Raw genomic sequence first — 144,179 nt, 5'->3', positions numbered from 1 at the left:
TCATCCTTTGCAAGCACCCACAGGATGAGGCTGCCAGGCCTAATCTTGAATATAAATCAGTACCTATGTAAATCATGAGATCTGGAAGCTTATACTGCACTGAGTTACACAGCTTTTGCTAACAGGAATTTTTTGCAGGGGTTTTTTGTCTGCTGAGTTATTGACTGGAAAATATAAAGACTTCAGATCTAAGGACCACAGAATATAAAAATTCTGACCTGTGTTGAAGGACTGCAAGATACAAAAATTATTTGTGCCATTAAAAATACTCAAAGGAGCCAATACAGGCTGTGGAGAGATATACTTGACAGATTAAACTCAAACTAGTAGAGACCTATAAACACGCAATATATGGTTGTACATATGCAAATAATTTTGAACTACACAACATATTTTGTTAGGATTGCTCTTTGTTCAAAGACTGTAGAACCTGCCAAAATAAATGACCCCCCTTATTAAATGGTATATAACAACTTCAGAGAGGCCATTCGATTGAAATCATGAAAAAATACACACACACACCAACACACACTGTATATAAACTCTGTTATATGCATGACTAAAATACGATCTTTTACATATCCAAAATATATTTTGATCAGCATTTCACAGACTAATGTTAGCTTGGAATTCCTAACCATTTTATATCATACAAGTCTTAAAACCCATTGATTCTTATCCATCAATAAGATAAAAAGCTCAGACTTGCCACCCCTGCCAGAATTGCCCAGGTGCAGTGGTGGACCTACATTTTGGGGGGCCCTTCGCAACCAGCAACAATAGGGCAGGACATATGAAATTGGTATTAGAGCATATTCTAAGGTCTATATTAAGTACTTCAACCTATTGGCTTATGATTCTATCACTAAAATAGCCTTATTATTTTAATAACAAACACTTAAAAAAAACTCCATTGATTTTGTTGAATAATTCACTCATTAAAAAAAAAAAAGTTGCTTCAAGGCCCCTCCAGGATTAGGGGCCCTGAAGCTGAAGCTTCATTAGTTTAATAGTAGATCCGCCACTGCCCAGGTGTGCAAGAGAAGTCATCGAGCTGAACCAAAGGATGTATATGTGGGGGCAAGACTATTTTTCCACAACTTGAGAATCACTGTACATCAGGGTGGATTTGATTTAAATCATGACTTAAATCATGATTTAAATCACTAAATCATGGTTTTCTACATATAGACTAATTCTTGCCAGTATAATCTTAATATTTACAACCAGATGAAGGTTTCATTTTTAGAATAATAACTTTTGAGATTAGTTTTACAGTTATATCAAAATTACTGATTTGGTTATACTATTAGAAGTTTATAGATAGTTCACCAGATAATAACTTCATAAATATCTAACTGCAGTTTCATTCCAGCCACCAGGCCTTGATTTCTTTGTTGAAGAACTAAGGGAGGGAATTACTTTCCAGCCCCTCTTAAGCTTTACCAAATGAAAACACTGGCACAACTGACATACAGGACTATACTTGGGCCACCTTAATCTACCTTTGTCCCATTGGAGCAGGTTCAATCTAAATTCTTGACAGCAGCCCCTCATTTACCTCATTGCGTATCAAACGCTACTGCTAGACTGGAGGCAGGACCGGTGAGGGTGGAGGCAAGGTTTTATTGCTTCCATTATTAAATGGCTTGAATTAAACCTCAACTCTCAAGAGTCTACTACCCTTGCTTCTACAGGACAAGTTCCAGTCAACATGGCTTAAGATGGTCCTTAATAAAATGGCCTGCCTGGGCCTTTCTCCACTTACCCTATTAGCCATGGGCGTAGACCGAGCATTAAGTTACTTGAAGCAAACGGTGGAAGATACTGTATGCCAGACAGATCTTGCAAAATCACCATTTTTCCTAGTACCTAATAAATTTAGATACTTAGTCTCACCTGCGGCTTAATTTTCTCATCTTGAGTCTATTAATTATAGGAAGGCCTTTACCCTTGCCAGATGTCAGGCTCTTCCACTTTAGAAGGGAAATATAAGAAGATCCCTAGATCAAAAAGGTTTTGTCCGTGTGGGACAGGGGACATTGAAACCATCAAACATACACTGATATGTTGCCCATTCTACTGCGAAGTCCAATCAAAGCTTATTCCCCCCTTGCTTGGCAAACTCCTTGAAGAGTCAGCTAAGCTTTTGGTAAAGAAGCTCCTATTAGGAGAAAATCCAGAGCTTACGCTCCAAACTGCCAAGTTCTGCGCTGTTGCTACTAAAATACACAGAAAATACAAAGAACTAGAGAATGATTGCTAAAATAAAATTCATAAAATTGTAAAGTATTGCTAAAATACTTTACAATTTTATGAATTTTAAGGTGATAATTTTAACCAGGGGTTGTTTTTATTGATCTTACATCTTTATTTATACAAGCAGTCTGTAATTCTATGGTACAAAACTATTAAGTCTAGAACTCTGATATATTAACATGTGATTGGTCAATCGTTGAATGCCTTATTGGTGAACTTCAGGCAGATTTTGCATGAGGACACATTGTGGCCCTCGCCCAGACACATCAGGCACAGGTCATGCTCATCGGAATGGGGCATTTTGGTAAGGCACTTAGTGCACTTTTTGAACAGTGGCCTCGAGGCCATTGCGGTTCTCAGCGTTGTGCCGATACCCCGCCCAGGAGCACGTGGTGGTTTCAGCAGGAAGCTGGCCCTGCTTGCTCCAAGGGGAGGGGCATCCCTGGGCTAGGCCTGAGACTAGTACAAATTTTCCGGTTGCAGGCCTGCGTGCAGGTGCAGTTCCAAATGTGTGTCTGCACCAAAGACTTCAATGAACAGCAGTTACAGGTAAGTTCAACTTTGTGTTTTTATTCTCTCAGAACATGAAACTGTCTCCAGAGAGCTAAGCAAAAAAAAAGGTTGCTTCTAATTCATGATACAAAAAAATGGCATCAAATGCTGTAGTCAGACTTCTCCGCTAATTTTTTCCTGAGATTTTGAAAAAGTCTTCTGAAAATGGTTACTTTGTGGGGATTTTGTTCCTGTGCATTTAAGATTTCTCTAAGTGGATCCATATGCTTGAAGAAAATCAGGTGAGAAATTAAACAGTTATATATGTTCCATAGCATAATGACATTTCTTCTGGGTTTAAAAATATTTAGCTATTTCGAAATTACTCCATATATGGTGTGCTGCAACAGTCAAGGCAGCAAAGACAAGCAAGTAGTTTTTCCTGTGAGTCAATATGCATTACTTTATGCTTATTTAAAGTCATTTGCCATTCCACTCACACAGTTTGCTGTGAATTATACTTTACATTTTCTAAAACCAGGTGTTCTACTTCTTTAAAAAAAGCTTCAAATAAATATATGGAAGTGCACATAGTAAAAAATTTCCAGTGGCAGGCCTGCGTGCAGGAGCAGTCCCAAATGTGGGGCTACACCAGAATACTGAAAATGAACTACTCCGACATTAAGCACTGGATACCAGAAGAGACAGAAAATAATACATGCACCTAATGAAATGCTCACAATTTCACTAAAAAGCATACCATTTGGGGCAGGGGGAGTCCCCTTACGATCACATATTCAGTAAGTCAGGCCACAAAGACATCTTTGCCAAATGAACTTCATGTTCTTGTTTATTCTGTGATGTTAAAAGATTATAAAAGTTAAAACTTTTATAATACTACCCTGGCTTTGAAAGCACCATAGAAAATGTTTAATGATTTCGGCTTTTCGCAGATTATATAAATAAATACATCACGGCACCACTACTGAATTAAGGTGCTTCTGTGGGCATACTTAAATAACATTCAATTATTTACTATGTCCCATAGCTGATTTCCTTTTTCAGTCAAGTATTTAACGCATTTTAATTATAACACTTTAAAGAATAGTTTAAACAGTAAAACTATACACCAGAGATAACAATCGGACAGCTTATGTAATTAGCTGACACTGGGGGAAAAACAAGTAAATATATAATCGCAGACAGAAGGGACATTACTGTCTTCTAGTCATTTTCTGTAGCTCTACACATTTTGCACCAGAGCATTTAGAAAAATTTCCTCCCAAGAGTATACTTTAACTCCTAACATCACTCATTTCTACAACACTTCAATATCAATTGTAGTACCGTCTAGCACTACTTTCAGCTTCCAGTTCAATCTGTCTTCCAAGAACAACCCAGCTTCATAACGTCTCCTTAAAAGTTTCCCTTACCACCTCCTTATTAAAAAGCACTTTCTCTTACAGAAATGAGAAACTATTACAATGTCAAGCATGAATCCAATTTGCCATGGCTACACTGTACACTGCTGTTACAGTGATTTTTCTCACAATAAATAAATGCCAATGAACATCTGTATTCATACAGCTGAGAGCCATGTGGCAGTGGTGTGTATTCTTTAAACATCCATGTAAACATCAGTCATTCATATTTACATTTACTGTGAGAAGCACCAGCATAATACTAAGATACCAGCAACAAATACAATTAGTACATTAAAAAGCCATTCTCGGGCTTTGTGATTAAAAAGAAAAATCCCACAATCAATTCTGTTTCAGCCTTTCATCCAGTTTCTTCCTTCAAGCAAGCTGTAAGTATGCCAAATATAATTAATGGGTTTTACGCTCCTCAAACTGTTCCCATATTGCCGTCATTTGCAGAAAGCGAGACAAACTACTTGATCTGGTCAAATACAGCAATTACTATGTTCTTATTTGCTGCCTTTAACACCAGCCCACAAGGAAGTGACACAAAGGAGGTGGCAATTTATCAGGAAACAAAGTAACTAACATGTTACAGATGTCAAGAAGATGGAGTAGATAAGGAAGTCAAAACCTTATGCTCCTAAAGCAATACTGTTTCTCAATTTTATGTGTAAAATTAATAAACACCGTACTAACGTTTTACAGGCATACAAGTGGCAAATTCAGCTGCAACATTTGACATTTCATCCGGAAACTAAAATGTGTAGTTATGAAGCAAAAAAATCATACATACTTCTTAGTGGTACTTCTTAAAGAGTCACAGAAAAGGCCATCATGTACAGATCAAGCAAAGGGGTGAAGAGTGAAACGGCCTCTCCAACTCAGTTAACTGCAAGTATATATTGATTTCTCCTCTTCCCAACATCACAAAAAGTTGTTTCCACCTCCAGCCTTCCCTAAAATCTCACACAACCTTCTCCTTCTGACAAAATGGATCAGGAGCCAGAAAATAAGACTTCTATTATTAAATAAAGAGGGGACTGGGTAAAAGTCAGATATCAATTATTTTAAACGTATCCTCATAAATTCATATGATATTGAAACAAAAATAAAAACACTGTCATATTGTAGATCGTGCCTTAGTCTATAGGCAGAACCATAAAAATTGCACATCCAGTGGCGCCTTGATGGAACAAAAAAAAGTTGCAAACCATGGATCCTGATGGATCTTCATTATTTTTGCATTGGGTCCCCCAAAATTCACCATCAAATCACTTATCACATCCATTGCCACAGATTGTACTACAAAATTAATGGATCCATCACTTTGTGGCACCACTATGGTGCAAAAACATGGATCTAAGCATGGAGCCTTAGGATTTTTATGTGGAGTCAACCTAAACCCACCGTCAATTCACTCATCTCATCTGTGGCCACAGATTGCACTACAGAAAGCATGGATCCACCACTTTGTGGTGCCACCACAACACAATAACATAGACCCAAAGCACAGATCCTCATAGAACCTCAGGATTTTATGTGTGATCACCAACAAATCACATATCACATCCATGGCAACAGACTGTACCACAAAGAGCATGGGCCCACCTCTTCGTGGCACCACCATGGCTCAAAAACATAGATCCAAAGTACTGGAGCCTCCTGGATCTTCACAAATTTTACATGAGCTCACCCAAATCTCATTAGGAAATCACATACCACATCCAGGACTACAAAATGAACCACAAAAAATAGTTTGTGGCGCTACATTAAATTGAAATACTTGGATCCTTATGATTGCTAAATGGACTCCACTAAAATACAGTTAACTTTTATTAGTTGTGATCATAGATATGTCAAGATTAATATTCAGAACCACCAAAATACATTGTAAGACCACACATCTCATCAATGTCCATGGAGTGATCCACAAAAACAACAGATCTAGCACTGCAGGGTTCCACAATAGTGTGAAAACTGCATTAAAATTCCCGTTAAATTCACTCTGATATCATACATTACATTATGTCCATGTAAGGAACTAGAAAAAACCCAAAGATCTGGTTATTTATGGGATCGCCACGGCACAAAAACTGCATTTGAAAACAGGAGTTGTCATTGGTTCTTATGATTTTTACATGGCTTCCACAAAAATCATCATGCACACATCATGTGGACTGAACCACATGGACTGAGCCACAAAACGCATGGATTATCTGTTCTGTGGCATCGAAATAGTGCAAAAAACATGGATCCAAAATATAACCACAGCATGCATCACAGTCACCAGATTTTTTCTGCCCAGGAAAGGCCACAGCTGGCTAACTAGCCTAAGCTGGTAAAATGCTGGTAAAAACAGGTATGTTGTTTTTGCGGTTGACTCCATGGACATTGATGAGATGTGTGATCTTACAATGTATTTTGGTGGCGTCAATTTAACAATAATCAGGATCTATGCGAATCCAAGTATTTAATACAGTGTTTGCACCATAGTAGTGCCACAAAGATGAGAGTCTGTGTTTTTTGCAGTTCATTCTGTTGTCATGGATGTGATGTGTGATTTCCTAATGGCTTTTGGGTGAGCCCTGGTAAAATTCATGAGGCTACATGACACTGGCGCTTTAGAGCTATGTTTTTAAGCCATTGTTCTACCCTCAGAAGGAAGGCCCAGTCAGGTCTCCTCTGGAATAGTGCCCTCAGACCTGGATAGCAAGGCTTGGTGGAGTTGACAGGAGCTGGCAGCAAGGAGCTGACCTGCAAACACAGGCTTGTGTCTAGTGGACCGTTTGATCCAGCAAGCTTGCCCTTCCCTACCCTAGGCTTCAATAGGCTGACAGGAAAGCCGCTTCACCTGTTCTGGAAGCAGCACCTGGGATCATCTTGTCCAGGATTAACTGGGGCCAGAATACTGCAAAGGATTACATCTACTGGGACCATGATCTGGACCAGGAGATGCAGCACAGGCGAAAAACCTGGTGCTGATCACCGCTGGGCTCTACCGGGATGAGCTCGTTGTCTCCACTGCTCCTGCTGGGTGGAGGTGGTTCCTGGTGGGCTAGGTCCTGGGCTGGCGCTTAGTGGCCCCAGGACCTGGGAGGACAGAGAAAAGTTCTGGTGGAGGAGCTCCAACTGCAGGCCCCTCAGGGGCAAGGTATAGAGCAGATTGACCAGTGCCATCAATCCTGCAGGGGTCTTCCAGAGTTCCCTGCTCTCTCCCAGGCCATGTTTCTGGTTCCTCAGGCTGTGGCTGAGCCAGCTGGCTATTCCAGAACCAGCTTAGAGTGAGTCATGATAGCCATGGTGGTGACATGAAGAAGGGAACCCATGTTTTTTGTAGGGCAATCTATCATCATGGATGTGATATGTGATTTGCTGTTGACCCCATGTAAAAATCCTGAAGATTCATGAGGATCCATGTTTAGAATCTAGTTTTTTGCCATCTGTGCTTTCTGTGGTGCAATCTGTGGCCACAGATATGATATTTGATTCGATGGTGAGTTTGGGGGAGCACATAAAAATCCTGAAGATCCATGCTTTAGATCTATGTTTTTGTACCATGGAGGTGCCACAAAGTGCTGGATCCATGCTTTCCGTTGTGTAATCTGAGGCCATGGATGTGATGAATGATTTAGTGGTGAGTTTGGGGTATCCCACGTAAAAATCATATGTATTCATGAGAAGCCACGCTTTGGATCCATTTTTGTGTGCCATGACAGTGCCATGAAGGGCTGAATCTGTGATTTCTGGGGTGCAATCTGTGGCCATGGATGTAATGAATGATTTGGTGGTGAATCTGGGGTGACCCAATACAAAAACTCTGCGGATCCATGCTTTGAAGCCATGTTTTTGCACCGTGATGGTGGTACAAAGCAGTGGACCTGTGATTTTTCTGGTGTAATCTGTGGTTATGGCCATCATATGTGATTTGATGATGAGTTTGGGGTGACCCAGTGCAAAAATCCTGAGGATCCATGAGGAACTGTGGTTTGGAACCACTGTGGCAATGCCACAAAGTGGTGGATACATGATTTTTGTGATGCAATCTGTGGCATGAAGATGATACATGATAGGATAGTGAATCTTGGGTGACCCGCTGCAAAAATCCTAACAATCCATGAAGATTTCTGATTTGGAACAATGTTTTTGCACCTTGGCGGCACCACAAAGCGGTGGATCCCTGATTTTTGTGGTGCTTCCTACAGACTGAGACATGATGTTTAATATGGTGGTGCTTTTATTTTGCTTCAATGTAAAAATTATACAAATTCATGAGGATCCATACTTCGAATACATGGTGGCACCACAAAGCAGTGACTCCATGATTTTTGTCAGGAAATCTGTGGCTGGACATGTGATCTGATGGTGAGTTTGTAGTGACCCAATGCAAAAATCATGACGATCCATGGATTGGAACTAAGTTTACTTAGAATAAGGCACTGGGTGGCAATAGTGCCAGACAAGGATTAAGATGTGATGTTTATTTTCCTACTTTTCCCATCTTTCCTTTTTTAACCCTGAAAAAATTCAATAAAACTATTTAAAAAAAAAGGTTTTTACACCATCATGGTACTAAAAGCAGTGGATGCATGATTTTGTGGTGTTCCTATAGATTAAGCCATGATCTACATTACAATATGATAGCGGGTATATTTTGTTTTGATGTACAAATCATATGAATTCACTGAGGATCCATGCCTCGAATCCATGTTTTTGCACCATTGCAGTATTGGATCTCTGGTTTTTTTATGGTTCAGTGTGTGGTCCTGGCTCTGACATGTGATTTGTTCCTGGAATAGGTGGAGCTGTCAAAAAAAGTAGAGATCCTTGCCAATCTAGCTTTTACTTTTATACAATAAAGAGAAACCCTAACAAAACTTTATGTAGAAGAGTACAACATTTAACCTTGAGTCATGCTGCAACAATTGTATCAGAGATGGAGAGAAACACTCTCCAAAGCATCTTGTGAAGTTGAGATGACACGCATCCAAAATAAGGGACTCCAAAAAAAGTTTTTAAAAAACAGAAAGGCCCTTCTGTCCATGGACATTCACAACTCTATCACCTAAACAAAAGAACCCTTATTTTTATGGGGGATGTACTAAAACAAATGAAAGGCTAGCCCATTAGAAACAATGGGAGAGGCTGCACAGCCCATTGAAGATGATGACAGCCTGGATTGCCAATTGGCTTCCATGGGCTCCATTGACATACATTACAAAACAAAAATAGTTGCAAAGAAAATGTGGAATGAATTTTCTAGTAAGATCTCTAAGGCCATTTATGCATGGGAGGTTTTGCCTTGGATTTGCCACTCTCTAGATGCACATTTTCTCCATCCTCAATTCTCAAAACCCAACAATAAGCCCCCATGCAGAGTTTTGAGAATTCAGATGGGGAAAATGTTCATCTAGAGAGCAGCAAGTCCAAGGCAAAACCTCCCATGCATAAGTGGCCTAAGGCCAGATACACTACTCTGGGACTGGAATGACAGCCCATGGAAATAGCACAACTGTTCTGGGACTGGAATGACAGCCCTCAGAGTGGAATGACAGCCCCTGGGACGAGCAGAAGTGTTCTGGGACTGGATTGACAACCCCAGGGGTGGAATGACAGCCCCCGGGACAAGCAGAAGTGTTCTGGGACTGGAATTACATCCCACAAGATGGACTGACAGCCCTTGGGACAAGCAAAAGTATTCCGGGACTGGATTGACAGCCCCAGGGGTTTTAGTTGTGGTTTTCCACATTAAGGAGCCTAATTCTACTGTTAGTTGAACATTCAAAATACAGTTGATCATGTTCCGTGTTCTGCTTCTACGAGTCTTTTCTAATGTTCTATGTGGGTCATGGGTCAGTTCAATACTCGCTTTTCATTACTAATATAAAACAAGAGGAACGCTCTGATTGTGAATTTTTAAAATATACTTTAAACAGTAACAACAAACTAACGATCAAAATGCATAAACACATTGTATCTCAACAACAACTCAATGAAATACCCTGCCCCAAGCTCCATAGAAACACCCAATTAATGGAACCCTAAACCATCACTGATCCTCCTGACATTACAAAGACTGAATTGTATTCTTGTAGGTTATCCGGGCTGTGTGACCGTGGTCTTGGTGTTTTCTTTCCTGACGTTTCGCCAGCAGCTGTGGCAGGCATCTTCAGAGGAGTAACACTGAAGGACAGTGTCTCTCCAGTGTTACTCCTCTGAAGATGCCTGCCACAGCTGCTGGCGAAACGTCAGGAAAGAAAATACCAAGACCACGGTCACACAGCCCGGATAACCTACAAGAACCACTGAACTCTGACCGTGAAAGCCTTCAACAATATATTGAATTGTATGTTTGGAATGAGAGGCAGTGAACAGTGCTGTCTACTTTGAAAGAGATGGCAGCATAAGTGATTCTGTCATTCCAGTCCCAGAACACTTGTGCTACACCCAGGGGCTGTCATTCCAGTCCTAGTACAGTTCTGCTAATCTTAGGGGTTGTCATTTCCCTCTGGGGGCTGTCAATCCACTCTGGGGGTGCTTTCATTCCAGTCCCAGAACTGGTTATCCCAGGGTCTATCTTTCCACTCTGGGGGCTGTCACGCCAGCCCCAGAACACTTCTGCTAGTCTCAGGAGCTGTCATTCCAGTCTCAGCACACTTCTGCTAGTTCCAGGGCCATCATTCCACTCTGGGGGCTGTCATTGCCCTGTCAGAGTAATGCATCTGGTGCCAGAGACCTTAATGGAAAATCCCTTCCACATTTTCTTTGCAATTGTTTTTGTGGTGTAATGTATTTCAATGCAGCCCATGCAAGTCAACTGGCAGTTCTGGCTCCCATTATCTTCAATGGGCTGTGCAGCCTCTCCCATTGTTTCGAATGGGCAATCTTGTTATTCGTTTTAGTACAGCCCCCTACGGTAAAACCCTTCTGTGACCCCCTCCAGCCTACTTAAAACGTTTTTTTTTATTATTATTCCAATTCGGTTTCGGTTGCACCCACACCCAAAGCGGGAAGCCAGACACCGCGAACCTGGGGTGGGGGTGGTAGGGCGGAGATGGTTGGGAAATCAGCAGGCAGAAGTTTTTTGCTTTTTCGCCCCGTCACCATGTAATACGGTAGAAACTCCATCACCTCCTTTTCGTCCAGCCACCTTCACCTCTCGGCGTTCCCCCTCCCCCCACAACCGCCGCCCTGGGGAGGCGCACTTCAGCGCGGTCATCTCCGTACGCAAACTGCGTAGAACTGAAATAAGAATTAAAGAGGCGAATCTGCTCGAGCACGCCACGGACTCACCCGCGCTGCTGCTGCTGCCGGTGGTCCCTGAGGCGGCTTCCTTCAGGCTGCACGCACGCGAGTCTCCCTTGGCGCTTGTCAGTGCGAGGAGGAGGAACCAAACCGCCGGCGCCCGACGTTTGCCAACCGCTCTCCACGCACCAACAGTTGCCTGAGTCAGGCCCTTGCCGGCGGGCGGCGGTTTCTCCTCCGCTTCGACTCTCCTTCTCCGCTCGCCTTCCGGGGGGGGGCGGGCTGGCGGGCAGGGAGGGAGGGAAGAGCCGCCTTCGCCGAGGAGACCGGGGCCGAGCGCAGCCCTGAAGGATCCACAGGCCCGAGCTCTGAGGCGCAAGAGCGTCACGAGCCGCGTCACCACGTAGAAGCCAAGGAGCGCGAAGGAGGACGGCAGGAAGCCGGCTGCTGCTCCGCCCAGAGGGCGGCGCCCTTCGTCTCCTCGGGATGGCGGTTGGGAGGCGTTCGAGAGTCTGGCGGCTGTGGCGGACGGTGGCCGCGCGCCAAGGCGGCTTTGGCTAACGCTTCGCCCCCCACTAGGGAGGGGATGGCTTTGCTCGCGAGGAGTCGTCAAGAGAAACAATTCGCAGTGGGTCGCCGTGTTAGTCTGTCTGCAGTAGTAGAAAAGGGCCAGAGTCCAGTAGCACCTTAACGACTAACAAGAATTGGTTCTCGTAGGTTATCCGGGTAGGGTATGAGCTTTCGTGAGCCACAGCTCATTTCTTCAGATACAGCTTAGAATGTGAATCCATCTGTCTTTCAGTAGAGGAGGGTGAATCCAGACAAGCAGTAGTATGTCAATGTTAACAGTATGTCAATGTGAATAGCAGGCGTGATGGGATTAGGGGTGGTCTGCAGAAGAGTCTGTGATGTCCAGGGGAGAGATGGGTGTGGGGAAATCAGCATTGGTCATGAGCCATGAATGCAAGGTCTTTATTCAGCCCAGGTAAATGCATTGACTTTAGTTTGAATATCAACTGTAATTCAGCAGTTTCTCTTTAGTTGAATCTGCACCCAGCAACACCTCCCCCAGTCTCCATCCAGCAATGCATTGCTCTCCTGGTTCTAGGGTTGTCAACCTCCAAGTACTAGCTGGATATCTCCTGCTATTACAACTGATCTCCAGCCGATAGAGATCAGTTCACCTGGAGAAAATGGCCTCTTTGGCAATTGGACTCTATGGCACTGAAGTCCCTCCCCAAACCCTCCCCTCCTCAGGCTCCGCCCCCAAAAGTCCTGCTGGTGGTGAAGAGGGACCTGGCAAATCTACCTGGGTCACCCAATCCTTGGAGGGATTTCACATTCTCACTTCTCCTTTGTTATGCTGCCACCAAATGGCTATTTTAAACACTTTCAAGCCTATTATGGTACCTTGGTGGCAGGCCCCCAGGGAATCCAGTGTATGATGCAAAGAGGTCAGTGGTGGAAGCAAGGTGGGATATTAAATAAAATAATATGGTCCCTGAAAAGTCATATATAGATTCATCTCTGTGACAACAAAGCTGCTCCAATCCCAACTGATGCAAAATAGCCAAGGGAGCTTGAACAGTCCTTAATTGTAAGCCACCTTACAGCAAGGCAATGTATAAGCCCTACCAAGTGTGGGGTACATATAGTTATACAGTGAGGAGTTTAGCTCAAAACGTATAAATTAGTCCTGTAAAGAAAGAAAAACTCTTCCTCCCTTATTTAAAATAAGCTGTTCTGAAATGAAGAATTTGTTACACAAGAACAGAATTATGTTTTATGTATATAAACATACATAAAACACATTATCTCAACAGTAGAATCATGTAGGTCCCTTTATAAAGTTTTTTTAAAAAATATATGAATTTAAAGGGGAAATGTATGTCTTGATTTATGCTAACATAATTGGAAGCTGCAGTGCTTTGAAACATGTGAGTCAGCCCTTTAAGACTGAGCAGGTCAGGGTCATTTCTCTCAAAGTCCTATTCCCTGTTCAAAAAGGCCTGCTTTGCTTCCATTGGAATAGATTGAGAAGGTACTTGAATTCAATGGTTGGTTTTGCTATAGAGACAGACAGACAGAGAGAACAAGATGTACTGTGCAGATTGAGGGTTCTGAGGAAATGAGGTTGAGCTCACAGATTGATCATTCCAGAGAAAGTCACTATAATTTATGTTTCTAACTATTGCATAAAAACTAAGATACCCCTGCTGATCTGGCTGAGGCAAGGAAAATTGAACCAATGTGGGTGAGACCTTAAATATGCACATCTTTCTGTTTACACATATAAAGGTGCTTTGACTGGAATCTTTCCAAAAAGATTGTGCCACACCAGGTTTGGGGTGATGTGTAGATGTTCTAAAAAAACTCAAAACCCTCTGTGTGGAAGCAACCTTAGAATCTGGATCAGTAGATTTACTTAGCACACAGATGAGGGTTGGGAAGCCTGCAAGCAAGATAATACTTGGGTATTGATCCTGGCATAATCCTAGTGTTGCCCTAGAGCAGGGGTGGGGAACCTTTTTCCTGCCAAGGGCCATTTGCACATTTATGACATCATTCAGGGGCCATACCAGGTGTAGATCTCCCTGTGGGGGGGGAAGAGGCTAGGGTTGCCAGGTCTCCAGCCACCACCTGGAGGTTGGCAACCCCAGGGGAAGCCACACAGAGAAGGCCTGCAGGGTGCCCCCACTCCCCCCTCCCAGGCGGAAGGGCAGCCAGCAGTGCGCCCGAGCAAATGTGCCAGGGGGGCACAGCCCACAGTCGATCAGCAAGGGAGGAAGGAAAACAGAGAAAGAGGAAAAGGGAGGAAGAGAGAGAAAGGGAGAAAGAAATGGAGAGAGAGGGAGAAAGAAAGAAAAGGATGAAGGGAGACAAAGAAAAGGATGGAGGGAGACAAAGAAAGAGACAGAAAAAGAGGGAGAGAAAGGAGAAAGAGTGACAGAAAAAGGAAGAAAAGAGAGAAAAGCCTTCCCCCCCACACACACACCCGCTGGCCCTGCGTGACCGGGCCCCAGCCTCCCCTGCCCACACACACACCCGGCGGGGCACAGAGCCCCACGTGACCGGGCCCCAGTCTCCATGCCCTTTCCTCCCCAGAGTCCATAAACCCCCCCCCCCGAAGCCCAATTGGCTCCTGCATGCATGCTCTGCCGCCGGGAGCCTCCAGCCTCTTTCCCCCTCCCTCTCACTGCTCAACAGCCGACAATCGGCGAGAGGAGGTCCAAAGGGCACCGCAGCACCACTGTAAGCCGTGGCGCCAGGAAGACCCTCCGGGAGGGCCGCCCTGCGCCCCGCCTCTGCAGCAGGGCCCCGGAGCTCCCGAGGGCCGCAAAAAATGTCCTTGGGGGCCGCATACGGCCCCCGGGCCTGAGGATCCCCACCCCTGCCCTAGAGCCTTCCCTCCTTAAATAGCGAGCAAAGCAATGTCCTGTAGAGGGCATGGCACAGAGAGAGAAAAAAAGCGACCTCTATAAAATAGCATCCAAGAAAGGGAGAACAAATCATTCTGTTTCTTGCTGACTTCCTGTTGCTATTAATCCTCTACATGCCATTAACTGTTAATTTCTGTTCCTCCTGGAGAAGTTAATATTTCATTCTCTTTTCCATACTGAAACTTTTCCCCCCTCCTATATGAAATTTGGCCTAGCTGAGCAAATAGCTTTAAACTGAACAGTTTAAATGAAACTGTGGCTGCCATCATTGGAGAGCCCTGGATGGAGGGGCCACGTCCTCCTCTGTTCATGCTCCATGCGCCTTGTGACACGTCCGAGACCTCTCGGACGCCCCCCCTGCACTGCCTTTCCTCTCCCCAATCCCGACCCCCCACTCCCCTCAATAAAACACTTATGGATCAAGGCAGCGTCTCCAGCTGCCTCATTCGGGGAGATGGAAAAAGGGCGGTGGGTGCTGGGGGCCTGGACTAGGCACAGCACCCAGGAACTTGTGGGAGGCCATTGAGGTGGCATGTGGGAAGGTGGAGTGGTAACTTGGACATGAGCCCAGCCAGTCCGCGGCCACAGGCTGACAGAGATGACATGGTGGTCGTGGTAAGGGACAGGCTGGTGCATGGGTGCTACTGGGGGTGGGGTGGGGACCAGTAGAGGGGGGGGCTGGTTGGACAGTGATCCAAGTCTCCATCACAGTAGCCCTTGTGGCCGGGTACACTCCCGTCCATTGCAGGAGATCTCCTGGCCGTCCTCTCCCGGCGTGGGCCTGGGGCTGCCTCCTTCCTCCTGGTCCCTACCCCCACCATTCCCGCAGCACTCTCCACTGAGGGGGCGGGGACAGGCCTGCCCCCACCCGCCCCTAGGCCTGCCCCTCCCACCCCCATTCCATGCTCCTCCCTGCCACCACGATGCCCCTCCCCCAGATGTTGGCCTCGACTATTTGATGCCTCTAGCTGGCTCCAGGCTGCACAGCGACGCACCACCATTGGCCGCGACTTACTTATTCATGCTCTTCCTTCTATTTTCCTTGGCCATGCATGCCGCTCCAACCCCTTTATGAGCCTCCTGGCTGCACCATTGCAGCGCCTCTCCCTGCCCTGGCACAGCTCCTAGAGCCTTAGGAATGGGCTGTAAATGCTCATTTCTCCTTTCCGTACCATTTAGGCCACCATCTTTTCATTCCAACATCTATTGCCATCGGAGCTCTTTGATTTGAAATCTGAATTACATACAGAAGCTTATACTGTGCTCTGGGCTTCACCCTAGGCCTTCCCAGAAGTTTTAAATTTGAGAGTAGGCAAATCAAACAGAAATAGTTACTTATGTTTATTTAAAATATTTATATCATGCCTCATCTCCTTATATTGGAGGTAGCTAGCAAAGCCTAGTTTGATACAAAATATTTACAAAGACAACAAAGTGAGACCTGTCTTTTCCTGTACAGTCAAGGTGGCCTTTAGCTCTCTGGTTCCTAGGCCAACAATTGAAGTTCCCTCCTCACCCTGTATACATACCAAATCCTTGAGCACTTGAGTCTGGTCATTTATTTAGCCATGCTTTCATAGTAGTCTAAAACACACATTAAATAAATAATGAAAAGCCAGAATATCAGCATAAAGGCATAAGACGCAACAAAGCACAGGCCCTCTCACAGGTTGCAAGGAATTCTTTCTTATTAGCAGTTTAGCATATAATTTTAAGCAAATAAAGAAATGGTCACCATAACATAACTAGACAGTTGGAAAGCCAGAGAAGATGGGCAGCACAGAGGTCACCTTATCTAGCCATTTGCACAAAGCGCCAGGTGACTGGCCCTTTGTTGAAGACTACCAACACTGGTTGTATGTCAGCCAAAGACCCTCTTTCAGAGTAGCTAAAACAATGCTGCTAGCAGCAGACATAGTAGGCCTTGTTTTGCAATAGAGGGGATGAGCATTAATCTCAAAGCCAACATTTTTCTTAACGATGCCTAATGGTACAGAGGGTGATGACGGAAGTTGAATTCAGATAGTGATGATAGGGGTGATGTGGAAATCCTCTCTTGGCTTACAAAACAGGAACACAGGGAGTGCCTTGTTAGATCAGAAAATTGCAAGAGGCATCAATAAAATTGCTCATTGCTGTGGACTTTGGAAGACTACTATAGCATTTGAAAGATAAACAAGTTCTGTGTCAGAGCTCATTAGTATGAGAAACGCACTTGAAATTAGGTTTGCATGTTTATCAGGGCAAAAGTAATCTATTATTAATAATTCCTCAGGACTTCCTTTGATAATATAAAGCAGTTATTATTGTTGTTATTGTATTTAATCTTATATCCCGCCCTTTTTCCGATACAAATCACTGGGCATCCAGACAAGTTGCTAAATTTTGCCTCGGGACATGTAAGACTCGGGGGGGGGGGGGAACAATAGTAAAGCTGTTGTAAAGCTGTAGACTTTTATTTTTCCATTGTATTGAATCATTGTTTTATATATATATATATATATATATATATATATATATATATATATATATATATATATATATATATATATATATATATATATAAAGGGGAAAAAGGGAAAGGGTAAATCGTTGAGTATATAAAAACAACAACATTACAATTTCCATTGAAAAATAAGCTCAGTCGAATACAACCAAAGTATCAGTCAAGTACAGTACTATTTATCTAAATAGAAAATAATTATAAAGTAAAAATATCATTCAAATTGTCTTTCTGTTGTCCTTTTAAGATATAGCATATGAAGACCCGAAATTTACTTAACTCAAGGTTAAAACATATATAGTAAAGTATTGCCTATTAGCTTAACTAGAAATCATATAAGTATAAAATGACTCCCACTTTTCATCGAATTGTTCTGTAGATTCGTTAAGCTTTGGATTTAAAGCAAAAGTCAATTTGGCCATACTGGCATAGTTTAAAAGTTTTTCTTTCCAGTCTTCGATTTCGGGAATGTGCGTTTGCTGAATCATTGTTTTAAATCTGGAATTTTTGTTAAATCTTGTTATAACTTTTGTTATACTGGTCAAAGACCGCAATAGATTTTATGATATGATCCCGTCCTTCTCTCTGCTGAAGCCGGTCTCAGGGAGGCTCACAATAATAAAAACAACATCAAACATAACAACATATACATTATTAAGTTAAAACCAGCATATCTAAGTTTTTTTTTTAATCCAGATGGTGCTCATCCAGTACACAGAGGCAAAGGGCAAGCTGGCATGACGCAGCCAGGGTCCCCTAGTCCAGATCCTAAAAGGCAGCAGGGGAACAGGAATGGAGGCCAGATATGTTGGGGGGAAAACCCATTGCTGCCCTCAACCATAGGCCTGGCAGAATAGCTCAGTCTTACAGGCCCTGCGGAACTACATCAAGTCCTGCAGGGCCTTGGTCTCAGCAGAGACAGCATTCCACCAGGCTGGTTCCAGGGCCGAAAAGGCCCTTGCCCTGGTCAAGGACCTCTGAACACTCTTCGGGCCGGGGACCACCAGCAAGTTGGTATGAACCGAGTGCAATGCTCTCAGGGAGGGGCTATTGGGAGAGACGGTCCCGCAGATACAAAGGTCCCAGGCCGCTGAGGGCTTTAAATGTCAAAACCAGCACCTTGAATCTGATCAAGTACTCCACCTGGACCCAGTGCAGTTGGTAGAGCACTGGCTGAATATGCGCCCTTAGCGGGGTCCCAGTTAGGACCCTTGCGGCTGCATTTCATACCAGTTGGAGTTTCTGGGTCAGTTTCAAGGGCAGCCCTGTGTAGAACAAGTTACAGTAATCTAGCCTAGAGGTGACCATCGCATGGATCACCATGGTTAGATCAGGGCAGGAGAGGTATGGCACCAGCTGCCTAGCCCGGCACAGATGGCAAAAAGCAGCCTTGGCTGTGGCTGTGACCTGAGCCTCCATCAATAAGGAGGCATACAGGATCACACCCAGGCTCTTGACAGTGGGAACAGGTGTTAGATACATGCCATCAAGAGCTGGGAGCTGGTGCATCATCTCCAAGCTGCCCCAGCCAAGCCACAGGATCTCTGTCTTCAATGGATTTATCTTCCGTCAGGTCTGTTTCAACCACTCTATCATGGCTCCCAAACACCTAACCAGTGTGTCCAGGGTGGAGTCCGGCTGGCCATCCATCAACAGATATAGCTGGGTGTCATCAGCGTACTGATGACAACCTAGCCTGAAACTTCAGACCAGCTGGGCGAGGGGGTGCATATAGATGTTAAATAACATGAGAGAGAGGATCGCACCTTGTGGGACCCCACACATCAAGGGGTGCTGCGGTGATACATTCTCTCCTAGCACTACTCTATGTCCCCGACCATGGAGAAAGAAGCTCAGCCATTGAAGGGCTGTGCCCTGGATCCCAACATTGGCGAGGTGGAGGTCTAAAAGATCATAATTGACCATGTCAAAGGCTGCTGATAGATCTAATAAAATCAGCAGCCTTTGATGATCCAGTTGTTGATGAAGATAGTCTGTGAGGGTGACCAGCACTATCTCTGTCCTGTGACCAGAGCAGAAGCTGAACTGGTATGGGTCCAGTGCCGATGTGTCCTCCAGGAATGCCTGAAGCTGTTCAGCTGCTGCTCTCTCAAGCACCTTACCCAGGAACAATAGATTTGAAATTGGGCAGTAGTTGGCCAGATCATTAGGATCTAAAGATGGTCTCTTTAAGAGTGGATGCACCACAGTCTCTTTCAAACCTCTTGTGAATACCCCTGTACTGAGGGACAAGTTGACGTTCTCAACCAAGGGGGCATGTACTGCTTCTATACTGGCCTTGACCAGCCAGGATGGGCATGGGTCTAAGAGGCATGTGGTGGGCCTCACAGCCCTCAGGATCTTGTCAACATCACCCTGGGAGAGCTCCAGCACTGGACCTGAAGATGGGCAAGGGGCCTCTAGTTCATTAACTATATTAAAATTGGCAGGGAGGTTGTGGCGGACACGACTTGATCCACAAAATAGCTCACAAAAGCCTCACAGCTAATAGCCGGATTTGAATTTAAATTTGGCTGTCCACCAGATAGGGACGTCAGTGAGCTAATTATTCTAAACAATTGTGTCAGGTGAGAGCTAGCGGATGCAATAGTTCCTTTTTGCAGCCTTTATTGCCACCTCGTAGGCTTTCACAAACGTCTGATGTAGCTTTGTTGCGAGTTTGACGCCAAACTTGCTCTAGCCGTTTGAGCTCCCATTTCATGGTTGAGCTCCACAGTATACCACAGCTCTGTTGTGATGGGGGTGCAGAGGGTGCAGGTGAGCAATTCCATCGATGGCCTCAGACAGATGGCTATGCCAGTCTTCCACTAGCTTATCTGAGGAATCGCCAGGGGAAATTGGATTCCACAGAGCACCCTGGAATCCAATTGGATCCATGAGTCTCTGCGGGCGAGCATAAATCAGCTCACCGTCCAAACAGGGTGGAGGCAGGTCGTCAATGTAAAGTGGTCTCACCATGGCACCTCTTTAATAGATATCAGATTCACCTCTACCCCCACCCAAAGATCAAGTCCAGTGTGTGGACTGCCTGGTATATGGGGCCCGAAACAACCTGGGAGAGCCCCAGTGCCACCATGGAAGACACTAGGTCCTAAGTCTGAGAAGATGAGGCTGCATTGGCATGGCTGTTGAAGTCTCCCAATACTATGTCTGGGAAATTCCAAGGCCCAGCCTGCGGCCGCCTCTAATAAGCTTGGCAAAGTATCCACCAGTGTGTTAGGTGGCCAGCACACTAGCCAGATAACCACGCTCTCCTCGGTGCCCCACACACTCAATGATGGAAATCTCTGAGTTCTGTAGAGCCTTGAAGGAGAAAGCCTCTTGGATGAGCATCGCCACTCCCCCACCTGGCCCACTGTCCAGGACTGATGGAGGACCAAGAAACCTGGGGAAGCCAGTTCTTTCAGGGTGACCATTTCATCCTTTCTCATTCAGGTCTTGGTCACGCATGCCAGATCAACTCCCTGTGTTACAAAATAATCTTGCAGGGTGGTGGTCTTATTGTTGATGGACCTGGCATTACACAGTATCAGTGCCGGAGATGGGTAGTTCGTTTTCCACTTACCATTGTTTCTCAGGATGGGATGCAGGTGGAAGGAGTCTGAGTATCTTTAACTCCTTCCTATACCACCTGCTCCCACCGTCATACCTCCCTCGCCCTCCAATAACGTATGCCCAACCCGCTGCTGGCTCCCTTAATCAATCATCACCTGATGGACTACTCAGGCCAGCCTCAGCAACACTGTGACACAATAACTATATCAAAATCCCTGCAACAATCTAACAACATAATCCCAATGCCTACAAACTAAGATACAATCAATTAATAAATTAATAAACTATACAATAACAGCTAACCTTAAACACCCTCCCCCAAGATATCCTTACAGCTGGATTATCTAAACAGCAACCTCTGGTGGTGGTTCTCAGGGGTATGAAACAACTCCAAAAATCAGGCTAAGATGCCTGGATGGTATCAATTTGGAGAGTTGTGACAAATAAACCAATCGAGTCCCGGATGGTAGACATCAGGTACTTGTGGTCATTCTAGATAACAAACTGTCCAGCCAGCTGTTTGCAAAGGACCAGAAGGAACTGGTTTATAACAGCAGGGCATGATGGAATGCACAGCTCTACTCGGCTTTAAAAGTCCATTCAGACCCTGCAGTCTTAAGAATTTTAATAGGTGGAGGACAAGATCTTTAACATAAAAAACTTAGGTTAGAGACATATGAAAAAGAATATAACTGAATGATCATTAGAGGGGAGGGGCTTTCAGTTTCCATAGAGAACAAGTGTACCCAAGAGTCATGGGAAAACTCAAGTTTCCCATGATTCTTGGGTGAGGAAGCAGGCGACCATTACAGACTGTGAAAAGTAAGTAAATTTAAAATTCTCCCAGGGGGGCATTTTTAGAGGTAGTCACCAAATTCACAGTGTAGGTTCAAAGGTCTCTCCTTGCATGAACCCCAAAGTTTGGTAAAGTTTGGGACAGGGGGTCTGATTTTATGGGGGCATTTGCTCCTCTATGGAGGAGGGAACGACTGCTTCGGGACCCCATAAAATTGGACCTCCTAATGCAATCTTTACCAAACATTGGGGTTCATGCAATGAGAATCCCTTGAAGCTACTCTGGAAATTTGGGAACTCGATCTCCAAAAATGCCCCCACAGGAGCTTTGAAAAAAAAACACCATAGACTCTAATGGACCCGATTTTTTTGGTAAACCCAGAAATAAAGCCGAAATACCCCCTTACCAGTATGGATAATCGGCTTATTCTGGGTTTACCAAAAAAAATTGGGCCCAATCAACCCGAACCCGAAATTTACCGTGTTTTTTTTTTTGCACAACCTTACCCCAGGAGTTTCCCAACCTGGCAACTCTATTGATGTGCTGTGGCCTTAGACCTGGTGCTGACCCTTTACAACTGGGCTGAACTTCCCAAGGAGTCCTCCATGGCTTTCCCATGATACTGTGCTCCCCTCACAGGGCCTTCTCACCCATGCTGCCTCTTAGACCTCAGCACCCAGAGCCATCGCCTGTGCCTGCCTCACCTTCTCTTGGTGCACTCTGTCACTCTCAACGGCTGGTGTAGTTTCTTGAAATTCCCAAGGCTTTTCCTGCAGCTGCCACCTCCAGTCCCACATACTGTGGCCAAGGGCTGCTTCACCGTACCCAGCTGTTTCTCTGCTCCTCCAGCCATGCACGGCTTCCCGGGTGCCTGTCATCTCTGCCCTCCCCCATCAGCTCACCATCTCCTTTTACACACACACCCTTGACAGCATCTTCTGGCTCTTGACAGCCCGGCCATGTAGTCTTCTGGTTGGGTTGTCTGAAGTCTCCTGACACTGCTCAGGCCTGCTCTGCCAAGGGCCATTTGGATATTTATGACATAATTCATGGGCCCTACAAAATTATCAACTTAAAAATTAGCCAACCAAGCCCCAAGCAGGCATCTGCCCCAGATGACCCTGCCCCGGTGTGGGTAAGCAGGCAGGCATCCAACCAGTGGCGCACTTGTGCACCTGGTGGCACAGGATGGTCTGTTGCACCAGCCGGGCGTAGCCATCCAGCCGCACGCCAGAGTTGCTCCTGCTCCGCATGGTTATGGCCGGATTCTACAATGGGCTCCTGCTACCTCCGCCTGCAAGTATGAAACGAGGACACGCTGGCTAAGAACTTGCTCCCCCCCACACACACATTCTGGCCCTGCCTCCTTTAACCCCTCCATTGTCGCTACTTCCGCCCCCAGCCCTCTTGTAGTACAGAGGGATACATTTCTCCATGGCCTGGGTGGGAAAGGGTTAACAGTTTCTTGGACGGTCCTAGCAGCTCCAAAGCTAAGGACTCTTCTGCAAGGGGGAAAAAAGTTTCCTTTTCTCGGCAAAACAAACACACCTGCCTTGAATAGAGGCTATTCCTGTCTGCGGGAGGGGGTGGATCGCCAGTCTTAGATCCTTCTGAGCTAGAGATCTGCCAGGACCCACGAAAGGCCAGACCAAATGATTTTGTGGGCCTTAAACGGCCCCTGGGACTAATGTTCCCCACCCCTGACCTAGGGGAACAAAATGGATGGCACAGAGGTAGCAAGGATTTTAAGGTGGTTCCCTGGGTGTATAAGTAGAGAGGAGATCCTGACACAGAGGGTTTATATTTCCTGGTTTTTGAAAGTCAGGGAAAATATGCAGCTCAGCACTGGGTAAAAAAAAATAAAGTTTTTTTTTTAAATCATGATTTGTAAAATTAATCTGAATGACAGCTTGGATGTACAGTGAAGGACTACCCATCCTCTAAAGTTTTTTTTTTTAAGTTAAGTTTTTAAAACTCACAAAATGGCCTGGAGGATACCATACAATAGGTCCCTATGATCCTCACACAACCCACATTTAACACAGCATTGCAAAAGCTGACATGGAGAATCAATTTTTCCCAGTGAAAACACAGTCATATGTTTAATAGGCAAATGCATTTTCTTCACACCAGAAGCACTGCATTCAGGAAAGATGTGTGGCTCATTCATGTGTGTGTGTAAAGTGCCATCATGTCACAGCCAACTTACAGTAACCCGTCAGTTTTCAAGGCAAGTGATTAAGCAGAGGTGACTTGCCATAGCCTTCCTCTGTGAAGTATTCCTTTGGTACATCCAAGTACTGACCCTGCTTAGCTTCCAAGATCTGAAGAGATTGGGCTATACTATACCATTTCACATCCCAGCCCATTCATAATAAATAAGAATTAAGTTAGCTCTGTATTGTTTTGTAAATCAATTATCTGGAAAGGCCAGAGGGCATCCTCTTAGTAGTAATGCAATTTAAAGTGTGTTCACATGACACATTTTTTTATTCAAAAGAAATCTGAAAAAAAATGGACATGGTTGAAGACCTCTGTGAATGTGTATGTTTGTTATTGTTTTGTTTGTTTTATAAAATTCATAAAATATGTTTAAAAAATGTTTCTGAACACAGTTAATAAATATTTCATGAGAGAGGGGTCAAGAGAAAGAGCACTTTCAGTACACTTAGAACTTGTTTAGACATGTATATAATACTCCAGAGCCTTATCAATTTATTATAGTAGTGATGTAACGTTAAGTAATGAAGTGCATGACTCAGAAATCAAAACACAGCTATATTATTATGAGAAAAGGGAACAGTAATTTGTGAGCTTAAATACCAGCAAAGGTAAAATATGTTTGGAGCTGCAGGAAGTCATTCTTGTTTTGCACTTGCAATCTAAAGGTGTACAGGACGAGTACAAGAATAAAGGGCACTCAAAAGGCTTGATTGGCATCTCTTCAAATCAAAAGTGAAGAGACCTGTTCAAAAGTTAACATAATAACATTCATATCCAGCCATTTTTGAAGATTTCTTGACTGAGTATAGATGAATGTACACACATTAATCCGTTCCAGTATCTCCATCCAGAAGCAGACTCAATCTGTACTTCTACAGAGAAAAAAGGACAAAGGGATGTTCTCATTGATGAAAACTCCAAAGATGTTGTTCTTGTATGGTCATGGATATATATAATATTATTTTACTATGGTCACGGATATATATATTATTTTACTAAGTGGATGGACTTGTCACTGGCAGTGTATGTAACAAAACAAATCACTTTGTTCACCAGCAACCCCAATGATATGGGACACCAATGATAAGACCTGTCAAGAAGCATAAGTGCACACATGCAGAAAAATTATTACTTGTATTCCAATGGGCATTATATAGGAATGAAAGAGAGAGAGCGGTATAGCAATTCTTAAGTTGCCACAACTGGCTACAATTGATTGGTCCTGCAGATTGTGGTCCACAAGAATTTTTCAGAATTCCTTCTACAGCAGATTAATGGGCAGTGCTGACCTTAAGAGAAAAGCACCTTACGCTTAAAATTAGTACAGTGACAGATGGCCATTTGAGGATACCAAATGCTCAAGCTCTTGCTTGCAGGGAAAAACAGCTGATTAAAGTTTTATTCTCCAGTGTAGTACTAATAACATGTCTTCCAAACAAGCAGGTCCAGGACTGCAACCTTCCCTGAAGATTTTATCACAAGCTGCTTACACAAGGAAAACAGCAGCAGATCGCTAGATTAATGGTTATGTTCTATGCTTGGTTTGCACAAGTTTTACAGCTAAGCATAACAACTTGTCAGTAGGTTCTACCAAGGTCATTTGGCCAAATGTCTGCATCAGAGTTCTTCAACTCAACTATAATGCTTTTACACAATCTTTTAAGGGTTATTTAGACAGACCACAGCAACTATTGCTTTGCAAAACCGAGATATACAAAGCACACACACACTACCAAAAACAATTTGCATGTTTTTTCTGTGCAAACTAAAATTGCATGAATGTTTCATAACAGAACAATACCATCTGCGTAACAGATAAGGTTAATTCATTTTTAATGTACAAACATGAGTTCATGTTTCATTAAAATCTTCAGGCTCTTTGTCATTTTACTGTCTTGCTCAGATTGGAAAACCCAATGCCAACACAGGTCATTAGGACTTTTTCACCACCTTTGTGCTCTTCATCAGATGGTTTCATTTCAATTTTAAACATAACCTGGAAATAGCTTCTTAAATGTCGCAGAAACTCAATTCTAAAAGAAAAAAAATAAGGCAAAATAAGTATAGGTATAAACATCTCAATTGGTACCGATAGTTAGTTTGGACCAAAGCTGGGTTCTAGTAGGAGCCACCATTCACTGAAAAAAAAATCAACCTGATAATATATGAAAATTTAATCTGCTGCTTCGCCAAATTGACATATGGGAAATGCCCCCTCCCCACAAAAGGTAACGATTAAAAAATGTTTAGATCAAAGGTAGAATAAGGAAAGCTGAGAAAACACGTGGTAAGTTTCCTCAGAAAGACCTAAGCTAGCAGAGAGCTGCTTTCTCTTTGCGAGGCAGGAAACAAACTGAGAAGGGGGGTCGATTCCCTCAAGGGACAGGAAGTTGAAGACCTTGTTCGTGCCTCCCTGAGCAAGTGAAGGAAATCACCCACTCTGAAGATGCCCTCCTCCTCAGAGTGAGAAGTACTGACCCGGGATTGAGGAGTCATCCATTCTGGGTGGGGTTGCACTTCCCTTGAAGGAACAGGTCTATAGTCTGGGGGTGCTCTTGGACCCAGACTACTGCTGGATAAGCAGGTGGCAGCTGTGGTCAAGAGTACCTTTTACCAACTTTGACTGGTTAGCCAGCTGCACTCTTTCCTGGGCAGAAAAGATGTGGTCACTGAGGTGCATGCCCTAGTTATATTTGGATTAGATTACTGCAATGCGCTCTATGTGGTGCTGCCTTTGAAAAATGTTTGGAAACTTCAATTGGTATAGAATGCTGCAACCGGGATGTTGACTGGAGTGGGTCATAGGGACCTTATCACTCTAGTTTTGGCCCCCCTACACTGGCTTCCAATTTGTTTCTGTGAACAATTTTTTTTTAATATAAATTTTATTGGGTTTTATGATAGAAATTTTCCATTGCATTAAACATCTATAACAATATCGAGTTTCAATTCTAACCTAAAGTTGTTATAATTCCATATCATATAATAAAAAAGAGAAAAGAAAAAAGAAAAAAAAAGAAATGGAAAATTTTTTGACTTCCCCATCACCTCTATCTGCCTCTTAATAAAAAGTTCATCCCGTCATAAGTAATCTAATCTTGATAAAATATCAATACCATATATAAAAAACCATAATCTGTTAGTAAATATAATTATGCTTATTCAATATTAAAAAAAAATCAAAAATAATCCTCTGGATCAGATTAGAAAATATTCTTCCATTCTTCCCAATTTTAACTCATATTCACAATAGTGCATCCACGCCCCCCATTCCCCCAAAAACCGAACGTCATTTTCTTCATTTAGAATAGCTGTGAGTTTTGCCATTTCTGCCACTTCAAACATTTTAACAATCCAGTCTTTTTTCTCTGGAGTTTCTAGCCCTTTCCATTTCGCTGCATAAAGCAGTCTCGCAGCTGTTGTGGCATAAATCAAAAAGGTTCTTTGTGTTGCTAAGTCGTCTGGAATCATACTCAATAACATCATTTCTGGTGTTTTGGATATATTCTTTTGTAGTATTAATCTCAGTTCATTATAAATCATGTCCCAGAAGTCTTTGGCTTTGTCACAGGTCCACCACATGTGATAAAAGGAACCAATTTCTTTGTTACATTTCCAACAAGTAGGGGACATCGTTTTATAAATCTTTGCAATTTTCTTGGGTGTTAGATACCATCTATACATCATTTTATAGATGTTTTCTCGCACTGACTGTGCTTTTATTCCTTTTAAGTCTTTAGACCATAATCTTTCCCATTTATTTAAAACAATATCATGTCCCACATTTTGAGCCCAATCGATCATAGTTGGTTTAATCGTGTCCTGCTCACAGTATATTGTTAAAAGGAGATTATACATTTTAGAAATCAGCTTTGTATTATTGTCTAGTAGAATCCTTTGAAAAGGAGATTTTTCTTTAGAGAAACCTTTTTTTGCATCTTGTACAAAAACTGATTTGATTTGGTAATATTGAAGCCATTGTAAATCATCCTTAAGAAGTTGAAAGTCTTTTAGTGAGCATTTCTTTCCTTCCCAATTAATTAGATCTTGATAAGTAATAAATTTGTCTGGTCTAAGTGGGCGCAAAGTTAGCATTTCTTGGGGCGATATCCACATCGGTGTTTCTGGTTCCAAAATGTGTTTATATCTCATCCAAATACGAAGTAGAGAGGACCTGATTATGTGATTACGGAATGTTGCTTGTAATTTAATTTTATCATACCACAAATAACCATGCCATCCACTTAAGTTATTATAACCTTCCAAGTCTAGCAAACGTACATTTGACAAATTCATCCAGTCTTTTAGCCATACTAAAGCTACCGCTTCAGCATAGAGTTGAAAATTAGGCAGTGCTAAACCTCCTCTAGTTTTTAGATCCACCAAGTATTTATAAGCAGTCCTTGGTTTTTTTCCTTGCCAGATGAAGTTTGAAATGTCTTTCCTCCAAGTTTCAAAATATTTTGTTTGTGATATTATTGGTAAATTTTGGAATAAGAAGAGCATCCTCGGTAAGACATTCATTTGGATCGTTGAGATACGTCCCATTAATGACAATTTTTTGTTTGACCATATAATCATATCAGTTTTAATCTTACCCCATAACTTGAGGTAATTGTTGGTTAACAGATCTTTATTCTTTGCAGTGATCCAAATTCCCAGGTATTTAACTTTGTTAGCTTTCTCCCAGCCAGTATATGATATAAATTCCTGTTGTTGTATTTCCGATAAATTTTTAAATATTATCTTTGTTTTTTCTTGATTCACTTTAAAGCCTGATACTTTTCCAAAATCATCCAAAGTCTCCTGAAGTATATTCATTGACTGTGTTGGGTTTTCCAAAATTAGCAGTAGGTCATCCGCGAATGCTCTCAACTTAAATTCATGTTTTTTAATTCTTAGCCCGCGGATGTCCTCCATACTTCTTAGTTTCACACATAGCGGTTCCAACACCAACAAAAATAAAAGTGGAGACAAGGGACATCCCTGTCTAGTCCCTTTCGTGATTTGGCAGTTATCTGACATTGATTCATTAACCAAAATTTTAGCTTGTTGGGAGGTATAAATAGCCGATATACCTTTCTGAAAACGATCTCCAAAATTCAATTTATCCAAAATCCGTTTCAAAAAGTTCCAAGAGACCATATCAAAGGCTTTTTCTGCATCCAAAAATACAAAAGCCGCAGTTTGTTGAATATTATGGTCATAATATTCCAGTGAATCTAGTAAAATTCTTACATTGTCTTTTATTTGCCTTCCTGGTATAAAACCTGCTTGGTCCTCATGTATAAGATCCTTAATAAATTGCTTTATCCTACATGCCAAAACCGAAGCAAAAATTTTGTAATCCACATTTAAGAGCGATATAGGTCTGTAATTAGATGTTTTTTCTGGATCTCTTCCTTCTTTGGGTATCAGTGATATAAATGCGTGTGACCAAGTCTCCGGGGATGTTCCCTCGTCCAAAATTGCATTGTAAAGTGAACCAAAAAATCCAACTAAATTGTCACTAAATGTTCTATAAAATAGTGCAGTAATTCCATCTGGTCCAGGTGTTTTATCCGTTTTTTGTCTCAGTATTGCTTCTTGTATTTCTTCCCTTGTTACTGGAGCTTCAATACATTCTCTCTGGGTCATTGACAAAGCTTTCATCTGTATTGAGTTTAGAAATTTATCTATTTTCTGTTTTGGAGTATTTTCTTTCTGATATAACTTAGAGTAAAATGAAACAAATTCTTTCTGAATTTCTGAAGTTGAATAAACTGGTCCTTTAGCAGTTTGGATTTTTGTTATAATCTTCTTTTGAAATGAGTCCTTCAGTTGTGTTGCTAAAAATTTTCCTGGTTTATTTGCATATTCAAAATACTTTTGTTTAGCAAGTTTCAGATTTTTATTCATTTCCTCCATTATTACCAAATTTAATTGGTGTTTAGATGCAGAAATCTGTATTTGAATTTCTCTTCTCTCCTCTTCCTGTGTTACCATTACCAATTTCTGCTCCAAATTTTGTAAATTCCAAAGTATGTTGTTTGTAAATTGCAATTGAGTCTTCTTCCAGGCCGAGTGTTTCTGTATCATAAAACCTCTCAGAACAGCTTTGAATGCGTCCCAAACTGTATTTAAAGAAGTTTCCCCATTAAGGTTAATTTCAAAAAAGTCTTTCATTAAAACCTGTAATTCCTTTTGTATCTTGTTGTCTTTTAAAAGTTTATCGTTCATTCGCCATCTAAATGCTTGTTTATTGTTCCAATCAAAGGTAACAGGATTGTGATCAGAAAAAGTTCTAGGTAAAATATGAATTTTACGTAGTTGCGTGAAAATTGATTTACTGGCCCATATCATATCGATTCTGGAGTGTGAATCATGTCTTGCTGAATAAAAGGTGTATTCTTTAGCTGTTGTATTCATTGTTCTCCAAATGTCTTGTAATTCTAATTCTGAAGCCATGGCAAAGAAAGTTTTAGGCAAGCATCCATCATTGATATCTTTTGCTTTTGATTTTTTGTCCAGAGATGGGAGAATAATTCCATTGAAGTCGCCCATCAATAAAATTTGGTCTTGTGCGTACTGGGTTATCAGATCATGTAATTTTTCATAGAAGGATTTTTTCCCTTCATTGGGTGCATAGATTCCAACCACTATTGTCCTTTGTCCCAATATTTTAGTTCTGATAATTACAATTCTTCCTTCATTGTCTTTATATACTAGTTCTGGACAGAGACTGGGGTGGGCATAGATTACCACTCCCTTTGTTTTAGTTTTAGCAGAAGCAATAAATGCTTGTCCAAGCACCTGTTTCTCCAAGTATTTTTTATGCTTTGAAGCTATATGGGTTTCTTGTAGGCAAATTAGGGAGTATTTATATTTCTGTAGATATTTGAAGATTCTGGCCCTTTTAGTTTTCTCATTCAGTCCATTTACATTCCAAGAAATTGCTTTTGCCATAATGTAGTGTTTTTTAGCAAAATAAAAAGTCTATAGTTTGGTACCACCTTCTGCACCCTGTACCTCTTCTTCTTCCTCTTCTTCTTCCTCCTTCTCTCCAGGTAATTCTTTAAGGTCCATTTTATATTTTCTCAGAAATTTCCCCACATCTGCTTGGGATAGAATTGTCGTTTTCACTTCCTTATAGGTAAAAGCCAAACCTTGTGGCATAATCCAACGGTATTTGATACCATTAGCTTTCAGTATAGACACAAAGTCTTTGTAGTTATTCCTCTGTGAAAGTAGATGCCTTGGAATATCCTTCAGTAGTATAAGAGAGGAATCTCCTGCTGACACTGGGTTTTCATAATGAATCTTCATAATCTTGTCTTTAACTCTGGTGTCATAGAATACTATCATCAAATCTCTTGGCTTAGATCTTCTCATTCTAGCAGGTAGTGGTATCCTGTATATTCTATTAATGGCTTGTTTTAATTCTTGTTCATCTATCTGAAATAAGTAGGCCAAATTTGGTATTGCAGATTCTTTATTGTCTCCCATCATATCTGGAAAATTGCGTATACGAAGGTTGGTCTCTTTCACTCTCATCTCCATCATTGCCATTTGATTTTTTGCCGCCATCTGATCCGCTTGTATTGTTTCAATCTGTTTTTCTTGGCTTGTTAATTTTTTCTTTGTGTCCTTGTGCTCATCCATCACTTTCTTAATTGATACATCCATCGCTTGCATATCTGTCTTCATAACAATCATTTGAGTTTTTACTTCTTTCAAGTCTCCAGTGACCACATCCAACTTCTGATTAATAGCTTGGGATGCTTGACCAAGATTTGTCATCATAGAAGTCAATTGTGCCATCTGTGTAGACATCTGTTCAAACTGTTTATTTGTTGCCTCAGTTTGTTTAGTTAGCATATCCTGTAACTTTTTTTCCATGGTCGAGGTTTGTAAAGAGTCCCTTAGTTTAGTATAGGCAGGGCTGTGTAGTGAGCCAGAGCGGGGTCGAGACATTTACATTCAAAAAAAGCTGGTAAAATACATGTCCACCGACAGGTCCTTTAAGGTGCTGGTTAAAAGATGATAGTTCAAAGATCAGCCTAATAATTTTTTCGGGTTGAAAAGAGTCGAAATTGGCTTTAAAATTGCATTTTAAAGTTTTAAAATACCAGTGAGTTTTTTCGGTCGCTCTAGATCGGATTAATCAGGAAGTAAACAGGAAGTTACTAGTGCTGCAGACCTTCTATCGCCTCTTCTCGATGGTTATTCCTTCAGGAATGATTTGAAAGTAACTCGAGTGCGACGGATATTCAGTCCCGCGGCTACTTCCTGTTGTTTTAGTTCCAGTGATAGAGAGGGTGTTATAGAGAGTCTTCCGTTCCAGGCACTCCCTTACTGCAAACGTGGCAGGAATTCGCCGGAAAATCAGGAAGAGAGATCACCCTCCCCTTCCTTCGGACCTTCTCATTGGTGATAATTCTTGTCAGTCTAAAAGGTATCCTTCCGACTCTTTGTTATGGTTTAGGCTGATCGATCCGATAAGGCTCCTGTCGCTAATCCCGATGACAAACTCAGATCAAACTTTTTCAGTTCGGATTATGGAGGGGTGGGGGTCCCAGAAATATTCTTATCAGCCCCCCGTCTGTTCAAATTTCTAGTAAGTAGACGAAGAGTTCTTTTGTACTCACTTGGGTGTCAAGAGGTGAGGTTCTTTTCTTTATGTAGTCCTTATGTTGGTATTAAGGCGGTGGAGGGTAGAGCTTGCTGCCAGAGTTGCGTTTTGGCGATGTCCTTCCCTAGTGCCCTCGCAGGACCGGCGTCTAGGACTCCGAGGGGCTTAAAAAAGCCCCCTCAGAGTACCTAGGAGGTCAAACCGCGTTTGCGGGCTGCAGGGAGTTCCTGCTTTCCAACCCACTTGCAAGGGTCGGATTGGGGTATCTATGTACCCCAAAAATAACGCAAACTTGGATTTCTCCCAGGACAACCTGGGGAAATGGAGTGCTCTCTCCAACGGCACCACCGGAAGTCCGTTTCTGTGAACAATTCAAGGTGCTGGTCTCAACCTTCAAAGCCCTATATAATTTGAGACCACATACCTGAAGGACTGCCTAATTCTGATGAACATGCCCAACTATAACGGTCATCTTCAGAGGCCCTGCTTCGGTTGCCCCCAGCTCCTGAGATTAGGCATGTGGCAACCCGGGAAAAGGCCTTCTTGGAGGAGGAGGAAAAGAGTACCGGTAGGTTTTTATATGCCGACTTTCTCTACCTTTTTTAAGGAGAATCAAACTGGCTTACTTCATCATCATCATTCCTTTATTGGCATAAAAACATAATGCAGAAGGGTACAAAAGGAATGGAGATATTAAAAAGTGCCCTTTATAGAATAGTTAAAAGACAGTTACATCGAATAGCACTGTTTGTTGATACTGCCATCTAATTAACTGTTTGGCGGGCTTTTAAAACAAACTTTAAAAACTGCCACCGTCTCCAATATACGGGGCGAACGATTGTTCAATAAATAGGAAACATTAAAAGAATCAGAGACATTCTGTCTATTAACCAACAGGGGGCGTAAAAGTTCATTACGAAATTCTGTGTAGAAGCTACAATAAAACAAGACATGAGCAACTGTTTCAATACAATTGTTGCCACAAGGGCAAAGCCTGTCAGAGGGATTTTCTGAAATCTGCCTTCGCAAACTGGTTTACAATCTCCTTCCCTTCCTCTCCCCACAACAGACACTTTGTGAAGTAGGTGGGGCTGAGAGAGTTCAGAGAACTGTGACTAGCCTAAGGTCACCCAGCTGGTTTCATGTGTAGGAGTGGAGAAACCAATCCGGTTCACCAGATTAGAGTCCGACGCTCATGTGGAGGAGTGGGGAATCAAACCCTGTTCCCCAGATTAGAGTCCACCACTCCTAACCACTACACCACACTGGCTCTGGAAGTATCCCCCAGGGAGATTAATCTGTCCCTTCTGTTGCTGTCTTCTGCCAGTGGGTGAAGACTTTTTGGGGGGGGGGGCTTCCTTCAATGATCCTTCCTTCCTAACCAATGTTTTTATATTCTGTATGTATTTTAACTCTGTTTTTTTTAAGTCTTTTAAAAGTTGTTTTAATGATGTATGTTTTGGAGGGGGGTTCATTTTAATGGTTTTATAATGTAATTTTATCATGTATGTTTAAATTGTTAGCCACCTTGGTGGCTTCAGCAGGGGCAGAAAGGTGGGATATACATTTTGTAAATAAATACACAAACTATTTTTGTGGGAGGAAAACAAAATGAAATACACGCATGATATGGAAATGGCTGGCCTGGCATTGAGATAGATAACTATTGTGGTAATAACAATTCTGTAAATACCAGCAACTAAAAGTATTCAAAGAGAAGTGCAGGAGGGAAATCCAGACATGCAGGGCAGATCAAGGTTGTGGGAAGCCTCAAGAGGAGGATGCATTCCATTTCACACTTTATTTTGCCCCATGCAAGTATGGGCCAGAATGCCCATTTACCTCTTGCACCCTTCAAACAGTTAGTCTAAAAAAATAGCTGCACGGAGGCCTATATGCCGCTGCTGTGTGAATTCCAGGGCATCTAGTTAGCCGCTGAAGGAAACAGCTGGCTGAAATACATAGATCTAACAAGCCCCTGAAAAAAGCCAGGCACCTTGTTGTATCCCCAGAGCAAACACTCTCAAATCACTCTCTGCTTGTTCTGGGCCAAGAAACAGCAGAGATGGGGAGAAGCCAAACTAAACAAAGATCTTGCCCACAGCTGAGAAACAATGATGTTGGAAGAAAGAGAGGCTATTACTGATGCATTTACTGTTGTCAGCTTCCCCTGACTAACCTGTCTAGGAAAAACAGAATCTTCAACTACAGCAGTGTTAGGAGACTGGAATACAAGAAAGTGCTAATAAGCTGAAACAGCAGAACTGATGGGAACCTCTCAGCCGATAGTAGACGACAGTGGAGAATACACAGATCAGACCGTAGCTGATTTCTCCCAAAATTAAAAACAAAAAAGGGGGAGAGCCAGTTTTAATGTTTCATAATGCAAAACAGCTTATTTTGAGAACTCTTGCAATGTCATTTATTCTGTCCCAAGGTGGGGGTGGGCAGACACAAACATACAATGACAATACAATGTGAAATCCTGGCGACCTGCGATTTTGTTTTTAAAATGGGACAGTTCTTCTAATTGTCTGGGTATGTCTTGCTCCTCCTGCTTCACGTGGAGAGTGATAAAAAAATGAACTCCAGTTATCTGTGATAACCAGAGCTAGTTGCTATGATTCTCCATAGCTGGGGAGAAAAGCAAGGTATAAATATTCAAATAGCATGTTATATAATCCAATAAATAAAAAGCACATTTTTCTTGATTTTGGCTACATGCAACATGTGAACACCAGGTATTCTAGCACATTAACCTTTTGAATAACATGAGTCTTGCTACACTATCTGTTATGCAGAGGAAGGCAATGGCAAACCACCTCAGTATCTTGCTTTGAAAACCCTACTGGGTTGCCATAAATCAGCTGTAAAATCTTAATCTGTATCCTCACTCACCTTCTGAGGGATTTCAATGTACTCTTTCCCAGATTTTTATAAAGCTGTGCTAGAATCCACAATGAATCAGAGGAGCATGCCTGTTATCTCGGGTGCCGTGGAACACAAGCAGGATAAATGCTGCTGCAGTTGTCTTGCTTGTGGGCTTCCTAGAGGCACCTGGTTGGCCCCTGTGTGAACAGACTGCTGGACTTGATGGACCTTGGTCTGATCTTGCATGGCCTTTCTTATGTTCTTATGTTAATATACTCTCCAATCCAATTCCTCCACCTTTCCCTCCCATGTACTATGTCACACATCTACACCTGATGCCTTCATGCCTCTTCTCCTCATGCTGTTTCATGACCCATAGCCTGGAAATCCCTAAGCATTTACTCTTCAGAGGGTGATCATCAGATTATTAAAGATTACTTGTTAAGTACTTTATTACCGAGCCATGCACAACTGCTTGTTCCCCTGCCAACTGACGCACTGGAGAATCACTGGGATGTCATTGATCAACACAGGACCACCCTCCATACAACCCAGAAACCAACCCTCTTGGATTCCAAGGTCAGATGCCAAAATTCATTTATGGATTTCAGTTTTCACTGTGATGGCACCATCATTCTTCAGTTATCACAGTACTGTACCTTTTGTGTATACAGCACCGGTACCATGATAACCGAAAAAGGACAGTTCATAATCTAGTTGTTTAGCCATGATTTCCATGAGCATGTTCAGGGACACACAATCTGAAAAAAACTTGAAAACAAAGCTGAGATGTTTTTCCAAGGCTGTTTGTTGAGCTGGTTACAAAGATGGGATGACTTGTGTCCATCTATTCATGGAAAGAAGGCATTTTCCTTCTTAAAGACTAATTGAACAAAACACACACAAATTCTTCCAAATGGTTTCTGGAAATTTCTTCTAAATATTCATGGGGAAAAATAGAGTAGAAGCTTTACCTTTAATAGTACAAAACGTTAGATGCTAGGAATATGGGTCAAGAGCATATCTCCAGGTAGGCGACACCTGGCTGATGTGTGAACAAATTTCAGCCCGTTACTGCTCTGGGATTATGCAGTATTGAAAAGTAAGAAAGTCATCCAATGTAATGCACAAAAACAGACACCTGGCAACATACGACGTTGTTGAGTTCTTTAACAAGGAGTTCAAGAAGTTCCTTTCACAGTTACAAATCAAGCATTTCAAAGCACCCAACCCCCCAACTGTTATATAATCCAATTAGCAAATGGGGTAAGGCTTGTTAATTTCACTTTTGGTGGTGGGGGGGGATGTGGAGAAAAAAAGAAGAACTTACGTGTATGGAGAGAGTGTTCCTAATAGGACTTTGGAAACATCCTGCTGTCCAAGGGTCATGAGGAGGACGACTAAGCTTTGGTTTGTTGAATCCACACAGCCTCCCTGCAAAGACAAACATTTTAATAATTAAGCTTTATGCTAACCAGAAAATAGAGACAGAAAGAACCAACTCTCCTGCCCACACAAAGATGTCAAAGGGCAGCAGGAGTTAACATTCTTGCTCCTGCTGTGTAAGTAGAAGAGCTCCTCTGAAAAACTTCATACATTCCCCAGTAAATAACACACTTCGAATCTGGCAGGGGGAAAAAATTGCTAATATGCCTATGAGAGCCAGTGTGGTGTAGTGGTTAAAGTGTCAGACTAGCACCTGTGGAAGCTTGCTGGGTGACCTTGGGCCAGTCACACACTCTCAGCCCTGACCCTGGCTAGTATCTGGATGGGAGACCTCCACGGAATACCAGGGTTGTGACACAGAGATAACAATGGCAAACCACCTCCAAACGTCTCTTGTCTTGAAAAACCCTATGGGGTCACCACAAGCCAACTGCGACTTGACAGCAAAACAGCAACAACATGCCTACACTGCAGCTTTATTTTTATTTGCCCTCACAATGAAGGCTTTCAAAATAAATATACACACTTATAGTGAACACTGCTAAAAAGGCTAGTAAAAACAAAAAACAAAAACCCTAGTAATAATCAGGACAAACAGAACAACATAACAATAAAAACAGGGCAAAGTTTCATAAAACATGGCACAAAAATAGGTAATATGCACACTTTAGCAATAAATAAAACTAGGTAATACAGAAACGTTGGCAGCTGATAAAAATAATCAAACCAGTACAATTAAATCAAAGATAGTGGCTAGCACACAAATAGTCAGTGGCTAACATGCCAAATTACATAGCAATTACCTCCGTGAACAGGGAAATTTTAACCTAATGCCTAAGCCAGGTGGTAGGACTGGGGTGTGTGTGTGGGGAGGGCTTGAGGCATCAAATTCCAAAGGTTATGTGGGTGAATTTTGGCCTGGGGACCTGTCCCTCACAACTACCTGCCTCACCTCAGCGGATGGGGGCATTAAAAAAAAGAACTCTGATACAGATCTTAATGCTCAGATAAGAAAGTGGTTCTTAATATATCCCGAGGTCCCAATCTATTCAGGGCTTTAAAAGTAAGCATTAGCATTTTTAATCTGCTTGGGAATGGATCAGTAGATGGTAAAGCCTTTAGAGAACTGGAGAAGTATGTTCCTGTGCAGATGTATGAGCTGGAAGCCTTGCAGAAGAGTTTCTGAACAAAAGTAGCCCCGTGTAGTGCACATTGAAGTTATCAAGCCTAGATATGATCAGAGCCACAGATCAGTTATTATCAGGAGCTAGACAGAGCATGCATATTAGTCTGCAGTTACCAGGCTCAATTCAAGATACTGGCTATCACATACAAAGCCCTTCATGGTCTCCCAATGCTCCACCGTGACAGCATCACTTGCTGAGCAGGGCCTTCTGCAGATGCCACCCTGCAAATGGACAATGTCAACAACTGCCCATACATGTGCATTCTCCATTGTGGCCCCCACCTTATGGAATGGCTTGCCTGAGGAAGTCAGGAAGTCTCCCACTCTCCTGGCTTTTTGCAAATTATAAAGAAGTATTTAGGAGGGGTTTATTTTACAATCCCAATCTCTGCTAGATAACCGCTCATGGGATTTCTCCAACTCTCCTAATTTATTTGGAGTAGATGAGCCAACTCGACCTTGCGACAGTATAAAATGCAGATGTGACATTAATATAGATCACTTGGAAGGTCTTTAACTAAAGTTTGTTGGAGATAATTGTTTACTTACTTCAAAAACAGTTATTGAGATTTTTCAGCAATTAAATCACATTTCTGCTCAGTTCAAACAATTTAGTCATGACCTCAGAGCCTTTACAGAGGAGGCTATGAATTTTGCCCCCTCAAATGTTATAAACGACTTAAAAACAAAAACTTCAAGCAACTTGGGAAAGAATGTAACTCAGAGGTTGCAGTCTGTGGTTCAGCCGGCTGATGAGGGAGGTGCTGAGTTGGAATTTACTTATGGAATGGCATGCCAATTGCAAAGGATCCAGAGAGTGTTATATGTAGCTGAGAATGATTTGAACTATGGCCGTTGGCAAAATAAACGTAGTTATAAATTCCAACAAGAGCCCCATGGCGAAGAGTGATAAGCTGTAGTACTGCAGTCCAAGCTCTGCTCACGACCAGAGTTTGATCCCAACAAAAGTTGGTTTCAGGTAGCTGGCTCAAGGTTGACTCAGCCTTCCATCCTTCTGAGGTTGGTAAAATGAGTACCCAGCTTGCTGGGGGTAAAGGGAAGATGACTGGGGAAGGAACTGGCAAACCACCCCATAAACAAAGTCTGCCTAGTAAATGTTGGGATGTGACATCACCCCATGGGTCAGGAATGACCTTTACCTTTTTATAAATTCCAACAGTCAGCTTTTGAGAACTGAGCCACGCCTTGTTGATGTAATTAAAGTGGAACGACTTGTGAATATGCTGCCAGAGGTGAAATTGCTCCTTTTATTCTCCCAACCTACTATTCCTAAGATGCTACTAAAAATGCGTATATTCCTCTCACTGTTTGAAATCTCTGTTACAAGAGTTTTTGTTGACAAAATTATTCATCCACTCCTATCAAACAATAGTGAAAACATGACCAGTGGCCATGAAATGGGAGCAAATATTGCAAATACTGCCAGAAGACTGGGAGGAACTATTGCTAAATCTTCAAAAATCATTTCAGGATTTAATTAATAGAACTAAAAAAGAACTGGCAAAATTAAACTCAGCCCCTGCTACAGGAAATGGAAGAGTTGATGACGGAAAATCAACAAGAAAAGTGAAGCGGTCTCCATGCATTTCAAAGAGAGATACTCGCACAGTTGCAGTGAGGCAGGAGACTGTTATCACCACCGTAGATGATTTCTAGAAATCCCTGCAGAATCTACAAAACAGGTCTGCGCTCTTGAATATATTTCTTCCCAGGAAATCAAATAATATTTATTTTTACTCGTGCAATAGGGCTTTTGAAGTAGTTTAGAAAGATAATTTGGTAAAGAAATATGACTGTCTATAGTACATTTTGTCTGATGCTGTAAGTATGCACCATTTACGTAATTTGCCACTGAGTTCAACAACATTATGTGCCACTGAGTCCAACAACAGTCCCCCAGCATCACCTTCTGCTGGCCTAGAGGTGGCCTAGAGAGGACTATGGAAAGCCAAATGCCCACCTCATGTAGCTGGTCCAGAAGGAGACTAACTTCAGTAGTATTTTAAAAGCCACAAAGAGGTTTGGGGAAATTAACAGGGCTGCACTCTCTTATTCCAAGAAAGACTGAAGTTGCAAGGCTGCTGTTTGCTTTAATGCTTTGCCCAAAAATGGAATGTTTGCTATCAGATAGCTGTTAACAACTATCAGTTTATTTGATTTGATTTCTACCCCGCCCTTTCCTAGCACAAGCCAGGCTCAGGGCTTGTTACAGCCAACAATTGCTACTTACTCTTAACTGCAACACCAGCAGCTGTTTTTGAACTAAGAGTTATTGGGTAGGGATGTACAGAATTACAGAAGCCTATTTCTCCATTAGAAATGACTTGTGAGTACAAAAGCACTCACGTCACAGTAGAGCTCTCCTGATCAAAAATATGAGATTTATCAATTTCATCAATTCAACAAAGGCTGCATCGACAAGTGCTCTGAGGACTGATCTAGTGCCTCTTGTTCATCAGCCCATTGTTCTTCCTTCATTCACAGGCCTCACCATCTTTGTATATCTTGCCCTCTACAGATCTGTTGATGTAAATGCTTTCTTGAATGAGAGAACACTTTTTCCCCTAATTGGGTTTATTCCTTGAAGCAGTCTGATGGAGCAACTTCATGCTATGCACCTCAATAGCTGTGACTTCTCTAGTTCTCCCTGTTAAATCACTTGAAAACAAAAGGACAATCTAATTTCTGGTGAATGTTTTAAAAGCAAAACTGTAGCACCTTCAGAATAAAGAGTCATTTGGATAAGATTCACAAAACTCAGTAAAGGTCAACATGCACTCAATATACCCTTTTTGGATACCCACTAGGAATATACAGAATTATAGCCAATTCTTTCAAGAAGCACACAAACACATTCAAGTCCTCAAAAGTGGAACACCTCTTGGAGAGAGAAAGAGAAACACACACGAAAATGAAATTACTTTCACCAGAGAAGGTCAGCTGCAGAATTATTCATACTTCTAACTTTCTCACATATGTAGTACTGTTCAATAGCGGCAGCCACTAAATACTTCAGACCAGATGTCCTTCTGTGCAAGTTCTGTTGTTAATACTTAGGCCTATCTACTGTCTTAACTGGAGATGGCAGAAAGAACCGATGGTCAGGTTTGCTAGACTTGTTTTTAATTTGGGCCAGGGGTTTGTGCACAGCACCTGCTATAAGTTAAAAACTAGTTTTCCTATTGCGTAAAACATTCAGCTCAGTTCCTTAGCCTCAGCTCACTTTTTTCATTCACCTACTGTTACATGGCTCAACCCAAGCAAGCTACATTTGCGTATCATAGGAATCTGTGGGACAAGAAAGTAGTTAGGAAAAAAATGGCTCAAGTGAAGAAGCTATATCACATGCTAAGGGGGGGGGAGAGACAGAGGTCATGGGTCATATTGGCTGGGGTCACTGAAAATACATGCGCTTTCTTGTCCTCAAATACAATCCTACAAAGCATACCCTGGTTTCTCCAACTCCATCTGCAGCCTTACAGCCCATTAGGCAAGCCAGGATAAGGCCCATCTGTTTCTTTGGCTTCAATTAGGAAGCAATATAACCAGAGCAATATCAGATGACTTGATCTGACCAAGATCAAGAATCCCATTTACTGCTGAGTGAACTGGCAACAGGCACAAAATGATGCTTCAGCATCTCCATCTTCCATAATGATCTGCTAATCAAGCTGGTGTGGCTTCTGAATAACAACCTTGTTCCAATTGCCTGCTAAAAGAAAAGCTGTATTTCTGACAAAGATTACTTCCCTCCGTTAAGATAAATTTCATTATAGAGTGCAGCATTCACTTTTACCTTCTATAAAATGAAAATGACAAACAGCAAAACAACGTTGGCAGCATTAAATAACACCCCACACACACACGAAAAAATGAATGTAAGAAGATCTGTCGGACAGCACCTTCACCTTGTATTCTAAAGAGACTGTAAACTAGTCACATACCCTGTAAATCTCTTCAAGTAGTAACTTTGCGCAGTTTGTGCCAACGTCTTCTGGGAGTACAGCAACACCCTCTCCCTGGGGGTTAGAGGCCAGCTCAGCACTAAGGAAAGCACCATTAGCAGTCTCTGCCACAAGGGACAACCCAAAACCTGGAGACCTGAAAAAGAGCAGACAGGAGAATAAATGGTAAAAATGTTCACAGTTGTCATAAGTGATGTATGCTTAACAGTAAGTTTTGTATTTGTGTATAAAATTGCTTGGCCCAAGCATTTGCTCCACTCCTTACCCTTTTGCAGTGGACCTGAAGATATGCCTTTCCAAGCAGTCCACATTCATTTCACAGGCCTGACTTGCAGCATGACACAGCCTGGCAAGAAAGTTCTCCAATTTTCCCTTTCCCCACAAAACAAACCAACTAACAAACCAGCCCTGGGTCATAACAAAGTGGTGTGTGTACCTCACAGTCTCCTCCTCATGAAAAGAACACAGATAAATGGTACATATCCATACATGTTAGCTTTAGTTTGTATTTTAAATTGCACCAAAAATATATGTCAGCCTGTTTAGACAATATTCTTATTCTACAGATAGGCTGTGGAAGCCATAGAGAATTCTTCATTGTAAGAAAAGAAGAATGGGAGGCCAGCAGGGAAAAGCAAGTAGCTTTTAATCTGAGACTGGCTCTGAGAAGCCAGAGGAAGGGACTGCAATTCTAAGCAAAGTTATACCCTTCTATGCCATTAACTTAAAAAGACTTTGAAAGGTGTAACTGTGCTGCATACAACTGTAGTGTCAGTTTGGTAACCTGGCCAGTTTGGTACTTTCTTACTTTCAGGGAATGAAGGGACCCCTGCGAATAGCCAAGAGACTGCTGGTATATCTGGCTATGCCAATGAAGGGGTAATAAGGGCCCTAAAGGGCATGCGTTTCAAAAAGTGAATATAATTTATATTCTTTTATTCAACAATTGTTATTCATTTGCTGGCTGACTTTTAACATCTCCTTTTTACACCATAAACCATGACTCACATCATACACTCACAATGCATGTGCTAGTAAGTTAGCTATCCATATTTGCAAGGAACTCTGTGCCAAATGATGAGCAGCTGAAGTTCCCTCCTGAACCATAGGGAAGCCAAGCACTTGGTGCCGGACAAGGTAATTTGCAAAGATAAGCTGCCTCAGATGATGCAATGGCCTGTTCTGTGCATGCAGCAAAATGAGGTGATAGAATGGGCCATACCCCTTCAGATGCAGGTAAAGAATCACATTTAGTATTCTCCCCATGTAAAAACTCTGCTAACAATCAAAGGGAAAGGTTCTAGACTAGCCATTCACACACAATGCTAGTTTTCTACTTAAAGAGAAAGATTAATGTAGTGGAACTCTGAAAAATTAATCTTTCAACTGGCAACCTGTAGTGATGCAGTCCATTTTACCACCTCAGCACTCTGAGGCCTTGTTAACACCTCCTTCTGCTGCATGTCTAGATGAGGCCAACACCTACCAACAACTTTAGGGCCTTCCCTCAGATTACATAAATTCCATCCTGAGACCATCACCTCACCCATGAGAAAAATCTTCTCACACTGGGTTCTAAAGCAAGACATCTATATTTTAGAAGGTGATTGAACATGCTCTTTTTCTAAGTCTGAACGATGAAAAAGAACAATTTCCCTCCAGAAAAACCATCATTTTACCTGGAGGGCAGATTCTCCCTTATGGGATTTGTATACCATTAAACTAGGAACCAACCTAGATTTTCACTGGAAATAGTATGAATTTTGCTTTCCTTCCTGAACCCTTTCTTCCCCTTGCACTGTATTATGATAACCTGCTTAACCGGACTTATTGCAATCAAGGAAAATCCCTTAAAGTACCCAGTTGATTTCTCATAGTACTAAACATGCACAGAGGCAGAGTGGGTTGGGAGAAGGAAGAACAAAGATGCAGAGGAGAGACTGGGAAGATCTTGTCTTGCGCAAGGACATCTCCCTTCCCAAAAGGCTCCCTTCCCAAAAGGCTCACTCTGCCTAGAGCAGGGGTGGGGAACGTCAGGCCCGGGGGCCGTATAAGGCCCTTGAAATCATTTGGTATGGGCCTTCATGGGTCCTGGCAGATCTCTAGCTCAGTAGGATGCTGCCCTGCCTGAATCTCTTGGGCCCAGCTGGGGACAGCAGAGCTCAAAAGCAAGTCGCTCTATGTGGCAGACAGAGCCATTTCCGGTTGTGCCTCTTGGCTAAATGTTTGACCAAATATAGCAGGCTACTTTTTAAGTTGATAATTTTGTATGGCCTGCGAATGATGTTCTAAATATCCAAATGGCCCTTGGCAGAAAAAAGGTTCTCCATCCCTGGCCTAGAGAAACCAAGTGGGAGGAGGCAATGGCAGCTACTGAAGTTCAAGTGGGTCAGAATGAGCAGGATTCTACAACAAGGTAAAGGCTGCTTCTCCACATAGAACTACAGATCCTTAATATGCAAAGCCTCCCTGGACAGGAGAGGGGAGGAGACTATTTCACTTTGATTTTATGGGCCTCCCAAACCCACCAGAAGGCAAAAGGTAAGAGGAACACTTTCCAGCAGCATGCAAATGACTTGCTCAAGTGATGCAAGAAACCCTGAGGGTATGTTCCTGCACCGTGCAGGCAGGGCTTCCCTTTGCACACAAATTTAGTTTGAGTGGATTTACTCATCTTGTACACAAGTTACAGTGAACACATGTACCATCCATGTACACTTGACTGCTCTTTGTATGTACACTGAGTAATTCTCACATAACAGTCAACATATGTACAGTTGAATGTGTGATTGTTAAAACCCCACATTTATCCAGGTACTGCTCCCCGGTTTCATTTGTAAAGTGAACCCATGTTTGCTCTTTCTTACAAACAGATGTATGCATGTACAGGCAAGATGTACATGTGTTCACCATAACGTGAACAGGGCTACTGTTGCCTCGAGGATGAGATTAGAGTGAGTGCAACAGCACAGCTGAGAACATTTGCTGGGGAGTCCATGGGTCAAATCTCATTCTAGCCTCAACACTACTTTGGCTCTTGGCATGCCACTGTTCCCTCAGTAGCACCAGTCTCTTGTCAGCAATATGAGGACAAAGATATTTGCATAGTCTACAGGGTTCATCGACATTACACAATGCAGGTGGTCTAGAAACTTGAAATGCAAAGTCTTTTTTTTTTAAAGTTGGATTACTTACTTCCCAGAGCTAGTTCCCTTCATGTGATCTGTATAAATGTAAATATCTGGCAGGAATTTATTCAGGATGCTCCTTGCAGAATCCACAATTCGATTTGCTATCTGGGGTGATACTCTCACAGAATAGCTAATTCATTAAGTTAAGGAATTTTTCATTAAAAGACCTTTAAAATGAGTGGACTATAGCAGAGAAATATTTCTGACACATTTCCTATTTTTGCTTTCCATACATTGAACACAGAAACATACAATTTACAGCCTGTGGTTTTGCAAGCAGTACTTACATCTCCATTTTGGATTCCAGAGGACAAAAGGTCACAATGAATGTGGGGGGCCTACTAGGCTGTAGAAAGTTACACCATTTTAAGGAGCCCCACACATACTTTGAGAACTGGTGTGGTATAGTGGTTAAGAGCAGTGGACTCTAATCTGGGTTCGATGCCCCACTGCTCCACATGAAGCCTGCTGGGTGACCTTGGGCCAGTCACAGTTCTCTCAGAACTCTCTCAGCCCACTCAAAGGCAAGCAATGCTAACCACCTCCAAAGGTCTCTTGCCTTAAACACTCTACAGGGTCACCATAAGTCACCTGTGACTTGACGGCACACACACACACTTTCCTTAACAGCTCTGTACACCCCATGGGCCCAATCAACATTACAACAGCTATACCCATCAACCCCTGGAATAAGCTATGAGACCCTCCTACATCAAAGAATGGCTTAATCTTTCAGAGAGTGCAGATAGCTTGTTTTAGCAATACAGTAATTTCTATCTTACAACTGGAATTTAAAATATTAGAGCACAACTATCTGAAAGAGATGACTGTACTGTCAGTCACTGTCTCCAGCAAGAAATGTGTTTGTTTCTTATTGATATAATGGAATGCTGAGGTGGACAGAATGAGCAGAGAATTGAGCCACCCTCTGCTTTGCAAAGGAAGCACAAGTCACATGCCATTTCCTGAAAGACAATGTTAGGACTTCAAATTAAATCTTGCAGTCCCATGAATAAGAGATGACATTCGGAGAATGAAGAACAGACCAAAGTCTGATCCAAAATATTTGTAAATGTACCAGGGCTGCAGACCTAAGAACACTGACCTGGAAATAAGCCCCACTGAATAAAATGGGGTTTACTTCCAAGTAAATATGTTTAGGATTACTCCCTAAGAGTAAGGCATCTTAATTCATACTTGGCTGAACTGCTTGCTTCTGTGAATTGATAGCTTATTTTGTATCATCTGATCAGAACAGTTTCACTAGTATAACGTCAACTTTATATATAAACTGCACAAAACACAACCGAAATTCAGACATTCCCGTGTGATTCTGGGTTTAACTTGAAAGCAACAAAAAGACATGCAGGAGTCATGTAACAAAAAATGGAGGGTGGGCAGAAGTTAGAAGTTTGTTATTTAGGTCGCTATTCAATGGGAAAGCATGCATACCAGTTCAGACAATTCTCACCCTGTGCATACAGGGTGGAGAAACAAGAGTACATCTTAACTCCATGCTAAGCCTTTGACACCATATATATAACATTTGAGCAGGGCCAAATCCAAGGTGCACAGGTTTATATCATGCAGTTAATTCTCAAGTTTTACCTGGAAGATCAACTGTGCCATGTGCATTTGTGCATGTAAGATTCGTTCCCATCTGAACATTACCGTATATACTCGCGTATAAGCCGAGTTTTTCAGCCCAAAAAATGGGCTGAAAAAGCCGGCCTCGGCTTATACGCGGGTCAATACGGGGGGAGGGAGGAAAGAGGAGGGAGGAAGGGGGGGAACTTACCGCCGCCGCCGTGCCGCTTCCTGCCGCCGGGAACGGCCTGGGGCCGCCTCCTGCAACTGCAGAGAGGCTTCCCCGGGGCCCCCCGCGCCTCGCCGCCGATTCTCCCAGCTGGGAGCGGCCTGGGGCAGCCTCCTGCAGCTGCAGGAAGGCTGCCCCGGCCCCCGCCCCTGGGCGGCGGCGCCGCTTCTTCCCGCCGGGAGCGGCCTGGGGCCGCCTCCTGCAGCTGCAGAGAGGCTGCCCCGGGGGCCCCCGGGCGGCACCACCGCTTCTCCCCGCCGGGAGCGGCCTTGGGCCGCCTCCTGCAGCTGCAGAGAGGCTGCCCCGGGGGCCCCCGGGCGGCATCACCGCTTCTCCCCGCCGGGAGCGGCCTTGGGCCGCCTCCTGCAGCTGCAGAGAGGCTGCCCCGGGGGCCCCCGGGCGGCACCACCGCTTCTCCCCGCCGGGAGCGGCCTTGGGCCGCCTCCTGCAGCTGCAGAGAGGCTGCCCCGGGGCCCCCCGGGCCGCGCAGCCGCTTCCTGCCGCCGGGAGTGGCCTAGGGCAGCCTCCTGCAGCTGCAGGAAGGCTGCCCCGCCCTCCCCCCGGGCCGCACCGCCGCCGCCGGACCCTCGTCGCTGGAGAGCCCTGTAAGGTAAGCCTGCGGGGGGGGAGGGGTTATAAGCCGACCCTCGGCTTATACGCGGGTGCCTAATTTTTCCCCATTTTTGGGGAGAAATTAGGCACCTCGGCTTATACGCGGGTCGGCTTACACATGGGTATATACGGTATATCTTGTTGTTGATGGCCAAAGATGTGCCAGCAGTGGAGCAGGCATGCCAGGTGGACAGGAAGGTAAAGTGCACTTCTGCTCCCCCCACTCCTATCCACATGGATCCTCCTGTCCAAACCACCCCAGGGAATACCAGGCTTGTAAACAATGAGTTGCCTAGGATGATTAAGAACTGCCTCCAGGCAGCTAGCCAAGGAAGCTTTGTCATAATAAATTCTGATTATTATTTTTTTGCCCCGTTTATGTACAGACCAGTAATCTAGTCAAAATGCTTATAGACTTTTTTCCAAGTCTGGTAAAAGCCACCTAGGGAGCCTTCATCTGACCAGCACACATTAAAATGAATGTTGTACAAGCAAATCTTTGGAACTCTCTGGTCAAATGTCATGACTACTCTGTCACAATTCCACCATATTCTGGCACAGCACAGGGTTTGTTACACAAACAGCAGCATACCCACAGATCTACTGGATATCTAATAAGCATCATAACAGAACACCAGCTTTCTCAGGAGACTACCCTTTTAAAGGATACGCCACGCCTCTGATACGCTTAATCTTGCCAGGGTCAGTAAACTGAACAGGCTTCACTGCTTTCTTAACAGGACAAACAAATACCACTTCACCACCTCCTTTGGGTGGCATACCCCTCCTGGTGATCTGAAAATAATAAACCACAGTTTAAGTTATGAAACCTTACACAAACATACAGAGAGTTAGCAGATTTTGACAAGTTAATGCTTGTCAAAAGAGAAGATAAAACATCTAAAATAACAATTTTCTTCATAATTAATTATTGAATAACTGCCTATGATTACAAGTGTGCTTCATGTTGCATAAACTATGCTATACTATTTCTGTCTAGTAGGATCATTATGGCAGGGCATGTCCATGTTAAAACACAGTGGGTTAGATCCAGACTAAATTTTCCATCAGACTAAAATTTCCATCAGGAGAACTTTCCTGCCTCCCCCCTCCCACTTCAGCCCACTGATCTCCCTGTCCTGGGGGACAGGGGACCCTGAGGGTTGACATGCGAGGGGGGGAGTCTGCAGCAAGAAGGGGGATCGGTGGAATTGCCAGGTTACTACCCATATATTCTTATATTTGAGTGTGGACTAGCATGTGTGTTAATCCCCACAACCACCATTCAACACAGATTATATATACTGGTATGGCCACTTGCAGACTACAAAATGCCCGGGGCCCTTACTCATTACTGAGTGCCTGTGCATACATGGGACCGCACACTGACTGGAGTCCTTTCAGCCGCTATTTTAAAAGCTTTTATTCTTCTCCAGTGAAGAACAAAACAGGAGCAGCTAAACAAAAAGTCAGACTTAAAGGCCCCTCCTAAATAGGGGAGGAACAATGAGATGTCTCAACAGATACTGAAGTTTGTGTTTGGGATAATTAAGTTGCAAGTACACAACAGCTCTCCTCGCAGCCAGAAACAATGGGGTGGAGGGGGAGGTTTTTCTCTCTCTCAACACCCAGACATTTGGATCTAGAATAAACTTTCCCCAAGGAACAGAAGAACACAGAGAATAAATTCTCCAACATCTGGTTCTCATCTCTAGCACTCAGGACCCTCCTTCATTCTGGGTCATTCCCTTGACTTTGAACATAGAAATGCATTTTCTAAACAGCTGAATAACAACTATTGCTTGAGTTAGAGAAGCACAGCAGCCCTTTCTTTTATGACACACCTCTTAACTACTGTTTTTCCATTCCAACACCCTGCCACCCTGAACCAAACCCTGTGCCTCTCCAATTCTACCTGCAGAAAGGGTTTAGTTGTTCAATTACTTATTATTAGTGTTCACCACATGCTATGCCATTTCTTTATTTAAAAGATTTTAACCTCGCCTCTCGTGAGTCAATAAGACTTATGAAGTCACAAAACAATGCAATCTTTAAAAAAACACCTAAAAGCAGAACACCCAGCAGCAGCAGACAAACACTGTGATATTGTTGTTTTTAACTTCTCTCTTCCCTTTTTCAACTACCACAGCCTGAATGCAAAAAAATTTTCAAGTCTGCTTCCTCCTAGTGTTATTGAGCATTCCCTTGGTCTTTATAAAAGAGAACAGATTTGTAAGAGCATGTGAATGAGAAGAAGGAGGCATCATGATGTACTTACCTTCAGGATGGATAAAAATCAATAATTTAAAAAAAAAGATTTTTTTAAAATCAGATTTTTAAAAATGTAAATCAGATTTTTTAAAATAAAATGTTTTTTGAGGAAAACTCTATCTAAAGATAGTTTAAATAGTTTTCTGTTCAATACATTATAGTCCAAAGGTTATTCATCATGAAATAAGGATTAGTTTTTAATTATGTAGCATAACACTGTTTATTCGTGCAATGTATACTTTTTTTTGGTAAACGAATTTCATTAAACCACAATGCCATGCTCTTCCAGGGATTTCTTTAAGATTATTTTGGGCAATTTTTGTCTAGAAGATATTATCACAGATGCTTGATTTTGCAGTTCTCAAAACTGTGAATTTGTTCCTGCAGGGATACTATGAAGAATATGTTAAAAATGTTATAAAATAAACATACAGAGTTGAGAAAAAGACCTTAATCCCACTGTTCCTTTGCAAATCTATGTACACAAAACCAGCCCCTTACCTCTTAAGTGCTAAGTTTCAAGAAATTCAATGAATAGAAGATTGTTTGGAGTGGAATAGATCTGCACAAGGAGCTAAGTGTGAGGAGCGAGGGGCAAACCATGAAAATGAAAGTGAAACTTTTTGAACAGAATACTCCACAAATCTTGGGATATTTGTGTGTACAGTAAGCTCTCCAGGTTCCCCCTCTCCTCCGGTGGGAGATTTTGGGGGTCGGGGATCGCACACGCGCAGCCGTGAACAATGCGATCCCATCACTTCTGGTTTACTTCCAGAAGCACCGCAGCACAACGGGACGATTTACCACTCAAACCCCCTTTTGAGTGGTAAATCGTCCTATCATGTTGCAGCTTTCTGGAAGTAAAGTGGAAGTGACAGGATCGCGTTGCTCACAGCTGCACACGACCCTTGCCGTCAGCCAGCAGATTGCCTGCTATTCCAAGTCACCTGGGAACACTAGGGTATAGCCTGAGGTGTATCATATTAATCTCCCTGGAGGAGAGAATCTATAATGGTAGCAATTCATAAAAAAGAACCAATTTGGGAATATTTTAATAAAATTCCTCTACCGATGAGTAAGGCAGGTATGCTTGCAAAATGCAAACAATGCAGCAAAGAAATGCAAGGCCTAGTAGCCCGAATGAAACTGGAGATAGATAATATAATTATGAAAGTATTTTAAGGTGAACTATGTACAGTATTTCTAGTGGTATAACCAAATCAGTAATTTTTTATATAACTGTAAAACTAATCTGAAAAGCTATTATTCCAGAATAAAACCTTCAACTGGTTGTAAATATTAAGATAATACCAGCAAGAATGAGTCTTTATGTAGAAAATCATGATTTAAATCAAGTCTTGCTGACCAGTGATTTAAATTGATTTGGTTTAAATCAAATCCACCCTGCTTACCTTCAATTCTAACTCTTCGCCATCAATTCCAAATCTTTTCAATAAGGGCAGTGCAGTTGCCTTAAGAACATCTACCTGAAAGACAGTTAACAAGAGAGCCTCTTCACCAAAAGATGACAAACAATATTTGCATACCAATAAATTAAAAGCTCATTTTCATTTATATTTTGTCTTACAGTTAAATGAAACAAACATTCATAAAGTAATAACAGCAAGGTGCATCAATAAATGCTGATGACATTAATTATTTACTGATTATATAAAGTAAAAGAGGGGGAAAACAAGAGAAGGAAGACAAAAATGGAATGTGTATGAACTGACCAGCTAACACAAGATTCCCTCTGTTATTCATCTACAGAATGTATGTGTAAAGATGTTATAGTTGCACCTGTGCATGCACAAGCAAACTAGTTTTGGATAATATTTCACAAATGTCTTACTAAGACGACAACTAACATGGTGTAGTAGTTTGAGTATCAGGCTAGGGCCTGGGATGACTGGGTTCGAATCCCTGTTCTGCCATGGAAACTTGCCGAGTGACCCTGGACCAGTCACAGTCTCTCAGGCTAACTCACCTGACAAGTTAGTTGTGGTAAGAATAAGGTGGAGGAGGGGATAACAACATGAAAAGTCACTCTGGGTCCCAATCAGAATGAAAAGCAGGATATCATTTTTTTAAAAAATAAGCATGATCTTCCAAACCAAATTTTGGAGGATTGGGCTTGTACACTCGCTCCTCTCCTGTGTAGCTTCCTTTCCAACTTTGTGTTTATTGCTGCGATGGCCAAAATGGTAAATTATAGTTAGGGCTTATTTTGCAGATCAGATTTGGAAACCAGTTTGCACGCATCTCTCAGCCAGCAGGAACACAAGCTCTTGGTTTGTAGGCAGTTTCCAACTCTGGTCTGCCAGTGTTAGACTTTGGCAATTCAGGCATAATGGCAAACTCTGATTTGTTATTTTATAAATTTATTGAAAAAGAAGCTGCATACAACAAAGAAGAACAATTTCTAGTTTTCCAATTAGGAATACTGTCTGAACTGAGATGATACTGAAGTTTATTTTTCCAGATATTTTCTACTTATCTGGTCCTGATTACATTCTCCCACAAAAATGTAATATAATGAACCCAAGACATTGATCCATTTTGAGACTTATTTATATTTCTCATCAACTGTACAAAAATGACTACCGACACTGGTAATGTTGCTGCAGCATACTTATAGCTAGGGCAGAGTTCACTGAAATAATAAGAGTAACAACAAATAACAACAAAATTCTATGCCCATGCAATTCAAATTCTGTGCTAAAAATGCTGAATTCTGTGCCCTATACAGATTACAAACATTCTCTTATTTGGCATATTTTGTTTTGGTTTTTCTAGACATGGAATAGGCACAAGCAATGAAGTCCTAAACCCCAACTATTAGAAGTTCAGCTGTCTAGGTGGCTTCTGAGATCTCCGCATTATCCATGCCTTTGGAGTCATAGGAGCAGAAATGTGCTTTTTTAATTAAAGCTTTGGAACTTAGAAAATATATATGTTGCTTCTCCTGAGGCCTGCTTAAAGTGGCTCACAATGTAAAATACAATAAAATCATAAAAACAACAGCAGAAAAACATTAATAACAAATAGCCATAATCGCAAGCCACCAAAAACAAGCCAGGGCATAAAACAACCTATAAGTGATATTAATAAAACAGTCCTGAGACACAAACTGTCCATACAGCAACTTAAAATGATTAAAATGCTTAATTAAAAGTCTGGGTAAAAAAGAAAGAAAGAAATGATTTAGCTTGGCATCTAAATGAAAGTAATATAGGTACCAGGCAAGCCTCACAGGGGAAGGCAACTGAAAGGTGAGGTGCCGCTAGGGTTGCCAACCTCCAGGTAGGATGGAGATCTCTAGGCAACATTATAGCCCACTGAAGTATCTTCCCAAACCCCTCCTTTCTCAGGCTCCACCCCCAAAATTTCCATGTATTTCCCAATCCGGAGCTGGCACCTCTAGGTGCCACCACTGAAAAAGCCCTGTCTCTGGACACCACTTGTTCACCTCTACAGGGTTGGGGAAAGCCGGACTTGAAAATAGGATGTTAACTGGTAGGGTGGGTAGTACAGGAGGAGGTGGTCTTCATTAGAATCTACTAAAGCTTAGATTCTCAGGAAGCTGATTCTGTCTCTTCTAGCATGTTCTGTACTTGTTTTCCTTTTTCAGAGAATCACAGCACACATCAAGTGCTCCGTACTCTATAGTACAAGCTCAAGATCCTCTGAAGAACACAGCTCATGAATAACCAATTCAAAAATTGTGCAGTTCTGAGACAACTGCTTACAATCACACACATACACCCTTAGCTTTGTTATTTACAAAAAAATGTTCTTTCAATTGAAGCGGGTATAACCCCCCCCCCCAACTGAGCCACATCCCTTACCTTATCCCTGTCTAACACAGTCTTAACCTACTGGCCAAGAGCAACGTTGGCTCCAGCAAAATGGCAGCTTTTAACAAACAGAAGAGAAAAGTCAGTAGGGAAACACACCAGTTTTTAAACGTTTTTTAAAAGGGTTTACAAGCAATGCAGAAGTAAAACAGAGGGCTTATTTTGAATTGCTATCCAGTGGAGGGCTTGTTTTTATTCTGGCATGCAGCTGACAGGCGTTTCAGCTGCAATTCCCAGAATTTGTGGTTTAGAATATTAGTGCCTCAAACGAAGCCATCTCAGTCTTTTTTGTTTTGTTTGTTTAAAAATCAATGTCAGTTTCCAGCAGGTCAGGACAATCCATTTACTTGCTAGAAATGTTAACAAGCTCTTAGGCACAGCTGCCACCCTCTTTGACAAGGAGAGCTTGTGTTACTTCGACAAAACACACACCAAACCAGCACTTTAATTTGGCAGTACTGCTGGGCCAAAACTAAACAGATCTAGACAGGGGTGGGGAGCTTCTCTTCAGGCTATACCTTTTTTCATTTCATTTTGTCAATCATAAACTCCCCAGGAAGATCCTCTTCTCCATAGGTTTTAAAGAAGGCTGGGAACGCATTTGAGATGGTGTTTCTCATCAATTCTGTATATGCTGTTTTAGCAACATTTTGCTAACAAGCCTGAAGTAAAAGCTTATTTATGTAAAGAACTTCTTGGGCTCACACACAACACTGTAGCTAAACGCTGCTGATGTGGGGGGGGGGGGGTAACATCTAAGAGCAACTTTCTTAAACCTGCCTGAATATTCCACGTCCACATGGCAGACTTCGTAGTGTGTGTGTGTGTGTGTACACACACTATCTGCATGCATAATTCATCTAGATGACTAGGAGAGGGGGGCGCTTAGCTGGTCTCCATCCATGTTCATAAACTGAGCAAGAGGAAAAGGATGGAACTGAAATGATCTAGAGCAGAAATACATTTGTTTCTGCTTAGTTCTCTCCCTTCATTCCACTTTTCTTTGTGTCTTTTTTTTTTAAAGTCCTGGCAGGTCAACAGCGAAGACAAAGGAGCTCAACCAAAAAAACTGAAATATAAGAGGGGAGGAAACACAGACTAAATTCTGATGGCCCAAGGGCTGGAATTTATCTTAAATGCTGGAAACGCTTTAGATGCTGGCAGACCTTGGGTTGCATTTTCTGACCATCCTGTTTAGTAAAGGTATAAGTTATAAATCACAATAGCTAACCTCTTCTCAACAATCAAGACCCAAATCCTTATGCTACACAAAAAGAATCTTGATGGAGTATTTGGGATGGGAATTGTGCTTATATTTGCGAAGATCAGAATAGTATCACAAATAGCTTGGATCCAGCCTATTTCCATAATGATGTAGGATCTGCAAGCCTAATTTTCCCCCAGTTTCTTTATAGGTGTTCTCAAGTTGGCCTTTGTATGGGACTGCAGGTGCTATCACAGAATATGATATCCTGCCCCCATGATATTCTTAACTGCAGACCCTTCTCCACACAAGTAAACAGGATTAGTACAACGCTATTGACTTTACAGACAAATAAGAAGGATCTGCAATTATGGAAACCAACCAGGGAAGGTGGGGAATTCCATGTTGTTTCCAGGACCCAATGCAAATGAGACTCCCATTAGCAGCTCAGCTGCCCTTGACCTCCTGGTCCTCCTTGATTTTGCTGCAGCCATCCCCCTCTTGCTGCCCCCACCTAGCTCCTCCCCACCCCACTCCTCCCCTTCTTGCCCTGCACCCGTCTTCACCTTCCCCCTTTTTGTTGCATTTTTGGCACTTTACCCTGGGACAGGAAGAGTTGAGGGAAAGGACACGTTGGTTGTTGAAGCTTTGCTACTTACCGAAGGATCTACTTGATCATTTGTTATACCTCTGAAAACAATTCTTAAAGAGTGTTTCATGAATGGTGCCAAGCAGAGAAGACTTTCCAAGTAATAACCAATACTTCGATTGGGACTACAGTCATGTTCTAGTGACCCTCCACAGAGCAGGCCAGGCTGGTAATATAAAGTAGTGCCTTTTAAGGAGAAAAAGGGAAATTACCAGCATTAGTTCTTGGTCAAGCCAGATGCATAAAAGGTCAAGGCTTGCCCAGCACTGGATTGTCCATGATGTACTGAGGATTCCTACATGAGAACATACAGCAGTTCTCTGTGCCCCTTCAAAGTCAATGAAGCTGTTAACACTGCCGGTTCAGAACAGGGTTGGTTGCAGGTATTTTTTTTGTCAACTTAGACAAGGTCATATTTTAACTGCCCATCAACATTGCCACATCTTGGGCAATGAAAAGCAAATTGGAGGCAGTAGAATAGAGTTACCTTTCTAAGCTCACTGAAATGAAGGGGCTTAAAAGGGTGTAAGGATTGCCCTGCAAAACACACTTTTCAAGCAGTCTGGAAGGAAGGGGAAATAAGGAGCACACAGCCTAGCAAATTACCATCCAATTGTCAGCAGTTAGGACACTAAGACTCGATGAAAGCTGCTAGGAACCACTGCAAGGGTCTAATGAAAATTGGGGTTTGGAATCCACTCTACAGAGTTGCTATGAATGCGCAGCTTTCTATCTCCAATTTAACCATACCTGATTGTTGTGTGGGAGTCACCTTGGAGATCCTTCTGGATTGAAAAGTGAGGTATAATTCAAAGCAAATTCAATACATCTTTGTCACCTAGTTTTGTGGCATCATATTAAATATTCACTCAGACCCGTTTCCCCTACAAGTACTTTAGTTCAACAATAAATTAAGATGCTCTGCAACAGAACTGTATAACAATAACTAGCACAATCTGCAGCAGGGATTGGCTTGGAGGAGTTAGGGCAGGGTTGAGTTGCCATATGTTCATTGGCCTTGCACCAGCAGCTTGAGACAGAGATCTCATTTGTCTGCCACTTATCTTCATGGCAAGAGAAGTACAGTCTGATAGGGTGTCCGGCTGCTGGAGTAGAAGCAATGTCAGTTATTTAAAAACAAACAAGAAGCAACCCTAAGCCTGAGGAAGAGTTCTGTGTCGGTCCTAAGAAAAGTGTTGTTCGCTTCATTTGATTTTCATTCTAATTAACTAACACAGCTACCTACTTTGGGTCTGATAACTAAAAATCTACCCTGAAGCCAAATGTAATGCTTAAATACTGCCATTCCTTTTATAATGGCATATTGACTTTGTACCATGCATTTAAAACTAGAATACTTTAAGAAAGGTGAACTGTACACAATTAAAAGTGTTCCTTACATTAAAAAATGCAATTTGAATAAAAATCATCACCAAAGACATAGTAAAAGCTTGCATCAAGAAAACCTCCAATGTTCCTTACTTTTTTTTTTTTTGCTATCAAGTTGGAGATGACTTATGCTGACTCCGTATGTTTTCAAGGCAAGAGACGTTAGAGGTGGTTTGCCATTGCCTGCCTCTGTGTAGAAACCCTGAACTTCCTTGGTGGTCTCCCTTCCAAATACTGACCAGGGCCACCCCTGCTTAGCTTTTGAGATCTAACTAGCCTGGGCCATTCAAAGTTTGTTTAACCATTTACATGGACTGCTTTTTGAAATTCCTAATTTAGGTCATAGTGAGTTTGCTGAAGGTCAGGCACTTGAGAGAACAGTCCTAATCCTAAACACAGACACCTTTCTGTGAGCTAGCATTTCACGTTAGGATCTGGAAGACCCAGGTTCAAATCCTCACTCTACCATGGAACTTTGCTGGGTAACCTTGGGCCAGTCACATGCTCTCAGCCTCACAGACGATAAAACGTGACGATAAAATGGAAGGGAGAAACTTCTAAGTCACTTTGGGTCCCCACTGGAGAGAAAGCTCAGGTATAAATGAAGTAAATAAAATCAAGTCTAAACCCACTGACATCAATGGATTTAGAACAGTGACATTCTGTTTAGGATTGTTTAGGCCCTAAGGCAGGGGTGGGGAACGTCAGGCCCGGGGGCCGTATAAGGCCTGTGAAATTATTTGGTCTGGCCCTTTGTGGGTCCTGGCAGATCTCTAGCTCAGAAGGATCTAAGACTGGTGCTCCGCCCCCTCCTGCAGACAATAATAGCCTCTATTCAAGGTGGATGTGAGTTTGTTTTGCCAAGAAAAGGAACCTTTCCCCCCCTTGCAGAAGAGTCATTAGCTATGGAGCTGCTGGGACGGCCCAAGAAACTGTGTTATCCCTTTCCCACCCGGGCCATGGAGAAACGTATTCCCTTTGTACTACAAGAGGGCTGGGGGAGGAAGTGGCGACAATGGAGAGGTTAAAGGGGGCAGGGCCAGAATGCGCAGGTTCTTAGCCAATGTGTCCTCATTTTATCCCTGCAGGCAGAGGTAGCAGGAGCCGGCTGTAGAATCCAGCCCTGACGATGTGGAGCAGGAGCAACTCCGGCGTGCCGCTGGACAGCTACACCCGGCTGGTGCAACAGACCATCCTGTGCTACCAGGTGGGTGAGTGCGCCACTAGTTGGATGCCTGCCTGCTTGCCCGTGCCGGGGGGAGGGGTCATCTGGGGCAGCTGCCTGCTTGGGGCTTGGTTGGCTAATTTTTAAGTTGATAATTTTGTATGGCCCGCGAAAAATGTTATAAATGTCCAAATGGCCCTTGCTGGAAAAAAGGTTCCCCACCCATGCCCTAAGGCAAAAGGCAGACAGACTGACTGGTTGGAGAGGGTCAGCTCTTGTCAGGATACAGAGCTAACCACTCAACCTTAAATTAAGCAAGTGCCACTGATATGAGGTTTACTTCCTAATAAACATAGTGAGATCAAATTAAATGTTCCTTTCTACACAAGCCCATGCCAGCCTTCTCACACACATGAATAAAACAAACTTGGAGGGAAAAAAAACCCTCACCCCATCAAAGCCAGGCAGATCTCAAAATTCAGGTTTATTTTAAAAGGCAGTTACTGCACTTGTTGGAAAGTGAATTCAAACAGCAAAACTTGGCTCCTAAAAACAGTTTGCTTCATTAATGGTCATAAACGACAGAAAAGGAATCCTCAAGCAGAAAGTAGATTATAACAACTTTGAAAGGCTGTCCAGTTGTTGTTATCCTGGCAACACCTGGGGGTCTTCACATTTCTAGTGGCAGTTCATGTTGACAGACATTCACTACCAACCAGTCTGTGATATCAGACATCAACTTGATCTTTATTGCAGAAATTCACTTCGTCCACCCATTATTAGGGCTGCTTAATACAGTTTTAAAACACTGCAATAGAAGTTACAGTTTGGTGTTCCTGCACCTGGGCGCTTTCTGCTGGGGATTATTTTCAGTAGCAAAAGATATTCTAGAAACCCAAAACATACATCAAGAACCATGTTCACTTGTATGTCAGCATCCCGTGTTCTCAACATTCTAACAAATTTATACATGAATAGCAACTAAACCGACTGCATGACGTAAAATTCCAACTTCCAATTGAACAACTTCCATAAATGATCAGAAATGGTGGGGGGAGGGGTTACTTGTTACAACACAATTCTTACTTTCTAGATCACCTTCAAGCACACTGGGGTGAGTCAAAACACACAGGCGTGTATCTTATTCAGCTCAGTAAAGTTTGAAGCCTTCTTCCAATTTAAATGGTTCTTCCACTAGCTGCATAAGCTACAATAATAGTTTACACTTTACTGAGTTTGGAATGGGCATCTGGTAAAAACAATATGCCATAGTTTCTACCAAACGCTAAACAAAGAAGAACTATATAAATCAACATGAAATAATTGTGGATGCTGTTTAGCCCCATCAAAACCACCACCAGTTTATTTAATTTACTTCAACAGGTGGAGGACAGTATCTTCATTTCTAACAAAAGACAGTACTAAAATTCATAACTAGCCGGTTCAGTACACAAAACGGTCGAGCTCTTAATATTTAATTGAATGCCCTTTCCTGAAAAAAATCTTCTCTGGTTCAGAATGTTGCTTTATCAGTGCATGCACAGAATTCTTTAATATTACCCCATTAATTTCAGTGGAACAATATAATTTGTCAACCTGACTATTTTTAACTTATGAATTTCTCCACTATTTGGATAAATTAATTATCTTGATGGTTTCTGGTGATTGTTCGAGGTGATTGTCATCTCCTACCCAAATCTAAAACTCTCTCGAGCTCTTCATTATGTTTGGGAGGGGATTGATCTTCTGGGCAGCTACTACCATGGCTTGTGCAACAGAATGGGTACATGGCAAACAAAACTAAATTACAGTTTGCAGGGTGCCGTACGTCATCAGCACACAAGTGCCAACATTAGAAGCTAAGAAAGAAAAAAAAGTGAGCTTTTCTGAATGTTCTCTGGGGACACTTGTAAATATCTGATTTTGAATCCCAGCCAAAGCCACTTGGCCTTTCATTCTATCTGTTCTTCTTTTGTGTACACTAACTACATCTTTGCCCTGACCAGGCCTCAGCCCAGACTCACCAGATCTCAAAAGTTAAGGAAGGTGGGCCCTAATTAGTATTTGGACAGGAGACCACCAAGGAAGTCCAGGGTCACTAAGCAGAGGCAAGCAATGGCAAACCACCTCTGAACGTCTCTTGCCTTGAAAACCCTACAGAGCCACCATAGGTTGGCTGCAACTTGACAGCACGTTCCACCACCAATTACGCTTTTCCCCTAGCGTGTTGGTATTATCTTCCAATTACTGAGAAAGTGACTGTGAGATTATATACAAATCAAAGAAATATTGATACTACTTGTCACATCTGAATAATTTCAGCCAACGGATCTTTACTATATTACAGATGAAGTACTACATAAAAATAAGTAGAGATTTTATAACATATAGAACAATAAAGACATATGTAATTACCAGTTTGGTTTATTTCAATCCTAGAGCCATTGGTTATTTTGTCAATCAGCCTTATAAAGTTCGCTTCGAAATCTGTCAAAGAAACATCAAGCGTATTAGATTCTTAACATTCCAAGAATCATGGCAACCTTTATAAAACCAAACACATATACCATGCTGAGAGAGCTCTAAGAGAGCTGTGACTAGCCAAAGGTCACCCAGCTGGCTTCATGTGTAGGAGTGGGGGAACAAATCCAGTTCACCAGATTAGCCTCCGACGCTCATGTGGAAGAGTGGGGAATCAAACCCGGTTCTCCAGATCAGAATCCACAGCTCCAAACCACCGCTTTTAACCACTACACCACGCTGGCTCCTTTCGATCCAACAATGTCTCCAACATCTCTTGAATTTTGAGGGATTACAGACCATCAGATGCTCAGTGAAACTTCCAGCCCAATATGCTGCCTTTGACTGGGTTCAGATCTGCATGTTTTACCAAAAAGAAAAAAGAGGCTATCTTGAATGGCTGAAGCCCACTGAATTTTCAGGCAACTATGAATAATAGGTTGAATCAACATGTCCTTCAGCTAATGAAAGCAGTAGCAGAAGAAGAAGAGTTGATTTTTATATGCTGACTTTCTCTACCACTTAAGGGAGTCTCAAACCGGCTTACAATCACCTTCCCTTCCCCTCCCCACAATAGACACCCTGTGATGTGGGTGTGGCTGAGAGAGTGTGACGGACCCAAGGTTACCCAGCTGGCTTCGTATGTAAGAGTGGGGAAACAAATCCAGTTCACGAGATTAGCCTCCACCGCTCATGTGAAGGAGTGGGGAATCAAACCCGGTTCTCCAGATCAGAGTCCACCGCTCCAAACCACTGCTCATGAGGAAGATATTTCCATCACCAGGTTCATAATTTGGTATATGCAGAAGATAGTAAGACTCCACCAAATAACCATGATCAATGATGCTGAACACCTCAAAGGTATGAGTGCTGATGAGCTGCCAAAAAGAGAGAGAGAGAGTGTATAATTGTTGAACTGGAATTTCTGCATACATTATGGAACAAAAGCATCCCACTTCTTCAGCCCTAGCCTTCACCTCCATCTGTCTCATTCACCAAGTCCTTGTGACTCTCTCTGTCCAAGCTGCCCCCCATATATACCAAGGCTTGCTATTGCAAAAATAAAACATCCCAGGTTTTCTTAGGCATCAGTTAGAAGAGACATAGCAGAAAAGAAGAATGTTTGCTGAACAGATTAACCAGTGTGTAGTGAGAGTCAGTGGGGTTACAGTGATGGATTAGGATCAGAGAGACTCAGGGTTAAATCCCTACTCTGCTATGGAAGCTTGGTGTGTGACTTTGGGCCAGTCACATACCCTCAGCCTAAACTACCACACATGGCTGAAGTGAGGATGGAGGAGAGAACGATGTAAGCCACTTTGGGTCCCCATTGGAGAGAAAGGTCAGATAGAAATGAAGTAATTAAATAAATATGTGTCTCAGGGTTCTTTCTTAATACTTGTATGCAGAATACCCAATGCAAATAAGGGCAATACTTTCAGCCAGTATTTACTATGTTCTATTAGCATATTTTTGGATACATTTAATCACACTTCGCTTTGTAGGTTGACCAGAGGCAAAGAAGGATATGTGCCCTATAGCTATTTAAAATATTTATACCCTTGGTCTATTACTATGTAACATTGCTTTGAAGAGCAGTAAAAGTGCATACCCACACTGCAATTCCAGACAGAGATACACCCTTCCATGCCCATTGATTTAAATGGACTTTGAAGAGTGTAAGTCAGGTTCAGTCTACATTACCAGTCCTGATCTCTGTTCTTCTAATGTCTATAATGTCTTGCTGCCCCATCCAGAACGCCTCAGTATTGTACTTTGCCGGGCCATTCTACAACTCTGGGGCCACCACCAAAAAAGCTGCTAATAAAAGAGGAAAGATTTCACATATATATAGCACGGGACTCTTCAGCATGTGTAGAATCCAATATGGAGCAGATTTCTTCCAGCTAAACTAGCAATTATGTGGGAGGTCAGAAGGTGTTGATCCAGCATGTAACTTTGCAAATCAGCTGCTGGACTACCAATCAATGAAAGAGAAGCAGTCCATGTGCAGTATGCTTTACATGAAAGGAATGAAGAATAAGGTATTAGTAGAAGCAACCTAATAACTCTTTCCTGACCCCTCTCCCAGGGAGGAGGGCTGTACACAGGAATCAGAATGAAGGACTGGTACTGAGATCAGAGATTGGACATGAAACAATAAATCCTTTCGGTAACTCAAACTCCCCATTGTATATGTTCCTAAATCCTTAGAGACCACTGAAGTCTGTAAAGGTTTTTCTGAAATTCAAAAATTCAAAGGGGCTGTGGCTCAGGAGTCAAGCACATGATTTAGACACAAAAGGTCCCAGTTTCAATTCCTACATTGTTAGAAAAGACTTTTCTCTGCTCATGACCCTGGAGAGCTGCCACCAGTCATAGAAGATAGTACTGAGGTAGATGGACCAATGGAGTGATTCTGTGTAAAGCACTTCATATACATTCACAGGTAAGTTACCAGTCCAAAACCAGTATTAGTTAACCAGTAGCATTGCCAATTAATATATACTTATGAAGCTGATATCACAGCTTTTCTCCAAGTTCAGTTACAGCCTTCTAAGTCAACTGAAGACCACGGGCTTAGAAGGGCGTAACTCTGCTTAGGATCGCACTCCCAAGCGGAGACAGGCAAGACCTTGTCTCTGAGGTAGGTAGAAATGTTACCAGTGTAGCTTCTATGGTCCTGGTGCTGTAATGCCTGGAGAAGATACTTCTTTGCCACGGAACTCTTAAGGCCAGCTACTGGCAACCCTACCCTCTAGGTCAGGGGTGGGGAACGTCAGGCCCGGGGGCCGTATAAGGCCCGTGAAATCATTTGGTCTGCCCCTTCATGGGTCCTGGCAGATCTCTACCTCAGAAGGATCTAAGACTGGCGATCTGCCCCCTCCGGCGGACAGGAATAGCCTCTAATCAAGGCAGATGTGAGTTTGTTTTGCCGAGAAAAGGAACCTTCCTTTCCCCTTGCAGAAGAGTCATTAACTATGGAGCTGCTAGAACCACCCAATAAACTGTGTTAACCCTTTCCCACCTGGGCCATGGAGAAACGTATTCCCTCTGTACTACAAGAAAGCTGGGGGCGGAAGTGGCGACAATGGAGAAGTTAAAGGGGGCACGGGCAGAATGCGCGGGGGTGAGTTCTTAGCCAGTGTGTCCTCATTTCATCCCTGCAGGCGGAGGTAGCAGGAGCTGGCTGTAGAATCCGGCCCCAACCATGCGGAGCAGGAGCAACTCCGGCATGCGGCTGGATGGCTATGCCCGGCTGGTGCAACAGACCATCCTGTACCACCAGGTGGACGAGTGCACCACTGGTTGGATGCCTGCCTACTTGCCCGTGCAGGGTGGGGGGTCATCTGGGCAGCTGCCTGCTTGGGGCTTGATCGGTACCCTCCCTCCCTTCTGGTTGTTTCCCCTCTTAGTCCTGCAAAAGACGCATAGGGCGGGAAAGTGCTGGATCGGGGCGATACTGGACTGGGCTCCTTCGCCTACAAGCCCCGAGTGGCTTGTCATTCACTCTGTCTTGTGTTTGCTGCCCTGCCTGAATCTCTTGGGCCCAGGTGGGGACGGCAGAGCTCAAGAGTGAGTTGCTCTACTTGGCAAACACTCGGAGCCATCTCCGGTCGTGCCTCTTGGCTAAATGTTTGACCAAATACAGCAGGCTAATTTTTAAGTTGATAATTTCGTATGGCCCGTGAATGATGTTATAAATAACCAAATGGCCCTTGGCAGAAAAAAGGTTCCCCACCCCTGCTCTAGGTCATGACAAAGCATTCTGCATTGGTGAGCAGGACTGCAGCTCAGCCAACTAAGTGCATGTGGAATCAGCTTATAATTCTGGCCCAAGGAGGAAACATGTCAGACAGTTGGAAAGAAGCTCAGTGAAAAAATACTCTTCAGCAAATACTGTAATATAAGAAGATGCTTATGTAGTTAATATCCTGAAGAACACCTTAGAACAAGGCTTATAAAGCCTCAGGGTCAAGGTGCTGAGCATTACATTAAACAAAACAAATTGGGGAGCAACTGTAATATGTTATTAGGGTTGCAATACCATAGCTGGGAGCAAGTGCCACTGATTTAAGTGGCTCTAACTTCCAAGTAAACACATGAAGGATTGGGCTGTAAACCATGAAAAATCAACACTGCATTTGCTGTGGAAAAGCCCCATTAAATTCTATGTTGTAACTCTATACAGGGCAACACCCTGATATGAAACATTATGGGGGGCTCAGTTACTTTTAAAAATAACTTTTATATCCCTTCTGAAGAAGTGAGCTGTGGCTCACGAAAGCTCCTACCCTGCCAGAAAATATTCTTGTTAGTCTTTAAGGTGCTACTGGACTCTGGCCCTTTTCTACTACTGCAGACAGACTAACACGGTTACCCACTGAGGATTTTACATCCCTTGTCTGTTTTGTTCACTTTTTGCATCCTCCCTTAAGTAACGAATCCATTCCTCCGACTCAGAAAAGGCTTATCTAAAACGCATCCGCTGACAGGGTTGCCTACCCAACTACGGCCTGCTGATACAGCGACCGACCAGAAAAATACCGGCAAAGCCACCTTTTAAAAAACAGGAAATAAGAGCCAGTTGGTATCCAATCAGACCGACGGGTAAACAGGCATTGTGCAGCGGCAAGGAAACGCTGAGATCCCATCCCACGGATTGCTACCTCGCCGAAAGAAGGTGCTTCCTGCGTGACCCAAGGGGAAGGCTGCGTAGCAACGCTCTCGCCCCGCCTAACACAAACAAGCATCCAAGCCCGATCTACCGAGTCGCCCAAATGCTCGGTCCTCTCGACGTCAATTCCAGGCTGGCTGCTGCTCCGTGGGGACCCGTCCCACCCGCCTCCCTCCCTCCCTCCCTTTCAATAGTCGAAAAGGGCCAGAGTCCAGTAGCACCTTAAAGACTAACAAGAATATTTTCTGGCAGGGTAGGAGCTTTCGTGAGCCGCAGCTCCTACCCTACCAGAAAATATTTTTGTTAGTCTTTAAGGTGCTACTGGACTCTGGCCCTTTTTGACCACTGCAGACAGACGGACACGGCTACTTACGGTGAATTATCCCTTTCAATAGGCAAGCCTCCGACAGCCAGTCTCCACCGCCACTCCCCCCCTCCCAGGACGTGCCCCCCAGCCCAAAGCTTGCCAACCTCTGAGGCCGGGGTTGTCCTCCTTGGCCCGGATCTTGCGGATCTTCACTGGCCGCCCGCTCAGCGTGGAAAGCACCAGCCTTTGCCGCAAAAAGTTGCACCCGACGTAGCTGAGGGAGTGAGCCGGGCTCGCCATGCTGGGGGGGTGGGGTGGGGGAGCTGCGGCGGAGGTGGCCACGAGCACCGCCTGGTTGTTATGATCGCAGCGCCGTGGCCCCGCAGCGCCCAGCGCGCGTCCACGTGGTTTGGAACCGGAAGATGGAACCCCGAGACATCGGCGGGGTCAAAGGGGAGAGGGGCGGGGCTTGAGAGAGAGAGCGGCCGCTTGCCCCAGCGCGCGGGGCTGGACGCGGACGATCTTAACAGGGACGCGAAATGATCTCCACGGGAGGTGCCGGCAGGGCTCAGGGGCAGAGCATCTGGGGGACGGTCCCGGGTTCAGTCCTGACGCCGTCGGCTCAAAGGAGCCCTCGAGCCCTCCGCACGTTGCAGGGAATGCCCGTGTCTTCATCTGTTTGTAAGAGAGCACCAACACGCCACCGCTTCGCAAAGGAAACAGGGCACCAGTACTTGGATAAACGTGGGGGATTCAGTCACACGTCCAAGCTGTGCGTGTGTTGAGCTATGGCATGGGAATTACTCTGCGCTCATATATATAAAAAAAAAAGTCTACCACTGCAAAGAGAAACTGCTGAATTACAGTTGATATTCGAACTAAAGACAATGCATTTAGCTGGGCTGAATAAAGACCTTGCATTCATGGCTCATGACCAATGCTGATTTCCCCACACCCATCTCTCCCCTGGACATCACAGACTCTTCTGCAGACCACCCCTAATCCCATCATGCCTGCTATTCACATTGACATACTGTTAACATTGACATACTACTGCTTGTCTGGATTCACCCTCCTCGACTTAAAGACAGATGGATTCACATTCTAAGCTGTATCTGAAGAAGTGAGCTGTGACTCACGAAAGCTCATCCCCTGCCAGAAAATATTTTTGTTAGTCTCTAAGGTGCTACTGGACTCTCGCCCTTTTCTACTACTGCAAAGATTGTATGTGCGTTCACTGTAACTTGTAAATGGAGCTGTAGTAGATGATAAAAAAAGGCTTCTGGGAAGCCGCCACCAGTCAGGGTAGACAAAATGGATCTTGATAGACCTAATAGTCTGACTCAGTTTAAGACAACATACTTCAGCACATGAAGTTAATGATAGTCGTTTTCAGGGATGGAATGTGATAAAGCAACTGCTTTGCATTCAGGTGGTCCCAGCTTCAATCCCTGGCAATTAAAAGGAGCAAGTGATGTGAAATATCTCTACCTGAGACCATGGAGAACTGCTGCCAGTCAGAGTAGACACTACTGACCCTCATAGACCACTGACTCAGTAGCCCTGTATACAAGTTACAGTGAACACAAGCATCCTGCATGAATATGTGTACATTTGTTTCTAGGAAAGAGCCAACGTGCATTCACTTTAAAATCATTTGCCCCATTGGGGCTCCCCATGTACTGGTGGGGCAAATAGCACCTCCACAGTTGTTTCAGGTAAGGAAAATGGAGAAGGGGACATAAATACCTCTCCTCATTGGTCACAGTCAAGATCAAGCCCCATGTGGAAGGGAACTTAGTTTCCAGTGGGGAATTTGCAAGCACACCTCTGACCTTCCTGGTGGCATATCAGAACTTGACAGCTATGAATGGTGTAGTTTGGGGGGGTGGCGTTGGCTAAGAAAAATTATTGCTCAAAGTCCATCCAGTGACTTTCATGGCCTGAGCAGGTGTTGTTAGTCCAAGTTCATTGTTCCAGTCACTACAGCACACTGGCTCTCAGGGGCATTAAGACACCATAATCACAATCAACAAAAAATATGCCCCCACATAAATTCACCTCATTCATTTGGGATGGCTCCCTCATGTCTATAGTTCAATTAAAGAACAGCAGCTTTCACTTTGAAGTTTGGAATACTAAACCTGCCCACATGTTTGTATGTACCCATGTCCTGTTGGCAGCCACCCATGGGCAAAGGCCCAGTACACTAACAGCACTCAGTGACTATTCTGGATCTCCTTTGGCTCCTTTTCCAGCTTAAGGGTGGGGAGGTTGTTGAAACATTAGCAAAGTAGAATTTGAGGCATAAGACATTGTCCCTAAATGTGATCAGGTCTAATTGTGAGTCCATTATCCTTCAGACCCAGTAATCTTTTTTTTTTTTTTGCTATTTCCCACTGTCCCACTTCTTTTTTACAGTCTTGTTGCTGAAGCAACAACTGAGAACTAAGTAGACGGCACTGTTATTAATTTGTTAAAAATCACATCAATGTGGCAGGGACTTTACCTAGCTGTTATTGTGTAAACATCACCATGCTAGCACCGCACCCACAATTTCATCTGATGCAATATTCAAATGCAGTAGTACTGTGTAAGCAGCAGGGCCAGCCATACTATTAAGAAAGGTGGCACAAGATACTTGCCACACCACCATTAAAGGGCAACAAACTTAATTATTTATTTGCTATCATGGAGGTTGGCATTGGACATTTTGCACCAAAACAAGACATTTAAAATATCTTGGACAGTCTCTGGTCATTTGGATGGTGTGGCAAGTCTTCACACATTCGTTTCAAAATCTTAGAGACAGAAATGTCCATGCAGTGAGAGGCTGATCCATGTGTTGAGTCACTTACATATGTTGTGGCACCTGCTTAAAACCTTTTAGAACCGTCTGCAAACATTTTTTTTCAATGGCACCTGTACCATATGTGTGCAATATAAAGTAGGTCTCAATCTACTTCGTGATGAGGGTAGTCATCTACACATTACTTTAAAAAAAGGACAAAGAGGAAGACAGAGGACAAAATTTGCATTTATGTTTGCATTAATTTACATTAATACATGCAAATTGATTATTATTTTTATTATTTATTAATACATTTTATTATTTATTAAAACATACCCTGCCTTTCCTTGATGTTCAAGGTGGCTTTCTATAATAGTTATTAAAATGTCAGGACTACCTTATTGAAAAATATGTGCGTGTGATGAAGGGTAGTCTTTTTGCGGCTTTTATAGACCTTAAAGAAGCCTTTGACAATGTCCCCCGATTTTATACACACACACACACACACACACACACACGGTACACACCTGTATTGTTTTGTAATGTTATGCTGGCCATTGGCCGTAACAAATAAACAACATTAAAATGTCAGTTAAAACCATAAGTAAAATAACAAATCCAAATTTCTCCCTCCCTCCCATCTGAAAAGATGCCTGTCTTTCAAACCCCCTCAGAAGCCCTGGCAAACAGGCTGGCCTTGCAGCACCTCCTGAAGATCTCCAAGGAGGCTCCCCTGCACCTCTTCTGGGAGCCCATTTAACCAGGCAGCAAGACGTTCCAGGGGCAGCACTTACCCAGGCTGGTTTGTTTTGGACAAGAGAGCACTGGAGACTTACTGTGTTTTTTAAAAGTATTTGGTTTATTTACAAATACACATGTAAAGCACAAGTGGAGGTAAGGAAATGTTTCTACAGGGCAACAAATCTGCTACTTCACATAAGATCCCCAGAGAGACAGGGCAAGCAAAAGAAGAAGAGCCAGAGATTGTTTACCCCCAAGTGCTTCAGCCATACTCATAAGAACATAAGAAAAGCCATGCTGGATCAGCCCAAGGCCCATCAAGTCCAGCAGTCTGTTCACACAGTGGCCAACCAGGTGCTTCTAGGAAGCCCACAAACAAGATGACTGCAGCAGCATTATCCTGCCTGTGTTCCACAACTCCTAATATAATGGGCATGCTCCTCTGATACTGGAGAGAATAGGTATGCATCATGACGAGTATTCATTTTAACTAGTAGCCATGGATAGCCTTGTGCTCCATGAACATGTCCGCTTCCCTCTGAAAGCCTTTCAAGTTGGCGGCCATCACCACATACTGGGGCAGGGAGTTCCACAATTTAACTATGTGTTGTGTAAAGGAACACTTCCTTTTGTCTGTCTTGCATCTCTTACCCTTCAGCTTCAGCAGATGACCCCGCGTTGTAGTACTATGCCATTGGGAAACCAATCCCTAGCAATTAAGGCCCATGGAGAAACTTCAGCAGAGATTAAGGAACATTAATATTCTTCTGTCATAGGCCCTGACACCAGTCCCCTTAGGCCGATGCCTCCACAGTGATGATTGCCACCTCTGGGTTGGGAAATTCCTGAAGATTTGAGGGTGGAGTCTAGTAGGGTTGCCAACTTCCAGGTGGAGGAGAAAATAGACACCACTGTACAATTATCCAAGGATTTAGAAGCTAGTACAGGAGCGAAACACTACATAAACAAAGTGCAAATAGATTTATAAATAGCTACGTGCAATTACATACCTTATGAGACATTATATACACAAAAAGACCTACAAGAAGTCATTCATAAATAGTCATATTTTTAAATGTCCAAACAAGGTACACATTCTTCTTCCACAAGCTAATCTCATGTAGTCCAATGGATGCCAACAGTAATGGAGGATACGGCCGTTTCAAATTCTTGGCAATTTAACAATTCTTCTTCAGTCCTTCTATTCATATAAATGGTTTAAAAATTCAATTACAATCATATTATCTGTCAATAAATATTCCAATAAATATTTCAATAAATAATCCAATAAAATTACTTACAGAAGGCAACTTGCAAAATTTTGTACCAAGCTTTCATTTTCAAATTGTAGGTTATGATATATGTCCCACCACGGGTAACATTCAGGTGTCGGTCCCAAGAAGGGTAAAGAAGCTCAGTGTGGGAATACAATAGTATGATTTACTAGTTGCGAAATAGCAAACTGGTGTGTGAAAAAAAGGAAAGAGGGGGAGGGAGGGAGGAAAGAAAAACTCCAGTATGTGTCAGCTGTTTCAGAAACATTCTTCCGTGTTATCTTAAAGGGACCTGTCCGGTATTAAAGGAAGCATGATAAATCATGTTCCAAGTTTAATCCAAAAGGAGCCATAGAGTTCAACAGGTGAATAAAATAAGCTTCTTTTTGTCTTAATAACTTTTCATTCTCACTATGCCGAAACTGAAGGAAAAGTTCCACTACAGGGGCTGATGTTATGCCTGCGCGTATTCTGGACCTATGTTCAAGGATCCGTGTTTTAATTGATCTTTGCTGTTCTGTTTGTATATTCCTGCGCATCCTTTTAATAAATCACTTTAATTATAGTGTATTCTTGAATTCAGCAGGCTTCAGTCTGAATCCAGTACTGTAGCTCAAGTTGGCTACAGCTACCAAAGTCACTTGTTTTGGAACTCTCCTTGTGGGTGTGAAGCCTTATAGGTTTGGTTTCTGGTTTAGGCCTAGGAAGTGCTAGAGGCTTGGTCCCTACAGTCTCTGGCTGTCTTGGTAGACAAAGGGGCTGGTGGCAGCAGTACCCTGATGTGTGTGGACTCACACATTAGCCTTTCGTTTTGTTTGCCCCTTGCCCAGACCTACCAATTTCCTGGAGTGGTCCTACCTGGCAATCCTGTGGAGGTGGTAGGTTTGTGACTGGTCTCTCTGGCATCTTCAAAGATCAAACTAAAACTTAGTAAGAGTCCGTGGTCTTCTGACTGGTAAATTTTAAGTAGAATTTGTTATGATTATGACAATAAAGGTATTGAATTTGAATTTGACTTAGTAAGAGCGAAGAGGATCTTGGTGCAAACTGGACTAGGCTCCAGGAGATTCAGGATCTTCTGCAGTAGGAGGGGTGAAGCAAATCAGGAAGTGAAAGTGGGAAAGGGGGTATAAGCCCCCTAATTTCCCAGCTGTTTTCCTTGGGGAAACATATTGATACAAAGGTAACGGTGTGTATGTGTTTTTTTAAAGCTGTATTAATATATGTATGTGTGGTTAGGGTGTACATTTATTAATATGGGGTGGAAGACTTTAAAAAAAAACCTAACCCTCTCCCCTACGGCCCTGATCCCAAGGGTTGCCAGATACAAGTTGGGAAATTCTTGGAGGTGTGGGAGTAGAGCCTGGGAAAGGCAGGGGTTGGAGAAGGGAGGGACTTCAGAAGGGTATAACGCCCTGAAGCCTGCGGTTGCCATTTTCTCCAGGGGAACTGATCTCTGTTCTCCGGAGCTGGGTTGTCATTCCGGAGATCGCCAGGCCCCGAAGGTTGGCGTCCCCAGGTGTCCTTTCCTTTCCTTTTATCCCTTAGAAGCTCCTTGATCAATTGATCTTGAGCAGCATATATCTAGTGTTGGAGGGATATAAGGACTGAAACAAATCTTGCCACTGACAATGTAGCCTTGGGATCCCTGTCGCTTAGTAAAAAAGGCATTATGTCAGTCACAGAGGCATTGGATTTGTATGTTAAAAGGGGGGAAATATAGTGCGATCGAAGTTCCTCGTAAAAGCGGCATTCCAAAAGGGCATGGGCTAATGAGTCAATAGAGCCAGAAAAGCAAGGGCAGATCCTGTCTGAGTATGGTATATTCAGAATTCTGCCCTGCATTACCATAGAAGGGTTAGCATTCAATCTAGCCAAGCAAAAAGCTCTACAGAGACGAGGAGTTGTCAGATAATATGTATAGGCAGGCAGACCACGTGGAGGGGGTCCCCAGGTGTCATTCGGGGGTTCCGAGCACACGACCTGGGGGAATCTCCATTCCCGATGAAGCCGAAGTCGAGAGGCTTGTCGGCGAGCCCTTTTAGGAAAGAAAGAACAGCAAGGGGGGGGGGGAAAGACCGCCGAGAGCCTTCGGGGTCAAGGCAAGTCTGGCCAAGGGCGGCCAGAGCCCAAAGGAAAGCTGCCGGCTGGGCTGGGCAAAGGCCGGGGGAGGAGCGTCGGCGCTCGGCCTCCGCTTCCTGCGCTGCTGCGGGCTTTGTTGGCTGTCCGATCTGTTCAAGGGAGCTGCGGCTGGCTGCGTTTTCTGCGGGGTGGTCCGAGCTGCTGCTGAGGCGGTCTCTTGGGCCTCGCCGCCCCCGCCCAACGTTTCCAGCATGGGGGTGCGGCCCCTGCTGCTGCGGGCCGTCATCGTGGGGGCCCCCGGCTCCGGGAAAGGCACCGTCTCCTCCCGCGCCGTCAAACACTTTGCCCTGAAACATCTGTCCAGCGGCGATCTGCTCCGGGAGCACATGAACAAGAGGACGGGTAAGGGGAGAGAGCTTGGGGGTCAGGCGGGGGGGGGCTGCTGGGAGCGGTCGGGGGTGAACCTGCGTCGCGCTGCTCAGCCAACCCCGACCTTCCAGCAGCTGCGAACATCTGGAGCCAGCGGCGGGGCAGGCGGGAAGTCTGGAAGAGCCACCTGGGAAGGCACCCCCAGAAGCGAGGCTGGCCACCTCAACCTCCCCCACCCCACCCTACCATTCTTGGGCCTTTAGCAGGTAGGCAAGAAGCAGAAATCCAGCAGATAGCAGTTTTTCGCTGACAGCATCACAGTGATGCCAGAACACATCCTTGCGGGAACCCTTTGGGGAAACTGAAAATGGGTCGCCACTCTGTGATTTGGGGTCCTGATGGTCTGCCAGCTCTGCTGTACGGCTGTTGCATATTTGCCGCTTTCTTTTGGCGGACTGAAACACACTCTCAGATGGTGGCCAACTCGGGATGGTGGTGCTAGATGTGGAATGGTGTGGCGTTTTTGGAACACAGAGTCAGTCGTGTATTCTCATGCTTCAAAATGCTGTCCTTTGCCGAGGAAAGTCGAGTAGAAGTAAAATGATTAGAGAGGGAAGTGTGTGCATGGACATATATAGCAGCATTACCCAACATTTTGGATTTGACTTTTCACAGTCTAGGATTTGACTTTTCACACTGACTTGACATGTGCATCTAGCTTTGGAAGTGTGCCAAAAATCAAAGAGGTGCCCTGCTGGTCAAACCCTTGAGGCATTTAGGTTTTTAAGTTCTGCTGACACTTCTGATAACTGGGGACAGGGTGTGGCTCTGTGAAAAGCCTCTGCTTTGGATGCAGAATGCCCCGGTCTCAATCCCTGGCATCTCCAGTTAAAAAGGAACAGGTAATATGATGTGAAAGACCTCTATTTGAGACCCTGGAGAGCTGCTGCCAGTCTGAGTAGTCAATACTGAACTTGATGGAGTGATGGTGATTCAGTATAAGACAGCTTCGTGTGTGTTCAACTGTTTCTTGTTGTTGATCAAAATGAATCTGTCTGGTAAGCTCTTGCTAGCATTGTTGTATATATATCTAAACAGTTTCAAAGATATGTTAACAATTACATTTATTGCAAGTTACTTGGAGGGCCAGGTGGCAGAATAATAGCATAGACAGTTAAATAAATGGTCATTTTCCTTTCTCTTTCGAATAGCAACCAAACCACCAATCCTGTAGAAGCTTTCACACAGCAAGGCATGAAGACAATAGCTGTGGTTGTTCCCTGCATGTGCCAATCAGAATACAGCTGCTGCTTAAGGATCATTTCACATTTATAGCCAGCAGACACTGGCAGAGCAATCCATTCTTAATTATAGAAAACCCAGAGCCTCTTCAATATGGCAAGCTGTGAGATTTGAATCTGACACCCAGTGGCTAATTCCAAGAGAAAGTATTAGGCTTAACCTACAGAGCCTCACTTTCCTGGCCTCAGTGCTCTGGGAAATACAGACCTGTCTTAGGCAGTGAACGCAGCTTCATAATCTGTCTTGGAAATACAAGTTTGTCTAATGACACTGGGACCTTTGTACTGGCTTATATCCTGGTTCCCATTGCTGGGAATGTCACAGAAAGTAAACTGGCTAGGCCACTTGTGGATAACATCACAGACAAAATAGGGGTTGTTGCATACTTGGGGGAGTGGGATTCCCTGTTTGCAGAAAAATGTGATGTATAAATTACCCAAAGAGAAAATTATTTAAAAAAAACAGCGAAAATAAAACACAGTTGGGTGAGGTTTGCAAGTATTCCCAAATGGGTAGAATAGTGAAAGCAGCAGAGCTTGGTTAAAGGAAACAGCATAGGTGGGAAGAAGAGGGAGAAATGACCCTGCTTAAGTCCATAAACCCTGAGAATCCTGGAGGGGGAGATTTTGAGGGTGAAGATTTCCTGTTAATTGTGTTCCGTTGCAGGTCCCTAGCTTGTCACTTCTTTAATTCCCTGCAGCATCAAAAATAATATTGAGAATGTTTTAATGGTAGTGGATGCTATTTTTTCTCACCCTGGGATGGGTGAATCTGCAAGTGTAACAGAATGAAATGAGCTCTGACTCACAAAAGCTCATATTGGAATAAATGTTAGCCTTTTGTAGAAAAACAAAGCAGAAGTCCATTGGCATCTTAAAGTCTTAACATAGCTATCCTACTGGAATTAACAGAATGATTGGTGTGGGAATGAAATGCACAAATAAAAAATATCTGAAGTGCTTTGTGTGTAGTACTGAAATTTTACTACTCTGTTATCTGTTACATATATATTTGATGTATCTGTATAGATCAGTAAATACAATGTCCATATCAGTCACTTTGTAACTTGCACCAAAAGATGCAGTGTCATCTTTGTTACCTTCATTTTTCTTCCCCTTTTACCTTGTTTGCCTCTCAAACAGAATCAGGGGTGTTTTGCTAGTTTAAATATACAATGCAGCAGTCACAAGTTCATGCAAGTTAAACATTCACTTACATTGACATGAGTTGAGAGCCTGCTTCATTGCTGCTGGTGGATATAAACCTGTATTAATGCAACTGCCCTCAAATTTACCACTGAAATTAAAGGAGGATCATATCCAGGGAGGGAGTAGGGAGGTAAGACAATGGGAAAAAAAGAGAAGAGTTATTATTGTGGAGTGTGTAGTTTGCTTAAGGGTGTTAGATGAGGGTGTTCCACTCAATGCCCGTATTGAGAGCTCAGAATTTCCCCACCTTCTGGCTAAGGTATGGGTTAACAGTTTGTAAATGCCAACGAGACTTAATTATTGACATGTAATATAAAATCTTTCCCTAAAGACTGACCATATAAAGAAGAATTAGTTGCCTGTGGAATATTACCGTATGCAGCTTTTGTTTTGCAAGAAAATATTATTTGGGGCCTGTACTCCATTGCGTGGCAACTGATTCCCTGCAGAACATAGCATACATTAGCCACAGTGGGCATCTGGCCTAGTCACATAACAAAACTCCCACATCCTCGAAGAAGAGACAGTTTGTCCCTGGTCTCTCACCACAGGAAGGCAGAAATATTGAATAAAAAGCAGAAAATTCAAAACTATTATGGGGGCAGGCAAGCTGCTGGATTCTAAGGACATTTGTTTGTTTTCTGGTTTCCACAGAAATTGGTATCATTGCTAAGACCTACATTGATCAGGGACGGCTTATTCCCGATGATATTATCACCCAGCTGATGCTAAGTGAGCTGAAAACAGTAGAGCAGCACCACTTGCTGCTAGATGGTAAGAGTCGTGGTACAACCCATTGAAAAACTGAAATTTGCCCTTGGATAATACATTAAGCACTGGGGACACGCAGAGGAACATTCTGTGAGACTAGGGTTGTGCATATCGATATACCCGAACCAAAAATAAACCCAAAATCAGATTTTTGATTATTTTTAGGATGGATCTGATTACTAAGAGCCAGCACGGGTTTCTCAAGAACAAGTCATGTCAGACTTATCTCCTTTTCTGAGAAAGTTACTACCTTGCTAGATCAGGGAAAAGCTGTAGACATAGTTCATCTAGATTTCAGTAAGGCTTTTGATAAAGTTCCCCATAATATTCTTGTTGACAAATTTTGCTGATGATACTAAATTGGGAGGGGTAGCAAATACAGTAGAAGACAGAGCCAGGATACAGGATGATCTTGACAGGCTGGAGAATTGGGCTAAAACCAATAAATTGCATTTCAACACAGATAAATGTAAAGTTCTGCATTTAGGTAGAAAAAATCAAATGCATAATTATAGGATGGGGGAGACTTGTCTTAGCTGTAGTGTGTGCGAAAAGGATCTTGGGGTCTTAGTAGACCAAACACTGAACATGAGTCAGCAGTGTGATGCGGTAGCTAAAAAGGCAAATGTGATCTTGGGCTGCATCAACAGAAGTAGTCTCCAGATCATGCAAAGTGATGGTATCACTCTGCTCTGGTTAGACCTCACCTGGAGTATTGTGTTCAGTTTTGGCCACCACAAGTTAAGAAGGATGTACACAAGCTGGAATGTGTCCAGAGGAGGGCAACAAAGATGGTTAGGGGTCTGGAGACCAAGTCCTATGAGGAAAGGTTGAAGGAGATGGGTATGTTTAGTCTGAAGAGGAGAAGAGTGAGAGGGGATGTGATAACTATCTTCAAGTACTTGAAAGGCTGTCATGTAGAGGATGGTGCCGAGTTGTTTTCTGTTGCCCCAGAAGGTCGGACCAGAACCAACGGGTTGAAATTAAATCAAAAGAGTCTCGCCTAGACATTAGGAAGAATTTCTAACAGTTAGAATGGTTCCTCAGTGGAACAGGCTTTCTTGGGAGGTGGTAAGTTCTCCTTCCCTGGAGGTTTTTAAGCAGAGGCTAGATGGCCATCTGTCAGCAATGCTGACTCTATGACCTTAGGCAGTTCATGAGAGGGAGGGCATCTTGGCCATCTTCTGGGCATGGAGTAGGGGTCACTGGGTGTGTGTGTGGGAGGTAGTTGTGAATTTCCTGCATTGTGCAGGGGGTTGGACTAGATGACTCTGGTGGTCCCTTCCAATTCTATGATTCTATGACTATAATAAAGGACTGTTCACAGGATGTCATTTGCCACCAACATAAATGTTTCCCGTGTTTTTTCTTGGATTTAAGCTGGACATTTGCATGGACATCATACTATGCACTGCAGATATGGAGGGAGCCCCCAGACTTTGAGGCGCCAGCCTGCCAATCAGCTCTTTCCACCAGTTCTTGGCAATGTTGAATTTCTGAACCTGAAAACGGATGGACAGCTCAGCTCGCAAATGCCTGGAGGATGGGGGTGGCCCTTTTGCAGGCCTATAAAATTGGACCCCCTGTCCCAACATTCACCAAACTTCAGTGTCCGTTTAAGGAGAGTCCCTTGCAGCTACACTGCAGATTTGGTGACTCTACCTCCTAAAGTGCTCCCACAGGAGTGTCAAAAAAAATCCCCATAGACTAGAATGGAGCCGAATTTTTTCAGTAAACCTGGAAATAAAGCTGGAAAAGCCCTTTACTGGAATGGGTATTTGGCTTATTCCGGGTTTACCGAAAAAAATCGGGCCCAATAAACTCAAACCTGAAATTTACCGAAAATGTTTTTTTTTTGCACAACCCTATGTGAGACTTCTCCTCGCTTTCGAGTGCCTTCTGGAAGTTAATGATAATATGAACCTGAACAATTTTCTGAACTGATGTGAGATTTTTAGTCTGAGATTGAGGACACAGTTTTTAATATCGCCACCTGTTCTGTATCAGGCAGAATGGATATCACGGTTCCATGGCCTAATCTGCTGATTCCCTGAACCTCTTTAATAAAGTGTGGCTAATAGTACACACATGCTTGGTCTAAGCTTGTAGCTATGATTCCACAGTTCATGGTGAGAGTTTTTGTATGGAGGCTCAGGCACTTGAAAACCTTTTAGCTCTTCTCCTTAGGGATAGGAAGGCACAGTGAATATACCAAGATAGGCTTAAATTAAACAACTTCAGGACCTCACAGGGTTTGATGAGATAAAGAAGGCAATTAGAGAGAATGAGGAGCTAACCTGAGACTGGGGTCTCTGTGTGACAAGCTGTCGGGCCAATCTCAGTCCTGCCTTTTTCTCATATAGTAAATGAATGCATTTGCTTCTATTGTGTGAAGGGGGAGGTGGTGCCTGCACTGTGCCTCTGCTCTACCCCCTTTTTCCTGCGTGCTCATCCTTCTCATCGGTTTGAAACAGTAGCTTCAAACTTTCTATCTTCAGGGGATCATTTTCATGCCAACTAGTCTGCCAGAAAACCTAAGCATATCTGGCACAGAAACCCTGCACATTGCAAAAGATTCTGGAATCTTTCCAGCATGAGGCTCTTATCAGTCCCACTGTGTGAACTGGAATGGATCCCAAAACCTCTGCAGCTGTGCATTTCTGGGGAAGATCAGGAGTGGAGGGCAAGCTTTTTTGTTGTTGGTTGTTATTTTACTGAGGAGCCTCTGAGAAGCTTCCAAGGGACTCTAGCTTTCTTTGGAACATTTTAAAATGTTTGTATAAAACATTGAGAAGCCCCCTCCCCCATTTGCATTAGGGAATCGGAGAGAATAAACTGAGAAAAGAGAATAAACAAGCTATAAAAACATCATTTCTAGGACAAAGAAAAAAGAAAAGAACAAAGAAAAATGCTTCTTCACAGTAGCAGTTAAGAACTGTTAAATACTTTTCCAGTTGCTCCATAATTATATTAAATGAATAACTTATTTTATTTGCACCCAGGTTAGTTTGATCGCTGTATTGTCTTCAGTGAGATGTAGCCATAGGAAAATAATCCAGAACATCTCCCTTAGCACATACATGTCATTTTAATATATCCTGAAGGTTTACTCTGGATTTTCTGACCAGGTTGTCTCTGAAATTGGGTCTGTTTGTTGTCTACCTGAAGAATAATTGATTATTATTAAGCTTGGTATGTTGTCTTCCTTAATTTGTAGGTTGGGAATAGGTAGCAGAATTACAGAGAGGGGACATTGCCAAGACTGCCATCCTGGGGCAAGGCCAGGACATTGTCCCATCAGTGGCCTTGAAATAAATGCATGTGATCCTCACTGCATGCAGATATATCCAGCTGACTCAAGTAAATGAGCCATGCTTTGTACTACAAAGAACTGCAACGGTATGACTGGTTTTTAGGGTTGCCAACTCCAGGTTGGGAAATTCTTGGAAGATTTTAGGGGTGGAGCGTTTGAGGAGAGAAGGGAGCTTAGTAGGGTAAAATGCCTAGAGTCCACCCTCCAAAGCAGCCATTTTCTCTAGGGGAACTAATCTCTATCATTAGTTTGCAACCCTACTGGTTTGCATCAGGCCTTTATTTCTTCAAGAGCTCACTTCTAGGCTACTAGACTTCTACAGTGACATTTATCATTTCAAAGGTTTTCCAAGGACTGTTCCACAGGCTGAAGCTCTGGAAAAAATGTTTTCAGTCAATACTGTGATTGACTTAGATGTGCCTTTTGAGACAATCCAGCAACGTCTGACGGCACGATGGATCCATCCTGCAAGTGGCAGGGTCTACAACCTGGAGTTCAATCCTCCCAAAGTGCCCGTAAGTGATCTGCATTTTTCTGCATGGCTGCACTTAGATGTCACCTTTACTCAATGTACTGAACATTTGGACTGCCCTGTATCTACTGACAATTCCTGCTGATTGTTATGAATGCAATTGTGCCACAATTGCAGATCTTAGGTTTAGAGTTCTGCTGATAGCTAGTATTGATCAAAACTGGAACAGACTCATCCTTGCTAGTAGTGGGAAAGCTGCTAAGCTTATTTGTGCTTTGCACTGTTTGGAAACAAAAGGCTGCATCACACCTTTGCTTTAGACATCTACATTGTTTTTATGAGTATGTGCCTTTATGTAACTGCTCTAAGCTGCTGACTGTGTAGAATCCAGATGTTACTTCTACATTAGTTTAATGCTCTTAGGCGCTAAGTTTACAGTAAATAAAAACACACACATCTTCTCCCTGTACCACCTTAGTGGTGCTAGGTGCTTATAGGGGTATTTATCTGAGGGAGAAATACCTTATCCAGATCCAGCAAGGGAAACCTGTGCTTTGACAGTATTGGTTGCCAAATAGGAGGGTGGGGAGACTAAATTCAATTTCCCCTTCCCAGAAGGTTCATTGGCACTATCAAAGCTGACAGCAACAAATGCCTAATGTATAATGTTCAGGCATGAGAGAAGGATTACACCTTTAAAAACATGTCAGTGAATGGCTTATTATTACATATTTTTAAAATAAAATACAGAACAAAACAGAGAAATGACTCCTGCCTAAGGTTAGTATTGCCATCTTTCTACCTGTAACCTATTTGCATACTGAGAGATGATAAGCAAAATGTTTATACAAATATAATCATGGCAAAGTGCACATCAAGATTAGTGCCTCGTAAGACAGCTACTGCCCTGACCTAGATGGCCCAGGCTAGCCTGATCTCGTCAGATCTCAGAAGCTAAGCAGGGTCAGCCCTGGTTAGTATTTGGATGGGAGACCACCAAGGAATACCAGGGTTGCTGTGCAGAGGAAGGCACTGGCAAACCACCTCTGTTAGTCTCTTGCCACGAAAACCCCAAATAGGGGTCGCCATAAGTTGGCTGCGACTTGAAGGCACTTTATATACACACAAGACAGCTACTAAGACACATAGAAGGAACGTGACAGACAGAAAAAACTTTCAACTGTATTGAAATCAAGATGTCCTTCGTATCTGTGAGAAGTCAGATTGATCAATACTTTTCCCAGAACCAGCCTGTGTGAAATGGCTTTATGGTTGTGCTTGTCCTTTATTATAACTAGGGCAGTGATGATATTACCGGAGAGCCTCTTGTTCAACGTGATGATGACAAACCAGAAACTGTTATGAAGAGACTTAAATCTTACGAGGCAGAAACCAAACCTGTCTTGGAGTATTACAAGTAAGATCCTTATTTTATTAGATAAGGAACTGGAAAATCAGAACCTATCCAGGATGAACGTGTGGGAGGCGGGGGCAAGGGGTTGTTTATTTAAATGGTATTGTTTAAATCAGCTGCCTTGGAAATGTATATAATCCACTTCGGGGAGAAAAGTGGTGTTGACATGTGTGAGTACAAAGTTCTCTGCTTCTGAAATCCTCACAGTAGCCCAGGCAGTTTTGTTTCTAGATATAATAGGGGAGGGAGACATTCTGAAAGAACAGACACCATGAGTAAGTCAAACTTTTAATGTATCTCTCTCTTTTTTTTTTTTTACAGAAGGAAAGGAGTGTTAGAATCATTCTCTGGAACAGAGACCAACAAAATTTGGCCCCATGTTCATCATTTTCTTCAAACCAAGCTGCCTGATGTCAGCCAGAAGGAAGATGCCACACCCAGCTGAAGCAGACTTATCCCAGCACCATTAAGTGGAAGTATTAACAGATAGCTGTGCTTCTGGGAAAAACAAATCTCATGAGGGCTTAAATCATGGAGATTAGATGGATTGGATAATGAAGTCATGTGCCACACTAATCAATAGCAAAGTTATATCTGTAAAAATGCCACATTTCAACTGTGCTATCGTCTAGTATTTCTGATATCAATTTTAAAGTGGTACTTTCATATTAGGTATTGTTGATTTTTGTAAAACTAATTTAATAAACTGATTTTTAAAATTAAATAGTAGGTAGTAAATGTATCTGGACATTGCTAGAAAGGGAGGCTGGTGTGAAAAGGTTGCACATTTTATATAAATGTGTATGAAATCAGACTTTCAGTTCCATACAGTATTGAAGATATTGTTTTATATAATATATGTGGCTGCAAATGAGATGGACAATAGGAACTTTAAGGCAGCCTTTTTCATGTACTCCAATATGCTGTTGGCTCCAGTGGCTTGCAGGAAAGACTAAAATATCCTCTTGAGAGAATGGCCCTTTATGCATGGCTGTTTCCCTCGCGGTCACCCCTCCAACAACTTTGGATCTTTTTGATTTTGCATGCAGTTTCTGACCCTCAGAGGTTTCCTCACTCTCCCCCTGCATTTCCCCGGGTTTTCAGAGACCTGTTTTCCTTCCTTCCTCAGGAAGGCCACCAGGGTCACCAAGGCTTTTGAGAAAACCCTCAGTGCAGATTCCAGGCTGAAGGGTAGGGCTATGAACTGATAATGGTTGCCCATGTACTCGAATCTCAGGAACCTTCGATGCGTCAGGAGTATGGGCATATGGAGATAGGTCTATGGTGGTCATTTGGGCACCTGGTCACAGAGCCTCCATGATGAACCTCTCCATGCAAAATGATTGGACGTGATGGTTTATGTGTTTTAGGTCTAGTATTACTTGCCAGTCCCCATTCTTTTTGGGGATTGTAAAGAATATCGAATACACTCTGGTGGACCTTTCGGATCTGGGCACTGGTTCTATGGCCCGAATGTGCACTAAATAATTGATGGCCTCTAGTGTCCTGGCATGTTTTTCCAGCTTGAAGGAAGGTGGAGATTGTACAAGCCTGTCTGGAGGGAGGCAGTGAAATTCGATGTGACATCCTGACTGGATGATGCTTAGCACCTAGGTGTCCAATTGGGATAGAGTCCATTATGGAAAGAAGTGTTGGAGTCTTTCTCCCACCTCCAGTGGCCTGGCGTCACTGCTTACCGAGCTTGTCGCCTTTGTTGGGAAGAAAGGACTGAGATGGATGATTGAATCTGCCCGATCTGTGAAAGAACCCCCTGGAGGAGTTCCATGAAGGACGTCTCCAGTCTTGTTTGTCTAAAGCATGGCACTGTATGGAAGGATCTAAAAGACTGTGAGGAGTAGCCCTTGCCCTCCTTTTTGGTGTGTGTGGGCATCATGTGTTCATCTTTGTTATCTGCCAGCATCCTATCCAACTTGTCCCCAAAGAGATTTCCGTCGGTTAGTGGATAAGCCATGAGGATGGACTTGGACCTGAAAGTGGACGGCAAGGCTCTTAGAGTGCCCTCCTAATGGCAGCATTGGCTGCTACCGATCTGGCAGAAAAGGTTAAGGCATCTATTTTCCCTGGTCATCAACTGAGAAAATGTTCTGATCCAAACTATAGAGGCCCTCACTATGATGGCAGCTGAGGCAGTAGCCTGGATAGCCAGCATGGAGGCCTGGTGAACCTTCCTAGAAGGAAATTTTAGCACCTCAGTGTCTGATTCCTAGAAGCAAAAATGTTTTCCCATCTAAGTGAATGTCTTATCTCCTCTTCTTGGGACATCAAAAGAAACTGCTACATCTTTAGAAAGTGGACTGGACTGAAATTCCAAGGCATGGATTTTGCTTCATACGCGGAGCCTAACATATTCAGAATACAGAAGAAAGGCCAGTTTATCTAGCAACATTGTCTTTTACTTATAAGCTATAGGTCATGGCCTCCCCACCAACTAGGTTCTGTTTGTTTAGCTGGAATGCTAAAAGACTATTTTCTACATAGACCAAAATATAAAGTAATTATGTAAATACCGAGAAAATCATGTACAACCTGATTCTCAGTAACAGCTTCTTCTACAGCTGGTCCTACTGCTAAACAGGCAAGCCACTGTCAAGTTTTTTAAGCTTGACTCCCTGGCACCAGGAAGACTACAGATAAAGGCTCAGTTGCACATGCAGTTCTACCCCATGTGTTTATGTAACTCCTCTGAAACCTGATGGCAGGTTTCCCATTGGGTTGCCATTTCTACCTGATGAAGTAAGGAACAGAAGCAAACAAGCATATCTCCCTGATTCTGGGTTTGATTCCACCCATGCCCCTGCAAGGGCTAAAATGCACTGGCACTAAATAGCAACAGCCCTTTCATGTTTTCAACCTGCCTCTACATCAAGGATGATGAAGCAGAGGCAGCGAAAGCTACAGCACAACTGGGCGATTGCCCAAGGAGCAGAAGGTTGGGAGGTGGTGAAAACTTTCTGTTGGAATCACGAGAGTGATTTTCATGTAAAGATGACAGAGCTTGGTGTTTATGGAAAACATCGTGGGACCAGGAGCTGACAAATTGATTCTTTGGGTCCTGGAGATGTTTTCATTTTTAAATGCCAACTAAAGACCCTGCTGAGACAAGCCTTAATTTTCTCACTCAATACAATTTGATTAAAGGAAAAGATTTTGTCTGGGTTTGGCACTTGAGTTCCCTTAAAAACTCAACTTTAAAAAATCATCACAATCATAATTCTTTGGGTACAAAAGTAACCAACGAATCCTGATTTCTCTTCTGAATGGGCAGATGTGTGTTAAACCATTCCTTTGTTCTAGGAAAGCTAGCTTTCCCGCAACAACACCTCTAGAAAATGCTGTTTTCACATTCAGGTGTGGACAACTGTTGCCACTTGCACATTAAGTTAGATTAATGTCAAATCAAAAAATAAAAAACTTTTGGACAAAAGCAGAAAATTAAAAATGTCATCCTTGCAGCAGAGTTAAAAGGCCAGTGCTTCCACCCCACGCCCCCAGGCATCCAGATTAGCAATGTTGTTAGCAACCACTGATTTATTGCTATTCATGATAAAAATCAGATTTCAGCGCTTACAATGCAAGCAGTAGACTGTATAACAATGCTTTCCATATCCAGATTGAGACACGGGCATGTCTAATAAGATTAAAGCAGATTCCCCCTAGAATCAACTACTTAAACATTGCAACTGTGCTGATTTTTCCCCATACTTTGATTCCTAAAATTTAAAAAGGCAGAGATTAGTAGTAACAGAAGAAACCTCCAGTTTCATATTCAGTAACAGACAATAATCCCTCTCCTAAAACAATAAAAACCCTAGCAGCATATTTTCCAAACGAAGGACAAGTGTGTTTCTGGATTACCCTCTCTCCCAAAAACAGACACCCAAACTAAAGTGCAGCACCCTTAAAAGTAAGTCTCAATAAAGTCAGCATGTTCTTCTCTTTGCAATAAGAACAGCTGGGCTCAGTATTAGGAGTACTATAAGGTATCCATCATTTTGGGTTCTTCCTCATCCCTGTGTACCACTGAGTTCCCACTGCAGCCTTGAAGCGACTCTGCATTCTGTAACAAAAAGCATAAAGACCAGGAAATCACTTCTGGGCAAATGTCTCATTTGGAACTCATGTCAAGATAGTGTTGGAGCAAGCTTCCTGCCTCCCTCTTTGCCATCTGTGGCTTTAATACCATCCCCTAAAAGTAATTGCCAGCTATTCTATTGGTATTCTAGAAACATGCATTAGAGTAATTTTTCACGAATGAAATACAACTAGCCATTGTGGAGAGCTCTGCTGGCAGCAACTTTCCGGAGGCCACCAAAGCAGTTTTGGGACCCTTTCAGGGATTGTTTGCCTGGTTTCCTGTCTGCTGGTATCATACTGATTTTTTATTTACTTCATTTAAACCCCACCTTTCTCCTCAATGGGGTCCCAAAGTAATCAAATCATTCCCCTCTCCTCCATTTTATCCTAATAACCACCCTGCAAGATAGGTGAGGCTGAGTGCATGCCACAGGCCCAAGGTAACCTAGCAAGCTTCCAGGCAGAGCGGGGATTTGAACCTGGGACTCCCAGATTCTAACCACTAACCTGTACACTAACCACTAAACCACTCTGGTGAAACTTTTTCTGTTTGTTAACACTGGGAAGCTAAACTTTGTTTTCTTATTCATGTATTTTCTAAGTCATCTCTTTTCAAAGGCTCTGCTGTGGTTCTGTATATTTAAAATATTTATGAGTTTTATAAATTTACATTAATGTTGGTTATTAACAATTTTCATGGTATTTTAAAAGCAAATTAAAAGCAATTAAGACCAAAATTAAGATCCATCAAGGCATAAAACAGCACAGCAGGAAAAATGTCAGGGCAAATGGGACAACAATGCAAATTTAAATAATTAACATAAAAATAGTAAAGCCACAAAGTATGACAAAATGAAACAATAATAAATACACAGCACAACATGTAATAAATGTTCAAGCAAACAAATACATGTCTGGTGCCAGAAACACATCAGATCCAGCACCAGGTGAGTAACTGCAGAGAGGGCATTCCACACCTGGAGTGCCATGACTGAAAAGGCTCTGCTTCTTATAACAGCCCACCTCACTTCTGTTACTGATGGCACACAACATAGAATAAAACAAAGTCCGGTGGGGCCTTAAAGATGAACTACATTTATTTCAATGAGCTTCCATGAGTCACAGCCCACTTCTTCAGAGGTATATGTGAAGGCAAAATTGTACTGGGAAATCTTATGGGAAAGCTTTGGGTGTGGGGGAAGGGCTTGATATGAATTATCACCATGAATCTTTCAAGTATAAATCTCAATGTAAAAGGGAGGAGCAGAGGTAGAAAGGTTAGGTAAAAGTCCTAATAAATTGACACAAAATAGTACCTGTGATAGAACTCTTAACTGACAGGTAGGAATGAACAGAAGCAGGTGGCCCTTCAAATATTGCATTGTACATCACATTGAAAAAAATCCCTTTTGAAAAGCAGTACATGTTTAATAAAATTAATCTTGGTGAAAAAAAACAGAATTAAGCAGGGCATATATCAATGGAACACCAAAAATAGACATGATGCACAAAGAAACAAGACTCATGGGCAAAAAGTATTTTTGCATGTTTAAGACTGGTATCCAGAGGAGTTCCTCAAGACTCAGCGTTGGAGTCATTCAACATTTTCATCAGGCATCAATGTTACTGAAATACTCCTAGAAATAGAACTGGCAGCCACTACCTAGGAGACATCAGTGCAAATGGTGACTAGAAAATTATAGCTTAGCAGGATGAACCCCATGGACTGGAATATCAGAAATAGGAAAACCAATAGCAGAAATGTATGGTTATGCACATACAGATGAACAACAGTATTTGCTACCAGTATTTACTGGTGATTCTTCAGCAGGAAACGCCACAACCTGCTGCAGTCAAGAAAGATGTGTTCCCTGTGACTCCAAATCTCATGTTTGCATGAACAAGTGTTACACAGCTCAGCAAATGACTTGCAGATCTTGCTTCACATGGTTTATATCCCACTAACAAAAATTCCTAGGTCAGATTATCTGAAAATTAAGGGTCATTTTTGCCTTACCCCATAATGCATGGCAAAGTTACTTTTATACCTTTTGCAATAATCTTGATTCGGTCTCCCAGAGGTATGTCTAACATGGGGCTCCTTCTCTATTGCTTTATAATCTAGGTTAGCATGTATAAACATTTGAGTATGAAGGACTCTCTTCTTGATCAAGGTAGCATTTCAAATACTTCAAGACATAGATACTATGGTTAGGTTGTGCCTCACAGTGCAATCCTAACTCTTCTAAGTCCAAAGAAGTCTTAGAAGGGTACAAACTTTGCACAGTCTCTTAACTTCTTGAAAGTTTGATCCTAATAGGTCTCATTCCCCCGTCATGTTGACACCACCATTCACCACACAGCAGAAGGGATAATATAACCATGCTAGTTGGGTCAAAAAACATGGAGAGCTGGTAAACAGCAGTTTCTTGGTGGTTTGGTGTTGGCTGTGGAGTTCTATCTGGGCAAAGCTACAGCATCTGGAAAGCCCGAAGCAACCATAAATTTGACATACAAATGGATTTACTGAAGACCCAATATTTTCACCCAAATCTCCTACTGGAAGAGGCTTTTTGCTTCAGAATACTAACAAAATATTTAAATGCCATTCCTCTTGAGGGAGTTGACTTAAGTCTTCTTCATGGATTTCATGTTAATTACATTTTGTTTCTAATTTTAGCTACAGTTTTTATGATGGTTTGGTGCAGTACCACTGGGATACTGGAGATATGCCTGGCTTTACTTGGAGCTGGGGAGAAAGGAAGCAATCATGATACACATTCACTCTCTTCTTCATGGTGTTAAGGACCTTTAACACACAAGCACTAGGTCCTGCCATAACCTGGTATCCACAGAAACACTTCCTTACTAAGCTGGCACAATGCTGAGAAAGAGGGAAGAAAAAGGAGAAAAGAAACAAGTTCTTTCCGAGCAGATACTACTATGTGTTAAGAATGGCAGAAAACTACATTTATAACAAGACCTACCTGTGGAAAAGATGCAAACCCTCCTATAGAATTCAGGCTGGTATGAACTGAAGGATTCTGAACAGACATTGCTTGGAAATTTTGGGACTGTGAACAAACTCTCACTCTTGATTTGAATGCTTCAAGTTCATTTTTAAAAGCCTCCAAATAGCCTTCTTCCCCCATCTGTCAAAAAAAAAGTAATGAGTCACTTGCAGTTTCATGCTCATGGCTACAAATACTCTGTAAAAAAGTAAAATAATTTTTTTTTTTGCCCAGGTAATCCACACTCTGTGCCCAAAAGCTGAATGCAATGACTTGTATAAATATGACAATTGAGCAAATTCAGGTGACTTTTCCTTATTTTGTAGGATTTGTCCCCTTCCCCACTACGTTGTTCTAGTTGATCAGCAAATAGCTATACAAAATAGCACAACCCTACCAGTAACCTATGGAAATCTTATTCTACCACCCTGCTGACTTCTGAGATTTCAGTAAACATTGCCCACACACTATTAAGTATGGTTGCAAGCAGAACTGGAAATTACCTTCCTTTTTAAAGAAAAGAGAAGAGATTATAAGAAAGCTGAATTCTACACCATCTCTGCATGTACTCTCAGGAAGCGAGTTCACTTCCTTGAGGCCAAGGTAACTCAACTGGATGAGCTGAGGCAGGCAGAGAGAGAAGTGAGTAAGGACTCCAGGGATGAAATAGTCACATCCCATTCCCAAGGGGACCGCAACCTGCCAGTCACGGATGATGGAGCCCTCACTGAGGTGAGGGGATGTGGTACCTTAGAAGGGACCTCTTGGTGGATGAACAGATATCCTCTCGTACCAAGGATATGCCTCAGAGGGGAGGGGGGCTTCTTGTAGTGGGGGATTCAATCCTTAGGAATGTAGATAGCTGGGTTTCTGGCAGGTGTACGGACCGCATGGTGACTTGCCTGCCTGGTGGGAAGGTTGCGGACATTACCCATCATATAGGTAGTCTGGTAGATAGTGCTGGGGAAGAGCCAGTGGTCATGGTGCATGCTGGCACCAACGATGTGGGGAAGTGTAGTCTGGAGGTTTGGAATCCAAATTTAGGTTGCCAGGCAGGAGACTAAAAGCCAGGACCTCCAAGGTAGCTTTCTCAGAAATGCTACCTGTTCCATGTGCAGGACCAGCTCGGCAGGCACAGTTGGTGAGTCTCAATGAGTGGTTGAGACAGTGGTGCAGGGAGGAGGGCTTTAGATTTGTAAGGAACTGGGCAACATTTTGGGACAAGCCGGGCCTATACAAAAGAGATGGGCTCCATTTGAACCAGGATGGAACCAGACTGCTGGCGCGTAATATAAAAAAGGTGGCAGAGCAGCTTTTAAACTGAACCTGGGGGGAAAGCCAACAGGAGCTGAGAAGCATCCGGTTCGGGCAGACTCAATGCACACAGACAAAGGGAAAATTGCTTCAGATTTCCCACATGGGAATGGCACAGACATGAAAGGAGATGGTAAAAAAAAAGTGGGATAGCCCAAAGGCACATGCCAGGCAAGTCGAAAGAGAGAGTCAGTGTGGAGGTGTTTCTATGCTAATGCTAGAAGCCTCCAAGCAAAAATGGGGGAGTTAGAGTGAATGGTTTTAAGAGAAAACATAGATATAGTGAGCATTACAGAAACCTGGTGGAGGGGAGAGAACCAGTGGGATACGGTCATCCCTGGTTACAAACTGTATAGAAATGACAGGGAAGGGTGTATTGGAGGGGGTGTTGCTATGTATATCAAGGAAGGCATAGTGTCTAATAAGCTAGAAATCATAAAAAGGGCAGACTTGTCCACAGTATCCTTATGGGTGACTATTCCGGGCCCCAAAGGTGATTCAGTACTGGGGATGTTCTATCGGCCCCCTGACCAAACGGCTCAGGGTGATCTTGAGATGGAGAATGAAATTAGGGAAGCATGTAAAGGTAATGAAGTAGTAATAATGGGAGACTTTAACTACCCTCATATTGACTGGATAAATGTATGCTCCAGTCAAGCCAAGGAGATAAATTTTTTAGACATCCTAAATGACTGCCCTCGAACAGTTGGTCATAGACCCAACCAGAGGGGAGGCGATCCTGGATTTAATATTCTGTTGTGCTGCCAATGACTTAGTGCGGGATGTGGATGTAGTTGAGCCAGTTGGCAATAGTGACCACAATGGCATCAAATTTAATTTATATGTAAGTGGGAAAGTGACTGGGAAATCTCACACAATTACCCTTGACTTTAAAAGAAGGAACTTCTCTAAAATGAGAAACCTGGTAAAGAGGAAGTTGAAAGGAACATTAGGAGGGTTAAATCTTTGGAAAAGGCTTGGGTGTTACTCAAGTCCACATTACTAGAGGCTCAGCTAGCTTGTATACCGCAGGTCAGGAAAGGTAGTAATAAGTCCAAGAGGTCACCACCATGGCTACCGGGTAAGGAACTGGGGCAAATAGTGGTAACAATGCAGGAAATCCTAGAACGTCTAGACAAACTGCAAACTAACAAGTCACAGGGACCAGACGGTATTCATCCTAGAGTTCTTCAAGAACTCAAATGGGAAATTGCTGAACTCCTAACAAAGATATGTAACATGTCCCTTCAATCAGCCTCTGTACCAGAGGACTGGAGAATGGCCAGTGTAACACCCATTTATAAAATAAGTTCCAGGGAAGACCCAGGAAATTACAGGCCAGTTAGCTTAACGTCTGTTCCAGGTAAATTGATGGAAAGCATTATTAAAGATAGAATTGTCAAGCATATAGAAGGGCAAGGCCTGCTGAGCAAAACTCAACATGGCTTCTGTAAAGGTAGGTCCTGTCTCACTAACCTGTTATAGTTTTTTGAAAGTGTCAACAACATGTGGACAGGAATGAGACACTGTGTATTTGGATTTCCAAAAGGCTTTTGACAAAGCCCCCCACCAAAGACTGCTAAGCAAACTTCATAGTCATGGGATAAGAGGACAAGTCCTCTTATGGATTGAGATCTGGCTGAAAAATAGGAAACAGAGAGTAGGAATCAATGGTCAGTTCTCGCAATGGAGGGATGCGAGCAGTGGGGTCCCTCAGGGATCTGTGTTGGGACCAGTGCTTTTCAACCTGTTCATCAATTACCTGGATTTGGGATTGAACAGTGAAGTAGCCAAGTTTGCAGATGACACCAAATTATTTAGGGTGGTTTAAAACAAAATCGGACTGTGAAGAGCTCCAAAAGGATCTCTACAAACTGGAAGAATGGGCATTAAAATGGCAAATGAGATTCAATGTGAGCAAGTGTAAAGTGATGCATATTGGGGCAAAAAATCCCAACTTCACATGTACACTGATGCGATCTGTGCTGGCAGTGACAGACACCAAGAAAGGGATCTTGGGGTGGTGGATAGCTCAATGAAGATGTCAACCCAGTGTGCGGCTGCTGTAAAAAAGGCAAATTCCATGCTGGCCTTTTAATTAGAGGAATTGAGAATAAAACTGCTGATATCATACTGCCCAGTACAAATCTATGGTGAGACCACACTTGGAATACTGTGTACAGTTCTGGTCACCACACCTAAAAAAGGATATTACAGAGAAGGTACAGAAAAGAGCAACCAAAATGATTAGGAGACTAGAGCAACTGCCCTATGAGGAGTGGTTAAAACGCTTAGGGCTGTTTAGCTTGGAAAGAAGGCGGCTGAGGGAAGACATGATAGAGGTCTATAAAATTATGCATGGTTTGGAGAGTGGACAGGGAGAAGTTTTTCTCCCTCTCCCATAATACTAGAACACGGAGTCATCTGCTGAAGCTGGAGGGTGAGAGATTCAAAACTGATAAAAGGAAGTATTTTTTCACACAACACATAAGTTAAATTGTGGAACTCCCTGCTCCAAAATGTGGTGATGGCTGCCAACTTGGAAGGCTTTAAGAGGGGAGTGGACATGTTCATGGAGGAAAGGGGTATTCATGGCTACTAGTTAAAATGGATACTAGTTATGATGCACACCTATTCTCTCCAGGATCAGAGGAGCATGCCTATTATCTTAGATGCTGTGGAACTCAGGCAGGATGGTGCTGCTGCAGTCATCTTGTTTGGGGGCTTTCTAGAGGCACCTGGTTGGCCACTGTGTGAACAGACTGCTGGACTTGATGGGCCTTGGTCTGATCCAGCAGGGCTTTTCTTATGTTCTTAAAGGGAAGCACATTTTTTTCCACAGCTATCCACAACACATGACCAATGACCTATGGATATTTTTAGACATCACTTTGCTTTGCTGTACTCAGGCCGTGTGCAGTTCACGAGTCTATTTAGAGCAATGGAATGTAAAACGCTTTAAAAATGTAATTCTAAATCTAGAACCACCATCAAAACTCTGGTATTTATTTGAATTATACCCCACCTTTCTGCCTACTGGAGACTCAAAGTGGCTTCCATTGTTCTCTTCTCCATTTTATCTGCACAACAATCCCGTGAGGTAGGTTAAACAAAGTCTGCGACTGGCCCAGAGTCACCCAGCAAGCTTCCATGGTGAAGTGGGGATTCAAACCTGGGTCTCCCAGATCCTAGTCTGACATTCACTACACCATACTGACTCTAAAATGGACATAGGTGTTCTAATCTTACATTATTAGCTTATTTTTAAAAAGCTGAGATGGTGACTGAAATCTTTGAACTTTGTGAAGCTTGCCAACCTCCTTATTAAGCCATTTAGAGGAACAGTAGGGAGGTCATAATGCTGCCTCAACATCATGTGTTGGATCCCTTTTAATGGAGGCTCAGATCATAAATGTAGCCAGAGTGGCATTTTTCCACCTTCACCAGGCTAGGCAGCTGTTGGCCCTACCTGTCTCGTCCCAATCTAGCCACAGTGATCCATGCAACAGTCACCCCCAGGTTGGACTACTGTAACTCCCTCTACCCTTGAGGCTGCTCTGGAAACTTCAGCTGGTCCAGAATGAGGAGGTGAGTGTCCTTAATAGGACCCCATGGAGAGTGCACACAACCAGTGCTCTGCCAGTTGCACTGGCTCCAAGTTGAGTACCAGATCAGGTTCAAGGTTTTGGTATTAACCTTTAAAGCCCTAAATGGTCTGAGACCAACCTACCTGTGGGACCACTTCTCTTGACACATGCCTCAAAGATCATTACGCTCAGCTAGTAATCACCTACAGGTGGTCAGCTCTGGCCCCGGCCTGGTGGAACTCTCTATCAGTGAGACCTGGGCTCTGTGGGCCCTGGCTCGATTCTGCAAGGCTGAGATAGATTGAGATGTTCCACCAGGCCTATGATTGAGGCAGCGATGGTTACATCTTAGCTGGCCTCCCTACACCTACCCTTACTTCCATTTCCTCAGTTATTTTTGGTATTTTTTTTGTTCTGCCTTCCCTGCCCTTTCTCTCCTGCCCCCCGCCCCCCGGACTGGTTATCCCTGTCATTATATTTAATGTCAAGGGCACCAATTGGAATTTAAAAATTAATAAGGCTTTAAATTATAGTTTATATTATATAGTATGTATTTTAACTGATTGTATTATTTTGGTTGTTAGCCACCCTGAGGCTGAGTATAGTCAGGAAAGGGCGGGATATAAATCTAATAAAATAAAATAAAAATCTTGTAAATAATGGAGTCTGTAGAAACAGATCTTTCTCTGTTTCCCTTAGTCCCCAAACCCCCTGCGCCCTCCCAAAAAGCCACCACTGAGAGATGGGGGAAATCCCAAGCATGTTAAGGGGACAGGTGCTGTAGCAAGTAAGAACAAATGAGCTTATGTCACTCCGTTTGGCACAAGTTTTTGCTTGTGGAGCTTACTCCTCTTATAAGAGAAAAACTGTCATTTAATTTGATTCCTGTTTCTTGCAGCAGCCCTTCATGTGAGATTCTCCAAATCTCAACAGCAGCTTTATGCAGACATACAGGAACATACTGAGGGAATCAGAAAGCAGGAAAGAACCACTTCTGCCAAGAAGCTTGGATGCAACCTGCATCTCCCCAGCATCGACTTATACATATGTGCCCCTCCCTCATATCTGCATTCCCCTGTACAGCTCTCTAGCTAAGGGGCATATGGCACCTGCTGCATCATGGTGACATAAACAATGTGTATAAGTTCCAATTAAATGTTTGCAGATATATGTGCAAATACACAGTGAGAGATATATGATAGTGTGTATGACTAAGGAGAGTGATATGCATGCATGATAAACAGGGTACATATATATGTCAGTGGGTTAATGATTATGTGGTATCTCCTGCCCAACAATTTCATACAGCAAAATCAAAGTTACTCCACAACATAACAACATGGAGAGTAGGTGGAAATTCAAAGGGTGGTCCAGAATCTAAGACAGGAAAGGAGCCAAAGAGCCAGTGCTGTCAGGGCATTTGGTTTCGCTACACAACACTGGCTTATTCAGAATCTGCTGTGCCTGCATTACCACCACCAGAGACACCAGTGCTGCTTTACGTTCCAAAATTTATTGCATCAAAGGAAAGTTTGAAAACTAAGGCACATTTATGAGCTCTGATCAGAAAACCGTCTGCTAGGTCATAGACACAAATTCTTCAAAACTACTCAAACCCCCCCCCCCTGCAATTAAAGAGAAAACACAACTCACTTTAGCTTTTTGGAAAAACAGACGAAAACAGCCTCGTGGATCCACATTACAACTTTTGGCCATTTCAATAATAAACTGCATCACAACTGCTTGGTGGGCTACTTGCTCCATCAGAGCTCCTTTCTGAAAATAGATATGACCACAAAGTACAGTCAAAGCAATAGCAAAAGAGAAAGAGCTGCAGCAATCCTGGTAGATCTTCAATTTGCTGCTCAGTAAGGACGCTGCAAAGCCTGCAGGATGATGCCAGGTAAACTAACTGTCGGCCCAGAACTTTTAAAAATGAATGTACCATTTCTTAAATGGCAGCTTGCACTTGGTCACAGTTTACAGTCTAACAGCATTTCCCTTACAAAGACTAGCTAAACAGGGTAGATGATGACACAGTACAAGTAAACTGCCAGGTCCATATTTTAGCAAGAACCAGAGTAGCTCCTTCAAAATCTGGTTTTAATGTTATCCTCCATCAATTTCATGATGGAGGAGTTCAATATACAATATACAAACTGACCACAATTATTGCATGATGATAGGCTGCTGGTAACTTCAGAGCACCCTCTGGGTGTTGTATGCTTTTCCTCCCAGTGCATTAAGAAGTCGAGATGTCCGGAAACAGATCATAAATGTGGGACAGCCTCGGCTCAGAATAGACAGGGAGATGTGGAAGAACAAGCTTCCTCTATATCAACGCAGGAGACCATTTAAGTAATACCTTTTCAGCTTCTAGATGGAAACACCATAAAAGAAGATATTTAGCAGTTTCTTCACAGACAAGATAGGGATGTTCAGAGAGAAATTGCTGACTGTCGAACCATCTGCTTAACATGCCTAGAGAAACAATAAGAGGTGAGCAAAATAATTTATTTTGCAGAAAAGCTTTGATACAAGTTGAGTCTAAAGTTGGCTACCCAACAGTTACAATAAGGGGAAATCTTCTCTCTCTCCCTCCCTCTTCCCCACTCTCTCTCACACAAATAGTATGTGTTTAACCAACACTTGATTACCATAACCTTCAGTTAAATCACTCAAGATCACCATCAAGCTATAAAATAAAGCATGAAAGTCTAAATAGGATCTTTCTGCCAAATACTACACTTTCTAAACAGGATTTTAAAGAGCTGATATAATGTCTCTACATACAGTACTAAAAAGGTTAAAGAAACCTGTACTTACCAAAATGCCTAATCTTCTGCTCATGTTTCTGCATGAAAGATTCAGATGCATCTTCTTCCATTTCTTTCCTTTCCTTTTGATTAATGAAACTCTGATAAACAGAATTTCAACAATGATTAAACACCCAATGTATCACAATATTTCAGTAAAAGGATCTTATGTGGGAAAGCTATCATCATTCAAGAGCCATCTATCAATGGAAACTATGCAGAGAACAAAAAACTAACCAGACTTGAGAAGCTAAAGAGCAATTTCCCAAATAACCTTTCTTGGAGTTGCTGTTGAGGCCAGGGGACAGGAAAAAACAGCATATTCCCTTTGCTAACTATATCAGGTCCTTAATCTGCACTAAACTTATACATTCAAACACATGTAATTATATATTAAGGACCTAGCATTCCAATCCATTAACTAGTTTAATTCTACTAAAAATCCACTGCATTGATTCCACAGATAGAAGGATTTCCACCTGTAGAGCACAACTTTCTTGCCTCTTCCTCCTGCTGTAGTATGAAGCAGCAATTCAGGCAGCTCTGGGCTACAGTGAGAAAAGGGAGCTCAGAAAGTGGAAATGGTTCTAGTAGATCCAAGCCATCACTTGGAACAAAAGCTCACCTCTTGCTTTTAAGATTTGGATTAGTGTAACTGAAAAGAATAAAATATTTACCATATATAACAACTCTGGTAATAGGTAGCACAATCCTAAGGGGGGTAGTTGCGGCAGGCCCAGGGACGGCACAGTCGTACTGCCTCCTAAGTGGCTTGCTGGCCCTGTGCCACGAGCCAAAAATGTAATTTACTGAAATATAATTTAAAGCCCCCGTAAAACTGCTCCATTCAGTTTCATGGGGCTGCACCACCACTTTTGCAGGAGCAAGTTCACGCCAGCAAAAAGGGGCATTCCCGGGGCGAAAGGACACAGGGAGCTGACTAAAGCCCTCTATGCCCCCAGGAACTCCCTCTCTGGCGCCCGCACAAGCCGTTGCATTGGAGAAACGCTGCTGTGACAGCTGCACCAGTGCCCGTGCTGCGTGGCTCCCCAACACCAGCATAAGTGGCCCTGCAGCGGCGTAAGTGCCCAATTGGACAGCACAAGTGGCACTTATGCTGCCACAGGGGTCACACTGCCTCCAACCCCCTTTCGGGACACCCTTTAGGATTGCACTGCTAACCCCAACCCACCACCACCACACCCTTGCTGTCAGAAATACAGGTTGAGAATGCACAGTAATTCAACAGTAATAGGTGCTATATGCCCACTTTAAAAATGCTCTGCAGCATCTATGCCTGATTTGTGCCTGTGTTTCTGTTGTTTAGAAATTGGATTAGTCCATACCTTATTAAATACTTCCTTGCTAATGAAATCTACATTCCACAGATCCTGCCTTTCCCGTTGCCTTAATGCCTCTTCTTTCCGGCGCCACTCTTCTTCACTATACCTCAGCTCCGCAGCTGCTGCCCGTGCTTTGGCATGCTCTTGTTCTAGGGATTCTGAGTTGTGGAGGGCTAGACTGCCAAGTTTCTGCTGGGCTTCTGCTAAATTCCATTTGCATTCCACAGAACTCTTCACAAATTCCTTTTGCTGCTGGCAGGCCGTTTCAATCCCATCATTATATATCTGCATGAAAAAAACTATTATTTCAGAATAAAACAAACTGGGTTTATGTAACAAACAGATTAGCTGCTTTAAAGACACTCTTGCATATGACATTGTATACTAAGCAGTTACATAGGATGAGTGATCTGTGGTTATGAAATCACAACGGAAAACTTGTATACGTGTTTTGATTAGAATGCCTCTCATACTCATTTTCTAACTAGACAGACACTCACACAAACAGCCTGACAATTGGTCACCACTGCAATAGTGTGTCACAGTGGCTTACAGCTATCCCACATGCACATTGCTGGGCTTTGTTTAGCATTTTATTGTTTTAATTTTAATAATTTGTTTTAATAATTTTATGTTTTGATCATGTTTTGTGGGATCAACCTTTTGAAGTAAAAATAACAGGGGTGTTCAGAGGTGGCACTGACCCTTTCAAGATGTTTTGGTAAGGTAACTTTGACTGGGTAAACTGGTTTCCACAGGGCAAGCCTATTCTCATTATAGGAAAAGGTTAATTCAAAATCTGATATAGCAGTATCAAGAGGGTAAAAATTATCCAATCCAACACCTAGCTCAGATAGCAAAGCCAATTGTCTCCAAATCACTGTCATTTTGGAAGGAAAATTTTGTATTATTGCCTTTTCAAAAACTGGAGTGCAAAAACATTTTGTGTCTACAAGGAAAGATGTTACTTTCTGACTGCTACAAATCAGCACTACTCTTCTGAAATATACTGTCACTTTCCCTACAAAAGTATTTATTCTATGAATATAGCACCAGAGACAGAAAACAGCCACATCATATGTAAGATCACATTTTTGTAACTCACATTAACCAATATGGAATAAATATCACCTAGCAACTCCATAATCATTTAGCATGTAACAGAATCGGAGTCCCTATTTTAGTGATAAGCATACACAGTTAGTGAGTACAAACAAGTGTTAAAATATGTTAAAGGGTAATTAAACAATGCTAAATAATTCAGAGTTCCATAAGTGATTAAGGATGCGATGCTATGCGCACTTACCTGGCTGTACGTCCCACTGAACCCGACAGGGCTTCTTTCTGCATAAACATACATAACCCTACTCTGAATTATTGAAATCCTACTATGCACAGTAACATGGAAGTAGAGCCCATTAAATAAAAGGACGTCCTTCCGTGTAAATCTGCAGGATTAAGTTTACTTATATTTCAGTATTTTATGTACAACAGAAAGATTCACACATACATGCTGTGGGATGCTCTACATTCAATAATTACTTTTGATTTCTTATTCCATGCCCGTTCAATATGCTCAGGGAGAGAATTTTCTATTCAATATTCACACACCCCCCCCAGATGAATTGTGGTTTGGAGAAGTTTTTTTTCATTGACAGGAACAAAAAAACTTTTAGCAGGCCAATAATGGTGATGGTAAACATTTTTTTAATGCCAAACATACCAAAACATAGGAACATAAGAAAGGCCATGCTGGAACAGACCAAGGTCCATCAAGTCCAGCAGTCTGTTCACACAGTGGCCAACCAGGTGCCTCTAGGAAGCCCCCAAACAAGACAACTGCAGCAGCATTGTCCTGCCTGTGTTCCAAAACACTTAATGTAATAGACATGCTCCTCTGATCCTTGTAGACCTGAGAAGCATGTGGTGTAGTGGTTAGACTAGGACCAGAGAGACCTGGGTTCAAATCCCCACCTGGTTGTGAAGCTTGCGACCCTACCCTATAAAAAGCATTATTCAAAATAGGGGTTTGCATGACTCACTAAAGAAGATAATATCAATAAAATTTCAAAACAGTAGCAATCTATCCAAAATCAAATTAAAACTTTTTAGTTGAAATGTATTCAACAAAACTGATGAACTTGATCCAGTGGTACCAGCTCTAAAAAGTCTGGGGAAAAATTCCGATCATTTCCACCAAATTTGCCAGCATGGTGCCATAGCTTGATCTACTGTAAAGGGAACAACACAGTTGAAGGGGCCCACCTCTAGCACTCCCTGCTGCACTCTTGCCTCTTACTGCCCCCTTAGGTAATCCCACTGCCCCCCAGGGGGTGGCATTGCCCATTGGGAACCACCGCACTAAACCGCCCCCTAGTTTGAGGCACGTGGCAGATTCGTTGTGTTTCGGATGGGTTTTGCCTGCCCGCGTTAGACGAAAAGGCAGAGTGAAACCGAGCAAATGAACCGAGGAAAGGGCTAAAATGAAAGGAAAGAGAAACAGCCAGGTCAGCCCACTGAGTCAGAGACAAATCTGTGCCCTGTGGAAGGAATCCCTTTATTGTCCAGAAGCCGGTAAAGTGGGGGGGACTCCGTTCCTCCTGGGGGACGAAGACAGGGCCGACAGCCCCTTCCCTTTTATCGAGCCCCACTAACAGAAAAGAGACGGTGCTTGAGGGACATTGGGTCAATGCGTCTCCTGGGAAAGAAACGGCGCTGCCACACCGAAAGCGACAGTACCTGCGAGTCAGGCGGCCGCAGCTTTTCCTCTCGACTCGGGCATAAATGATGAGAGCGCGGCGGCCACAACGCCATTCCCCGCTCTGCGACGGCAGATTAAAAAAAGGATCCCCTCGCTCTGATTCACGCTGCTACTCGGGTCTGTTATGGAGCCCACCGGAAATTAGCTGGTCTACTTCCATCAACAACAAAACGTCCCGTACTTATGACGTCATCATGCCGCCCCGCTTGGTGGACTTGTCATGTGACCGCAACAATGTGGACCTACAGGTTGCTAGGCGACTGGAAGGCTCTGGTGCGACTGCGCGACAGGCATGCCTGGTTGCTGTGAATAGCTGACGCCCTCCCGATAATTCCTAGACTTTGAGAGCGCAGCTATGAAAATAATAATAGTTTAAAAATCCGACTAGTCACTTAAATGGGGGTTTATTAAAGTTAAGTACTTCTTAGGAAATGACTTTATAGTGTCGAGCCATGTAGAAGCAACACGGTATTTAGGCGCTGTGCAAAATATCACATACTTTGAATGAGACCGCGCTTGGAATACCGTGTGCAGTTCTGATCACCGCACCTGAAAAAGGATCTTGCTTGAGAAAGTGCAGAAAAGAGCAACCAAAATGATCAGGGGACTAGATAGGGTTGCCAACCTCCAGGTACTAGCTAGAGATCTCCCGCTATTACAACTAATCTCCAGCCAATAGAGATCAGTTCACCTGGAGAAAATGGCAGCTTTGGCAATTGGACGCTATAGCATTGAAGTCCCTCCACAAACCCCACCCTCCTCAGGCTCCACCCCCAAAACCTCCCGCCGGTGGCAAAGGGATCTGGCAACCCTATGACAACCCCATCATAGTTTTTACCTCCTCAGGCATTTTGATTGTACTTCTACCCATATCAGCAAAGCAGTTCATGACCAGTAAGTGAACCGAGTTGTGGACTTGTGGGGTATAATTACAGAAGACAGGTCAATGGAGGAGTCTTGTGGTACTGCTCTTCTAAGGCAATAAACACTAGCTAGGCCTCGGTGCTGGAGCATCCTCCCATTGCAATGCTGGAACTTCCACATAAATCAGAAGTGTCATCATTGCTTAGATGACACCGATTGCTCCTCCTCACTTCCCCCGGCCTGCATCCGTCCGCCCACCATCTAAGAGTCAGCAGGGCAACAGAAGCAATTGGGAATCCTACTTCAACTGCTATTTCTACACATTAAACCTCTGTTAAAGGGACAAAATATCTTTCTCCAGGCCAGTTGTCAGGCACACCAGTTAACATGATCAAGTAGTACATGATGTGAAAGACTACTACTACCTAAGGCCCTGGAGAGCCCTTGCCAGCAAGAACAGACAGTACTAACCACGGTAGTCCCAAGATTCTGACCCAGTATAAGGAAGCTTCATGTGTGTATCCTGGCTATTTTTCTTCTACGCTAAACCTGTTTATCATTACTCAGATTTAGTAGCTTCCTCAATGTAAAATTATACTAGTCTCTCTCTCTCTCTCTCTCTCTCTCTGTGTGTGTGTTATCCTGTGGCAGCTATTCTCAAACAATCTTTTAAAATAATGACTGAAATAGGCTGCTGGGCCCACTTTTCAAACCACAGCAGTGTTGTTGTTTGTTTAATGCCTGTACGGTATGAGACATTTGGCACTTGGGTTCTGATACCAGAATGAAAAATACAGTATGCATTGGTTAATCCCCAATGAAAAAGGAGAGCTCAGTATTTCTGCTATTTGGAACCTCTTATGCTGGGTCTAGTCAGCAGTGGTGTGTCCCAGGTTATTAGCTAACATCTAGAGATAAAGGCTAGTAATATAAAGGAAAGTGGAAGGAGCCTGGTATGTTTAACTTAGAGAAAAGAAAGACTGGGGGTATCTTATCAGTATGCTAGTACTCAAAGGACTTCTAAAGAAGAATTGTTCAGTGTCTCTACTGAGGACAGATCTATTAAGGACAGGACAAGAAGCTGTGGCTTTAACTGATAGGAGAAACAGTTCATATGTCAGGGTGATTCATTCTATCAACAAGATCAATTCAAGTCTGAAATTACGCCTGGGTAGAGTTGAAACTTAACAGCGACTCTTGCTTTTTTAAAAATGAAAAGAATCACAGGGATTGTAACTGGACATGCAAAAAGAAATCAGGTAACATATGGTCTATCAAAACAAACAAGGACCTAGGAGACCAACCATCCATAGTGGCTTGATGTGAGCAATTACAGACCAAAATGCACAGGCTATGTGCAAAAGATGAATTGGACAAAAATGCTAAAAGTTTTGCTTGAGAGCAGATGGTTCTAAAGAAAAGACTGTCATGGGCCTCCAGAAAAGGATTTAATTTGCTTCCTTCCTCCCAACTTTCAAAGGTCTACATACAGAAGATGCTCAGTTAGATTAGGGATGCTGCTACTGCCCTCAGTGGCACCTTGACAGACTTCCCTGGGACCTGAAGAAGATGAGAGTTGCCAAAATTTTGTATTCATAGTCCTCCCTTCACTCACCAGCCCTGCTTTTCTGTAGGTAATTAAGTTCTGCTTGTAAAGATTTTGCTATATTAACGCAAAAAAGCAGCCTGACTAACCCTCTCTCAGCAGAGCTTGGAACCTAAGTAGGGTCAGCCATGGTTAGTACTTGGATGGTGAAATGCCAGTGTTATAATATTAATTTCGAATCAATATAACACAGTGGGAGGTTGATAGTTCAAAGCAGTTGTTTATTGAGCCCAATATACATACCGGGTGAAGCTGCCCAAATGCGCAGGACAGTCTTTCACACAGAACAAAGGATTGCAACCCCAATTATAACTTCTGGTTAGGGATGTTCCAATTACATTGACTCACTAGACATTGGTTGTCTACCTTACTTTAATTAACATAGTATATAGAGATTGGTAGAAGCTGTCTCTAAGCAAGCACTTGGTCTTGTGATTCTCATTCCTAACAGTGAAGGTAAGACACTGTTTTTCTCTACTAGGGAAAGCCTGTACCAGGCAATGTGTTCTGTTGGCCTCTTATAGTTATGGATGCCAACGTTCCCAAAGTTTCCATGTGTGGGCAGAATACGTCTGCCTGATGCTATGCTCTATTCTTGAGCATAGCACCTCACGAACCCATGAATGTTTATACATATGAAAGAATATATGTTTTCCCATAAATGAAGTTTATAGGCACTTCAATGGGAGACCACCAAGAAAACTGGGGTTGCTATATTGAGGAAGGCAACTGCAAACCACCTCTGTTCATCTCTTGCCTTGAAAACTCTATGGGGTTGCCATAAGTTGGCTGCAACTTGATGGCAGTTAACACGCATACACATAATAATTATTATTATTAATGTTAAAGAATGTCATAGATCAGGTGCAGTAGAGAACTGGCTTGCTTTGCTCTTGAAGGAAAAGTAGCAGATAAATATCTGAGTTGCCTGTAGCCTCCTGGTTCCCATTTGCCAATTTTCATTTTCCAACTTTGGGTGAATCCAGGATATTACAGCTGACATCTCAGTTTGTGTCACTGATCATATCCTTCCCTCAATCCAGAAGCCGGGCATCCTTAGAACTGAGAAGATGGTAATTAACTTTGGCTTTCTATCCTAATAATCAGTGGGGCGTGCGGCACTACAAAGACTTTGCCACTCAATCTAAATATGTTTCCTTTTGTGTTGTTCATCATTCAGATCTTATTAGTACTGGAAGACTTAAGTTAAAACAGGCACCGGGCATGGCTGTGACCCAATTATGACAGCATCATTGTTGATTGAGTCCGACTCCACAGCCATTGCAAAACCTTGGAGAGGCTAAGCTCAGGTTTCACCCCATCATCCAGATTGGAATGTCCTTCCCAGAACAGCTCGGATTTCATCTTTGCTTTAATTATCCTAAGCTTGGTGTGTGAAACTTTGATGGCATTTAGGATATTTGTTTATAGGCAGCCCGGGGGCAAGGCAAAATCAACATGAGTCTCCATAGTGACTTCCTTAGGCTTTGAGTTGGGTTCCAGAGTAGTGGCTTGTCTGCAGGCTGGGGAAGGGAAGCATTGAAAAGAGGCCTTGCCTAGATTTGGTCACCCTGGCAAATAGGAAATTAGAGTTGCCAACTTCCAGGTACTAGCTGGATTTCCCAGCCAAAATGCCTCCACAACACGCCTCTTTCATTTTTTTAAAAAGCAGTTGAATATATCGTTATAACATAAGAGCTGTGACTCAGGTTCTCTAAATTCCTAGCTTTCATTTTTTAAAAAAATATTGTCTAGCTATATTTGTTGAATGTATGCTTTCCCCCTATATCTCTGCAATGAAAAGAGCTACAGACATACTTTTTAAAAATGAAAGCTGGGAATTCTGAGTAACTGCAAGATACATTTCTAGAATGATATAACAATGTTCATTTGTTGATAAAAACATTCATGGTGCCATAGGGAGGGAACTACTTATGCCGGAGGCAGAGGAAATGGCTGCTGTGTGGGCTGGACTGGCAAAATCCAAACTTTCCTACTCACACATCCAGGGTTTGCTGAGATCTATCCCACAACTCTGCGGCAAAGCAGGTTTGGGAAGGATCAGTGATAAGCCAGGGAAACCCCAGGAAGTGCAGAAATGCACTATAACAGGCCTGAAAAGGGTTAATAAACGTGCACTATTTCTGCGTTCTGGTTTCCAGAATGTTGTTCTGGAGTGCCTTTAACACATCCCACTGTTCTTTTTTTCAGTCCTGTGATTAATTTAATGCCCGTTCTGGCGACATTTTGGCCTGGAAAGGGTCAATAAATGCACGCTGTTTCTGTGTTCTGGTTTCCACAATATTGTTCTGGAGAGCCTTTAACAATTCCCACTGTTTTTTTGTGCGGTCATGTTATTGGTTTAATGCCTGTTCTGGTCTGTACCAGCTTTTACCCCGTCCCGGAAAACACGTCTTGAATTTTACAGAACGAAGTAAAGCCCCGATTCTAATTTAATCTGCCCTTTCTGTTTACCGTGGAGAATGTCAAGGGTTCTAAATACTAGGTTTTATTTTCGACTGCTCTTGCAGTAGCTGTTCAGAGATGCGCCAAATTGACTTCAGGGCAACACGCGGGCACCTAATTTGGATGCATGCTTTGACTCTGAATTCATTGACGACAGTATGTTCGACTCTGCGGATTCATTACATATAGTGCTTACAGATAATTCAGTGGGTCGCCGTGTTAGTCTGTCTGCAGTAGTAGAAAAGAGCCAGAGTCCAGTAGCACCTTAAAGACTAACAAAAATATTTTCTGGCAGGGGATGAGCTTTCGTGAGCCACAGCTCGCTGTGGCTCACGAAAGCTCATCCCCTGCCAGAAAATATTTTTGTTAGTCTTTAAGGTGCTACTGGACTCTGGCCCTTTTCTACTAGCGCTTACAGATGCTTCAGTGGAAGTCATTCTCCACATCTAGTAAGTAATTTCTCCTGTTAGTGGCTATTCTCGCTTCCCAGTATCTCGAAGGCTGAATCTAATACAATTGCCCCATCACCTCCCCCCCCCCCCGATGCCAGAGCTCATTTGCACGCCCCGACAGAGCAGAGCGGCTTCCAGCCTGGCTCTCCGTAGGGGCTGGCGCAGGGAGCGGCGCTATTTGCTCGCGCTTAGGAGCATTCGAACGTTGGCGTTTCCATGGCAACACGACGCTTTCCCCTGGAACAGGCGTGGCTGGCGGCGGCGGCAGCGGCGGGCCGGCGGAGCGGGAATCCTCGGTGACACTCGGAGCCCTGCGGGGCCGGCCGAGGGTGGAGATGCCGCTGAAGGTCGTGGTGGAGCTGCAGATCCATGCGGTGAGTGGGACGGAGCGGGAGGGGAGGGTGCAAGGCCCCGGGGAGAACCCCGGACAGGGGGCCGAAAGGTCGCTTGTTCACTAACACGCGCTTCCTCTCCCACGTGTCGTTGCAGCGCTCCGATTGTAATGCCCCCACCGCCGTCCAGATGGCAGATGTGTGTGTGTGTGTGTAAGAACAGCAGGATGTTGCTGCTCTGTAAATCCTAAATTTTTGGTCTGGGCTCAAACCTCTTAGAACCCCTGCCTTTCTGCAGTCCAGATCCGCAGGTGGTTCTTGGCACTCTGCATAGACCCAGAGACACTCTTTTCTGTATTATTGTCCCTTTTAACCCCCGGAAGTCTGGTTATCCCGGCCTGTCCTCGAAAACCAATTCCAACGGCCAAAGGCAACCTTTGATTACACGTTTGGGTCTCTGAAGATATACGTTATGTCGCAAGACTTACTTGCATTAATTCTGTGAGCAGAAGTCGATGTCTGGTTGTACAAAAATCACTTATAGAAGAAGAAATGATGTAAGGTATCATTCGTAGCCTAAGGTGTGGAAGGCTGATGGCATGCATCTCAGGCATAGAACGAGGACCCACCATCATATATGGCTTTGGACCCCAGTAAAATTACATCACAATACACAGTAGGAGTCAGAGGGGATCCCTAAAGATGTTACCTGTCCTGTATAATGCTTCATAACATCTAATGGCCAAGTAAGTGTCTGACTGATTCCTAGCTCTGTGATGGTTATAGTTGTCTTGTCCCAGTATATCTATTCAACTTGTTTGAGATTGTCTAAGTATCTTAATTAAATACATATGCAATTGGTGGCAAGTGAGAATAGCTATGTGATTACCCCCTACTCATTTCTAACAGCTGTGATCTTTCTCTTCCTGTTTTCATAGGTCTCTTGTCCTGGAGTATACTTGACAGAGAAGAATGATGTTTATCTCACTGTTTGCATCCTGGGTCAGAGCAAGGAAACTGATTGCCTTTCTCCTGTTTTTCCTCTCTTGTTTCATGAGAAAATGTGGTTTGAGAAGGTAACCTGTTAAAGGTTTTAATCTTGACCTCCCCCCCACCCTTGAACACAGTCACTGTTCACCAGGGACAGACCAAGGTTCCAGTGTACTTTTTGCAACAGTGGCCTGCCAGTTACCTCTTGAGAAATTGACGAGCAGGACATAAAGGCCTTGTGTAGACACACATATTTGCATAGAATGAATGTCAAAAGAAAGCAGGGTTTTGAATATTTTGTTTACATTTTCATAGGCAAATTGCCTATAAATTGCTTCTTACAATGCAAGCAATGTCACTATGAACTTTGCTGAACGCAGTGGCTAAATATTTCAACTCAAAAGAGTTCTTTTTCTCAGCCAGTCAGTCAGACAGATGATGCTAATGCTTGAAAAGGACATTGATGTTACAATCCTAAATAGAGTTACATCCGTCTTAACCCACTGACTTCAGTGGACTTAAAAGAGTGTGACTCTGCACTGGATTGTACTACAGATCATTCCCTATGGATTTATCTGATTGCGGCCCCTCATTTTGACTTGTGGAAACAATGTTTCCATCGATGTTGATGGGGCTGAAGCTTTTGCTGAAATTCTTAACATGATGATCTTGGGTAGAAATTTCTTGCTGGTAGCATAAGGGTTTACTGTATTGTTTTTTAGAACAACAGCCTTCATTTGGTTCTTGTAGGTTATCCGGGCTGTGTGACCGTGGTCTTGGTATTTTCTTTCCTGACGTTTCGCCAGCAGCTGTGGCAGGCATCTTCAGAGGAGTAACACTGAAGGACAGTGTCTCTCAGTGTCAAGTGTGTAGGAAGAGTAATATATAGTCAGGAAGGGGTTGGGTTTGAGCTGAATCATTGTCCTTCAAAAAGTATCAAAGGTAATGTGCTAATCATTGTCCTGTAAGTATCAAGATAATGTGCTAATGAGGGTGTGGTATGTTAATATGGAACCATTGTATCCTGAAGTGATCTGTTAATGTGTGAAATCCAAGGCTAATCTGCATGGCTATTGTGGACTGTAGTCTTTGTTAGTCTGGAGGTTTTCAGGATAGGAAGCCAAGCCTTATTCATTCTTAAACTCTCTTCTTTTCTGTTAAAGTTGTGCTGATGTTTATGAATTTCAATGGCTTCTCTGTGTTATCTGACAAAATAGTTGGTAGAATTGTCCAGTCTTTCAGTGTCTTGGAATAAGACCCTGTGTCCTGTTTGTGTCAGTCCATGTTCAGCCACTGCTGATTTCTCAGGTTGGCCAAGTCTGCAGTATCTTTCATGTTCTTTTATCCTTGTTTGTATGCTGCGTTGTGTGGTCCCGATGTAAACTTGTCCACAACTGCAGGGTATACGATATACTCCTGCAGAGGTGAAGGGGTCTCTTTTGTCTTTTGCTGATTGTAGCATCTGTTGTATTTTCTTGATGGGTTTAAACACTGTTTGTAGGTTATGTTTTTTCAAACGTTTCTCCATTCTATCAGTGACTCCTTTAATAAATGGCAAGAATACCTTTCCTATGGGAGACTGTTTTTCCTGAGTTTTCTGATTTTTGTTTGGTTTAATGGCCCTTCTGATTTCATTTCTGGAATAGCCGTTTGCTAGCAGTGTGTGATTTAGATGATTAATTTCTTCCTTGAGAAACTGTGGTTCACAGATCCGTCTTGCACGGTCCATTAATGTTTTGATTATTCCTCTTTTCTGTCAGGGGTGGTGGTTGGAGTTTTTGTGTAAGTAGTGATCTGTGTGAGTTGGTTTCCGGTAGACCTTGTGACCTAACTGAAAGTTTGTTTTACGGCTGACAAGGGTATCAAGAAATGGGAGTTTACCCTCAATTTCCTTTTCCATGGTAAACTGAATGTTTGGATGGATATTATTAAGATGGTTTAGAAAGTCCATTAATTTTTCTTCACCATGGCTCCAAATAGTAAATGTATCATCTACGAACCTGAACCTTCATTTGGTTTACTCAGAAGTGATGAACCTTTAGCCAATCAACTGAAGTGGGCAAATTTTAAGTGACAAGTGTATGTACTAAAATAAGTCTGAGACCTATTACTTCTACTGTGTTAATGTGATAGAGAAAGAAAAATTTAAAGAGCACATTTCCATCTAACAGGCCTTATTTTATTTTTTGAATAGCAAGTTATATCCCTCCAGTATCTCAAAAAGGCATCTAGATTAAAGCTTTGATAATATAAATCTTTGTTTCACTGTAATCAATTTATTAATCAATTAAAGTAAAAGTAGTTACTCAATGAAGAACTCTTTAATCAGTTGATGTAATTGTTTTATTATTACATTCTTTCTTTTGCTTTTCTTTTGAAGGTATTTGAAAAAGCTACAGATCCTGTTGCTGTGGTAGAACTGCTAGGAAGTAAGTAAGATGTATTCTTGGGTCTATGATTATCCCAGATATGTATTGGTATATCATATGAGTTTCTCTTCATCAGCTTTCTGTGGTGCTTAGAGAAAAGCTCCTTTGCTGTTTGTGGGTCATTCCAGTGGTCATTTTCTGTCCCCCTGTAATAACAAGTCAGGATTATGTGATCAATAAAAAAGGGCAAGGAGTCCAATTTTACCTGAATAGCTTAGGTATCTTTATTCATTTTTGCCATAAAATAGCCTGACATTTTTGGGTAACTCTGGGTCTGAATAAGAGGAAATAAAGGGCTTGCATGAGGGGAGGGGAGAAGGAAGTGAGAGTCTCTGTTTGGTGGCTTTCCGCCAAATTAAAATTGTGTTGTTGGTTATACAACCCTCCCATCTGCTTAGTGAAAATATACTTTAAATAAAAAATACCTCTTCAGCTGTCATGAATAACATTGTTCATTCATTTTCTTTTAGGAAATGTGACAAAATTTCGGTTATCTGAACTGATACCTACAGGTAAATGGGGAAGGAAATATTATTTAAAACAACCATAAACTTGATCATGAAGGGGTGACTATCTTATGATAATGTTGGGTCTTTACCCCCCTCCAATATTCAGATTTCTGCTATCAATATTAACCAGATATAAGGAGGAGGAGGTCCTAGGCAAAGTTGGGTAATTTATCAACAAAATAGGATCTTAGGTCTGCGTGCATAAGAGTTTATGGTAGCAATTATAGCTGGTTATGTGTGGGTTTGTGTGTGTGTGGCTTTCTGATAACAACACACGGTGGCAGAATAAGCCTTCTTTGCTAAGTGTTGTGCAGAGCTCCACAGTGCAAGGAAGGTGTTGGCACATTGGAAAGTTCCTCCAAGCAAGAGGAAGAAAAGTAAAAAAACAGCTAGCCAAGCCTAGCAAGGAGGAAAAGACTGGTGGGATATATTTACCATTTTCAGGCATTTAAAAGGAAGTCTGAAAGAAGAAAAGCTTACTCTGGTGGTTTTCAATCTACTTTTTGGGAGAACTCAAACGTTTCTTTGGAAGCTTCAGTAACAGGGTCAGTAATGGCAGACAAACTTCCCTATATTCTGTCGAAGGCTTTCACGGTCAGAGTTCATTGGTTCTTGTAGGTTATCCGGGCTGTGTGACCGTGGTCTTGGTATTTTCTTTCCTGACGTTTCGCCAGCAGCTGTGGCAGGCATCTTCAGAGGAGTAACACTGGAGAGACACTGTCCTTCAGTGTTACTCCTCTGAAGATGCCTGCCACAGCTGCTGGCGAAACGTCAGGAAAGAAAATACCAAGACCACGGTCACACAGCCCGGATAACCTACAAGAACCAATTCCCTATATTCCGTTCCTACATTACTGATCTTCCTCTGCAGTGGGCAGACACAAGGGAGTGTTGGTGTGTCCTAGTGCGTACACTACACTCTCAGTTTATTCAGAGGTACGATGAGGCCTGGGTGAATGTCTGTGTGAAGGGACTATGTATGCCAAAAACATATCCCAGAATCCTATGTAATGCACCGGAGTTGCAAGGCATACTATCACATTTTAATTCTGCCTTCCTGCTAGGAGCTCAGCAGTGTTCATCAGCCCCCCCGCCATCTTCATAACAATGCTGTGAGTTAAGTAGAGTTGAGAAATACTGACTGGCCCAAAATCATCCAGTGAGCTTCATGGCTGAGTGGGGATTTGAACCTGGGTTCTCTGATCAAAGTTCAGTTTTCTAGCCACTGTACCACACTAGTGTTCTGGGTTCCTTATCAGCCAGGTCATTATGGAAAGGTTTTGGTGAAAGCTGGGTATCCAAGGTTGGGTGAAAAGGAAAAAAAAATAAGTCTGTGTATAAATACTGAAAGTATAATTTATTAGAAGCTCTATATAAAAGTTAAAATTATTTTAAATCATTAAAATAGCACAATGGCATTTCCTGAGGTTGATAACTATAACCACATACCAAACGCGTTTCGGCCTATGGGGCCTTCATCAGTGGTTAATTAAAACCCTTTTAAACCTGCACACATTTACAGAAATACATTAATGAATACAAATACAAACAGTTCAAACCCAACCAGGCATGTGTATATGTTGTAAATTCTATTCTCAGTTACTCAAACATCTGGTATAATAGGTTCTTGTTGTAATACTGGTTAGTATAAGTCTCTCAAATACTATATGTGCAGGTATCAACCTAGTAAAGTAAATGGGATGTTCATTTCAGTGCCTGCTTAGGTGCCCCATGTTTGGAGTTTCTTCATGTGTTTTATTTCTCAATAAAACCAATGAGAGGAACCAAGGCAGACAGAGGATCTTTCTTGTTGGACCACAGAAAGAAGAGTTGTATAGTATATGCAGTTAATTGGCATTGGGGCTCGAGATGTTTGTGTTGAGCTGACCAGCAGATGTGCCACTGGCAGTACAGTGCTAAGCAGAATTACACCCGTCTAAGCCCATTGATTTCAGTGGATTTAGAAGGACATAATTCTCCTTAGGATGCACAGTTAGTGAGGGCACAAATGGCTGATCTTCCATGCTCCACTTCCTTCACACCACATTTTAAATTGCCCATGGTAATTTCTCATGATTATCAATATCCCTAGGTTATTATGTGGTGTGAAAATTAACTGTAGCAGTTGACTTTAACAATACACTGCTTGAATTTTGAATATATATCAAAGATTAGGCCTCTGAGCCTTGCTGTAAGTCTTGTCTTTCCCAGCTGAAAACTCTTGCTGCAACCGAAAGTAGGCCTCTGCTGAAAAAGTACTTGAAAGGAAAGAGATGGCATTGTCAGGTCATAGAACACACCCACCCAAGAAAATGTAAACATATATAGAAATATAGGTGCACCCCAAAGTTCCAGAAGAGTAGTGGGAAAAAAATGAAATAGAAGGTTGAAAAATTGCATATTTTGCCAAACAATAATCCCTGTTATATTTGCCCATCTTTCCCCAAGTGACATTCCTTACATCTGAAGCATGATTCTATGCCTGGGAAGTGAGATAAAGCTATTTGGAGACCTCAGTGCCCTCCATTACTTTCAGTTATTGTATTATGTTTATTTACTGAATTTGTATCCCGCCTTTCTGCCTTTACAAGGGCCACCAAGGCAGCTATTGTTTGGTGCAGATTATTTATTTATGTGTTGTTTTACTTCATTTATACCTTGGCTTTGGTTCCCCAGCAGGGATCTAAATTGGCTTACAATATTCTCCGCTCCTCCATTTTATCCTCACAACAATGCTGTGAGTAGGGTTGCCAACCTCCAGGTACTAGCTGGAGATCTCCTGCTATTACAACTGATCTCCAGGCAATAGAGATCAGTTCACCTGGAGAAAATGGCCGCTTTGGCAATTGGGTTCTATGGCATTGAAAGTCCCTCCCCTCCCCAAACCCCACCTTCCTCAGGCAACCCTGGCTGTGAGGTAAGTTAGACTGTGAGTATGTGACTAGCACAAGACCACCCAGCCAGGCTCCATGGAAGAATGGGGTTTCAGATCTGGGTCTCCTAGATCCTAATCCAACACTCAAAGCACTACACAGCACTGGCACACTTGCAGTGGTTTCTTAGGTTTCTGTGGCCCACAGGATGCTATGTAAATAGATCGGACACATTTCCTGCCTTATTCTTCGAAGGAGTGTTGTGATGAACTTTGGTAGGCCCAGTAGTGAGAGGGTGTAGGGCCAGTAGTGCCAAAGGCAAGTACGTGAGCAGCAGTAAAAATGGGACTAAGAACCATTAACAGTGCTAGCCTAAAAAAGGGTAATCGATGGGCTTGTAAGGATATTACTGCTTGGGACAGCACCATTAGACAGTCATTGCATCTTGACTTATACTGTAGTTCAAGAGATGTTGGAGACATTGTTGGATCCAAAGGAGCCAGTGTGGTGTAGTGGTTAAGAGTAGGGCTGTTGAAAAAAAAAATTCAGTAAAATTCGGATTCAGCAAAATTCGGCCCGTTTTTATTTGGGAAATGCCGAAGTCCGAACTCCCCTGCTTCGGGTCTGTGCAATTCGGCATGAGGTCCGGAGTTCGGGGAAAAATTCGGCCGAATAAAGCCATTAAAATCACAACCGTACCTTTCTGCGGCTTTGGGGGGCCATTTATGGGGGTAGAGGTCCCAAACTTTCAGCGTAGCTTCAAAGGACCCTTCTTGCAATAACCCCCAAGTTTTGTAAAGATTGGATCAGCGGGGGCTGAGATATGGGCCCCGAAAGGGGTCCCCCCTCAATGTGCATTTGCAATTAGCAGAGCTTGCCGCCCACTCAAAGCTCCCAGCCCCGACAAACAGCTGAGCTGCGGGGAGCAAGGGCAGGGCAGGTGTGAAGAAGTTTGCAAACCATGAAAAACAACACAACCATGCAAACCATCACGTTTGCAACCATGCAAAGCAACACCTGACGCCTGGGAGTTTGCAAACCATGGAAAGGGACAGAGGCATGCTAGCTAAGCATCAGGAGCAGGAGGGTGTGCTGGCGTAGGCCAAGGGCTGGGCGGTGCCCGCAGTCCTCAGACGTGCGGGGGTTATCTAGCCCCTTTCGGAGCAGGCGAAGATTCTGTTATCTCTCAAGGTCAGTATCCAGAGGCGTCGTCAAAACAGGCAAGAGTCAATGGCCGGAAAGATCAATCATAGCAGTAGCAAGAAGGCAAGGAAATTGCACGGTTGCTTCCGTAAAGTGAAAGTGTGCCTGCACTGCCTTTATCAATCAGTGTACTTCCAAGCTAGGCTTCATCCTGCAACGACTCAGCACCAGTTCTCTGTCTGCTTAGGCTTTCCAGGCGAGCACTCCTTCGCCTACCCTGCAAAACTATACGCTGGCGAGTCCTGATATGCCTATCAGGTTCAGGTGAGCTTGGAGGCCTGCCATTCTCAGCTTCCACTGCAGGGGTTGGGGGACGAGTAGCTTCTGTCTGCCGTTGTTCCATCTCTCTGCCTAGCTGTGGTTCCTGCTGAGTTGTTTCAGGCTCCTGTACTACTGACTGCAATGGAGGTACTGAAGGCCCAGAGGCAACCTGTTCCTCCACTTCAGCTTCAGAGTCCTCTGGGTCCTCAGCTCCAAAGGCAGGGCCCATGACACCGGGGGTGGAATTTCCCCTTTTGCATCGGACTCGGGACCAGGCAAATGCATTCTTTAAGTCACAATTTGAAAACAATTTTTGTGCAAGCATCAAAATAGACCTAACCGATCTTATGAATGAGGGAAAACCTGAGGACACACAACTGAAGCCCCCCCTCAAACCAGGGAGAGACAGACTCGAGGGCGCACCCCCCCCAGACAGAACAGGCGAAAGCCCCCTTTGGCTTCCCCCCCACCCACAGAAACTGCTCCCTCCCCACACACACACAGACTCTGCTTCCCCCCCCCCCACACACACACAGGAGAAAAATTATAGATTAAAGCCCCAAAAGGGGTCTTACTGTGGATGTCTTCTGTTCCATCAGGAGGGACTGGGAGGACTGGATAATCCAATATGATTCCATTTAAGCACGGGAGGTTTTGCCTTGGATTTGCCGCTCTCGAGATGCACACAGGATTGGCTGATCCCATTCATCCCAATAGGGAAAAGGGGGGGACCCCATATCTCGGGACCCCCTGACCCAATGTTTACAAAACTTGGGGGGACTCGCAAGAAGGGTCCTTTGAAGCTCCGCTGAAAGTTTGGGGTCTCTACCCCCAAAAATGCCCCCCCTGCAGCCACGGAAAGCAGCGAATGTGCACAAGAACCCCCCCCCACGGGGATTTCTCTCTCACACACAAACAGATACTCTCTCTTTCTTTTCCCGGGCCGCACAGCAGCTGGGCTCATGCACTCAATCGCTCAAACTGATTGGCCAGAAGAAGACCCAGCTTGGCCACCGATTGGCTGCAGGAGAATGCTGCTTACTAACTGACGGTTATGTTGCTGCGCCGAACCCTGAATTTGCCAAATTTATTCGCTGAACACCACGAATTCACTGAATTCATTTCCCCGTTTTCCCGCCTTTTTTAAGTTCGGTTCCATCCGAACTAAAAACCGCCGAATCAGGGGAAATTCGGCTGTTTTTCGGTTCAGGATGAACCGAATCGACAGCCCTAGTTAAGAGCGGTGGTTTGGAGTGGTGGATTCTGATCTGGAGAACTGGGTTTGATTCCCCACTCCTCCACATGAGCGGTGGAGGCTAATCTCGTGAACTGGATTTGTTTCCCCACTCCTACATACGAAGCCAGCTAGGTGGCCTTGGGTCAGTCACACTCAGCCCCACCCACATCACAGGGTGTCTATTGTGGGGAGGGGAAGGGAAGGTGATTGTAAGCCGGCTTGAGACTCCCTTAAGTGGTAGAGAAAGTCAGCATATAAAAACCAACTCTTCTTCTCCTTCTGCTTCTTTCATTAGCTGAAGGACATCTTTGATTCAACCTATTATTCATAGTTGCCTGAAAATTCAGTGGGCTTCAGTCATTCAAGATAGCCTCTTTTTTCTTTTTGGTAAAACATGCAGATCTGAACCCAGTCAAAGGCAGCATATTGGGCTGGAAGTTTCACTGAGCATCTGATGGTCTGTACTCCCTCAAAATTTATGCTACTGTAGATAGATTTGGTAGTCCTTTAGGTGCCAAAAGGTTTATTTGGTAGTGATGCACTAAGACTGTTCAAACTTCTTGTGGACTTAAAGTGGTAGCTTGCCTCTATGACAAAGAATGCCGAAGATAGTTAGTTACCACAAGATTCAGCAATGGTGTACACTGTGTGACAGAGTGTTTCTTGGAGGACAAAAAGCACTAATCCTGTTAAACTTTCCTTTTATATGAAATATAAAGAGCTTGTGTGTTCCATTGGGAAGACTGGGCACAACTAATGTGTGCACCTTTTGTCTTTTAGAGAGAGAAGAGCTAGCATTTTATGAAGTGAATACTCGAGATTTTCTGTTTCCAGAGCCCAAACTGACTCCTGTGTATCCTGGAGTGGACAGAGAGTTACTGATGAAAACACATCCAACTTTCCCAGTAAGTTGCTGCAGAATGCCGTGCCAACGTTCAAGACTGAAAGGTTGTCTTGGTGTCCTGGTCTTATTCATGGTGGAGCGATAACTAATATTTAGAAATCAACATTTGTCTTTTAATTTTTCTGTATTGCTTGTTGGCATACAATAATAGTTAAAAAGTACAATAAAAACAGTCTGGCCATTAAAACGTATCTAGAACACAGCAGAACAATTACAGAAAACCAAGTAAACACACAAAAAACTGTTAGCTAGTACATGACATAATAGCCATTTTCAGATGTTCAGTTTTATTTTATTTTATTAAACTTGTACCCCACCCTCCCCCAACACAAGTTGGGCTCAGGGTGGCTTTCAACAATGAACACACACAATAGTTCTACATTGGACATTATAGAATAAAAATCACTGTGTGTGAATAAAACAGATTCCCATTAAAACCTACAGATCCATTTCATTCTCTTCTGGTGCTCCCAATGGTAGTATTTTGGTATGGTTGGAGAAAAGATAAAAATGGGGGACCAGGGTGGGGGAGGAAGAAAGGGGGAGAAAAAGGAGGGAGGCCAGCTAGATGTATAGACTGTCGCTGCCCTCAACCATAGGCCTGGAGGAACATCTCCATCTTGCAGACCCTGCGGAACTGAGCCAGGTCCGTTAGGACACGGGTTTCACTAGAGAGAGAGTTCCACCAGGCCAGGGACAGAGCCGAAAAAGCCCTGGCTCTGGTCAAGGACAGCCAGATAACTCTGGGACCAGGGACCACCACGAGATTGCTTCCCTGAGAGTGTAATGCTCTCTGAGGAGTATACCAGAACCATGTGTGACCGCTCCAACCATGCTCAAAGGTACCAATATGACAGTTGTAATTTTGTGTCAATGGCCAAGCATATTTTCCATGCCTTGACAGCTTCCGTATGTGTGAATATGCTCACACAGGAGAGCCAGCATGGTGTAGTGGTTAAGAGCGGTGGTTGGAGCGGTGGACTCTGATCTGGAGAACCGGGTTTGATTCCCCACTCCTCCTCACGAGCGGCGGAGGCTAATCTGGTGAACTGGATTTGTTTCCCCGCTCCTACACATGAAACCAGCTGGGTGACCTTGGGCTAGGCACACTCTCTCAGCCCTACCTACCTTGCAGGGTGACTGTTGTGGGGAGGGGAAGGGAAGGTGATTGTAAGCCGGTTTGATTCTTCCTTATGTGGTGAAAGTTGGCATTTAAAAACCACTTCTTCCCTCAAAAATCTGAGGTTCCATTTGCATGAACTAAAACTATATGTGCATGGAAAGTACATGTGTTGCCCCTTCCTCACAGAATTCCTTCACTCATACTGAAAGGATCTTGAGTCATGTGTTCTCCTGTTAGGCATGGTTGTAGTGCCAAAACTGAGCATCTGAAAAGGGGTAATGTTTTAGCTTCATGGAAAAACTGTTCTATAATATGAGATTCACAGGTGGAAAAGACTCACTTAGAATGCCTGTGACATTCTAACTGGGAATGTTGAAGTAAGGGGATGCTTATATGGGAGGAGATTAGTCCTAAATTTGTAGGCTGCCTTGAGTTCTGCAAGGTAGAAAGGCAGCTAATAAACGTTTTAAACAAACAAACACACAAATAAATAATGTAGGTAGGCCTGGCCATTTAGGGCTTTAAAGGTAATGACTGGTGCTTGGACTTGGGCCTGGGTTTTAACCTGTGCAGTTGCATCAATGGGAGTCATACATGCTCAGCAGCTGGCAATTGCCAGGCTTAAGATTTCTGTGTGAGTTGAGGTGTCCAACTGACTGACTTGTTCCACTTGCCAAATGTAGGATGCTACTTTACTCACTGCTGCGATAGCAGACAGAGTGGCTTGTGCTAATGTAGTTGCAAGCCCAACCAGGGCAATCTCACAACTATAGGTGAGAGATCTCCTCTATACCTATTCACATCTTGCTTTCCCATCCAGGAATGGCAATGGTGACTGCTGCATAATGCCAAAGGTTGTGATTTAGTGAGGGAACAGTTTCATCTTTTTCCTAAATAGTTATTTGCTCACATCATGGCTGATCTGAACTTTAGCAGTAAATGCTAAACTATTATATTGAGCTGCAAAGAAATTAATTTTTAACACAAGTTTGAAGCACTTTTCAAGCTAGAGGCATGTGCCAAAGAATTCACATACTTTTCTAGGAAAGAGATACACTAGAGATCTACTAACCATTGGCTGCTTGTTTTCCTCTCTCATGCTTTCTCAGTTAGCAGAGGCAGATACTGTTCTTATCATTGAATCTTCCCAAGTACTTGCTAAAAGGGTTATGCAAAAATTACTGTTTTAATTTCAGTTTGAGTTTTTCCATAGGATGTTTTTTTGCCCATTTCAGGGGTTAGGGGTTTGTTTTAAGAATTGTTTCTGGCACAGGTTTCAAGTTCTGGAATTTCAGCTCCTGAAAAGGATGCCCTCCTAAAAAAAAAACCTTCCCTGAAATGAAAATAGAGATTTTTTGAAGTGCTTTCCCCACTGCCCTTCTCACTGGCCTTTCTGTTTTTAAAATTAAAAAGGAAAGGAGACAGCTATAGGACTTACCTACTTGCTGGGTCCGCATTGCAGCTGCTGGCCCTTCTCCTGGCAGCGTCCACCTGGACCCTAACAGCTGGTGGAGACTGGCTAGGCCTTCCTGCATTCCAGTGAGGAGTGGGCCAATGCTGTGGGAATTGCAGGTGGCTCCGGAAGACTTTGTGAGGCTTTTGGAGCCTTCAGGAGGTTCTAGAGCTTCCCAAAGATTTCTGGAGCCCTACAAAGCCTTCTGCAGCCACCTGTGATTCTTTTTGCAATGACCCAAGCCTGGCTGCTATTCTCCTTCAGCTATTGTGGTGCAGGAGGGCTCTGCTGTGAGAAGAGCCAGCTGCTGCAATACAGACCCAACAAGGTAAGTTCTGCACCTGCTTCCTTCCCTTTGCAGCTTAAAAAATGGAAAGGCCCATGGGGTTAGTTGGCCTATGTCTCATCCCTTTGAAAGGATGCTAGCTTGCTTTTTCTCCCTTTCTACTACTGAAGAGCCTGAGTTATGGTATTAAGTCCCAATGACCATAAAACAGGAAGAGGTTGATAGTTAAAAGCAGTTGTTTATTAGGCCTAATATACATACCGGATAAAACTGCCCAAATGCGCAGGACAGTCTTCACACAGAACAAAGGATTACAACAACTTTTATAATTTTGGATTAGGGATGTTACAATTACGTCAATTCACTGCACATTGGCTGTCTAATTCATTTTAATTAGCATAGCATGTACACATTGGCCGAAGCTGTTTCTAGGCAAGCACCAGGTCTTGTGACCACATTCCTAAGACATTGCTTTTCTCTACAGGTGCACGGCTGTGCCAGGCACGTGATGCAGTCTTTTGTTCTGGCATCTCATAATGGTGTCTGCCAGACTTATGCTAACTTAAATGATTATACATTAGGGCATCTGTTTCAAGGATCAATACTTTACCCCTTATACCTGGGGCTGCATGTCTATTACATATATGTGCTCTTCACATGGTATTGTGCCAGATGCTAAATCTTATATTTTGGACTTAGCATCTTTATAAGTGCAAGTATGCGAACTGGAGCATAAAAGCATACATTTCCAATACATTTCCCATAGTATATAATGATTCCAGGCATTACACTACTGAAACATCTCCAAAATTCTTGGGGATAACTTTTTGTTACTGCCAGAATTGTAGGAATGGTTTTAATATGGCGTTGGTGGCCACAGGATGTGGTAGATATGTGCAATTCAATTTTCTTTTATTTTACTGGAATATTTTAAAGTAAATCACATACTTGAACCACTATAGTAGTATTGTATTGGATGTGTTAGGTAGGTCAAGGACAAATTATCTGTAGTAGATTATCTGAGTACATTATCGGTACAATCCTATGCATTTTACTTGGCCAGTCGATGGCTTAGATTGGAGTAACTCTGTATAGTATTGTACCACTAGTTAAGCATTCTGAGGTTTGCTGAAAATTAAAATAGTTTATGAGTTTCTGAGATTAGCATGGCTGAAATGTTTATTCGTTAGGTACACATTTCCTATGATGTTGCAATGATATGATAGCTTCAATGGTTACTTTGGTGTAGCCATTGCATGACTAGCTTTCAATGGGCGGTATCTACAAGCGCCATCCTAAGCCGAGTTACATCTTTCTAAACCCATTGACTTCAATGGACAGAGGGATATACATCTGTTTAGAATTGCAGTGTAATAAGATTAGTATATATTAATCTCCATCATAATATGCAATGTGGTTTCCCCCTGAGGTTCTGCAGATAATGGCCATTTACTGGTGTTCCTTCAAACTAAAACCTGATGAAAATGTGAAAAACCACTGGTTTGAAGTCCTGTCATGTGCTCTGCTGCGTTTGTGTTTGGCTACTCACTGCATTTTGTTTCTACTCATTTCTACTTCAAATCTTTAAGGGTATTGCACCAAAATTAGAGTTTTCCACCAGGACAACAATTACCGAACTTCCACTTCAGTCCAGAAGATGGTACCGTGTAAGTATTTTTTAGTTAATTGATACAGATATGGAGGAAAATTATGCTTAATCAAATCTAAATCTCACTATACCTCATTAAGCCAGAGCATTTAGTATGACACAACATTCATACTAATATTGTATCCTGGCACATTTGTTAAATATTGCTCAGCTTATTAACTACTCCACATAGACTCCATATTTGAAAAGCGGTCATATGCTTAATGCCTTTAGAAGAAGAGCTCATGGGAAAAGAGATTTTTGCCTTCCTGGACTTGTGTCCTGTTCTGATGAGAGTTCTAAATTACATGCCATTGGTTCAGCAGTTTTCCTATACAGTTGTTACATCATTTTCTCAGATTTATCTGAAATGATATGAAGTAATTTGTCCATCACTCAGGCCCCAGGATCCAGCAGCCACATTTTACACATCTGTGCAGATGTCAAAGGTTCCATCCCAGCTGTTGATACATATATCATGCATAGTAACTTGCTGCCCAGACGTGTGTGCCTTTTCATATGAAAAGGTGGATTCACCTTTGTCTTTTTATTTGTAAGGACCAACTTGATGTGACATTTCTCTACAAGTCAAGTCTGGGTTCCTCTGACCTGACTCTCATACTCTTTACAGTCAGGTAGCAGTTGCTGGAAACTCAGTTCCCAAGCACAAAGGGATCTGATTAGGATCAGGACCATTACACAGGGAGGAGGGGCTTCTGTGTTCCCCCACACCATCTTCCTCACCTGAAAAGGCCCTAGAGCTGTGCTGTTTGCTGTGAGGGAGGCTGCACATACCCTAGGTCACTTTTCCTTGTATCACAGCTTTATTTTTTATTATAAAACTTTAACAAAGTTGCATCCGACCTGCAAGGGCTTGGATGAGCATCATGATGCAGATGGGCATCCACAATTGTGGTGAGGACGACTTATGAATACAAATTTCTTTTTCTAGATTGAGCCAAAAATGATTAGGACTGTCAACTGATTAATTAAGCCTTTCTTTCTATGAGTAAATCAATTAAGTTTGAATATGAATTAAACATGGCCTAACTATGATTAGTAGCATTTGTTTATTGTAAGGCATTATCCCAAAATTGTACCTGTATTAGGAATTGGACAGTTTGTAAATATATTTTTAAACTAAAAGAACTGACCATGTAATCTTGGAATTTACGATCTTGGGGAAAGGAAAAATTGTATGTACTCAGACATATAGGTTGGACTTTAGGAAAACAAATTTTAACAAGCTTAAACTTATGCTGGGTAGAATCCCATGGTCAGAAATACTTAAGGAGAAGGGAGTTCAAGAAGGGTGGGAGTTTCTTAAAAATGAAATACTGAAGGCGCAATCATTCCTATGAGAAGGAAAAATGGGAGGAGCCTAAAGAGGCCAGGGTGGCTCCATAAACAGCTTTTTAAAGATTTGAGAAATTAAAAAAAACTCATTTAGGCAGTGGAAGGAGGGCCTTATAACCAAAGAGGGATATCAACAAAGAACTAGTGCTTGTAGGGAAAGTGTTAGGAAAGCAAAAACTCAGTATGAGCTTAGGCTAGCAAGAGATGCTAAACACAACAAAAAAGGGTTATTTTCCTATGTACAGAGTAAGAATAAGAACAAGATAAGCCCATTGTGGGGACCGGAAAGTGAAATTGTAACAGGAGATGAGAGGGCAAACTGCTAAATTCCTACTTTTCCTCAGTCTTTTCTTTCAAGGGAAACAGTGCTCAACATGGCATAAACAGAACACATGATGAGGGAAGGAATTTGCAGCCAATACTGGCATTGGAGTAGTGCACAAACATCTAGTTTCTTTAAATGAAATAAAGTCCTCAGGGCCAGATGAATTGCATGCAAGGGTACTCAAAGAACTTGCAAATGTAATTTCTGAGCCTCTGTCCATTATTTTTGAGAATTCTTGGAGAACAGGAGGTGGGCAAGTGTTGTCCCCATCTTCAAGAAGGGGGAAAAGGAAGATCCAGGTAACTACCAACTCATCAGCTTGACGTCTATACCGGGAAAAGTTTTCAAACAAATAAACAGTTAGTCCTTGAGCATTTAGAAAGGATGGATCTGAAAGTTACTACCTTGCTGGATCAGAGGAATACAGTAGGTATAGTTTATCAAGATTTCAGTAAGGCTTTTGATAAGGTTCCCCATAATATTCTTGTTGACAAACTGGGAAAATGTGGTTTAGATCCTGTTACTGTTAGGTGGATCTGTAATTGTTTGACAGATTGCACCCAAAGAGTGCTTGTTAATGGTTCCTCATCCAGTTGGAGAGAAGGGACTAGTGGAGTGCCTTAGGGATCTGTCCTGGGCCCTGTGTTGTTCAACACCTTTATAAATGATTTGGATGAAGGAATAGAGGAGATGCTTATTAAATTTGCAAATGATACTAAATTGGGAGGGGTATCAAATATGGTAGGAGACAGAAACAGGATGATCTTGACAGGCTGGACAATTGGGCTAAAACTAATAAAATGCACTTCAACAAAGATAAATGTAAAGTTCTGCATTTAGGCAGGAAAAATCAAATGCATAATTATAGGATGGGGAGACTTGTCTTAGCAGTAGCATGTGAAAAAAAGATCTTGGGGTCTTAGTAGACCAAACACTAAACATGAGTCAGCAGTGTGGTGCGATAGCTAAAAAGGCAAATGCGATCTTGGGCTGCATCAACTGAAGTATAGTGTCCAGATCATGCGAAGTGATGGTATCACTTTACTCTGCTCTGGTTAGACCTCACCTGGAGTATTGTGTTCAGTTTTGGGCACTGCAATTTAAGAAGGACGTAGACAAGCTGGAACATGTCCAGAGGAGGGCAACAAAGATGGTGAAGGGTCTGGAGACCAAGTCCTATGAGGAAAGGTTAAAGGAGCTGGGTATGTTTAGCCTGAAGAGGAGAAGACTGAGAGGGGATATGATAACCATCTTCAAGTACTTGAAGGGCTGTCATATAGAGGATGGTGCTGAGTTGTTTTCTGTTGCCCCAGAAGGTCGGACCAGAACCAACGGTTGAAATTAAATCAAGAGTTTCCGTCTAGACATTAGGAAAAAATTTTTCTGAGCAGTTCCTCAGTTGAACAGGCTTCCTCGGGAGGTGGTAAGCTCTCCTTCCCTGGAGGTTTTTAAGCAGAGGCTAGATGGAGGGCCATCTGTCAGCAATGCTGATTCTATAACCTTAGGCAGATCATGCGAGGGAGGGCATCTTGGCCATCTTCTGGGCATGGAGTAGGGGGTCACTGGGTGTGTGTGTGGGAGTTAGTTGTGAATTTCTTGTATTGTGCAGGGGGTTGGACTAGATGACCCTGGTGGTCCCTTCCAACCATATGATTCTAACTGGCCAAGATGAGTAATTTGTTACATTTCATCCTTCTCAGGATTATACAGATAAACTTCTGCTGATAGTCACTTGGAGGCCCGGCTCCTATTCTAGAGGAGTGCAGATGTCCATGTTAGGACAAAAAGGGTATTAAATGGACATTCGAACATCCATACCTTTCTCTTGGGACTCAGTCTTACAATTTGCTGAGTGTCTTTAATGGAGATTCCTTGCTTTCAACTTCCACGGAAAATGAGCTTGATGAAATATGTTTTAGAGAATAGCCTCTTAGAGGACAGTGCCATGAATGAGGGATTATCAAAATGTGATAAAGAGATAAATAATTTTCTATTTATTTCCTTCTGGGACACAATCTGTCTTTTATATAAATAAATGTTTTCCCAATTGAAAGTAAAGGTTGCCTGTATAAAAAAATATGTTCTCAATTGTATGTGAAGGTCTCAGAATTTTGATCCTCTGGTCATATCTGTAGGGTTTTTTGTTTGTTTTTTAAGAAAGATGCATTTTGGGAAATAGACATGATTATCATGCTTTGCTTGTTGACCTCTGAACAAGCTTTAACCAGTGCTAGTCACCACTCTATTCACTTGATTAGCAGGGAGAATTGCAGGATATGCAGTCTGTATAGTTGATTTCATTCTATTGAGACGGGGGTGCACTTCATTGAAGACATTATGAGATATTTATAATGAAAGTTTATCTTTATAATGGGAATTTATTGTATTTTTTACTGTATTGTTTTGTTAGCCACTTTGGACATTTTGATGATAAGGTACGATAAAAGCCTTTGAAATGAAACAAACATTTCCCATTCTTTCAAGTGTGAGTTGTGGAGCTATGGTGCAGTGTATTTGCTCAGCTACCTGGATTGCCTTCCATAGCTAAGTCTCCAAACAGCAAGTGTCAATATTACTGTATTTTTCAGGACAGAAGTAAAATCAAGTTACAAAGAGCTATCTCTGCATCACCTCGGCAAAGGAGCATCTCACCAATACGATGTAGAGCAACAAGGAGGAATAGCATCTGTAAGAGATTTACAAGATCCTTAGGATCCCGTTCTCCATCTCCAAGCCCAGCAAAATACTTCCATGAGTTTGGTAGAGACAGTGAGCAGCAACTCTCTCCTTTGAGCTTCAGGTCTGTTAAGTTCAAAGCAGAAACAGATCCCAGGCCACCTTTTGTAGTTAGACATGTAAGTCCTGAGAATGCTAGAGTGACAGTAACTTTTAGGAATTGTTCAGTTAAATAAAATGTGTATTCAACTTTTTTTTTCTAGTAAAAGGTGACCAGAATATCTTGGTGGAACAGTGCGATGTAGGGAGTCTGGGGCTTCCACTATAGCAGGAAATGCTCCTGCCCCTGGCATCTGGTCCTCTGCTGCCTGAAGCAAAATAGGGTAGAAGAGTGCCATTGCAGTGCTGCAACATCACTTACAGTCACATCACCAGAAGTGACATCATGCATCACCACAATGCTCTAGCAACCCCCCAAATCATTTGGGGGATTGCTAGAGTATCAAAGCAGCATGTTACTAGAAGTGACATTGCAGCAATGTATGATGCCGTGCAACAACTAGCCCCACCCCCCAAAGCTCCTGGGGGTTGCTATCCCAATCATGTAAACTATATCCTTTTCAGAGGTTCTGGGTACAACTACATATGTACAACTATATTTTAATATTTTAAGCATACATGTGTCTTTTTGTTAGCATGTGCATTATGTTAAATTTCTGAAGAGAGTTGTCCCAGCTGTCTACTCAAGTTTCTGCAGTGCACATGAAGTAAAAGAAAACACATATGCCTTAAAACGTTACTGTTTTATCAAGTTTGTAATCAAAACATGAGAAATTCCCAAATTTACACTTTGGTACAATGACAACACAAACTGGAAATGTGTAGTCACAGTTCTTTATTGACACCTGAGATGATCTAACACTACCATATTTACCTTGAAGTGAGGGCAACTTCTGTGACTTCCTTTCACCTTCTTTTTTCAAACCTTTTAATGTGCCATCTCTCATTTCCTACCTGCATAGGCCCAATTGGGGCAGCACAAAACAGGGGGGAAGAAATACCCGAACAAGAAAGATACAGTAAACCAACTATGGTTTATGTGAACTGTCGATATATTTGGGCTATTGTGTTGAAATTATCTTGGTGTTTGCTAGTGCTTACTCTAGTGCCACAGCCCTCAATTTGCAAGATCTGAGCAAGGCTGTCAAAGATAGGACATTGATTCATAGGGTCGCCATGAATTGGAAGCAACTTGACAGCATTTAACACACACATTTGAAAATATACTTTTCGTTAATGAGACATTTTTATCTAATGAATTGTTCTTAACTGGCAAAGAAAACACATTAGGGAATGCAGAAAGAACAAGGAAAACTTGAAATTCAAAAATACAAGTCACAAATAGCAAATATGATGTACTTGTGCTGGTGGGCTGATGGCCTGCCTGCTCCCCGTTGGGGCCACCCCAGCTCAAAGAGATGGGTGAGTGTGAGCCAGAGGCACAGGGAAGGAGGGCTCACAGTGGCAAGGCACACACCCTCCCAATCCACCCTCACCATGATGAAGGAAGGAATGCCCAGCCCAGCCTCGTTGCGGTGAGAGATGGGACATGGCTGCCCAGCCAAGCTTCACCACAGTGAGGGATGGGATGGGCATGCACAACCTCACCTGATCTCGTGAAGGATGCGACAGGAAGGTGATCCCTCCTTATTTGGGGGGTGGGTCCGGGCTGGGGGAGTGGCTCTTTTCCAGGGTCTTTTCTCCCACCATGCTGCCTCTGGTTCTCATTCAAGTGTAATTTCTATTGCATTTGAGATTCTACCTTGATATTATTTCTTAACTTTTAGGTAGACCCTTCTAAATCATTTGCTGAACAAACTCCATCACTGGTACCGTATGGAAATGCAAGACAAAATGTGGATCCAACAAGGAATTCTCACAAATCTCAGTTGAAACGAGGTACATAATGATCTGATGTACATGTTGACTGAAATGTAATGATACTGATAATAAGATCATTGATGATACCACAGGACCCTGTTGCTTCTTATGATCTGTAGATCTAATTCCGTTATCCTTCGGTTTAAAAGTTTATGTCTTCTGCTCCCTTGATCTATGTAGAATACAAGATACCGGTACTATTCAAGATTAAAGCGAAGTGTACAATACGCCTTGGAAACAAAATCCAGAGGACCAAAATTTGAGTTCAGTAGCACCTTAAAACCAACAAAAATTTCCAGGGTGCAAGCTTTTGTGCCCTGACCTGGATAGCCCCAGGCTGGCCTGATCTTGTCAGATATCAGAAGTTAAGCAGGGTTGGCCCTGGTTAGTATTTGGATGGGCAACCTCCAAGGAATACCAGGATCATGACGTGGAGACAGGCAATGGCAGGCCACCTCCAAACGTCTTTTACCTTGAAAACCCTATGGGGTCGCCATACGTCAGCTGTAACTTGACAGCACAAAACAACAACAACAAGCATTTGTGAGTCAAACCTCACTTTGTTAGATCCAAATAGGAAGAGGAGTAGCTGCGTTAGACTCTTGCAGCAAAATCAAACAGGAGTCTTGTGACACCTTAAAGATTAACCGTGTTTTATTCTAGCAGGAGCTTTCTTGATCTAGAGCCCAATTCATCAGATACATGAAATGGAACTTTAGTTGACAGACATGTATATATACATACGCATATACACACATGGAATGCATAAAAAAGTTGCATACAGCAGGGACAAAAGGTCATGAAATGCAAGAAGTGCAGAGTATGAAATTATTAATACTTTATAAAGGAAAGTTCACTGGTCATTCACCACAGCTGTATTTTGAGATAATGCTCTCTCCATAATTTTGCTATGCCAATTAACACCTGTAATGGCTGTGGAATTCCCAGTATTTGTTCAAGCATCAGGAAGTGCAATCACATTTTTAAAATTTAATTCTGATTGAGCACTTTCACACTGGAATTTCCCTTTGATGTTTTTTGTAGTTGAAGGATAGTGACTTTTAAGTCCGCAACAGAAAGCCTGAAATGCTCTCACGGCTTTCTAACCATTTCAATTTCTTTATCAGAGTTTTGTCCATTTATAATTTGTATAGAGACTTGCGTGTTTGTGCTATGCATAGAGTAGAAGTACACTGGTGACAGATAATGACATATATCACACTGGAGAATGAAGAAGTGAATGAACTATTGGTGTTGTGGATGATATATATTTGGACCTGTGATTAGGGGGTGTGTATTCACCAAAGCCGAACTGACCCCCCACCCCGAAAAACATCTTATTGGTAAAATTTGGATTCGGATCTAATGTATCTCTTTTTTTCAGGAATTTGGAATTCCTGATATGGGGTTCGGGAATATCCGGGTTTCCTGAAAAATTTCAAATCCATTAGACCCGAATCTGAATTTTTCCAAAAAACTTTTTATAACTCTACCTGTGACACAGTTACCTAAGTGGATATGAGGACAGTGTTATCATCTGGGTTTGTTTCTTGTTGTATTAGGTGGCATATTGTTGTTGGTAAGAAACTTAGGAGGCTGCCTATAAGGAACAAGGGCAAAGCCTACCTATGAGAAAAAAATATCACTGCTCAGGATCAGCTGTAGATTATTGACTGGTCATTGACCATCGTGTTGCCAAGTTTGAGCTGGAAGCTGCAGCTAACATCCAGTGTTGTTCTGTTGTTTTCTTTTTGGGGCCTGTCTTGTAGTGTGCTATTTCTGAGTATCTTATGTTCCTGGTCAATCTGTTTCTTCACTTTGTTGGATAGGCATTGTAATCTTACAAAGTTCTGATCTAAATACTTTTGCTGGAAATTAGAGTCTCTCCAGATAATAGTTTATTAGTGAAATTCATGCATTTTGTTACTTAGTTCTGGAGGATATTCAGACATCTTTCTCAAAGTTCTACAGCAACAACAACAATATTTTGTCCTTGGAAAAAAAATGCAGGTATTCTCCCTCCCTCCAGCAATTGCTGCCTGTAATTCTGAATGCTATGTGTATATCACTTTCATGAGTGTCAAGGACAGCAGGGGGAAAAAATTCCCTTCCCAGTGTCTGCACCTTTTTGAAAACATCAGGGGGAGGGAGTTTATAGTATTTTATTTGACATTTTGAACAGCTTCTAGAGAGGCAGGTGCAAGAAGGATCAGGTAGCCCTTTGAACAAAGCAATAAAAAGTGGCAAACACATGGATGTGTTCACCACATCAATGTGGTGAACTCTTTCCATCTTTCCCCCCTCATTTGCTTTATTTAGCTCTTTGGAGGCCAGGGCCATTTATGAATAACTCAAAAGAAGCCCCGAAGTGGTCCCGCAGGGATTGCGCGCTTAATAACCAAGCATTAATGGCCTAAGTGTTCCACATCTCCACTGTAGCAATAGAGTACAAATCCCCCATTATGTATTAACAATTAAAAGAAACGGTGACCAAGCTTTCTTACCTCAGAATGGCTATTTTTCCAGTTGCAAGGCTAATGAAGCCATGCATCATGAGGGAATTCAATACTGATTAAATTCATTTTTATTTTACCTTTCTGCTGAGGAGTTCCAGATGGCAAATATGGTTATTCCGCCATCCCTTTTATCTACACAAACTCTGTGAGGTAGGCTGAGAGAGAATGACTGGCCCAAAGACACTCAGGAACTTTCTGATCACTATACCAGTCATGTCTTCGTGTCTTCTTAGTTCATAGGCTACCAGCTCTGCTGCTCCTGGCTGCCTTCGATCAACTCCCCCCTTCAGGATTGGGCTCTTAGTTTACAGAGTATTTTTCTACAGTGTTGTTTCCCAAAATGGAGAGAAACCAAAGTGATTATCCACTCTCCAATATCCTGAACACACCACAATTCTTTGGCAAAAGCACTACAAATATAGGAGCAAAGCCTGACTGAAGCACTTGCAACATTGGTTATCTTTGTATTGCCCCAAATACTGCTGCTATTTATAGTATAAGGGTTGTCAACTGACCAGATAAAAATTACTTTAATGGTTTTTGTGGGGTTTTTTGCTGTGAGGGTAATTGCCAGGAAAGAAGTGTGCATGGCTAGTTCTTTTTTATCGGGGACATTTTTTTCGCTGTACACCTTAGGAGTCCTGTGGGTCTGGAGGGGAAGCCAAGAGCCATCCAGAGGAGGAGTCTAGCCGTTTTAGGAGGGTCATTTAGCCCCTTCAAAAAATTGGGCTTTATCCATGGAGCCTCATAAACTGCTGGGCTCTACCTCCAGATGGCTCTTGCCTTCCCTTCCAGCCCCAAGTGGCTCTATTCCTGGACCCCTTCCTGGTACCAGAATGTTGGGTTTTTGATACAGGCAGAAATAACTTTGTAAAGAGCTGCTGCTGAAATTCCTGTTTCAAAAGGAAGCTTCTGAGTTCTGAATGTAAAATATTGCTGAAAATTAACTGAGCAAGAAAGATGCATATCCATGGAAAGGAAATATTAATCCATTCTCTTCTTAGACCTGATGCCTCACGTTATACATTATATAAATACAATATAAATATTATTTTAATTATTTAATATGAATTTTATTTCTTTCAGCATTATCTTTTGATAGCTGGAAAGCATCATGTCCCGCAGCCAAGGTAATTTAAGAAGGTGCACCTGTAAAATCATAGCTTCTAAGTGCATTGCTCAAATGCATGCAATTCCTTAGTAGGGCAATGGCTGATACTGGTTGCTTGTAATAATACTGAATGAGGTTAGCAAATGAACACACAAAAATGAGAACTTTGTAGATGGATAATAGAGGGATGCACTTTGCATACTTTTCCAGCATAACACCCTCTACAGTAATAAAAAGTATACATAGCTGGTCCAGATTTAGGCCAGTCAACTTCTCAGCTGATTTTTACTGTGAAGAGCATTTGGAATTATGCCCACATTCTGCATTCAGAGTTCTCATTCCTCCTTATAGCTGCTTCTGAACTCAGCAAGATTGGGATTTTGATGTTGGGAGGTCTGATTAATCTGATAGCTGGTGGCTCTCTTGCAGTGGAAGGAAAAAAACACAGATTGGGTGCCCTTTTGGAATAACTCCTGGTAGGTCAGGTGGCAGCTATGGCTGGGAGTGCCTTTTACACAGAAAGGTTGGCTTGGCAGCTGCAGTCTCCCCTAGAAAATGGTGATTGGCGTCATATGATACATGTTTTGTTGGGTCTTCCTAGGGCTATTATATGTTGGGAAAATGGCATGGTGTGTGTGTGGGGTAATCTTTAGGCTGGCCTACTGTCCATGGGGCTCTGCCTTAGAAGTGAAGCGGTCAAATGCTGAGATAAGTGGCTATGTTTCTAGATGTTGTATTTCACTAAAAAATACGTTATCTTGCTTAACCAGCCCCTTCAAGCAATGACACAACTTTGAATTGTGTTAGAATTCCTTTTTATTGTTAATGCTTCAATACTATTAATGAAAAAGTAAAAAACCCTCTAATGTATATGAAATATATGAAAATTAGATTACATGGGAAAATATAACAGATTTTAACAAATTAGTACATATTCTTTTATTAGTACACAATAAAAAAATTCAAAGATATATACCATCAATGAGTTATGTTGGGGGGTCTTAGACAGCATACAAGCATGCCTGAGAAAGAATCTCCAACCTGTTACAATCTTGGATCGCTATATATACTTTTCCAGAGGTCAATTATTTTGAGAACTAATGAAAATTTCTTTGAGAATCAATAAAAAATTGTTATGAGAATTTGACAATATTCTCAGACATCAAAAGACATAAAAGATCCCTCTAACAAACATCTTTCCCTCACGTCAGACAAATAGATGATGTAGGAAATAATGCCCAAACATAGATTTTCTCAAAACAAATTCCCAGTTTTCACACTTTCATCTTCAAGGCTTATTAACCACAAAAGACAAAAGAAGTCATTATTGGACTTGTTTATAATGCATCCATATTTGACTTGAAAGCAACCACAAAAATGTGTTTTTCTCTACATTTGCTATCAGCAACCTGTTTATCTCTATATTCCCAGACTTCAACTGATTATCCAATGCCCGGGAACATTAACTGACCTTGCTCTGTGGTTTTTCAAATGCCTTCCAGACAAACAACTCATTCTTTCCCATGCAGGTTCAAATTTGAAGCCTAAAATCATTACTTGGAGTTTAAATCAATGCTGCAGGTTGTCAATTATCTATACTTTTAACCATAAATGTATTGAAAACCACAACAGAAGAATGTTTGGAAACTTCAATTAGTACACAATGCATGAGTGAGGAAGCACAGAGAGATTGAAGAAGTGCTGAGTGAGGAAATGCTGAGAGATTTGAAGCAGCTCCCAAGTAGTTTTCAAGAACAAAATTAAGCTTTGGCCTTGGTTCAGTTTATCTTCTTCCTTTTGAGCTTCCTTTCTATACACTCAGGGAGCAACAGCACATTATGGAGTTCCTGGGACTGCCCTGGGTCCCATCAAAATCAGATATGTGTTGAGAGTTTTGTGTTCCATTGGTAGACATCGTTTTCCTAACAATGCAAACAGCAGCTTCCTGGGGCTGTTACAGGTTGGGAAAACAACACAGTGTTAAGCCTTCTCCACATGCCACAGTCCTGATCTGAATCAGGTCTCCACATCCCTGAGAATTAAGTTTCAGGAATCACTGAGACCTCCAAACATGGAACTCTCATAACACATGTGGTTTTGACTGTGCCTGGGTTAAACCTAGGAATGAGTAATGTATAGCTGGGCCACTGGTTGCTGATGACTAAAAGTAGAAATATTTATTCAAATGGGGGTTGTAGACTTGGTTTGACTACAGAGCTTGTTCTGGGGAACTTGAGGCATATGTCTTGCATGTTCCAGTCTTCTAGGGTCCTTGTTCTAACTACTGGAAATTGCTTCCTTGTTTCACAGATTATCAGAGAGCCAGATGACTGCAGCAGTTCTGATCATGTTTCATCATCTCTTGAAACAGAGGGACCTCTTGATTACTCCTGCAGCAATTCTGCATTTGACCACAAAGCATTATTTGGCTCCCCAAACCGTTACCGGTCACTAAGTCCTAGTGGGAGATGGGCATCTTCCCAACAGAGGTTATCACTGCTAGGTCATTGAGTGCAGGGCTTGGTTGGCACTTGGCTGGCACCAGCAGGTGACCCGTCATGAAGAGCTGCCCATCAAAATGGCTGCTGATTGCTGCTGTTACTGCTTCTTCTCCTCATTGTTTCCAGGATTGGCAAATGGCCCCATGGGAAATGGAGAACAATGAGCAGGCTGACCTGAAATGGAAGTGGTGGTCACTGCACAGCAGTGGGGAGAGAACCACCAGCCTGATTTCACTGGCAAGAGGCAGATGCTCTCTCGCTGTTGCCAGATGAACTTGTTGGCTGGGCAATGGGTGACTGCATCATACTGCCATGGGCTCAAGCAAGTGGATGACCTCCTGCTTCCTTACTTGAGCCCACAGCAGCATTCTCCTGTTATCTCACCCATGGGACCAGAGACTGCAGCTTCACTGAATCTAGCCGTGTTGAGGAAGTACCATCCTGTTGCCAGAACATCCAGGCTGATGGTTTCTTCCCCACTGCTGTACTGTAACTATACTTCTTCACTGTGGCCATGTCTCTCAGTATGGAGGAAAAACCTTCTCAGTTCTTAACAACCAGGCCAATGCATTCCTCCCCAAGCTCATGAGGGAGCATCCAGTAGAGAAAACATATGATGGGTTCTGGGGAGAGGTGATGAGGGCAAGGAACAGCAATAGTAGCTGCTGTGGCCATTAAAGCATATGTATGTATGAGTGCCATTAGTGCACACCTGTCTTTCATAAATCACTTTATGTGAGGCTTGACGGGACTCTGTGGAGGACTGCTAATTCTGAGAGTTCCTTCCTAGCAACGATTCCTCTGGTTCTTTCTGTCCCATACTGACTGGAGGATGCAGTGCAACGATGCTGATCGAGGGAGATTAAGAAAAATAACTACACAGATGAGCTGAGATCTAGGCAGGTCCCATAAACAACCCTGACCTTGTGGTATAAATAGCCCAACAGATCAGAGAGAATTCTGTACACTCGAATCCCTTTGTCATTGTCTTGCACGAGGCACTTTGAGATGCATAGTCAGCCCTTTGGCAAAAGTTGACCTTCTGAGCAGAATGGTGCCATTTGTTGTCCGTAATTGCAAAAAGAGTAATTTTTGCTGTTGTCTCCTGACCCTACACTGTATAGCATAGAGGTCAGAGGCTGAAAAAGCTTTTTGGCAGTCACGTTAACTAGCTTTCAAGGGGGCTGTTTCTGAAGAACTGCCAACTTATCCATGCCACAGTTAAGATTGTATACAGGATTCGAACCAACTTTGTATCACAAAAATGGTGTCATTCTGGCATTTTGGAGAGCAAAATATTGCTCATTTAGCCCCAGCCAAATGGCAAGCAAGGACAGGCAGGACAGCTTCTTTCTGTGCCATTGAGTTTCTACCAGGATGCATATACCCAAGAGTTCCTGCACATACTACAGATTTCCTCTCCCTTCTATGTCATCTATTTGTGGCTTCCTAGAGGCACCTGGTTGGCCACTGTGTGAACAGACTGCTGGACTTGATGGGCCTTGGTCTGATCCAGCAGGGCCTTTCTTATGTTCTATTGCTTCTTGTGGTGCACGAAGGGTTTTCCTTGACCAGAAACTTCAGGGAAAAGGAAGGAACATGTGACTCATGTGGGAAAGGGAGCTCTTGAGCTAATTAACCCTTTTCCCCATAGCAGTCGCATGTCCCTCCCCTCCCCTTGAATTCAGAAGGTCATGAGACCCTCAGGAGAAGCCCTTAGTGCACCACAAGAAACTACTAGATGGAAGAGGGAATGTGTAGCTCTTGGGTATGTGCATGATGCTGTTTGGATCCTGGCCTGTTCCTTCATTTGTATCTCCATGTGGCTTTTTGAGAGTATATACAGAATCCAAGAACACAACAAGACCTTCATTCAGCACAGTTTTCACCATGTTCCTCAGGTCCTTTTGATATTTGAGGCTTAACCAGTTTCTGCCTGTAAGGCAAAGACTTACCTCACCCTGATTAAATATCTGTGCTTGAGATTACTTGAGTTACATGATGGGGAGGTCTGTGAGGTAATTAAAAGCATATCATGACCCCTCTAACATTTTTCAGGTTGTACTCCAGCCCCAATGCCACCTGGGAGGAGATTAATGAGAGAGTGAGGAATCTCTTAACCTCAGAGGAGGCCAAGCAGAGACTTTCCCTTGTGAGTATGATGCACTTTCTGAACAACTGCTGCTGTTGATGCTTAAGTTTTAACAGCCTCCTTTCTTACACTTTCTTCCCACTGGTCACTGATGTATCTTGCCTCCCTTAGTAGGTAGACTGCAAGGTAAAGAGAAGGCTTTGAATACAACATAAGGTCTAGGGCTTCGTGGCTGCAGATGAAGAGATTGCAGGGGGCAGTGAGCTGTCTCTTGATAGTTTATTCCCCCCCACACACACATACACTCCCTGAAATATAATCACAGAGGCTGTGAATTTGGTCATAGTGAGTGGAGGCGGGTGCAGCAGGGGAGACAGGTGCTTTAATCCTTTCCTCTCAGGCTGTTTTCGCAGTAAAGGTTATTTCCACCTGCTTTTCTCCCTCATTGTATCCACATTGCTGGAGAGCAATTTTGATAAGAGAGAACAGTACCATTTCCTTGAATAAATATCTGATTAAAAATAAATTAATGTTTTCTCAGTACAGGCAACAGTGTGACAATATTTTGTCAAGAGACTGGTCCCTTTTAAGGAACGGTGGATCTGTTACTTTTTATAATATGAAAGCAGTTCTGCCTCCCATCTGAATGCATAGCTCGTATTTTGTCACTCTCAGACTCTCCCAAAGCGCCTTTTTCCTGCTCATAAATTTTTGTGAGAATTTCATGTCTGCCTCTGTAATGTCAGTGTTATGCTTTATTTGAATCAGAAACTGCTTTTACTCACTAATTTCAAACATTTGGGACACAGATCCATGTGCGTTAACCCAAACTGACAGTTCTTGCTGTTGTCCCTCTAAAATTATATTCACCTAATAGAAAGGTGCTCTGATCGATAAAGGACAGAGGAAGTGTCATACATCAATTGTTCTGGAACATGAAGTGATAAGCCATTTTAATTCTTTTAGAATACCTGATACATTTGTTTTTAGTCAAGCACATTTTGCAATGCTGATGATGATGAACTACTAAGCTAACCGGAAGAATATTTTTCAGGGAGCCACCGATTCTGAGATTGATGATGTCCTTGAAAGAAGGTCTATTTCTTTGAGGTCTTCCCCACTGTGTGACTCACTAGGACAAAGATACTGTTCATAGCTGTCATTGGCAAGGTATGCAGCTTTAAAATCCTTCTCTTTTCTGATTTAAGGGAAGGTATTAAAAAGGAAGATAACAAAAAAACAAAGATGCAGATCTAGATTGTTATGGTGCTTTCATCCCTGGAAAGCACAGGATTAACGAGAACGACATCAGATTGAATTTTCCCTACCCTCAGACTTCAGCGTGGAATCTTGAAGGTTCAAGTTGAGTTGAGTGGGTGATTATTGAATAGGTATATTGCTATTCCAAGCAATTAAGTCCCGCTGAGCTCAGCCCAAGCAAATAGGCTTAGGATCATGATATTAGTTCTGCAGTACAATAACAGGGGAAACTAGACCTGCCAAGTGTCTGCCTCGCCCTGGAGCCTTAAAGCAAGTACAAGCCATTGCCTGGATCCAGAGGTGTAGCTGTATAATTGCCCCATAAGGTCTGCAGTTTTACTGTGTGTTGCCTTGAATACGACAAAAGAAAAAAGGGAAATAACACAAAATAAATGGAATTAAGAACCAAAGAAGGTTAAGACAATATAAATATGGGCTCAATATCTATAGGTTAAAAGCTAAAAAACATGTCTTTGCCCAAACAGTAGCCTCACAAGTGTACATAAATAAAAAGAGCCATTGCCATTATTGACCCTGACCAGGTGTGTTTTGACTTGTGGGCCTTCCTCAGTGGTCAAATAATATCAATCATACAAAAAGGCCCCATACATGAAAGCAGTACATTAATAAACTCAAAAGTAAACCAAGATGAAATGTAATAATAATTTTATGTGACCAAAGGCAGAAATATAAGTCAAAGACCTCTTACTTAGTGTCTTACTGCCATGGTCAGGTACTCGTATCTTTGATGGCAATTCAATTGGGTACCTTTCTCTCCTGGTCAAAAGATGTAGTGATGTCTGGAGCCAATACTAATGTATTATTTGTGCTGCCTTAAATACCAGTGGGCTGAAAGATGCCCTCTCCACATGCATACATAAATAATTTTGTTCTTTGATTCTTTTTATTAAATTGTGTCTTCACATAAAGTAGTAAATATAACAACAAACCCCATGTAACCCTACCACTCATCCTTCCTGCACCCTCTTCCCCAACATATCCCATCAGCAAGAGAAGAAAGGAAAAAGAAAATTAGAAAGAGCTGTGCACATAGATAGCTAAAAGTACAGGTTTTTAAAAAGGCATAAGCATTTTTTTAGATCCCTTTGAAATCTAACATGGCCATGAAGATTCAGGATAGGTTGCTTCCACACAGAAGTTTTTGCTCTGGGCTGATACCCACACTGGAGTGGATTTTTGAAGTCATTCTCTATTTGGAGGATCTATTTGAAGTCATTCTCTAATCATCCATTCTCCAGGTTTTCCTCTTCTTTGCTCCAGTCTTTCCCAAACTTGGTTTGATATATTTTTTGGAGATATTGCAATCAAAATGTGTTTGCATGCTGTGTGGGAAAGGTAAGCATTTTTGCAGGTCCTGCCCATATCAGCTCCATTTTCCTTGTGTTGGCTCCACTGCATGGCCAACACCCCCCCCCCCAACACATTACTGGAGGACTTTGAAAAAACATACTAATTTCTGTATCACTGTAGCATAACACTATAGCAGTATAACTATTTCAATTTTTTAAGCTGAAAAATGTGCTCCAGTGGCACATGGAGGGATGGACAGGAGACCACAGGGAGCTGAGTTAAGGAAAGTGTGGGGAAAACCACTGTGTGGGTGCTGCACTTCACCCACAAATGCCTTTGCATTTCAGTGGCAATGGGAGTAACATGGATAAGCCTTGCAGTATGGAGCAACCTTACTCTGCCATAGATGGATTTACAACAAACCTGGGCTTATTACAATCCAGGTGTAGTAAGCCCAGGTTTGTTTTTATGTGCATGAACTAGGGGGAAATGTTCAGGGATACACTCTCCCTCCTTCCTCTCCTTGCCTACAGCTCAGTCATGAAAGACTTTTGCAGCAAATCATTTATTGGTATGGTTTGTGCTTTCCCTCCACAAACCAGGATTCCAGGATCTGTTATAATACTGGCTTGCAGGTAAGACAATGTCAGGTTCCACTGGGGTCGGATCTGAGTCCAGGGTTGTCTCATCCTCCAACTCCAGGATTGCTTTTAGTTGGGCAAGTGCCCCAGGATAGGGCCTCAGAATAGAGCAAGAGGAGGGGGTTTCTCTTCACCCAATTTCCCCACTCTGTTCTGCCATTTACCTATTCCCACATGCCTTGGAATGGGTCTGGCTCTTCCTCCCTGGCTGATCCTGTGCATACCCTTTAAATGCTTCCCCAAGAGAGGGCCAACCCTGGGCTCAGCCAGTCCTCCCATTACAATCCAGCCCTGGGGAGTGACAATCCCCTGGGCCTATAGATGCTTGCCTTGGAGTGGTGAGCATATTAACTTGTCCCTCTGGACTTCTTTAATTAGCTGGCTGCCCCACCCAACCACCTCTACAAAGGTAAGTGCTGCCTATTCTCCCTGCCCCTTTGTTAGAGCTTCCCTGGGTCTCAGAGCCAGGATCATCTCTGGTAGGAACTTGGGTGGGTTGGTTTCTGCTGCTGAGCTTGCCACTGAGTGCCAGCTGGGCTCCTTCAAGCTGACTGACTCTCGAGTAGACTCTGCAAGGCCATGCCCTACGGCAACCTGACAGGTGACTTCCCCAGCCTCGGGGCTTGCTGGCTCAGTGTGCTTTTGGTAGGGCTTGCAATCCCCTGGGGGCGGAGGCATTGGCCCCAGACAGACAGAAAACCATAATTTATCATTTGTATGCAGTGATAAAGTGTGATCTGTTACACAAGCAGAAGTCTTTAATTATCCAGCTGTATAAAAAAAGAGGAGAGACTGGGGAGGAAGTGCTTATGTCAAAGGGGCATTTTTCACAGTAGATTTTGCTTCTGTTTTGCCACGGACTAAGAAAAAACACGAAACATGGCCGCGATTTATCCCTGTCAATCTCGATGTAGTTTTGGTTTTCCATGGGAACAAAGCACGCTGTATTTCACAACGGTTTGGTCTGTCCCTTTTGCAGGAGGCCTCCCCTTCCAACAGGCTCATTATTTATGCCTGCCCCCAACTCCGCCCCAACTCTGCCCAGCAGATTACCTCATGTGGTTCACCAGCTCCAGCGCAAAAAACAAGCACCAGTCCCTCTGGTCTCCTCCATTTTTCTTCCACCCTCGCTCTGCTCTGCTTTTGGAACAGCCAGATTCCAAATTGGGGGGGGGGGGGCAAGGCAGCGCTTTCCTCAAAGCTTCCCTCTATTTTCTATAGGTGTGGAACCCATTGCCCTTTAATGATAGACAGGATTGGGGGGGGCAGGAATTGCATCCATGTGCCCAGAGAAGTGTTTAGCTGAAAGTGGGAATGGTGTGGGGGGGGAGAGGAAAGAAGGCCCCTGGCTTGCACGCCGGCCATGATCCGGCCACAGTGCATCGAGAGAGAGGAGGGAGACCCAGAGCAGGCTGGCCGCCCCTCTTCAGAAGAGTGATGGGAGGGAGTTTTGCCTTGGGTTTTCCACTCTCAGGATGCACATTTTTCCCATCCGATTTCTCAAAAATCCCCCCTCCCTGCTGGGGTAGAGGGGCCAACAGCCCCTTCCCTTGAACATCCCCCCCACGGGTCCAGCTGCCCTAGACCGAGCTGCCACCACCACCACCCCCAGCACATGAGGAGCACATGGTGTGGCCCCGCCGGTCTCCCCCTGCAGCCGTCCGTCCGACGTCCCCCTGGGCTTGGAGGTGTGGGCCCAGCTCCAAGGCCCATCCCGGGCGAGGGGCAGGGAAGGCGTGCCGCCTGCCCGCCCGCCAGCCTCCGGGATGGAGGGAGAGAAGTGCCAGGACTCTAGGCAGGCAGGCAGCAAAAGGGGCGGTATTCTTCTCCGAGCGCGAAACTCCCCCAGCCAATCACCGTTCTTGGGGGAGGAGAAAGGAGACTTCACGGGGCAAACATTTTTTCATGAGCATCCGAGCAACAAAACGCGCTTCTACTGGAAAGTATGGCTCAGAAGTGGTTTGGTTTGCCGCTGACATAACGTGGCTTTTATATCTCTATCAGGGAAAAGCCGGATCTGCAGTGAATAACCAAAATTTGACTCCGACGCAAATCAGCGTCGAAACAGCAGCAAATCTCCGTGAAAAATTCCCCAAAGGATTTCCTCAGGCTCTCTCATTCGCTATGGCTTGGTTAATTAATTATTCAGAATTAATTACTGTGGTTTGTTGTTACTTCTAAATTATGTCTCTAGCACTTCCATATCTAGTATGTGCCTTGTATCTAGGGTTGCCACCTCCAGGTGGGGCCTAGTGTTCTCCTGGAATTACATCTGATTTCCAGACAACAGATCAAATCCCCTAGAGAAGAGTGGACTCTATGGCATCACATCCTTGCTGTACTCTCTCTCCTTCCCAAACTCCACCCTCCCCAGGCTCTGCTCCCAGATCTCCAGGAATTTCCCAACCCAGAGTCGGCAACCCTACTAATGCAGCAAGAATGTAGATGATTTTCTTCCTGTTGCTAAGCTTTGAAATGGTTATTTCAAAAATATTTTCTCAACTTAGAACCTTATTTTTTGTATCAAATATGTGTAGAAATGCATTATTGCAATTTATTTTTAATTCATAATGAGACAAGGAGATTAACCCAATTTATCCAAATGGTTAAGTAACAAGAAGAAAGGCAGTTTATTGAATGTAAAAAAATCCCATTGTATTTCAAACATATATTCTCTTCACAGGGGATATAAAGAGGAATTTTCTACTTGGATTTCTCAGTTAGATAGCATGTATCACTCAGTAGATCTCATAAGAACATAAGAAGAGCTCTGCTGGTTCAGACCAGCGGTCCATCTAGTCCAGCATCCTGTCTCACACAGTGGCCAACAACCCCACTCAATATTAGAACTAATAAATTGTTTAAGTGCATGATTTTGCTATAAAATTTTGTCCATTGTTTTGCTAACAGATAATACAATGCCTTTGCAGAGATAATGCAGTACCCTTAGGATACAGAAGATCTACTGGTGCCAAATCTCCATTCCAACAAAAGACTCATGGATGAATTTATTTTCTGTGTGGTATATCCAAACTGGTTGGAAAACAAGTTTATTTTTTATATTTTTTGGTTGTTCTGAGAAAAGAGTGTTTGATTAAATGGCTGATTTATATATTTTCCATAGACTGGTAACATATCAGCTTATTATGTTTGAAGCAATCACAATCTTGATGGCATAATGTGTCCTTGGGCTTTGGCTGCTGAAAGTATTTTCTGTGAAAAACGTCTTGGAATTTTCATGCTGATAAACTTTTTCCTTCAATGGCTTATGGCTGTGCTTAGCTGAAGTGGTTTTGAAATGAATTGAGTTACTACCAATCAGGGGGTGTCATTTTGAATTTTATCAAAATGTCAGTCATGTATGAGGAAGATTCACAGCCTCAAAATTTAAAGGTTCGCTGGTGGGATATGTTCAAGATTAAACGACAAAGTACAGAATTTTCAGAGTTTTTGTTATGGTTGCTTTTTGTATCTCATAACAATAAGGAGTCGCTGTATAGTTTGTAGCATAGAAACCCTCAATAGGTTAACTTTGGGTGCCCAATATGTTGCTTGAGGGTGCCGTGGCATATTCTGAGCAGGCATGTTACAGCCATGTACCCTTTGACTTGGCTCTAGACACAGGTTTTCTTATGTCTCTGGGCTTGGCAACCTCTGTGGCTGCACAGAGAGCAAACCTTTCCCCCCTTCTTTGGAAACAGAAGCCAATCTGCCCTGTTGCCCAAAGCAAGGAACCAGTCCTGGCTTTCATCTGTGTTGGCAATGCAGGACATGTTTCAGAAAAGCTCCGGAGGTATCACCTTTGTGTCTGCATAGAGCTCTTATTTGGAAGCAGCTTTACCTTGGAATTTCCAAACCTTTTTTGGAATCTCCCAACATTCTGCGTTAGGTTTGCCACCACTGGTATAGCCAATGGCACGCGTGCCAGAGGGGGCACTCAGAGCCCACTCTGTGGGCATGTGCGCCATCGCCCCAGCACAGAGTTTGCCTGAGTTCGTTACTAGAAAGCCAGAGGGACACGGGGCCAGGCTGCTCCCCGCCTCCTCTCCATGCGCTCCTGAGGGCATTTCTCACATCACCCGCCCCTCTGCCCAGCAGCCCAATAGGAGCGCTTCCTCCCTCCCCTGTCACATGCGGCAAGGTGGCTGACATGCCAGGCGGCTCACATGCGGCGTGAGGGTGCAGCGTGGATGGCAGCCTGTTGAGTCTGTGGCAAAGGTGATTCCCTTGGTGGGGTTGGAGAGGAGCTAGGTTGGAGGGGAGCATAGCTCACAGCATGGCATAGCTGGAGGGGAGCAGAGCGCTTGGGCCACAGTGCGGGCTTTGCGGCACCTCCCACCTTTCAGTGAAATCCCCTACTAAAAGCTCTGTTATTGTGTTTTTCTTTTCAGACAAAAGATGTTAATGTATGAGTGGTTTTTTCTAAACTAAAACCTCAGTATTCAGGTTAAATTGCCGTGTTGGCACTTGGTGATAAATAAGTGGGTTTTGGGTTGCAGTTTGGGCACTCGGTCTCTAAAAGGTTCGCCATCACTGGGCTATACCTTCAGGATAGCCAGGTTGTGATTTACCCCAGAGTTACCAACTTCCAGTTGGGGCCTATGTTATGCCAAATAGAGGGGTCTCCTTTTATTGGGGGAAATTAGCTGGAGACTGGTAGAGCTTTGTGAGAGGTTGGCATGGGGATCTTTCGACCACATTTTACGCAGATGAGAGCATCAGTGGAAAAGTTTCCCAATAAATAAGGTTTTATATATTTTAAGGGTTTTATTTAAAATAGTACAATTTATTTACACATTAACAGGAAAAAACACAAATCCCAATATATACAGAACCAGGAAAGCAAAGGTATGAGGGGGTGGACATAAGGATTAGAGGTTCCCAGGGGGAAGTTTATTTATCAGTCCGGGGAGCGAGGTCCAATAGAGGCAGCTGTGTGGAGCAAGTAATGACCAACGCTTCTTGCAAGGAAAGTGAAGGAAAACTACACGCAAGTACAGTGCTCACGTTTTGGATCCAAGGGAAAATGCTAGGAATCTGCTGTGGCGAACGGGGTAATATTTATACTCTAGAATGGAGTTGGAGGTATGGGTTCACTGCGCCTGGCAATATCTGGTAATAGCCTGTCATTGCCAGTGGACAAAAGGTTGCTCTTGATGAGTTTAGGAGTAGGACGGAGAAAAGAACAGGAGATGAGATAGATCAGAAACAATGCCTAGGTACTTTACATTAAGTACGCCTGAGCATTGGATATTGAGTTTTAGATAATGGCGAGGTCTGGGAAACTACCTGCGAAGGTGAGTCAGAGGACTTGGCCAGCAACTTAGAATTATAAAATCATAGAGTTGGAAGGGACCACCAGGGTCATCTAGTCCAACCCCCTGCACAATGCAGGAGATTCACAACTATATCCCCTCCACACCCCCAGTGACCCC

The 144,179-nt window shown here is 43.0% G+C and overlaps 4 protein-coding genes across 4 annotated transcripts; 2 read left to right on the top strand and 2 right to left on the bottom strand.

Annotated features, from left to right (window-relative positions):
- Positions 1-25,774: 25,774 nt before the first annotated feature.
- On the bottom strand, positions 25,775-66,014 carry LOC130492918 (RNA 3'-terminal phosphate cyclase-like protein). The gene is made up of 9 exons (XM_056866691.1): positions 65,879-66,014; positions 60,625-60,696; positions 55,666-55,841; positions 51,358-51,432; positions 48,345-48,469; positions 45,251-45,376; positions 42,035-42,191; positions 36,768-36,871; positions 25,775-25,988 (listed from the first exon to the last, which is right to left on the bottom strand). The coding sequence occupies exons 1-9, from the start codon at positions 66,012-66,014 to the stop codon at positions 25,838-25,840; spliced, it is 1,122 nt and encodes a 373-aa protein (XP_056722669.1). The 3' UTR covers positions 25,775-25,837.
- Positions 66,015-72,847: 6,833 nt separating this feature from the next.
- LOC130492920 (GTP:AMP phosphotransferase AK3, mitochondrial-like) lies at positions 72,848-81,905 on the top strand. Its single transcript, XM_056866693.1, has 5 exons — positions 72,848-73,004; positions 76,136-76,255; positions 79,908-80,080; positions 81,336-81,454; positions 81,773-81,905. The coding sequence occupies exons 1-5, from the start codon at positions 72,854-72,856 to the stop codon at positions 81,894-81,896; spliced, it is 687 nt and encodes a 228-aa protein (XP_056722671.1). The 5' UTR covers positions 72,848-72,853; the 3' UTR covers positions 81,897-81,905.
- A 3,366-nt stretch (positions 81,906-85,271) lies between these two features.
- On the bottom strand, positions 85,272-100,431 carry LOC130492919 (hsp90 co-chaperone Cdc37-like 1). The gene is made up of 7 exons (XM_056866692.1): positions 100,357-100,431; positions 97,621-97,902; positions 96,285-96,375; positions 95,824-95,939; positions 95,112-95,234; positions 88,534-88,698; positions 85,272-85,529 (listed from the first exon to the last, which is right to left on the bottom strand). The coding sequence occupies exons 1-7, from the start codon at positions 100,429-100,431 to the stop codon at positions 85,446-85,448; spliced, it is 936 nt and encodes a 311-aa protein (XP_056722670.1). The 3' UTR covers positions 85,272-85,445.
- A 5,637-nt stretch (positions 100,432-106,068) lies between these two features.
- Positions 106,069-141,729, top strand: LOC130492924 (spermatogenesis associated 6-like protein). The gene is made up of 13 exons (XM_056866696.1): positions 106,069-106,140; positions 107,037-107,174; positions 109,469-109,517; positions 109,988-110,029; positions 116,381-116,505; positions 120,956-121,033; positions 125,284-125,550; positions 127,219-127,330; positions 130,915-130,958; positions 133,250-133,428; positions 135,499-135,592; positions 136,587-136,702; positions 141,655-141,729. The coding sequence occupies exons 1-12, from the start codon at positions 106,102-106,104 to the stop codon at positions 136,686-136,688; spliced, it is 1,269 nt and encodes a 422-aa protein (XP_056722674.1). The 5' UTR covers positions 106,069-106,101; the 3' UTR covers positions 136,689-136,702; positions 141,655-141,729.
- Positions 141,730-144,179: the final 2,450 nt, after the last annotated feature.

Source organism: Euleptes europaea, unplaced genomic scaffold (genome assembly GCF_029931775.1).
Source record: "Euleptes europaea isolate rEulEur1 unplaced genomic scaffold, rEulEur1.hap1 H_2, whole genome shotgun sequence".
NCBI classification, from domain to species: Eukaryota; Metazoa; Chordata; class Lepidosauria; order Squamata; family Sphaerodactylidae; genus Euleptes; species Euleptes europaea.
Note: the sequence above shows the minus strand (reverse complement) of the source record. Positions and strands in the feature narration are given on the sequence as shown.

Excerpts from the sequence above, each read along its gene's own strand:
- LOC130492918 (XM_056866691.1), bottom strand. The coding sequence starts at position 66,014 with ATGGCGAGCCCGGCTCACTCCCTCAGCTACGTCGGGTGCAACTTTTTG. Across the intron at positions 51,433-55,665 it reads ATGATCAAGTAGATCCTTCG|GTAGATGTTCTTAAGGCAAC; the intron begins GTAAGTAGCAAA and ends ACTGTCTTTCAG. Across the intron at positions 42,192-45,250 it reads AAGGGAACTAGCTCTGGGAA|GTCTCCAGGTTTTGGGTTGT; the intron begins GTAAGTAATCCA and ends GCTCTTTTTCAG.
- LOC130492920 (XM_056866693.1), top strand. The coding sequence starts at position 72,854 with ATGGGGGTGCGGCCCCTGCTGCTGCGGGCCGTCATCGTGGGGGCCCCC. Across the intron at positions 73,005-76,135 it reads GCACATGAACAAGAGGACGG|AAATTGGTATCATTGCTAAG; the intron begins GTAAGGGGAGAG and ends TGGTTTCCACAG. Across the intron at positions 80,081-81,335 it reads TCAATCCTCCCAAAGTGCCC|GGCAGTGATGATATTACCGG; the intron begins GTAAGTGATCTG and ends TATTATAACTAG.
- LOC130492919 (XM_056866692.1), bottom strand. The coding sequence starts at position 100,431 with ATGGCGTTGTGGCCGCCGCGCTCTCATCATTTATGCCCGAGTCGAGAG. Across the intron at positions 97,903-100,356 it reads TGCGGCCGCCTGACTCGCAG|ATATATAATGATGGGATTGA; the intron begins GTACTGTCGCTT and ends TTTTTCATGCAG. Across the intron at positions 95,235-95,823 it reads TCCATCTAGAAGCTGAAAAG|AAAGGAGCTCTGATGGAGCA; the intron begins GTATTACTTAAA and ends ATCTATTTTCAG.
- LOC130492924 (XM_056866696.1), top strand. The coding sequence starts at position 106,102 with ATGCCGCTGAAGGTCGTGGTGGAGCTGCAGATCCATGCG. Across the intron at positions 109,518-109,987 it reads TGTGGTAGAACTGCTAGGAA|GAAATGTGACAAAATTTCGG; the intron begins GTAAGTAAGATG and ends ATTTTCTTTTAG. Across the intron at positions 135,593-136,586 it reads CCAAGCAGAGACTTTCCCTT|GGAGCCACCGATTCTGAGAT; the intron begins GTGAGTATGATG and ends AATATTTTTCAG.